Below are 141,508 nucleotides of genomic sequence, written 5' to 3'. Positions count from 1 at the left end.
GAGAAAGAGCAGAGTGTTTTCTAGGGCTTGCTCTAGCAGCAGTAGGTCAGCTGAAGTTCAGTTAGTTGGAGGAATCTTTAGTCAAGGATCGTTCTAGGAAGAGGGGGAATTGGTTTTTTTGTAAAGTAGCAGCCATTGTTTGGGCATTTGGGATTTTTTGGAGGGGTGAAGAGGAAGAGTTAGGGGCTAACATTTTGTACAGTTGGAAGAAGGTGGCAGGAAGAATTGCGGATGCTAGCACCCTCTCAGCCCATAGCGGGAAATTCTTAGTCTTTCAGCTTCTCTCCTGTTTGCCTTGGTTTCTACCTTTTGGGCATGACTGGACTTCAGGTACCATTCTTGGTCATTTTATTTACTGATGGAAGAATTCGCTTAATCATTCTGAGTGCAAGCTGAAGTTTGCCTTAGCCAGTGTTTGCTACGGGACGGGTGGAGCGAGGGGGTGCCTGAATATTCCCAGAAAGCTTGACAAAGGCCACTCCACCTTCCTTACTGCCCTCACTGTACAGTTGGACCCAGCACTCCAGATGAATCTGAATCCTCTACTCCCATGCCCACTGGTCTGATCCAGTTAGGTGTTTCCTAACTCTCTGGGTTGTTGACACAGTTGCGGACCAGCAGCTTGATGAATAGGGACAGTGAACCAGCCAGTTAATAGGGGACATAAAAATGGTATCATTCTGCCACTTCACCTCCAGATGATCTTCATCAGATTCTTAAACTTTGTGTGATAAAATTTTTGAGGGGTGCCTGGGTGGCTCAGTTAAGTGTCTGACTCTTGATTTCGGATCAGGTCATGATCTAATGGGCTGGGTTTGTGAATCGAGCCTTGTGTTGGGCTCTGTGCTGACAGAGTGGAGCCTGCTTGGGATTCTCTACCCTGCTTGCAGGCACATAGGCGCGCTCTCTCTCTTTTTCTCCCCACCCCTGTCAAAATAAATAAATAAACATTAAACATTTTTTTTTCATACAGCATATCAACATGTCTCTTGTAGTACCAAAACTAATACTGAAAATGAAAATACACTGACAATTATATTTAAATTGGTTTTTATTTGAGATATAGGCTGTCCATACCTGCACTGTACCTACTTTCGGAAATGCTCATAAACCGTAGCCTGAAATCCTCCTTGTCTCATCTTTTTAGAAACAACACAAACATAAAAATAAGCCACTGGTTTTATTTGGGAGGGATTGCAGAAAATTCAAGAGTCTCTCTCCCCCTCTCTCCCTCCATCCCTCTCTCTCCCCATCCCTGCTTGCACTCTCTCTAAAAACAAACAAAACAATTTTGATGTCATAACATGTACATATTTACATGTATTTTAATTTACATTTGGTCTTCCCAACCAAACATCATTTTTTTGGTTTGTTTTTTTTTTTAACTTCTGTGCCCAACGTGGGGCCCAAACTCACAACCCTGAAATCAAGAGCCACAGGCTCCACTTACTGAGCCAGCCAGGCACCCTCACCAATGTCATTTTTATAAATGGGGAAAAGTTGGGGCATCTGGCTGTCTCAGTTGGTAGAGCACGTGACTCTTGGTCTCAGGGTCGTGAGTTCGAGCCCCACATTGATGTAGAGATTACTAAAAAAAAATTTAAAAATGGGGAAAAGTTGAAATTTGTTACATGTTACAAATATTATAAAAGTGTATTAGGGGCGCCTGGGTGGCTCGGTCTGTTAAGTGCTGGACTTCAGCTCAGGACATGATCTCATGTTTCGTGGGTTCAAGCCCTGCGTCGGGCTCTGCTGGCAGCTCAGAGCCTGGAGCCTGCTTCAGAGTCTGTCTCCCTGTCTCTCTGCCCTTCCTCCAATCACACTCCATCTCTCTAAAAAATAAACATTGAAAAAATTTTTTAAAAACATTAAAATATGCTTTCTGTTTTAATATACGAAATTAAAAATATTCTTTACCTAAGATAATTTATCAGGGATTACACACAAATTGTAACCTTTTTTATTCCTAAAAACATTGCTATAATATATAAAAATATATGGCTGATCTCAAATTTTAGTGTGCCCCATAATCCCCTGGGCACTTGTAAAAAAAATTCAGTTTCCTGCTTCTTAGCCTAGACTTATACAATCAGTGTTTGGGACTGAGGCTTGGGTTTCTGACGACCATAATGATGATGGTGGTGGTGGTGGTGGTGATGATGCTGAGAAATTCTGAAATTACGAGGCTGCCTTTATTTTGCAGAGGAGGAATTTAAGGCCCAGAGGAGCTTAAGGCACTTTGAATAGCATTGTTCTAGGTGGTTCTGAGGACATTGATAATCATTGTCTTCCTCAGCTACCTGTTACCTGTAAATGAAACAGCCCTGAGCTCCTATCCCTGCTTGGGGAGAGAAGTTCCATCACCTGGTGATTTGCTAATTCAGAACCACAGTGTTACTACTTGGAGATTAGGTGAGGGATACTTACCTTTAATATGTTTAAGAATAAGTCAGTACAACTTGCATTTGGTGCCTGGATCAGGAGGGATGTTTACCTCTTTTGACTAACCACTAAAAAGGAGTTTTCAACCTCTTGGCCTAACTGTGAGTAACTTTACTCACAGTTAATAAAACCTGCTTAAAAGTGTAAGACAAAATAAAATATGGGGATGTGCAGTTTTTTTGAGGCACTAAAGATTGCGGTGCCTTTTTTAGAAGCCTTTTATAAGTAGTCTAGGAACAAATCTTCCTAGTTTGTGTTGCCGTAATGTCAAAATGAATGTTGATATGGAGCAGGGGGGGATAATCTCTGCAGGCTTTGCATCCGGGTTTAAATTGCCTAGTTGGATAAAATGTCAAATTTGATAGATTATTGGAGCTGTTATTTTGGTGGTTAAACAAAAATGAAACTGTTTGGATGTTCTCAAGGAACACTGCTCCCTGTGTCTGGACTTTGCACTGGAGAAAGTTTCAATTGTTCAGAAGCAATACTAGTTAGAAAATGCAGCTTCTGTGGCTCCTAGCACAGCTGTCTAAATTACCAGCTCTGTTGGGGCCTTTGGACAAGCATTGTTGAACACTTTTGGAAACAATTTACGTTTCTGATTCCAAAACGTCTTGGCTGTTCCCTGAATAGTTGGGAAACCTAGAAGTGGAGAAAGGTATGGCATTGTGTCTAGATTATTCAAGTCAAAACTGTTTTCTTTAAGTGTCTCTCGAACAAATGTCTCTCGCCATCTTTCTGACTGGGGTGGGGTGGGGTGGGGGTGGGGGGCTGTAAAGAGAGTGTTGACTCCCTGGGCCTTTCTTTCCTAGTTACTGACTATTCAGTAGGATGGCACGTTGTCCAGCAGTGTGCCACCTACAGAGGACTTTGGTTATTATAACCTTGATTAGGAAAGAAGGATGGAGAACATGAGTGTGAGGATACAGATGTTTTTGAAAGTCTGTGCCTGCTGTGTGAAGCCTTGAATTTGCACTTTGAACATTTGATTTGGTGAAGGACATTATAAAACTGTCTCGACAAAACAGCCCCCTTTCCTATTGAAATCTTATTTTGCCCACGAGAGTTTGGGAAGCATTAGGCCTGTTCAGCAGGATTTATTTTACTCATTCCGTTGTGTAAAATGATACTTTTTTTCTGAACGGAATTGTATGCGTTGTTTGGTGGGAGTCAGGGGAAGGCTTACTCTTGTCTAAAAGTATGAGAGAATTTGGTGGAAGACTGATGAAAAGACTGACATTTCTTTTGCTGTGTTATACTTGTCTTTGTGCCATATTTTACCTGTATAAAAATTACCAACACTCCCTGTGTACTTGCTGTGTGCAGGGACTTGACTACATGAACTTATTTCATCCTCCCAACAGTTTTACGAAGCATGGGTACTAGTTTCTCTGTTCCACAGATGTGAAAACACTGCACAGAGAAGTTAAGTGATGGGTGCAAGGCCACACAGTGTTTGAACCCTTCTGGCTGTGAAGTCCAAGCTTTCAACCACCAGGCTATAGTGGCCACATGGTCCGCTGACACATCCGTTACCATTACTTTTCAGAGTATGCCTTCAGAAGTAGGTTCTAGTTCATATAGTGGTGGGCTTTGAAATTTCTTATATGTGGGCCTCTTTTTGTGAAATGGTATTTAAAAAGAGTATTAGGTGCCTGGGTGGCTCAGTTTGTTGAGTGTACAACTTGGTTTTGGCTCAGGTCATGATCCCAGGGTCATGGGATCAAGCCCCACTTGGGGCTCTGTGCTGAGCATGGAGCCTGCTTAAGATTCTCTCTCCCTCTCTCCCACTCTCCCTCTCTCCTTCCCTCTGCCCCTCTCCCCTGCTGGCTCTCTAGCTCTCTCTCTTAAAAAAAAAAAAAAAAAAAAAAAAAAGATGTTAGCAACACTTGTTACTTACTAGTTTTAGTTCTGTTAGCACTGAAGTGTTGTTTCATGGTTTATTCCAAATTCTAACATTATAATTGTATTTTTAAAAATTTATTTTTTTTGAGAGAGAGAGAGAGAGAGAGAGAAAGAGAAAGAGAAAGAAAGTGGGGCAGGGGCAGAGAGAAAATCCCAAGCAGGCTCTGCATTGTCAGTACAGAGCCCAGTGTGGGGCTCAAACCCACGAACCATGAGATCATGACCTAAGTCAAAATCAAGACTCGGATGCTCAACCAACTGAGCCACCCAGGTGCCCCTGTAATTGTATTTGGTGTATAAACCAGTCACCCTTAAAAGCACATTTGGCTAAACAGCTAAAGCTTTGGCTTAGAGAAGGATTTATTGATGGCTTTTCATTTTTCAATTATTTTTTTTCTGGTGGGGGCAGTGTCTTCCTGTTTGTCACTAGGCCTCAATAAATTGCCTTCTACATAAGACATGTAGATGTTCTGACTTCCTGTTGTAAATGATAATGGAATAAATGGTGATAGACCATTTTCAGGAGGAAGTCCTGATCAGTATAGAAAGTAAAACTTTGCTCTCTGGGCTTGAGACACGTGTCCTGCTTCCCCTACGTATGAAACCCTTGAGGACTGGCTTGAAGAATCACAGAAGAAGCATCATTTAATTTTTTTCTGCTAACCTCTCCCTCACATTTTTGGAGAATGCTCCTGAGACTTTTGTAAGGAAAGCTATTTGTAGTAAGAAGCCTGTCACATGTGAGGTGCCCTACCTGGTAACCACGTCTTTCACAATTTCTTTGTCTTGTTGCTGCAGTGTTCAGATGCTTTTGATTTCCAGCAGGGTACTTTCGGCTGAATGCTGAGCTGAAACTACAGCAGAATTCATTCTGTATGGGTTACTTCTGCCTTTTGGCTCATTGCTTATGGCTCTGGGGGAGCTCAGACGGAAATACAGGGAGGGATGAGGCACAGGTAATGCCTGAAATGTATTTCAGGTGGTTGGACCAGCAACCGATCCATGCTTAGAGAATCTTTTTTCTTTTTTTTCTGGCATGGTAGGAACTGCAACATAAGAAGAAATGTGCTTTGCTTTACAAACTTTTCGCCTTTCTGGGTTCCCCGTGGTGATTGGACAGTTGAATGAGTAATTGCACTTTTATAGTCACATCATCCCTAATCCTTGGCAACCAGCGATCTGTTCTCTGTCTGTATAATTTTGTCATTTCTGAAATGTTATGGAAATGGATTCACAACAATATGTGACCTTCTGAGATTGGCATTTTTAACTTAGCACGATGCCTTCCATGCAAGTTGTGTGTTGTAGTAGCCCGTTCCTTTTTGTTGAGAAGTAGTGGATGTGCCACAGGTTTTTTTTAGCGATTCACCTATTGGTTGTTTCCAGTTTTCAGAATGTAAATAAAACTGTCACGGACATTTGTTTAGAGGTGTTTTGTGTATCCAAGTTTTAATTTCTCTAGATTAAGTGCCTAGGAGTACAATTGCTGAGTCGGATGGTTTATATATGTTTATTTTTTTATTTTATTTTAATTTATTTATAATAAAATTTTTATTTTATTTTATATTTATAATTCAAAAATGTTTAATTTATCCTTATGTATAATTTAAAAATTTTTATTTTATTAATTTTTACTTATTATTTTAATGTTTTACTTACTTTATTTTATTAATTTTTATTTTTTTAATGTTTTATTTATTTTTGCGAGGGTACGAGTTGGGGAAGGGCAGAGAGAGAGGGGGAGTGAGAATTGCAAGCCGGGGTGGGGGGGGGGGATGACTTCAAACTCATGAACCATGAGATCATGACCCGAGCTGAAATCGAGTTGGATACTTGGGGGCACCTGGGTGGCTCAGTCAGTTAAGTGTCTGACTTCAGCTCAGGTCATGATCTCACAGTCCGTGAGTTCGAACCCTGCGTCAGGCTCTGTGCTGACAGCTCAGAGCCTGGAGCCTGCTTTGGATCCTGTGTCTCCCTCTCTCTCTGCCCCTCCCCCATTCACTCTCTGCCTCTGTCTCTCAAAAAGTGAATAAACATTAAAAAAAAATTTTTTTTAAGAGTTGGATGCTTAACCAACTGAGCCACCCAGGTGCCCCAAATTTCTGGTTCGTTCTTTAGAAATTTGCCTCAGTGAAAATATCCTTAAATATGCTGAAAATTGATTTTACAATGGCTCTACCATCTTATTCACATAGCTGTTTTTTTGTCAAGTGACCTTAGGTACCCCACTTCTGGTAATATTACTTAGCTTATGTCACTCATTTAAAAATACTAAAATAGCACGAGAGTGTAATATAAAGCAGGAGGTAAACCCCATCCTTATCAGAAGTAACTACTATGAAATGGTTTTAAACTTTTGAACTATATGTGTTTTGTATCTTTTTTCACTCTATGTGTATGTATATTCTGTGTGTGTGTGTGTTCGTGTTCCCATAGTCCCCATCTGCTATTGTGTTAATGCTTTTTTTGTTTTCAGTGGAGAATGTATTATGGGCATTTTGGCTGTGATTTTTTTTTTAAGTGCTTCAGCTTGGGATAGTGTTGTTTTCCTTTTTCTAACCCCTTTTGTTCTCTTATAAAAGGCATGAGAGAAGGCATGAGAGGTACCTTTGAAAGACCTAAACAAAATGTATTTTATTCTTCGTTACATGAGTTTGGGTTGAAATAAGGTTGTAGCTTTATTTGCAAGGAAATCAGCAGAATTCTGGATGTTGGAATCTACCTATCCATTTTATTATAAGTAATGCAAGTTTGATTTTATGAACCTTGAGGGAAGCAAGAGCTGTGAGCACAATAATCTTTGGAGAACGTACAGTCCTTTGGGTATTAGCCTACTCATCAGGGGCTTAATCAGATGGAGTGTTTTCTTAAGTGCTACTGAAATGCACAGTTCAGTCTTTATTTTGAAATCTCTCCTGTCTACTGTCTCTCTTCCATTATTTTGATTACCTTGATGGGACATTCAAGCTGTGCAGCCTTACTCTTTTATTTCCACAGCCTACACAAGCCAGTTTGAAGATTAACTGTAGGTGAACAGGTAGTTTTATCTACTTGGCCAGAAATCACCCATCCAGATGAGACACATGTCAACAGAGGCCCCATAGACTTGGGCACCTGCGAGAAGGTAACTTAAATCTTGTGGCATTTTAGTGGAAACCAAAGTGAAAAGTCAGAAAGTTTGACTTATGGGAGGCAGGGCATGGGTATGGGAGGTGGCAGGGAGTAGAGAGAGAAAGAGGAGTGTGTGTGGATGTATTTAAAGAGGAGAGTCCAGAGGTACACAGTGAAGAAGAATTGTGAATTCAGGAAATCTTCAGAGTTGAATTACAGAATCTTTGTTCCAAGAGGGTGGTTACTGGGGAATAGGACGTGAGCCTACTAGTCACTTCATTATGAAGCTATGGGAGTTGTTTACGTGATGGAGTTGGAGACAAGGGCCTGTCCCTGCCCTTCTTCTGTATTAACAGCTCAGGAGAGAAAATGAAGAAATAGCTTTGTAAAGGAAATTACACTATCAGACGGTTCCCACATTTCCATCGCCAGGTTTCTAAATTGAGCTGCCCAGGATAGCAGATTGGTCACATTGCTGACTTCCTTTCCCCCCATCTTGTTATTAGGGCCTCCCACTGTGTCCTGTCAGCTTAGGATTCTTCCTTTTCCCGCAGGCTTGCTACTTTTTCAATTCCCTGACATTTAGGGATCTAGTATTTCACTGTGACTGAGGTAGGCAGTTGCTGTACCCTCGATATTGGATACCCTTCTGAACTATTACACCGCAGTGGATAATCAAATGCCCACAATTACATTATAGACCAGATTCTGGTCACTGTACCATCAGGGACAGACTCACGTCACGTGCCCTCACACAGCTGGTTGGGGGGGGGGTGTTGTTTTGCAGCAAAGTGCTGTGAAGCAGGTTCCCACACCTGAACATGAAAGTGGCTCGTTAAAGATTAAAAGGACTGCCTGGTCCTTCTGGCCCCAAGATGGAATGATCCCCGGCATGGTGACAGCCTCTGTCTCCCAGGAGAGGCCATTTTATACAGGAGGTTTGTGCTTCCAAATGTTACAGTAAGCCTGCATTGGCTGATGCTGTGGTGATAAGTTGGCATTTGGGTACTCTCAAGACATATGAGCTATATAGCATCCCATGGTTTGAATTTCTGGGCAAAACTGCCTCATCAGGAAGTCAAAAGCCTCTACTTTCAACCTGTGCCTTTTGGGAGGTTTTATCCTTTGTTTTATTTGACTATTCTGTTGAGTCAAGTGAACTTTAATCTTTACAGCCATAAAAATTCCATTAAGCCCCTTGTACTGCATCCCAGGTGTGAAAGTGTCTCAGTATAACGACTGTGGGTGACAGCTAAAATCCTTAAGAGTAGTTAGGGTAATAATTGTCTCTGGAGGCTTGAAGAAAATAATGGTCCAGTTGACAAAATAAATACAGTTCAGTTGTTGTATACTTGGTGATTCCTGTGGGTAAGAGGACTAATGTCTGTGGCATACTCAGGGAGACTGTGGCTCATTTTGGTGGTCTTTGAAACACAACTTTTCATTTTATTGTAAACAGTGCTCGGGGAACATAGCTATATGACTGGTATCTCAAAATATTTGAGTCCCACCTGCATCAGAATCATGTGGGAGCAGGAGATGATTATTGAAAATTCTGATTCTGGGGCCTCTCCACTTGGGCTAATCCAGAATGTCTGAGGGACTCGGATGAGAAAGAATTATTTTCAGTAGGCACCCCTGTGGATTCTTAAGTACCCCTAGAGTGGATTCTTGAGTATCCTAAAATTTACTCATTTTTCACATTTAATTTCTGTGATTTATTAGACGATAGATGTTTGGTTGATGCTCATCTGTCTTTTTTGAAGGGGAGGTACTCTAGTTTTTTAAAAAAGGTTAGAAGATCCTAGAACTCCAAAGATGAGAATTTGGCAATGTCCCTAATACTCAACAAGCTGAGGCAGCCACTGGTTTCTGGAGACTTGGATTTATCAATTCAACCTCTTCTCCATAAGAGAAAGGATATGGACATTAATAAGATTAATTTTGTTGAAAAGAATAAATGTGCAGTATCCTTTAGGATGTTGGGGAGGGGAAAGTAGGTAAAAGGGAGATGATTGGAGGAAAAAGTGAGAAAGGGAAAAGATTAGTTAATAAATGGTAAAACGTTTAACCCAGTTTTAAATTACCGATACTTGGGGTGCCTGGGTGGCTCAGTCGGTTAAGCATCCGACTTCAGCTCAGGTCATGATCTCACAGTCTGTGAGTTCGAGCCCCGCGTCGGACTCTGTACTGACAGCTCAGAGCCTAGAGCCTGCTTCTGATTCTGTGTCTCCTTCTCTCTCTACCCCTCCCCCGCTCATGCTCTGTCTCTCTCTCTGTCAAAAATCAACATTAAAAAATTAAAAAAAAAAATAAATTACCAATACTTGAATATGTGTTCCTTGTTAAAACAAAAAAATTCAAATTCTCGCGAAACTAAAAATACCTCCTGGATCTCCCATTGCAGTTCCCTCCCTGATGTGTGTATCCTCCCATATCTTTTTGTATGTATTTGGTAATTCTCTATGGATTTGGAAGATGACAGAATCCAGAGATGTGAATTTTTTTTTCTCTTTTGACACCTGGCTTACTTAACGTTTGTAACATTAAGATCTCTTGCAGAAAAAAAAGGGGGGCCTATAAATAGCATTACATATTCCTGTTCAAGAAAAACAGTGAGTGTGTGTGCAGATATCACACACACACACACACACACACACACACACACACACACACTTAATCTCTCCTGTGACCACCCATAAAATGTACCTTTAGGTGAGGAATAACTTGTCTGAGTTTTAACATAATGCATTAAGAGAACTTAATAAGCACAAAGCCACAATTATTTTTCTTATTTCTCGTTTTCATATAACCTCCTAGTTTTCATATAACCTCATAAAACTTCAAGTGCCTGAAGCCATTTGTTCAGATTTAGCATCTTTTGAAAGCCCTAAATCAGTGTAATCCTCAGCCTTTCCAGTCTAAAAGAAGGAACTGGGGTGGGTATGTATGGTTATATTTTGGGGAAACTGATTGGAACTGTACAGAATCCCAAACCGGGAAATGATAATCTGCCATATTTCTCTTCACCTGCTAATAGTGTTTATTTTAGCAGAATTAGGAGATTCTCATGCTTCTGGCCCCCGTGTTGCTGTTTATATAATTTATATTTACTTCCTGGGTATAGTACCATCTGAATTTTCTCTTCCTTTTTTACAGTTACTAATATAGAATGAGCCAGAAGCCTCTAACAATAATGTTTTTTCCAAAAGAGGTTTCATATTTGTCCATTACTGTACGAACCTTGAGAGTTGCTCCATACCAGAATGTTGTTTATCATCAACTACAGAAATATTTCTTAAAATGTGGTCCATGAGATAATGGTTGTCAGCTGCTGTAAAACGCTTTTATCATTTGAAAAGAACTAATTAACACATACTGTAGGAAAATTTCTTTTAAACAGCCATTTTCTGAAAAAGAAAATGCTGAAAGGGAGGAAATAAAAGAGAGAACATTTTATAAAACCTTATAAAGCCCAGTGTGGCTATCCTACTGGAATAATGTAATTAAGGGGAATTAAGCAAGTTGGATAAATAACTTTTTTTTTCTTTAACTAGACCCTTGAAAAGGAATAGAATTAAGTAGCATAGTTATTAAACCCAAAATCTGACGGTCTGCACATACATTTTAATTAACCTAATAACATTTACTGAATGACAGGCTGGGCTGGTAGTTATATCCAGAGTTCATAGCATGTGGGATCTGCCTTGAAGGATGGACAAGGCTTGGAATGGGAGCCTTGAATGCCCATGCTAAGGAAGAGCTGGTAGCCGTGGGAAATTTTGAGCAGACAACAGAAGGATCTGATACGAAATCTCGTTTCTTTCTTATCAAATGAGAAAACACAGAAAGCAAGGGCTTAATCTTTTGTTTTCTTGGTATAGCACCAAAGCCTGTTCTAGCTGGTCAGGGCAAATTCAATAATAATTAATAGCTGTTGATGAACCAGTCATTCTAGAATTGATTATTTAATAAGCTGGCCAATAAATGAGAATCGACCTAGATTTAGGGATTTTTAAATGTAAGTAGTAATACAGTTTTCACACACTGCTGTATTCCTTAAGCATCTGGTAGGTGTGATGGTGGATAATGTAGCTTAAGCTGTGTGTGGCAGCTGATTAAACAAAAAAGCCTTCAGTTATTTCTGTCTTAATTTGAGATTTTGAATTGCCTAAGGAAATAGAAAGGTCAGAGAAGGCCTAGTAGGGAAAAAGAAGAGTGAGCCTGGTCGTAGCTGACAAATTCACTCTGATGATTTGACCAGCTAAGGATGACTGGGCAAGTTCCGGAGTCCTCTGACCCAGATGTTCTAATTTGTAAATGCAAAGTGACTTCTTTATCAGCCACTCTGGAGAAATCTTCAGGGTTGTGAACCTGCTACCTTCTGTTATCTTGCTGCCCTGAGCCCCGGGCTGTTCTCAAATGAAACTTTGGAAAGTGACCACTGGAGCCTCCCAGGTAAGGGCTCCAGAGGCAGCCGAGCGACCAGCAGGAGGGCCATGAGGAAGCTGCCCCCGGTAATCAGCACTGGATTTAAAAAAAAAAATCAGTGGGGCGCCTCTTCTTTTTCGAGGTTGCACTTGATTGTGGTTGGCTCAGGCTGGGTTGTTTGGGAAAGAGGAGTTTTGCCTAGCATGAGTCAGCACTGCCCTGGGTAAACCGCCTGCTCTGTTGCAATCTCGCTTACCAAAGATACGTCCCCAGGCGGCACCATTCACTCTGCCTGAAAGCTGCTGCTGTTGGCTCCTGAGATGAGCTCATCTGAAATGGCTCCAAGGACCTCAGCGGCAGGAACTGGAGGCAGCCTGCTCTCTGCTGTGGTAATGTTTTGAAACAGGCAAAACCAGGTAACCCCAGACCGTTTTCTCTTAGTTTCATTTTCATCAACTAGACTGAGCTGCAGGACGAACTGGGCCAGTCCTTTGTCTCAGAAGTTCGTTAATGCCTTAACAATTTGGATGTCTTAAAGTCAGTCCTTCAGTCCTTTGGAGGGGGTCTGAAGGGGAGAAGTTTCACTTCATTTGGGATCTGGATGTGGTTTTAGACCTAATTAGACCATTTATTACAGAAACCTTAGAGAAGCCAAACACATCAGGCTTACAGCTTTATCCATCTTTTGCTCTTATAGTTTGTCCTATGTTTTTTGAGAAGCAGTTTGGTCAAACTGAACCGTTATTAAAGGAAGAGAGAGAAGCAAAGGTATTTTATTATCTACCTAATCATTGGGAATATCGAATTATAGGGAACACTGTCTTATCAGTGAGTTTCCATATTTCTGAGGTACTATGAAGCACCTCTCTTCATCCCTAATTCTGATCAGACTACTATTCTCTCTCCCTCCTGCTCTTCACTTCTAACCTTGTTTAAAAAAAAATTTTTTTTTTTAATGTTTATCTGTTTTTGAGACAGAGACAGAGTGCAAATGGGGGAGGGGCAGAGAGAGGAAGACAGAATCTGAAACAAGGCTCCAGGCTCTGAGCTGTCAGCACAGAGCCCGATGCAGGGCTGGAACCCATGAACCGTGAGATCATGACCTGAGCCGAAGTTGGACGCTTAACTGACTGAGCCACCCAGGCGCCCCCCTCTCTTCTAACCTTTTTAAGTCTTAAGTCTCAATGCTAGGCAGTTGCCCCTCTCAAAGTTTGCTTCTGCTCCTTCCAGTTCCCCCCAAGTGGCGCATGTTCTTTTACCTCAGGCCTTTAAGGCCTTTACATAAGCCAGCCGTCTCTAAAACACCCTGCCCCAACTTAACCTAGCTACTGGCTTTAGCCCGGAAGTCACTTCTTCCACAAAGTCAGAATTTACTCTGACCATAGGGTATATCAAGAATCACCGTCTGTTTTCTTAGACTTCTATCCATATTACTTGGCATATGGTTTTCAGGGTAGAATGAGGAAGAACGTATAGTGTACTTCCTCAGCTCTGATCCTCTTACCAAACCGTTTGTTATTTCAGCTTCTACCCACATTACCTTGCTCGTGTTTTCCTGAAGAACCCAAGTAAACTCCAGATTACCAAACCCAGTGTTGTGGTTTTAGCCTCCACCTTACTTAATCACTGCTTGGCATGTGGCAGTGTTGAACCATTCCTTCCCTGCCGCCCCCAACCCTCTTCATTTGGCTTTGAGGCTACCTTGTCTCTTCTGAGTTTCCACAGTGTTCTTCTATTATTTCTTTGTATTCTCTTTTGACTATCCCATAAATGTTGAGATACTCCAAGGCTTTGCCTTGGGTGTCTTTCCACTCTTCCCCGTAGCTTTACTCCAAGGATCTCAAATATACCCATAAATTCAGCTATCCTCAGTATGTCTTACCAACCAGCTGTCTGTCCCACGCTTCAGATCCTTATTGCCAACTTGATAGACTTTGTCCAACTTGACAAACCTACCAGAGTGTTCAACAGGCATCTTAAATTGTTACATACATTATCTCCACTACCCAGTATCAGTTATCTGCTTGTATTGCTGTAGGTTTGAACTCTGTTAATGATGTCTACCAAATCTTCCTATTCATACTTTTTAATGCCTCACATCATCTAAATATGCTAAATCCATGGTTGCTTAAACCCTTTTGATTGTATTATTGGAGTACTGTTTCATGTGTGGTTTTCCTTCATTTCCACTGTATTGCATTACTGTACCAGAGGTCAGAAAGTAGACATTTTGTTTAACCAGTCCAATGGCTTAAAATGTGTGTAAATAGTTTTAGGCAGGGCCTGCACTCTTCAATGATTACAGGTAACTGGGATGCCTGGGTGACTGAGTCATTTAAGCGTCCGACTTCAGCTCAGGTCATGATCTCACAGTTCATGAGTTTGAGCCCCACGTCAGGCTCTGTGCTGACAGCTCAGAACCTGGAGCCTGCTTCAGATTCTCTGTCTCTCCTCCCCCTTCCCTGCTCATGCTCAGTCTCTTTCAAGAATAAATAAACATTTAAAAAAAAAAAAAAAGATTACAGGTAACCCTTCTCCCAGATGTTAAATACTAAAGATGTCACATTTTACCTACTTTGCCTCCAGGAATTTGAGTTTATAACTTGTGGTTGAGACCCTTATCATATCTTTTTTTTTTTTTAAAGACTTTATTTATTTATTTATTTATTTATTTATTTATTTATTTATTTATTTATTTATTTATTGTTTTAAAAAGTAATCTCTACCCCCAATGTGGGGCTCAAACTCACGACCCCAAAATCAAGAGTCTCTACGACTGAGCCAGCCAGGTGCCACCACCACCCCTGCCCCCTTATCAAATCTTGACTGGGCTTTTGCCACTCTACCATGGGTCTTTCTCTGCTCCTGTCTCCTCCACATTGTTGCCAAAGTTATCATCCTAAAAGCCCAAATCAAATCTTTTCATTCTCAGGTTTTCAGAGTGCCATTGGTTCCCTGTTACCAACTTATTTTGATAGGTGAAATCCTTCACAATTTGACCCTATCCTACCTGTCTCATCTCCTTCCTGTCCCCAGTCATTTCTCTCCAGCCCAGCCCCTTCCCAACTTCTCTCATTTTCTGAATCCCTGGTTATTGCACTTTCTTCTAGGACTCTGTGTCTTTTTCTGGTGGCCTCCCCCTCAGACTAGCAAAGTACTCATCCCCCAGGAGACTTACTTCATATGTGAAACCTTCCCTGCCTTCTTCAAGTAGAGTTATTCCTCCTTATTTGGACTTCCACGGTTTATTATTGGTTTCTTCCAGTAGACAGTTGAATTCCTTGACTGAGCCTGTTCCCTGGCCTAGATCCTGACACCATCAGACAGTGTTTGAAGTGGGTTCCCAGGGTCCAACCACTAGTCCAAACATTTTTATTAGTCTTGGCAGTATTAGAAAATTCATAAGCTTTCTTATTAGGTGGCAGCTTTTTAGTTCCTATTGGATGAACTTGAGCCCATGGTGCCTATTCCATATATTTCACCTGAAACCATCAGGTAACCATTCAAAGTTGATTTGAATATTTCTTGGGCTTGCTGAAACTTAGTTCTACAATATCACCTACCATTTTTATATAGTACTTTACAAAATTATTTCCCTTGTATCATTTTATTTGATACCTACAATACTCTGTTTTGGGTAGGCTTTATTTATCCCTATTTTACTGGTGATTATAAAGCTACATTTGACATTGAAGCCTACATTCATGTGATACTTCAGAGAGAAAATGTGTTTTTACATTGCTTTAAGCAACTGGTTTGTCTCTTTGTAGTTAAATATACCCTGTTGGGTTCTACAAAAAAAAAAAAAGGTGCCTTTGCTCAATAGGCAAGTGCTAAAGATCTTGCCTTTTACAAGACCGCTTTGCCATTAAGGTGGAAGGAGGTACCCTGAGCCCGCCTGACCTACAGAAAGGCCTTGACTGTGGTTAGAGACCTTGACTGAAATTAATGGCGTGCCCACTCCAACCTCTAGCTTTTCTGTTGTATTTCCTATATCTAGAATTTGTTAAAATCTATTTCAATAATGGAGTGTGAAACCAGGTTGATGAGTGAAGGGAGTCGGCACAAGGTGGAGTAAGCTGAACGTTAAGAGCCCAAAAGTTTTCGTAATAATGTCAGCGTATGATTGCATTTATAGGGTAATAACTTCTGTGGTGCTAACATGCCATATTTGGGACTGTGTGGAATTTGAACCAATACGATGAACCACAGAGCAAGGAAATAATCTCTGTTAGATGCTGGCATGTGACTTCCAATTTTTGTCCCCCTGCCCGCACTGCCCCAATATTCGAGAGGATAAAAATGATTACAAAGTTTAAAAACAAGTCCTATCATTGTAAGTTTAAGAAAAAAAAGGAATGATTTTAGCCTACTGAAGGAAAAGCTAAGGGATGGCTTGATTACCATCTTAAAGTAGAAGAATAGTTTTTGCCAGGGGGGTTTTGATTAATTGTTCTTTGGTACTTCAAAGATCTAAGAGGAAATGGGCTTAAATTGAAGGAGGAGTCATTGTAATGAATATGAGGAAGATTTTCTTGATCATCCAAGTTGGGAAACATTTGAATGATTGCTAAAAGCGTTGAATTTCTGACGATTTCAGTTTTTTATTACCGTGTAGCAAATCATCTTAAAATTTGAGTGGCTTCAAATGGCAACCGTTTTATTGCTTATGAATCTGTGAGTTATATTCAGGGAAGAAGGGCATATTGCTTTGCTCCATGTGATTTGACTTGACCGGGGGATCCAGCATGGGTTCACTCACATACGTGGGCCTCTCTGCTAGCTGTTAGCTGAGACATCTTGGTTCTCCTCCATGAGTTCTGACACTCTCTTGGTCTCTCATCATTCATTAATCAAAATCAGGCTCCTTTTACATGGTGGTTGGTTTCCAAGGTGGCCATAATGGAAGCTGCAGGGCCTCTTAAGGCCTAAGCCTGGGCATGTTAATCAGTATCTCCTGGAGGGTGTTGGCACGTATGAGACAGTCTATGTCCTTTCTCTCAGATAACCTTAAAATGAGGGTGGGGGTTGAGAAAGGGAACAAGACTGATCCAGATAGGTACAACATAAGGCAGAATGGTGGGTGCCTTAAGATAGGCCTGCTGGTCTCCTCTTGCTTCCAGGACCTGATTGAACCCTCCGCCTGGTATGCTCTGCCCTCCAGTCTGCCTAGGCTAAATTATGTCTCATTCATTCAGCACATCATTTAAGGAATGTTTTTTGAAACCTCGCATATTTTTTCTCATAGTTTCTAGCACCTTTTTCCTTCATAACATTTTTTGTTTACAGTTTTTACAATTTGTAATATTTGTGTGATTATTTGACTGATATACAGTAGACAAAAATATGTCTGCTTTGCTCTCCAGTAGCTAACATAGTACCTGCCTCATAAAAGGCACTCAGCAAGTATTGTTGAATGAATAAGTGGTTGATTGAATGCATGCCTGAATGAAGTGATACTTGAATTCAGTTTTAAAGGGTGATTAGAATTGTGGACAGGTGGAGCAAATGACTGGGAAATTCATGGTTCTGAAGTGGAGGTGTAGGTTAAATTGCTCATGTAATTCTAGAAGACGAGAGGAACTGGTTTGGGTGGAGATGAAGGGTTTGGTTTTGAGTGTATTTGCTGTGCTAAATTTGAGGTATGGATATCTAGGAAGCATTTAGAAGTCAGGTGCTGACACTGAAGGGTGAGAACTGATTCCAGATATTTAGATTTGGGAGTTATCTGACTAAAGTCTGTGGAATCCATTCATTCAACACAGACTCCCCAAGCTCCGACTGTGTGTCAGAAAACTGTGTTACAGGGCAGGTGAGCTCGAGTCTCGCTGAAGAGGAGCCAGCTTGGTGAAGAGAGCTGTGTACAATGTTCCAGGTCGAAAAGGAACCACAAGTGGGCAGACCTGGGCGGGGGGGCAATAAATCGTCCTTTTCTTTTTGAGGACCTGAAAGGAGGATCACCAGGGGATTAGAGTGAGGTGAATGGGGGAGTGGGGCAGCAATGGGGGGCGAGGTAAAGCAGGAGAGAAAGGCAGGCCCCATATCACACAGGCCTTTGTGGGCTCTATGGGGAGTCTAAACTTTACCAAAATAAGCATGGTGGTGGGAGTCACTGAAGGTTTTAAAGCAGAAGAGTAACAAGGAGTATGTTTTTTTGTTTTTTTGTTTTTGTTTTTTTAATGAAAGGTGATCCTGAGTACTGTGTGGAGAAAAGAGAGTGGCAAAGAGGGGACCAGTCAGGAGGTGTTTGCCCTAGTTCTTGAGAAAGATAATGGTACGTAGGACAGGGTATGGCAATGTATAGAGTGAGAACGGGATATTTGCAGGATAGATTTGAAAAGACCCAGTAGAATTCACTAGAGAAGGAAAAGAAGAATGGTAAGTACAGAGTCCTAGGGGACACTTAGGGGGCAAAAAGGAGGAGCCAAGAAGGAGTGGGAGAAAGATTGGTCTTTGAAGTCAAAGGGGAGTCTAGCTACTGCACTTTCAGTGGAAACCAAAGGGGAAGAAGGAGCCAGAAGGAAGAACACGGGTAGGTCATTGGTATATGGCGCTGCAGGGAGGTCAGGAAGGTGGAGGATTTAGGGAAAAGTCATGCGTCCAGCCATCAGATCTTTGGTGACCTTGGAGAGAGGGCTTTGGGTAAGATAGTGGAGCTAACAAATGAGTGTGTGACCTGGAGGTGAAGCAGAGCACCACTCTTTTTTGGAGAAGTAGGGAGTTCGAGAGAAAGGGAGACTAAGCGGAGAGCCCACTTGTGCAAACTTGCACAGAGAAGCATGTGTGTGGAAACAGATTTATAAAAACTTTAATGGACCAGTGTTTACCGAGCATCTACTATATGCCAGTTGCTGTGCTAGGAACTATACTGAGTCTGTTCTATTTATCTTTGTTTTTAAACAGTTTGCCTAATAGTGTAGTGACCTCCAAAATGAATTTCTAGATTCTAAGGTATGTAAGAACTTCCTTTGGGGTATGGGAAGGAGACATGAGAACTAAGTTTTTTGTTGTGTGTTTTAATTTTTTTTTAATGTTTGTTTTTGAGAGCGACAGAGCGTGAGTGGGGAAGGAGCAAAGAGAGAGAGACACACACAGAATCCAAAGCAGGCTCCAGTCTCTAAGCTGTCAGCACACAGCCGGACGCCAGGCTCGAACTGAAGAACCGCGAGATCATGACCTGAGCCAAAGTCAGACACTTAACCGACTGAGCCACCCAGGCGCCCCAGAACTAAGTTTTTAAAAATATTTTTATTTTACTCTTTGAAATTTCTTCTTAGTATTAGGTTTTAGAAAGAACACAGTAGGGGCACCTATATTACATATAGATATATTGGAGATGTGCTAATTTTTTTTAACTGATGGTCAGAAATGGTGCTCTCCTGGTCTGCTGAATAAAGGGGAGTTGTTGAGATGGAAAGAAAAGAAGAGGCAGAAAGGGGGGTGGGGAATCAGCATACCAGGTAGTTTGTACGTTGTTTTAAACCTGTCCAAAACCCTGTGATGCTGTTTCCGCCATTTACAGACAAACTGAGGACCAGAGACTAACTTGCCCGACGTCACACAGCTAGTTAGGCGGTAGAACTGGAATTTGAAGCCAGGTCTGTTTTGCTTGAAAGCCTTCTTACCTGACATATTTTCCCCCTCCCCTCGTCTGCTTGATGGCTCTTTCATATTTTTCCATTTAATTCTCACATCTTAAAATACACATTTTGGGTGTCCGTGGGTGGCTCAGGCGGTTGACTATCTGACTTCGGCTCAGGTCATGATCTCATGTTTTGTGGGCTTGAGCTCCCATCGGGCTTTGCGCTGACAGCTCAGAGCCTGCCTTGGATTCTGTGTCTCCCTCTCTCTGCCCCAACCCCCTTGTGCTCTGTCTCAAAAATAAATAAACATTAAAAAAACTAAAAATGAAATCCACATTTTGCAGTTGAAGAGTCTGAGGCAAAGGTAAACGGTTAGCACGTGGTCCCATATCTAGGGTAGGGCACCAGCGGCACGGCGCGCCTGATCACTGTGTTCTTCCCAAGGTACCACCACTGCCTCAAAGTAAATAGAACCCTGTTGAATTGTTTCGGTAAAGTAGGTGAGGCAGTTGCTGGTTATTCGACCAAGGCGTGGAAGAGGGGAGAGGGATTGGTTGGGTTTACACAAAGTAGAAGACAGTAATAGTTCCCACTTTTTGAGCATTTTGTGTTGTTAAGGGCTTGCATTAATTACCTCATTTAGGGATTCCATTTTACAGAAGTGGACGCGAAGATTGGGAAAGTTTAGCACCTTGACTGAGGTCACATAGGAAGACTGTGAGTTCTGTCTAACTTCAGGCCCCATGTCCCAAAACCCTGCCGAACACTGCTCTTTGGAAAGTTCCTGTGGAGACATCAACTAACGGTGAATAAAAGATTTCTGAGGCCAGTGGTGGTTTGGTCCCAGTTGTATGAATTTGTGGGGTACCCAGTAAATAAAGTCTTCTGACGTTTCTGTAATACTTGGTAGCTCAGGTGTGGAGAGGTTGGGGAGTTAGAAGGGAAGAAAACCATAGAATAAGAGTTCAGTAAATCAAGAGAGTTCAATAAATCCTGCCTCAGGGTGTAGGACTGGTGGATTGCAATGGATTGTGGTGTCGAAGAAAGTTGTGTTTGAAATTCATTTTTATAATAAATGTGGTTCTGTTTGATGCAAGGTATGTTGGGATATGGAGGCAAGAATGCAAAGATGATAAGATGGGATCTTTGACCTCTAGAAGGTCAGAGAGAGAGAAAGTCTTTGACTGTGGTGCATGATTGAAGGGTATGGAGCGGTAGAAGGGGAAGAAGTATGGGGAAGTATTCTACAGACTGGCTTGTTGCAGATCGAGGGTGGCACTAGGTAGGGCCGGCCCGGCGGGTGCCATCTGTTTCCTCAGGAAGACCCCTCAGGGTTTCGGTCACTACGTCTTAGGTCTGGTTCAAGGCACAACATTTGTCTTGTTTCGTACCTGGAAATGATCAGTCTTTTGGGGACAGCACTGTATTCAGACTTCAGTGTCTGTGATCAGAAAGGAATGACAACTTATTATTTTAGAGTGACTGAGGCCTTTCCTATTGACAGGAATCTGGATTTTGCTAGGGTATTGCTTTTCTATATCAAGAGATCTGAGAAATGAAATTTAATAATACCACGCTTGCTTGATGAGCATGGAATAATAGAATAGTTTGTGAGGGAAGTTAGAAAAAAAACAAGCTAGGATTATTGATTGCCTGGGGCGCCTAGGTGGCTCAGTTGGTTAACCGTCTGTCTGACTCTTGATTTTAGCTCAGGTCTTAATCTCAAGGTTTGTGGGGCCTGTTTGGGATTCTCTCTCTCCCCTCTCTCCTGTCCACCACCCCCATCAAAGTAGGTAAATAAACTAAAAAAAAAAAGAAAAAGAAAAAAGATTGTTGATTGCCTACTATACCCTCAGTTTGGTACTGAGTGCTTTTGCATAGAGTAGGACATTTAATTCTCCCAGTGGGCCAATTATCCTCAGTTTATAAATAAAGAAACCAAAGCTCTGTCTCAGCCGGTAAGAGGATAAACTGAGATTGGAACCCAGTCCCTCCAGTTCTAAGAGCCCATACCCCTAACTGCTGCTGTACACAGTTCCCATTTAAGCTTCATGAACAGACCTTGTTCCACAGGAGAGAAGATGGTGTGCCACCTAGTTGAAGTATTTCTCTACCTTGGGTTATTCTGGACTCAAAATGGCCCCCTCTGTTTTTTTCTAGGTTTTTCTAAGTTTGTTGACCACATTTTGATGTGATTGTGTTCTTTTTATTTTTAAGTAATCTCTACCCCCAATGTCGGGCTTGAACTCATAACCCCAAGGTCTAGAGCCATGTGCTGTACCGACTGAGCCAGCCAGGCACCCCAAAGTGGTCACATTCTTTATTTAAATATGTGAATACCATCACCCAAGCCCTTTTGTCTTCCTGTCTTCTTGCTTTTAGTTTGGGAGACATTGTATCTCTTTGGAGGTACTAATCTGTACACATTGATTTTGCGTTAATTTTATTATCTTAATTTTATGGGTCATGAGATTCCTCCAAGCTCCTAACTTGTCACCCTCCCTCCTTCCCCTTCCTTCTCCACTGGATTTAAACTCAAATTCTGAGTCTGACTTTGGAATACTTGTCTGGCTCCAGTCCAGCTATCCAATTTAGCTGTGGCTCTGTGGATTGCTAACTGTTATTATTACCATCCCTCCCTTCATGCCCACTTATAGCTCAAATCAAATCCAGTTTCTCACTGTACCTCTATGTCCTTGATTTCATACTTGGGTGTCCTTGCTTTTCTGTTGTGCTTTTGACTTAGAATGTCATTCTTCCTGTGAAGCCTCTTTGTCTGATCCCTCCCTGGGAGTAATCACTCCTTCCTCTGGGTCTCATAGTAGAGAATTCTCTTTTATGGCACAGTACACTTTCTGCTATATATTTCAATAGTTTGTGTACATGCCTTTATCTCTCCTACTAGACCATAACCTCACTGAATAGATTTATCCGGATGACCTTTGTATCTCCTCTAGTGTCTAATTCAGTTCCCTGCACGTAGTAGGCATTCGATATCTGTTGGATGAATAGGTAACTGGAGAAGCAGAACTAAATTTTTTTTTAAATATTTGCTTAGAGAGAGAGAGAGAGACAGAGCCATGAATGGGGCAGGGGCAGAGAGGGAGGGAGACACAGAATCCAAAGCACAGAGCCTGACGCCGGTTTGAACCCACAAACCAGAGATCATGGCCTGAGCTGAAGTTGGACATTTAACCAACTGAGCCACTTAGGCGCCCCTCCTGAAGCAGAAATTAAGATTTAAGTTTCTGCTCGTTGATTTGGATTCTGCCCCCTGCCCCGCCTTTTTTTTTCCTTTCTCATTTCTTTTTCTTTTCTGTTAAACTTGCTGTGTTTTCCTTTGTACTGACTCACCGAACTTGTCTTTACCACTCCTTTTTCTTACTCAGATTTTGCCTCATTTTTTCCCCATTAACAATCACTGTGTGGGAGTGCCACAAACTGCTGGTCAGATTGTCTCCATCCTTTTGTGGCTTTATTCTGTACAGGAATCATATGACCAGCATGAGAACCGAGTGGTGACTACATTAAGATTTTAATAAAAAGACCATGTGTAAAGAGAACAGTCCTTAAGGTTTGTTATTTAGCTTGCAAATGGGAAACTTTCCGATCCACATTTCAAGGGAAGGGAAAAGAATCCTTGGGTACTTGAGAGGTAGATCAAGGCATGTATTCACACTGTGGATTTGTGGGGTGTTGGAGGTGTCTTTTTTGACCAAAGAAATAACGCCGAAAGCCACAGAAGCTTCCTCTCTTAGTGTTGAATCCTGGAATCTACAGCTGGAAGAAACATTAGGGATTTGTGTTGTTCAGCCTTCCTATTTTCCAGATGAGAAAACAGACCCTAGGAGGCTAACCGATGGGTCCATAAAAACTGGGATATTTGTTGGCCCAGCATTTATTCCCAACACTGAATGTGGCTTGTGGGGGACACCGCTAACTCTTTGAAAGCGGTGAAAATTTCACTTCACGTGGAGGCTTCAGGTCTGTAAAACCAGAAGGCTTTTGCTGCCAAGTAGACCCAGATTGGTAGCAGGTTGGGTTGGGGGCAGTGTTCACCAGAAGGGCCCTTTTAAGTGTTGTGATCACTCGGGTGGTTCCCTTCTGGGCATCTGCTCGGTGGGGATTCTGGGCCGACAGAAACCTGTTTCTTCTACATTTGAAAAGAGACCCACGTTTAATAATAAAAACATTTCCAATCTTCCTTGCTCTTTTCCCAGCCTTCATATTTCATGTTTTGTTTCAGGCGTGACTTAGCGCGTGTTTGTGTTCAGTTTTTATTATTTAGGTCAGGCGTCAGTAGGAAGCGTAGGAGAGACCGAAAGTGGCTCAGGAGCTCATGATTGTTTTTTTGGTGCTCTTCAGGTGAATCTTTTTTAACTCAACTCGTAGAACAAATGTCAGTGGACTGCTGTTCAGTGAACCATTTGTTGGCAGATATGAAAGGTTACCTGTTTTGTGGCTAGGCAGCAGCAGTGTAAATAGATCAGACTGCCTAGAACAGGAAGTCAAGTGCAAACAGGATGTGCTTGTCTTTACTGTAACTTTGTGTATCTATGTTTTGAAACTTGGTGTGGTTAAAAAGTCAAGACTTCTAGTATTTGAGCTTGACCAAAGATGTCTCTGTTTCTGGTTTGAAAAGGTGGTAAGGCAACTAACTAGTCCTTTACTGCCCTTGCCTGTATACAGGTACACATCTTTCTTCTAGGGATTAAGCCATTCTTCCTGGTGCATGATGGTTTTTCCTCCCTTACACCGTATTGCATCCATATGTTTCATAAAATGAAACCACTGAATTGCCTGCTGATGTGTTACTTTTGGTAGATGAGGGATCCAAGCTGTGCTTGGCTATTTATTTCTTAATAACAGTAGAAAATCTTAGCCTATATTTCCCCAGCCTTTTAAATTACAGGTTCCTTTTGTTGGATTCCAGGATTTCTAGCACACCTTTTGAGTGCTTCCTAAGTGTGGTAGTTTACAAATTACCCCCAGGCCTTTTTAGTCTTTGAATTGAAAATTTCCTTGTATGTTGGAGGCTGGATCTAAAGCTAACTGCTGAACTGTTTTACCCCTGTAGGCATGTTTCTGGAGAAGAGATTAAATAAGCAGTTTGCTTGTTGGGGAGGTCACTCAGCTGGTAAACAATCTTAGGAACCTCTATTTGATAAACCCCTTCTCATTCCTCATTGCTTCCCACTGCTGAAATCTGCTTTATTACGTTCGTTAGGGAACTGGATGGTCTATAGAATAACTCCCTGTGGGAAGTAATCTTGGGATCTTTGTGGATTATCATAACCACTTGAGCTATTTCAGAACAGGTCCATTCTGGTGGTCTCAAACCATAAACTAATGAATATGGAGCAGGTACAAGTCTGGGTAATGTTTTTTGTGCAATCCACATCCTTGCCACATTGCAGACTATCCTTCCACTTTTCTTGTTTTTAAGTTTATTTATTTATTTTGAGAGAGGGAGTGTGCACTTGTGCACGTGAATGTGGCCAGGGGGTTGGGGAGGGGGTAGTGGCAGAGAGGGAGAGAGAATCCCAAGCAGGCTGCATTTAGAGCCCTATGCGGGTCTCAAACTCATGAACCGTGAGATCACGGCCTGAGCTGAAAGCAAGAGTCGGGTGCTTAACTGACTGAGCCACCCAGGCACCCCTGTCCTTCCACTTTGTAATTCCAGGAGCAGATGGGTAAAGTGGCACATGTTGGCATCAATGAGAATAGCATTACAGTATCAGTATTATGATAGACCGATATCAGCACAGGTGTCTCTTTTCTTGACTCTCGCAAGGAGTGGTAAATATGAGCCAGTTTGCACTTCATTGTGGGATATACAGGCAAAGAATAAAACCCGAAGACCAGGTTAAGCACAGGTGTTCTTCCCAAGGAGGGAAGGTGATGAGAACATGAAGGATTTCTTTGTGGTATGAGGTGAACTAGAAATCTCCATTTCTGCCTCTTGGGAGAGATAGTGGACATATCACATCCTGGGAGGAGCAGAAAACATTTCAGAGAGTCAGCATAATTTCTAGATTGAGATCAAACATCAAACCAAGCCAAAGGTCTGTGGGAGGAAGGGGGTGGTTAGTCTGAATTTATCCTGGGTTTATCACAAACTCCCATCAGACTTTAGCGCAGCACAGGCAGTTATGGGGCGCCAGGTGGGGGCCAGAGGTGTGTGTGTGCTCAGTCCTCTGCATCAGGTGGACGGAAGGGTTGAGCTGAGGGAGAGTCTCCAGTAACTGAGCCGTGGGAAAATTGGCAAACTTGTTGGCAAAGCGGTGGACTTGGGAAGAAGTGTAGCAGGCTGGGCTGCATGAAGGGAAAACCACCTCCAGATCCCCTCTGCCCCTTCTCCAGGGATTATAAAGTTAAGAGCTGGTGGGAGGGGCCTGGGTGATTTAGTTCTTGGAGGATCATTAGAAAACTAGACTTTGCCTGATGAAAGAAAGGTATTAGCAGGTCTTGAAAAAAGCAGATAGGGGATAGAGCAGGTAAATTTTGTCCCTTTTAAAGAACCTTAAAACAGCTTTTCTTTAAGTTACTTGTAGCCAGCTTTTATTGAGTACTGTTCTGTGCTAGGCTCTGGAGTACATGCTTGACCTGCATTATTTTAATCCTTTCAATTATCCTTTCAACCTAGCAAGCTCTGTTGTTTTTGAGAAAAATAACGTTTAAAGGGATTAAATAACTCCAGGGGCTAGAGTCCTCAGTTGAGTTCACACCAGTGTACGTTTAGCCACAGTGACTTTTGTGCGGTCCACTTGGGAAAGGCAGACGGGGTCATTTTGACTCTAGACAGAATTCACGCCCTGAAGCGCTGCCTTTCCCCAGGGCTTTGCATGTGGCAGAAACCCTCTCAGTGAATCCCTGGCTTCCTTATCCTGGTGACCCAGTAGTCCCGTCACTGTGATAGTAGCTCAGGAGAACAACTTCTTGGGTCCAGAATAGCCTCTCTGGTAAATCCTGTTTTCTGCACGAGAGTTCAGAGGGATCAGAATCTCTTTATTCTTGATGAGCTCTGTCATCAGTTTTGATGGAAGAAGGATCCTGTGGTAATTAAACCACAGGTCCGTTTATTCTGTTTTCAGCTTGTTTGAAGATCCTCTGAACTGCTTTCTTTCCTGATTGACTCGCCCTTTGGGGCAAAATGCCTGGGCTGAAATTAAATGTGTAGGTTTCTCTGCTGCAGTGTTCAATCTGTCATCTCTCCTGAACGCCACACTAAGAAGCAGCCATTTAATTGGTCAGACCCCGAGGGTGAGATTTTGGCACAAGGCCATTGGTTAGAATTACTTTTCCCTGAACTTCGCAGCAGATGCTGAGGTCCCTCTGCAAGTATTTGTCATAGACTAGTTGAAACGAGGGAGTTTTCAAGAACATTTATAACTTGGATTATTGTGTATGTTTTTCACTTGTTTACAACAGTTATCACTTCAGGAAAAGAGCTCATGTATTACTAGCGAAAAGTGAAACCTCCCTCCTTTCCCCTTCTTCATGCTGTCATTTTAACGCTTTGTGTTCCAAGACCCGCTGCCGTGGTTCCTTGTGTCCTGCTTCTCCCTCCTCTTGCTTGAGCTGCGCACATCGGTAGCGACTGGCAAAGCTCTGCTTAGACCTGGGTGGATCTGGTAGAGTCTCTTTGATTGTCTAGCATTGCTTTTTCTCTGTTGCTTCTCTTCTCCATGTGTTGATTTCACTTTAATTTGTGTTCTCTGCAGTTCTTATCACTGTGCTATTTATTCCCAACCGAAGCCGCTGGGAGGTCACTGAAGGCTTCTGTGCCTTTTGATGCAGGGAGGGGATGGACGTGCCGATCCTGTTCATCCTCGAGGTTTTCTGGCTTTCTAATGCTGTCGTAACTGGCAGTTTTAACATGTGTCTGTTACTTCTAGAAACTCAGTCTGTTACCATTCTTAGCAGACACTTTAAAAACTTCATCCTCAGCAAGTGTGAGGTAGGCATGTACCTATTAAGCCTTTCCCTTAACATACTGCTATGGTCATTTGGGTTTAAAACCCTTAATTTGCTCATCACCCTGTAATCAGGATTGTAGAGTTTTCAAGCATGAATTTCTCTCTCTCTCTCTCTCTCTCTCTCTCTCTCTCTCTCTCTTTTTAAAGCTCTGTTGTTGTTATCATTAATAAGACTTCAACAAATACCTGGTGATCACGTTTACCTGGCACTAAGGCTGGGAATTAAGCTGTAGACTCTTTTCCTGTTTCACTCCCTAACCATGGGAGAAGAATACTTGAAAAAAAAAATTACACAAATCGTTAGCCAATTGATTAAATGCAGTGCTGCTAGAATGCTCATCCCCTCAGAATGTAATCACCATGTGGTGAAGGGACCTTGCCTGGTTTTGTTCCTCTTGGAGTCCCCAGCACCTGGAAGAGAGCTCTGCAGAAAGTAGCGCTAAGCAGACAGTCAGGTGAATGAATTAAAGTTCTTGGGAGGTGTACGAGATGCTGTGGGAGCACAGACAGGGTCAGAGGAGGTTTTCCTGAGGAAATAAATGCTGCATGAGGAGGTCAAGGTCGAGGGTATAGCGTGAGGGAGGTTCCTGAAAACCCACATAAGCTTGGTCTTTGAGGGGTCGACGGAATAGCAGGGTAGCTGGAGCTAAGAGCAAGGAGAGCGAGGCCCTGATTGCTAAGGATTTGCTTTCATTATTATTTAATGGGTACCAGTGAAAACACTTATTAAAAGGAGAGTAATAGAGCATTAGGTAGTTGAGACAACTGAAAAACCCCTCCTCAGCTGGAACCAAGGTGGGCAAGGATGGAAACCGAAACATCTTAAATATTGATTAAGGGCTCTATCTTTAGAAAGTTGGGGGTCTCTTCATAGCGTCAGTACCCCGAAGTTGTAGTGGGTCGGAAATGCAGATGGCCTACTGGATGTATAAATTAAAATTCTGTATTCCCGGGGCTGGTTTGTCTGCCATTCCTTTTACAAGGTCCTCAAGTGTTGAAAGGTTGGCTCGGCGGGTAGGTGGTTTCCACTGTCTCTCCTATGGTCAACTCATTTACCTTGCTCTCCAGCACACAGGCTCTGTTAGTAGTGCTATGCGGAGGGAGTTGTGGGTGGTGAAAGCATCGCCCTCTTTCTGTAGGGCCACAGATTAATCACCCCTAGCTGTATGACCCAACCCGAAGGGCCCAGCCTCTTGATTTACAAAAAGAACATTGTAATTTCGATGTTTGCAGGATTATTGTATTAAATGAGACAACAGATGCCGACAAAACAACTCACGTGTTTTGTAGTGTTTTTACTTTTCCTGAAAAAAATACTGTTTTCTAGGATCATCTGAGAAGGGATTTCTGAACCCCTGAGTCTAAATACCTCCTATTTTCCCCTTGTCTACCCCTGAAATAACAGCACAGGAAATTCTTTCTCTCACCTAGAGCTTTGATCCTTTATATTAAAGTAGAACTTGGGAACTGGAGGACATAGGAGTCCTAGTATCTTTGAAGTCTGACATCTCAGAATCAATAGGGGCTCTGGGAGCTGGTTTGGAGAGAGGCAAACATTGAATCCTCCTTAGCCCCATGCCTTATTATAAGGCCAGCCATTTACTGAATGTCTAGTACCATCTTCTGCTCTTTTTGTAAGACTAAAAATTAGCTTGTAAAGTACGCTCCCTCTTTATACTGAGCACCTACTCTGTGTCCAGCTTGCGAGGTACAGGCAAGTTTATTCCTGTTCCGCCGAAGCTCAGAGAGCCCACTTTCTCAAGTTCATTCTGTTATTCCTTGTTAGAGTTGGATTTAAGGTCACGTCTGACTGAAGCTAAAACCAGAGTAAGATGTAGTTGGGAATTTTTTTTTTCCTTTTTTTTTGTTTTTGAGAGAGAGTGCGAGCAAACAGGGGAGAGGGAGAGAGAATCTGAAGCAGGCTCTGCGCTTTCAGCTCAAAGCCTGACGTGGGGCTTGAGCCCACGAACCCTGAGATCATGACCTAAGCTGAGGTGGAATGAATGCTCAACCAACTTGAGCCACCCAGGTGCCCCGAGAATTTTTTTTTTTTAACTCTTGTATTTTCTAAAAATTTAGCCCCCAAATGAAATGCCTAGCTAGGAAATATGCATTATCCACTCCCCACATCCTAAGGACTGCTTGGGAGGATGGACAATGTCTATTAGGATTTAAAGCCTTTGGAAATGTTTTCATCTGCTGTGTTCCAGCCTTGTGACAGATCCCTTGTTCATGCCCAGCCCAGACACCACTTTACCAGGGCTGCTGATCTGATTCAGGCCTCGGGTGTTAGAGTTCCATAATATACTTGTCTTCTCTGTGACTTAGGTGTTCTGAATTCTTTATCCTAAAGTAAATATCTCAGAAATAATGTCCGTATCACAGAGAACATGCTTCACTCTCCCACGCCCAGCAAGTGAGACCAGTATGTAATATGGTGCATTTGTGGGTTGCTTACTCACAGATGCAACAGTGGCCCTGTTTCATGCTCATGGTGTTGTCGCCAGCCCTTTAAACCTTCCCCAGCCAGGGTGGTTACCTTAGGCAGGTTTGCTGGAAAATTCAAGTTGTGACTTTGAATTTGGGTTTTAAATAGTTTTGAGGGATTTCAAGTTTCTTTTCAAACTTTAGAAGTGAGCAGCCTTCCAAGTTGAGAGATGATTGTAAATTTCAGGTGAGTTCTCAAGATAAGGATTCTTTATCGTGTGGGTGGTGTGATCAGCTGTGCGGAGCCCCACCTAACCCAGTCCCTTAGGTGGTAGGAGACTCAAGCTTTGGGGCATCAGAGAGAAAAAGCGTGAGACGTATGGAGCTTTCTGGCCCATAGTCACTGTTAAACATCTAGGCTGTTGCCATTTTAGAATTGTAACTTAAAGTTAAATGATAATTTCTTCTAGCATGTTATTTATTGATCAGTGATCACTTACTGTGGGTTAGGCACTTTCTGAATATTATTTTTCATCCCTACAATTACCTCCCAACACAGGGATTATCCCTTTTATAGAGGTGAGGAAACAGACTCAAAAAGCTTAAGTCACCTGTCCAAGGTTAGCTACCCTTTGTTTTTGATAAAGGGCTTTTTTTTTCATAGTCCCTTTATGTCACTATAAATATTGACAAAATGCTTTGGGTCCTAAGGAGAGATAACTAGTACTTGCCTCATTGGCTGTATTGATAAAATACTTGAACGTTCTTCTGACCTCTGTTTGTTCATTTCACCAATTATTTGGGTGCCTGCTGCAAAGTGGTACGGTGCTAGATGTGGATAAAAAAGTGAGGACAGGTGGGGTTCCTGCCCTTGGAGTTTCCAGTCTGTGGGTAGATCAGCTGTAAACAAAGCTTTATAATTGCAGATATCGGCAGTGCTCAGGAAGGAAACTAAGGGCAGTGAGAGAGAGGCAGTGTGACTGAGGAGGACTCCTCTCAATCGGTGGTGTCCGGGTTGCATCCTGAAAGATGAGGAGGAACAACGCAGGCAGGGAGAACAAGCGGAGACCTGGAGGCAGGATGGAGCCGTGTGCTTGACCTCCTGAAGGCCACCATGGCTTGAAGCTTAGCGAGCAGGGAGAAAAGCAGCATGACACGAATCAGAGAAGTGGACTGGTGGCACATGCAGGGTCTTTTAACCATGCAAGGAGTTGAGTTTTCCTTTTAAAATGCAGCGGGACTCTGTTCAAGAGCGTGTGTGTGTGTGTGTGTGTGTGTGTGTGTGTGTGTGTGTGTGTGTGTGTGTTGGGGAGAAAGAATTGGAGAGAGGCAAGAACAGAAGCTGGGAAGCTAGTTAGGATCAGTTCTTCTACCCAAGAAGCCCTTCTAGACTCTGGAATTACAGTAGAGCGTAAAATCCCTGCCCTCATGTGTTTTTTAAATTCTAGTTAGAAAAGCAGTTAACAAGTAAGCCAGTAATACCAGTTCATGCTGTTAGGCATGAGACTAGAAAATGACATTGAAACTGAAGAGTGAATGGCAGGAGGGAGCCAGGTATGTGATATCCTGCGGAGAAGAGTCCAGGCAGGACTCTTCCAGAAGCAAACAGCAGATTCAACGTCTAAGGAGGGAAGTGTGCCGTGTGCATAATAGATCAGAGATGGCGGTTGAGATCTCTGCCGTATTGGGGGGGGGAGGGGGGAAGGGGGGTGGTGACAGGGGAGATAGAGATAGGAATTTATGAATCTTCAGCTTAAAAACAGTACCCAAAGTCACCCGACAGGGCTCCTCTCGGGAGACTATGGATGGAGAGGGTGCCAAAGACAGCCTAGGGGCTCCCAACATTGAAGAGCAGAGGGAGGGGAGAGAGCAGCAAATAGGCTTTGAGCTGGGAGGCAAACCAAGGACACGGAGTTGTGGAGAGTGTTTCAAGGAGGAGGCAAGGGTCACTTGTGTCTGGCTCTGCCAGGAGGTTAAGAGGAAGACAGAGAAGTGTCACTTGGATCTGGCCACTTGGGATTCCTTGGTGACCTTGAGAAGAAGAGATTAGGTGGAGTGGTTCAAGCGAGACTGGAGGGTTTAAAGAGTGAAGTTGATGAAGTGAGTTGAGTATTGGGAGAATTTTTTTTTTAAGGTTTATTTATTTATTTTTGAGAGCAATCGAGCAAGGGAGGGGCAGAGAGCGAGGGAGAGAGAATCCCAAGCAGGCTGCATCATCGGCACAGAGCCCTGTGTGGGCTCGAACTCATGAACTATGAGATCCTGCCCTGAGCCGAGGTCAAGAATCAGACGCTTAACTGTGCAACCCAGGCGCCCTAGGCTGATTTTATTATTATTTGACTGATTGATGGACTGTGGAATCAGGACTACTTCTTGCAGCCTGCAGAGCACGGGCTTCATGGTATAAGCGATTTAGTTTCACATCTTGGCTTTACTACCCTCTAGCTATGACCTTTAGCAAGTTAAGTTCTCTGAACCTTGGTTTTCTCACCTGTAAATGGGATGCACTAATCTAATTTGCCTTGCCAGAATTGTGAGGATCACATGATAAAGCACTAGGTAGTCCCTAGCTCAGTGCCTGACAGATCAGAAGTATTCTTCAAGTGGAGAATGACTACTTTCTTCTCTACTTCTGAAAACATGTAATTACTTATCAGTTATTTCAAAGAGGCATAGCTAAGCCATATTGATAGGCTTTCATAGCATTTCCTTTCAAAGTCATTGCAATTGTACTTTAATTGCTTTTTAAGGATAATAATACAAGATGAAGCAAAACCTATTCTGTATTAATGATCCATAACGTGGGATACTTTTCATAATGCACTTACAGCCTAGCTGCTTTTAACAATTCCAGGAATATGGTAGTGACAATAGGCAAACCTCCCTCACGGAACTGCAGACATTCTTGAAGGCTTGCTTCGTAGCCACTTTCTGATTTGCCCTGTCAGGTACTTCTTTGAGGATTGTGGGCATTGTAATTAGGTTTTCTAAAAAGGATTTTTGTGAAATCTTACACAGTGGTTCACCATAAGTATGTTAATTCCAGGATGTTGCATCTATGTAAAGCCCGTTGTTGCAGAAGTACCTTGGCACACAGAGCAGTTAATTAAAATCAGAACAGATTGGATGAGAACCTTGGGGACTTGACTTTACTGCCTTAGATTTTGGAGGTTAGCAAGGTGGTTTGGAGTCGCATTGCAAACTAGCACTTATTTTACTAGGGCACTGACATTCTGACCCTTCTACTCCATGGGTCCATTCTGACCCTTCCCTCCTCCTCGGTAAAGCCCATGACAACCACTGATCTGCTTAAAATTATTTGCCTTGGGCAGGTGAACGAGTGCAGAAGTGTCTGTTTTAAAATTACTTAGGATTCTAGGACTTAATGGGGAGAAATCACATTATCTCCCTTCTTGCCTCTAACTACGACTGTACTCAGCCTACCTGGGATAGATCATTTATCTTAACCCTGTTATTAAAACTGTAATTTTCCTGTTCAGCAGAGCTTAGTCTCTCAAGAAATGCCAGCATACTTGTCAAGCTGACACACTCCCACATGCTGACTAGCCTTCTCGGCCCCAGACCGCAGGGTTCCTCCACAGGGAGGAGCAAGTTTTCTTGCTCATCTTGGCCTTACACCTCCCGTCTTCCTCCTGGTCCTGCAGAGAGGGAGAGGAGAGCCTCGCAGGCTTCAAACAAGCTCCCTGGGACCGCGGTCAGAGACTGTATTTGGTGATTAAATCGCCAAGTCCGTCTGTTCCGAAGAGGGTGAGGGGAATCGGGGAAGGAATTTTCAAACCCTCAAAGAAGATTTGATCATTTTCTTTCAAGATCAGGAGATTTGCAGATCAGAAAGGGAACTTTCTCATGATGGCGCCATGGGCAAAATTCGTTATACACCCACAGTTGGTTCCACTTCCAGCCCTTTGGTAACACGATCAGATGCCAAGTGTGTGTGTCTGTTTAGGGCTGAGGGATAAAAAAATATTGCCAAGAGAAAAGCGTTTGGTTTGTATGGCAGTGTTAAAATTACAAACGCTTTCCTTTCACTCCCTGAGGTAATCCTGAATACAGTTGTAATTTAGGCTTCGTATTTTCCGGTTTGGCAAGAGAGTACTTTTAGCTGGCCACATTAGGAAATGGTATTTTAATTATATGTGAAAAAGAGTAAAAGCCTGGTCTCCTGACATTGGTGACAGGGTCACCAGTTACTGAAGTTAGCTACTTCAGCACTGGAGACCTCCCCCCGCCCCAGCCCTTTCTGTAATAGTCCCGTCCCCACGTACTCAATATGCCCGGGATAAGACTCCGTTCTCCACCTGCACATGGGGCCGGGGGAAGAACCCAGAGGCAATCTTCAAGTCTTCTCCCAGAGCCAAGACCTCCTGAGCCAGGCCACATACTTGGATAGGCTGATGGCTTTTCTTTCACAGCTCTTCAGAGGAGGCAGTTAAGATTAGAACCAAAGTTGAGAGAATGAAAATACCGCCGTGGAAGATAGATTGTCTTGGTTCTCGACTGAGGAAGGCCTTTCTTAGCTCTTCTGTCAGGATGGCCGAGTTGAGCTGTATAGTTGTGCCTCATTGGGCCCAGAGTCCCCTGGGGGCAAGGACCTAGTCGACCTCACTTTTGGTATTCCCAGTGCCCAGCACAGCGCTGGTGCTCCCTAAGTGCTTGGGAAAGCACAGGAATTTAAACACTGTACAGCTGGCTGGCCTTCTGGCTGTTTTCCTGTTGATCACGCCTTGCTCTGCGGGCCTACCCACCGTGTGGCAAAGTCCTTGGCTCTCAGAAAAAATTGCAACGTGCAGATTCCTTGTGCGAAGGAAAAGTTTGTTTTCTTCTTGTGGTTAACATCCCCCCACCCTTGTCTTTTTACTTCATCCGTTCACCTTTGTCTGCTGGCAGCTTATCTTTGGTGACATCTGTCTCCCCTTGCTTCCAGTCTCTGGTGAAAGAGGTGACCTTTCTCCTCCCCGCCCACCCCCAGTCTTTCTTTCTCCTCCTGGCCCTGACTCCCACCTTGTGTTGCCAGCTTCCCTTCCCCTGTAACCTCTTCCTCTTTGGGGGTCTCCTGCAGTTTCTGCATTTCTCTGTCTTGTGTTAGTAACCTGCATCCTCTTTAGCTCTGGCCTTCTCTCTTCCCTTCATGGCCAGAAGTTTCTTCAGAGAATAGTTAATCCTTAGGGCCTGGCTCATCCTCACATCTGACCTGTGGTTAGCCATCAGGTTCTCTCTTCCTTAACTGCTCGGATGAAGAACATATTCACGTTTTCTTGAAACTGGGGCCTGGGTCCATTGGACATTTTGTATTCCATGCGTTCTACTCTCCGGGTCATTTGACAGCATTGATCATTTCTTCCTGAAACACAACCCTCTTCCAGGTGCCCCTCCCCTTTGTTTTTATTTGTTTGTTTAGTTTAGTTTTGGGTTTTTGTTTGATTTTTTAAATTTATTTCTAAGAGAGAGAGAGACCGAGAGAGACAGAGCGTGAGCAGGGGATGGTCAGGGAGAGACAGAAACACAGAATCCGAAGCAGGCTCCAGGCTCTGAGCTGTCAGCACAGAGCCCAATGTGGGGCTCTAACTTGTGAACCGTGAGATCATGACCTGAGCTAAAGTCAGCCATTTAACCGACTGAGCCATCCAGGCGCCCCCAGATCGCCCACCTTTGAGCATTCTTCCTTCCACTGTTGTGATGGTTTTCCTCCACTAGCCCTTTAGGTCGGGTCTTCCCTGGGGCACTCCCTGGCCACCCTCTCTGACCCCCCACTGTCTAATTCAGTCTTCTGCCCCGTTCTGGCTTGTCATGCTTCTAGCAGGCTGAGGATTCCCAGACCTTTGTCCTCAACCAGGACTGTGCTCCTGTGTGCTGTGTCCATCAGCAAGTCCCCTGGGTACAAAACCCCACTTGTCGTCTTAACTGCCCCCTGCCTTCACACAGACACATGCCTCCTCCTGAGGGCCTTGTCCCTCGTTACAGTTAAGGATTCTACCGTGTCCTGTTGTTTTTTTCAGAGACCCCCAGGATTCGTCCAAGACTGCTTTCTCTCCCCATTCTCCCACTGCTTCAGTTCACTGACACATCCCACGAGTTCGTCAGAGATCTGTCTGTGCCTTTCTCTTACGCCCGTGTCCTCGTGTCTTGACTGTACTATAGCAGCTTCCTGCTCCTAGCCTTCCCCTTGCAGGCTTGTTCCCCAGGCTGCTTACTGGCAGAGTGCCCACTCTAAAATGTAAATAAGATCAGAAAACCTGCTTGCCTGAACCCCTCACCGTGTTCCATTACTTGCAGGATAAAGTCCAGATTCCTTATCGTGGTCTTTAGTGGCTGCTCGTTTGCCTGCTGCAGACCCCACCCTTACTCTTGACCCTACTGAACATTTTGTAGTTTCTTTTTGTATTTTTTTAACTTAAAACAAATGTTTAATGTTTGTTTATTTTTGAGAGACAGAGAGAGAGACAGCACGAGCGGGGAAGGGGCAAAGAGAGAGAGGGAGATACAGAATCTGAAGCAGGTTCCAGTCTCCGAGCCATCAGCACAGCTTGCCCATTTCAAGCGGGGCTTGAACTTACAAATTATGAGATCACGACCTGAGCTGAAGTCGGATGCTTAACAGACTGAGCCACCCAGGCACCCCCATTTTGTGGTTTCTTTAATGCCATGTTGCATGCAGTTTGCTCTTTCTTGCAAATTCCTTTTACTCTGGGCCAGTTACTCTAACAGCAGGATATGTGTGGCGTCTCACTGGAAAAGTCTTCTCTGGTCATCCCTCCACCCCTGGGGAGTTGATTGTATCTTTGTAGCCTCCCATATGCTGTAGGAACCTCTGTTAAAGCACTGAGCACCCTGAAATTTCTAGCTTTGGCTTTACATTTCTTTCTGTCTTTTTAAAAAGATTTTAAGTAATGTCTACACCCAACATGGAGCTCGGATTCACCACCCAGAGATCAAGAGACATGTGCTCTACTGACTGATCCAGCCAGGCGCCCCTACTTTTACATTTCTTGTTCCCCTGCCAGACTGTGAACCCCTCGAGGGTCAGATTTCTCCCTTTACCTGCCTAGCACTGGAAACAGCAAGGCACTGGCTTCCATAAAGGTTGCGTGTGTGGGGGAGTGGAGATTCTGACCAAAGTTGCAGACCACGCACAGCTGGGCTGCGCTGATCCTCGCCTTGCCCCCACCCCCTTCAGTTACTTGACCCCTTCTGTTAATTTTGTCACAGATGTCCATATCCCTTTTTAGGATAGCCCAGAAAGCCAATGGTAATTGTGGGGGAAATCTCTAGGTTTACTTTTTAATCTGAACCTTGCCAGAGAAATCGTGGCTGAGCTATTGTTATAATGCTCGTAGCAACGACTGATTTGTTTAGTGGCTCTCAGCCCAGAGAATGTCCAGGTGAGAAAAAGGAAGAACAGAAAGGTAGGACTTACTAGAGGCAGGTGTAGTAAAGCAAGGCTTGGGCCCAGGTCTTTTGGTTCCAGATCCTGCATTCCTTGCATTACAACACATGGTCCCAGATGCTCTTGTCCAGGTGATTGAGAGAATCGTACAACCCCTCTTTCAGAGGGGCCACTCTGCTGTTAGCGCCATTATCTTGCCAACACAGAACTCAGTTATTTAACTGTTTCTCACTTTGTTTTTCCATGTGAACTATTCATTGCAGTTAAGACTGTCTTCTAGGAACTGAGAGGCCTTGGACAAGTACTAGGCTGAGACCAAGGTGTTTGATGTGTAGGAAATGGAGTGAATGCGATTAAAGTTTAAATACCATGTGTGATTCATCCTGTAGTCTTTGTTGAGCTATCTATCTGCTGGGCACTGGCTGACTGTCATGGTCCCTGTTCTCAGGGGAGGGAGGGGGGTGGGGGGTGGGAGGAGGCGGATGTGAATCAGACATGCCTGCAAAAGGGAATGAATTCTCCATCAGGAGTATTGGGAAATGCTAGAAGCTAAGAAGGCCCTAGAGTAGTCAGGAGACCTAAGGTTATAGCTGTGTGAACCAGGAAGTGAATCTTCCTGCTGGGCCTCTGTCTTTTCCTCTGTGAGATGACCAAGCTTGAACCAGTCGGCTTCTTACTGTTGGTACTTCCCAGCTTAGCACATGTTTGAACTATGATTTACAAAGGCACTTTGCATGAGTCAGGAGGCAGAGCAGAAGGTACCATTCTTCTGTGTGACCTGATTATTGAGTAGTAACACTAAATGTTTCATTTATTATTTCTGTAGGCAGAGAGTTCAGGCTCAAAATGTCCATATTGACTGCCATGGTGTACTAAGAAAAGCACGCTCTTACTTCATCACGGCAATGCTTGGCATTACAGGGGACCCTTTTGCAACTTTAGGTTATTCTGACATTTGAGGGATTGGATCTTCTTTGTTCTGTGATCTTAAGCATCTGGGTGGCTCAGTCGCTTAAGCAACTTGATCTCAGCTCAGGTCTTGATCTCAGTTGTGAGTTCAAGCCCCGCACTGGGCTCCGTGCTGGGTGTGGAGCCTACTTAAAGCATTTGGGGTGCCTGGGTGCCTCAGTCGGCTGAGCGTCCGACTCTTGATTTCAGTTCAGGTCATGATCCCACGGTTGTAGGATTGAGCCCTGCATCGTGCTGAGCATGGAGCCTACTTAGGATTCTCTCTCTTTCCCTCTCACTCTTCCTCTCTAAAATTAAAAAAGAAAATCAGGGGCGCCTGGGTGGTTCAATCAGTTAAGTATCCATCTGACTTTGGCTCAGGTCATGATCCAGCCATTCGTGAGTTCGAGCCCCTTATTGGGCTCTGCACTGGTGGTGTGGAGACTGCTTCGGATTCTCACTCTTTCTCTCTCTGTCTCCCTCTGTCTCTCTCTCTCTGCCCCTTCCCCACTTACACTCTTTCTTTCTCTCAAAAATAAATAAACTTAAAAAAAAATCTACTCCTTTGGACAAAGGAGCACCCCTATTTGATATGTTAAATGGGAATAATATTCCAGAATTTCTTAATAAACCCATAGAGGCACCTCTTCAGCAAGGTTACAAACATTGGTTGAGTGTCTTCTGTGTGCAGGACACTGCTAGGATGCAGCACACACGTGGCTAAGAAGTCATCCCTGCCCTCAAGGAATTTATGCTTTAGTGGCAGAAAATAGAGGGTAAGAATGTCTGTGCAACAAACTGTTTAAGCTGCTGGGAGAGAGGTTTAGGAAGGACTGGAAGAACAAACGTCAGAGCAGTTTGCTCTGCTGGCCGGCAGAGGGGAAATCAAGGTGGGTGGCATGGTACAGGAAAAGAACGTTAGGTTTAGAGTCAGAAGACCTGGGTTTTCAGAATCTCAGTTCTCTGTATATTAGCTGGGTGACCTTGACTTCTTTGAGCCTGGGTTGCCTCATCTCTAAAGGAAATAATAATAGTTCCTCTCCATGGTCATTGTGAATATGGGATTATACTTGTGTGTGTGCATGTGCATGTGTGATAAAGTCCTTTCTTTTTTTAAGTTAAAAAAAAAAAACTTTTGTTTATTTTGAGAGAGAGAGAGAGAGAACGCAAGTGGGGGAGGAGCAGAGGGAGAGAGGGAATCCTAAGCAGGCTCCGAGCTGTCCACGCAGAGCCTGATGTGGGGCTTGAACTCACAAACTATGGGATCATGACCCGAGCTGAATCCGAGTCAGACGCTTAACTCGCTGAGCCACACTGGCGCCCCTGATAAAGTTCTATCTATCTGAGCTCTAGGAGCAAATTCATCTTCCTGAATAAAGTGGGTATTAGGTCACTTACGATTGCTAAGGCAGTTCTTTACTTGAAGTCAGGTCTCAGATTAAACCAAAACATAGCTCAGCAACCTTTCAAAGGTACGGTGCCATCTCGGCCGTCCGTGTCGTCCTGGTAGATCAGGCGTCTGTCTTGTGTGCAATGGCCACTGGTGAAGCAGGAGGTGGTGAGAAACCTACGGCCCCTGAAAACATGTCTTCACCTCGACGCTCGACTCTGGCAACAGGTGTGGATTGAGTATCCTGGCTCACTTGTGCCCTCGGGAATGGGGGAATGCAGTAGAGGTGTGTCTTAACTCTGACCCTTTTCCCCTTCCTCCCTCGCACCAGATTTTATCATGTGGGCAACCTGCTGCAACTGGTTCTGCCTGGATGGACAGCCTGAGGAGGTCCCCCCGCCCCAGGGAGCCAGGACGCAGGCCTATTCCAACCCTGGGTACAGCTCCTTCCCCTCCCCCACGGGCTCGGAACCAAGCTGCAAGGCTTGCGGGGCCCACTTCGCGAACATGGCCAGGAAGGTGAGTGTTGACTTCACGGCCCGCTGGGCCGCTACAGCCTCAGGTCCTCGGGCAAGCCTGCCGACCCCTCCGTAATGCCTGTCGCCTTGCCGTTGCCTGATCCCATAACCCACACCTGATCCCTTCACAAGATTGTTAAAGAAAAACTAGCCCAAAGCAGAGCATCTCAGCGTAGATTTGGAGCCAGACAGGCCTGAATTCAGATGTCAGCTTTGCTGCTTACAAGCCATATGACCTAACTTTTCTGGAGATTCTTTCCCTCCCCCGTCTCTAAAATGGGGGTGTAATAGTCATACGCATCGGACAGTGTTGTGAGAATAAAACGGTTAGGCCACCAGGGGTATCCAGCATGATGCTTGGAACGGAGCAGGCACTCAGTGTTACTCCCTTCATTCGCTGTCGTCATAAAAAGCCCGGGTGCAGATTAACTTGTTCTTTTTATCACTTGCAGTGCCGAGGACATCTCAGGTACATCAAGACCCTGACAGGACAAAGACCGGGGCTCCTTTACTGTAGCGACTTCACTGGCCATGCGCGGTAGTCATCATGTTTTCCAGATTAGCAAGCAGCAGGGAAGACCAGTGGCTGGGGAGTTGTGCCTGGGTGCGGGCATCCCTGGTGAGGGCTCAGAGGCGGCATATTCTCCTCGGTCAGGCACGGCCCGGGCTGAAGGTGAACCCTGACCTGGGAATTCCTGCATTCTTCTGCAGAGCGGGCGGTTTGCAGGCCTGGATGTGATGTTAGAATGGCGCTGATGGGGACTTTGAGAGGAAGAGCTACTTTTTAAGCCACGTGCTGTATGCCAGGGTCTGCTGTGAGCTGTGTGGATGTTTTGGTTTCATTTCTTCCTCACAGTGTCTCTGTGATAGAGGTTTCCGGGTCCCGAAACTCCCATTTTACAAATGAGAAACTGAGGCTTTAGAGTTTAACCGTTAAGAAGGAGACTGTCAAGTTCCTGGCAGATGGCGTAAGAGGGATTGAACGACTCCCGTCTTTTCCCTCCACTTAGGTAGTGCCCCAAGATCATGTGGTTAGTAGAGGGCAGAGCCAGGATTCACACCCAGCTCTTTGAATTCCCAAGCTGCCTCCCAGAAGACATTCAGCATGTCAGAGAATTCCTGTAGCGCTGACCACCCTTTTGTCCCCATAAGGTGGAGGAGGACTGGCATTTTGCCTCGTAGGTTGTGTTTTGCCTACGCTCCACTGCAGCGAAGGTGGGCCCTCAGCAGAGCTTGGCCGCGATTTGCTTGGCCGCCCTGGTCACTGCTAGAATGCCACCAGAGAGGCCACTGCAGGTGGCCAGGGAGCTGTGGTTCAGTGGCTGCGACGTTGTTCCCCTTACACTTAGACTGGAAGGTTGAGTCCTTGGACGGAAGCCGATGCAGAGACTAGAAGGAGCTGGGAGTCCTCTTAGTGATGGAGACGGTGGGGTGGGTTCGGGAGCCGAAGCGAGATGGGCAGGAGGCCCATGGGCTGCTTGTCACCTGCCGGGCACTGAGCTTGGTGTTTCAAATGCGTTCCCTCTTTGACCCCTTAACACAGCCTATGAAACGTGTGCTATTGTTTGTTCCCATTTTAGAGATGAAGAAATTGCTCTCTCTGTTTAAGGTAGTCAGTAGTTTCCAGGACTCCTCAGGTGCAACTAGAGTCTGTTGGATAGTCCAAGACCTTGCTGTTTTCAACGAAAAATGCTGGGAACAACCGTGGGAAGAAGTGGCAAAGTAACTTCCTGTTCCTTTGGAACAGGAAAGACATTTGTTTCAGTGAGGCTGCGTGAATTTGCTCTAGGTTTGTGTGACCTTTTCTTGAAAACATCAGTTATACCCTGTGGAAGGCGAGTGGAGGGGAGCAGAGAGTGAGCACAGTGATGGTGATCAGCTCGGGCACCAGCACACTAAGCGTGTCGAAAAGCATGTTGAGAGAACCAAGGGATCTGGAGAGTTCCTGACATTTCTGAGCCAGAAAAGAGAATGAGTGAGCAAGGAAACTGCCCCCAGAGAAGAGAGAATGGCGGGTAGGTGAACGTGGGAGGAGGCTTCATTTTTGTGTATGGTGCCTGTTTCCACCTGATGTAAATGTTTGCGCATGGCCCATCTTCAGAGGTGGAGCACAGGACGGGGATTCTGTTGATTTTGTTTGCAACTCTGTCCCCAGTGCTAGTAGAACAGTGACTGACATGCAGTCGTAGGCAATATGATTTTATAAATGAATGAATGACTAGGCAGTTGAGTTGCCAACAGTTTGTAAAGGAGGAAGCAGGCTGGAGGGTTTCTGTTTTCATTACTTCGTGGTTGATAATTCCATGCCGAAGATTTTCATTGAGGGCCCAACTCTGCTGCTGCAGCAGTGTGCTCGCAGCTAGAGGTTACAGGTTTGTGGAGACGGAGCTGAGTCGGCCTTTCCCTCGGGGAGCTCCCTGGCTGGCTAAGGAGGCCCTCATAGCAACTGTGCAAGTTGTGTACTAGGGAATCAGGCATTGCTGGTAAATTGAGACACCAGATAATTCTAGCTGGATGAAAGAAAGTTTATTGATCTGCAAAGCAGCGGCTGAAGTAAAGACACCAGAGGTGGGGCAAGTGCCAGGTGTGTTTGGGAACTGTGAGTGGCCTGTTTGGCCAGAGTGCAGGATGCTCGAGGAGTTAGGGTGGACCACGCTGGGATCAGATGGTGAAAGGCCATGACTTCCGCTGGAAGGAGCTTGTCACCAGATAGCAAGGAAGCACAAGAAAGATTTTGAACAGAGGAACGAAAGAGATCAAAGAGATAAGGAGAAAGCTTCTGTAGCAAAAAGCTTTTGGGGGGTATGAGAGGAAGAAAAGTTCCAGTTTGAACGGAAAAAGATGGCTATTGGTACGATGTTGTCTTGCCACAAAAATAAGAATTAATTTTGTGTAATTCACAATGGATTTTGTGACTATTAAGGATGTTTTCTCCTAAGAGAATTTTTCATTTGTAACTTCCTTCTTAAGTGGATCAGCATTCATATCTTTAGGGCTTGGCAAATAACAACCACAGGCTTTTAAAACGTGTTTTCTAGAAGTTGGTTGAAAGGAAATGATTACGAGGATCCTGCTGTTTTTCTTTTCTTCATTGTGGTCAGTATCTTCTGAATACTCATCCAGTACAATGCACAGATAACATTCAGGACTATCTGGAGAGAACATAGCTTGTACCCCCTGCCTTAGAGTTTTTAGTCCTAGAGAGGGATGACGAGCCAAAGGTTTTGCCCCAAGGCAAAAACCTCCTCTGTATTTGCAATACCCATGCGTAGTTTGGCAGGGGCCCCGACCGTTTTGGAAAGTGGGGTGGGGGGGCTGGTGCTCAGCCTCTTTAGTTGGACCAGTTGGGGGAGGCTGCGCAGGAGGAGGAGGAGGTCGTACTTAGAAACTGGAAGAGATCTTGGGATCTCAGAGTACTGGCAGAAGCTCAGAGATAAGGCAAAGGGGGAAGGGAATAAAAGGTGACTGTGTTACCTTTTTTTGTGAGTGCCCACCTTATGCTAAGGTTTCCTATGCATGACCTCATGTAATGCTTTCAGTAACCCTTAGAGGTGGGTTGACCTTCTGATGTTACAGGTGAGGAATCTGATGCCCTGGGAACTTACTTGTTTTGTACAAGTTCCCTTAGCGAGGAAGGGACCTGCCAGGAATGAATCCTAACTGTGTCACTCCTCAGGCTGTCCTCTTCCCCCCCCAGTGGGCTGCAGGGAGAAATGCCCATAGGAAGGCTGGTGCAGAGGAGGGGCTGTCCCACCTGTGCCAGGGAGTGTGCAAGGGGAGTGGGGAGGAATAACAGAAGGGCAGATTAGCCAAGGAGAGCGACCTGCCCTCCCCCGCCCCCCACGCCGGGCATCCCTTGAAGGGCGGTGCCTGTCTGGAGGTGCTGTACTCTCGGCAATTTTGCAGGGACGTTGGCTCCGCTAACTCATCTTTCATGCTTCCTTGTTACTCAGTTGGTTTGCAGGGGTTGCTAGAATTTATACACACGTGTTGCCTTTGCTCATTCTGCCCACGTTTGTTGACAGCCGTTTTCTCCTTTCCCTTTGTTCTGTCCTGGCTCTGCAGGCTGGTATGCTAGCCTGGAGGCTGTCTCACTCCTTGAGGGGGTGTTTCAGATGCCGGCTGACTTGAGAGTCCCCTGCGAGCAAGGGGATATGGAGAAGCTGGGTGGCTGCCTTTGCATTCTGATCTTGCATCCAATAATCCAATAAGCTGGGCACATTTGAAGAAAGAATAGAGAGTTGTTTAGATCTGGCTGATTGAGCAACTCAGGGCTTTTTAATTGCGTCAGGCTAGGTCTTGTCAAACTGCATTGACTTAAGTAACGTTCCACGTCAGGACCTGCAGCTTTATTATACCAAAGCCTCGTCATTTCGTGATCAGTCATCCTAAACGTATTTCATTTCCCAATAGAAAAGCTTTAGATCTAAATGAACCCCCCAGGACCCCAAAACATCTATTTTCCACCTGAGTGGCTACAGGTTTCAGGACTGTTATGATGCTCATGCAGCCGTGTGTCCTTTTAACTTGGGCTCTGACCATTTTATTGTCTGGTTATGACTGTAGAGAGTGAGGGAGCTGGATATGTGTCCTTTCAAAACGCCTTCTAAGTATGAGTGGTCAAAAGTGGGTGGTAGACATGCCCGTTTCCCTTTATGACACAAATGCCACTTGGAGCCTTCTTCAGCCTGCACAGGGGTATCTGATCTCGCCTAGGAGAACCTAAGTCTCTCGGGCATTCTTGCGAGTTTGAATTCAGCTTTCTATATTTAGAAGAGAGGGAACAGAAATATTTAGTTAATGCTCAAGTCACCAGAGGATGAAAAGTTTTTAATTTCTTTAGAGGACTAGTGTGTGCTTCCAGGGCCATGCCAGCGTGCCCACGGATTACCTCTGCCGTGGGAGTGTGGCCTGCTCTTGGCTGGGACAGAGCTCAGTCAGATGTCGCTGTGCTGGCTCAGCCTGTAGGGCGAGAGGCTGAGGATTTGCTTCCTGTGAGTTGAGCAAGCCCTTGTGTGCTGTGTGGTCTGCCGTTATGGGAGAGGCTGCTGTCATGCAGTACCTCCTACTTGCTAGGTGCTCTCGTCGTGCGGCTGGGACACTCTGCACTTGCGCAGATGAGAGCTCCTTAATCGCGTCTCGGGGGCCCCTGTAGCTGTCTGAGTATTTGCCTTGGGTATGCTGCCGTGTGTCTCTGGATTGCCAGCACTCTGGGCCTTCCTGGGGTGGGGGGGTTTGGAGATGGAGAGCCAGGCCCTGGACTAGGTCCTGCTGTAGGTTTGACCGGGACTGAGTTAGGCAGCATGGCCTGGTGCAACGGGCGTGGCTGCGGACATTCCACATGGACAGGCCTGCAGTGTGAGTCCCAGCTCTGCTGTTCCCTGCCTGCCCTCGAGTACGGTGCTTAATTTCTCTGGGCCTCGCCTGCTTGGTGAAACAGGGAGGCCTGTTAATAATGATTGATTAATGATTATGTACATTAATACATAATACAGTGATACAGTAGTGCTTTGCGGGGTTGCTTTGAGAATTAAATGACAGGCCCTAGCACATCATGGCCTCTCAGTAAATTTAATTAATAATTGTAGTAACCACCATCATACATATGCATTTGCTTTCTTTTCTCAGCAGTAAAGTAGAAAGAATCGTAGTTCAGAGTTTGAATCCTGGCTCTCAAAATTATCTCCCATTTCCTAGAAATAATTAAAAGAGTTAACACTTATTGAAGAATCATGTGTCAGATATGCTAAATGCATTCTCTCTTAACTATACAACGGTCATATGAAGTAGATACTATTATTGCCCCCATTTTACAGATGAGGAAACTGAGGGCTAGAGAGGCTAAGTTACACACCCAAGGTGACACCATAAAAAATGGGGGAGAGGGGCACCTGGGTGGTTCAGTCAGTTAAGCGTCCAACTCTTGATTTCCACTCAAGTCATGATCTCACAGCTTTGTGAGATCGAGTCCCGAGTTGGGCTCTGTGCTGATGGTGCAGAGCATGCTTATGATCCTCTGTCTCTCTGTGCCCCTCCCCTGCTTGTGCTGTCTCTCAAAAAATAAATAAATAAACTTTTGAAAACAATGGAGGGGGGAGACTAAATTAAAATGTTGGTTTTTTTTCCGACCCTAAAGTTGGTATTCTTCGTAACCTCTGTTTCTCTATCTGTACAATGAAAAAGTAAGCCTCAACTGGAATAATAAACGTAGCGTCCCGTACATGGATACACAGATGCATACGGGGGGGGGGGGGGAGGTCTGCCATCTGGGGGTGGTGTTTAACCTGAAAAAGGGAGCTGGCACCCGCATCCTGGGGCGCCTGGCTGGCTCAGTCGGTAGAGCGTCTGACTCTTGATCTCGGGGACGTGCGTTCAAGCCCCATGTCGGGCCGTGGGGCCTACTTTAAAATAGCCTAAAAAATAGGTAGCTTTGGGGCGCCTGGGTGGCGCAGTCGGTTAAGCATCCGACTTCAGCCAGGTCACGATCTCACGGTCCGTGAGTTCGAGCCCCGCGTCAGGCTCTGGGCTGATGGCTCAGAGCCTGGAGCCTGTTTCCGATTCTGTGTCTCCCTCTCTCTCTGCCCCTCCCCCGTTCATGCTCTGTCTCTCTCTGTCCCAAAAATAAATAAACGTTGAAAAAAAAAATTAAAAAAAAAAATAGGTAGCTTAGTACAAGTAGGAGTGATTGGGGGAGGCCTTGCTAGGCATGCAGCCGTAGGCCCCCATCCCACCCCCTCTTGTCCTCCGTCTGACATGGTTTCCGCTGCCTCTTGCTCTAAGCAGCAGACCTGCCTGGACTGCAAGAAGAATTTCTGCCTGAGCTGTTCGAGCCAGGTGGGAAACGGGCCCCGCCTCTGCCTTCTGTGCCAGCGGTTCCGAGCCACAGCCTTTCGGCGGGAGGAGCTCATGAAGATGAAGGTGAAGGACCTCAGGGACTATCTCAGCCTCCATGACACCTCCACCGAAATGTGCCGGGAGAAAGAGGAGCTGGTGTTCTTGGTGCTTGGCCAGCAGCCCGTAATCTCCCAGGAGGGCAGGACTCACGCGCCCACCTCGTCCGCGGATGTCCCCGAGCAGCAGGCCTTCCTGACCCAGCCTCGCGCCAGCACGGTACCTCCTACCTCGCCTCACCTCGCCTCTTCGTCCGCACAGGCCACCTCTGTTCCCCCAGCCCAGGCTCAGGAAACCCAGCAGGTATGCACCGGGTCACGGCCGCCCCCGGCCGGTCAGGGGGCTCAACGCGTCTCCTGCTCGCTGTGTGCGAGTGGGCATGAGGCTAAGTGTCCCTTCTGCCTACTGATGCAGGCATGTTTTCTGGACATCAAACCCCGGTTTTGTTTTTTTCAGAGACGATAATGCACAGCATCAGGTATTTTTGTGGTTTTTGTATCTTCTCAATACAGACATATATCCCTGTTAGTCAGTTTTAAAAAACTCATTGTTCCAGAAATATTATGAGAAAGCTGTTAATTCCAAATTTAGTTCTGTGCAAACTGCCCTCCTGCTTATCTTTGTTATCAGTCTTCCTTAGCCAGGTGGGGAGCTCGGTGCCTTAGTAACCGTCACAAGGCACGTAGGAAAAGGCACATGGAGAGGGAAGGGAGAACGGAGGAACACTGCGACCAAAACACGGTCGCTGCTTCTCTCGCCAGTCACCGTTTGGGTCAGGTTGTGGTTGGTATACTATGGAATGGGAAGTGGCCTTGGCATCCTCCCAGGGGGCTTAGAAACAGCAGGCAAAGAGCAGCACATTGGCGGAGCTGTGAACCAGGCCTGGGGAGTACAGAGCTGCCTGTGCCTTCAGGAAGCCCCTGTGAGAGGGAAGGTAGATGTGCAAACCAGCTACTGGGTTAGAGCAAGGGCAGTACACTTACCCAGCGTGTCAGGAGTGGTGGCGCCCCAGAGATACACTGAAGTGCCTAGGTGACCCTTTTATTTTTCTGGCATGAGGACCTAGAAGATCTAGTTTCCATATCCAATCTGTCACTGACTCTTTGGTCACCTTGGGCAAGCTTTGAGCCTTCATCGATGAAATGGGGTTAGCGATCCCAGACCACTTTTGCTCTCACCAGGATGTTGGGAGGACTGGCTGGCGTGACAGCGGGTCTGAAGAGCTGGGAGCCTCTTACAGCTGGCTTAGCACTGGTGTCAGGTCCTGTGCAGGCCGTGGCTGGCCGCTGCCTCTTGCTTGTGACCCCCTCCTTCGCCGGGACTGGGCCCCTGATTCAGCTCTGGCAGGCACTGAGGCATAAAGGCCAGGGTGCTGGCTTACTTCACCTGCAGTAAACTCACATAGCTCTCTTGGGGGCTGTGGTGTGCCCTCTCCCCAGCTGGACTTTAACTCTTCCCTACACTGGGGCTCTGTCTCCTGGCAGGTTTTACCCCCTAGTATGACTTCCTCCCTTGGCTGGGTTGAGCACTCCTGTTTATGGGGAGCCCGGAAAGTAACTTGAGGAAATTGCTGTTCCCTAAAGAACTTTCAGGTGGGTTTTTCCATGAAAGGAGTAGGTTCTTAACTTCCTGCCCTTAAGCAGAAGTTCCAGGCTGCACCCGCAGGTCACAGCTCACATCCCCTGTTCTGGTGACATCTGCAGTTTTCAAGCCAGGAGAAGAGACCTGGGAAGTCAAGTAACTCGTGCAGACTACCTGCACCTAGGACGCAAATCTGCCATGGCGTCCGCTCCAGGCTTCTTTCCCTTCCCCTTAGCACCCTGGCCATCACTACTAGGGATAGAAGTGGGTGGAATAAGCAAAATAGTGGGTAGACACTAGTTACAGATTTTGATTTAGCCAGTGGGCAAACTGAAAAGACAAGAGCATGCTTTGCAGTGTGGATTCCAGTTTCTCTTTCTAGGAAAAAAAGGACATACAGAAGCTGTCTACTTAGGAGGTTAGGCTCGGAAAGGCTTTGTAACTCCAGGAGACTGGTGGGTACCACATCCACGTAAAGCTAAGGGAGAACCAGATACTGTTTTGGGTGCATCCCCATACATGTATGCTACATGTGTGGTCTCACCACCACCTGGCATTTTTGGTGGTGGTGGTGATTTTTACTTTTCATTTCCATTGTAGTTATTGGCCTCTTCTTAATTAGCTCTATGTCATGCATCGTAATCTGGGATGAGTGGTTGGGGCCATGGGGGACTGGTTTCCTGGGCTGTCCCTTTATTCTGAGAGTCTGGAGGAAAGGCCCGTGAGCTCAGACACCTGTTCGCTCCTGGCTCACACCAGGGCCTTTGCTTGGAGGGAGCAGTGGGTGAAGAGGCTCTAGTTAAGGGGGTTGTGGCTTAAATGGTGATGCGGGGGTGGGGTGGGGTGCCTGCGTGGTTTAGTTGGTTAAGCATCTGACTCTTGATTTTGGCTCAGGTCCTGATCTCCCACTTTGTGAGATTGAGCCCCGTGTCAGGCTCTGCTTACTGACAGTGCAGGCCTGCTTGGGATTCTCTCTTCCTCTCTCTCTGCCCCTTCCCCACTTATTCTCTCTCTTTGTCTCTCAAAATATACATTAAAAAAAATGGTGATGGAACTAGGAGGCTCACAGTTTTAACTACTCTTTGACAAAGCCTTTTGAGAAGTTAGAATTCTAAACTCCTTAAGCATAGACATCTGTCTTTATAGTTTTAGGCTAATAGATTCTCTGGTGCGTTAAGGTAATTTTTGACCAGGTATCAAGATAGCTCTTAGTAATAGTGTGCACTGCTGGTCGGAGCACATTTCTAGAATGTAAGAGCGGTGACTGGATGGAAGAGAGGGAACAGAGTGATAAGGGTCTAAAAAGTCTCATCTGGGTCAAATGAGGAAGCCAGGGAGATGTGGTGTGGAGGCGAGAAGACATGACGTGAACAATTTGTGAGAAGATCGTGGACATTGGTTCCAGGGGTAGAACCAAGGATGGTGGGTAGAAGTTACAGGAAGGGCAGTTTGGGATCAGCGTCAAGGAGAACCTGGATGGCAGTTAGAGAGCAGCCCGCAGTGCAGTGGACCTGTGGTCCTCCCCTCACTTGGACTGTTCAAGCTGAGATCACATTGATGGTGAGTGGCCACTAATGCCACCCTGGTGGTGAGCAGAAGTAATGTATTGCTTGTTTTTTAGAGTTGAAATCTGTTTGTATTGTTTCTCCCCCCGACAGAGTCAGTATTAAAGAGCAGTCTTTTGTAATGCTGTGGTTCGAGACACCAGATTTCCGGGGGAGATGGGAATACGTTTGGATATGGTATGAGCTGGGAAGAGGCCCATGCTGTGCAAATCCCTGGGTCGTCTCTGTGGATGTGATGGCACCTTTCTCTTCCCACAGGCCAATGGCCATGTGTCTCAGGACCAAGAGGAACCCGTCTACCCGGAGAGCACAGCCAGAGCACCTGCTGAGGATGAGACCCAGGTGGGGCCTCTGCTCGGGTCTGTGCCTTTGCCTTTGTTCTTTCACTGGTGTTGCCAGGCTGTGATTGGGACCCTCTCAGCGGACTCAGAAGTGAAGAATCAGCCTGTGATGATAGTCTTACAATTCTGTTTTCAGGGGTGGAGCTTAGTGTTAGCGTTCCAGATAAACCTTGGAAGCCGTCAGTTGTTAAGTGAGGAGTTGTGAGGTCACAGTGGAGACCAGGGAGCCTCGCGGCCCCCTTTGTTTCTAGTCTCTTGCCTTTCTGTAAGTCGCCAGAGGGCAGGCTCCTGGTGCTGCCGCGCAAATCTTGTCGTTCTTTTCTTCTGCTTCTAGCACACAGTAGCTATTGTCAGGAGAAGGAGGTCAGAAAATCAGGAGGAAAGATGAGACGGAGTTCAGGCTTCAGCCACGGCGGGGCCAGTCCAGAGGGCACAGCCAGCAGGGCCACGAAGCTGTGGTCGAGGTCGCGTACAGAGGAGTGCTGGCCAGGGAAGTCTGCCTCTTCCAGAGGGAAGCAGAACTCACTCCAGGGGAGAGGGGAAAGGCCAGCACCATGCTTGGTGGTTTCTTGTGTTGCTACCTTTAATCTTCACAGGAACCCTGTGCGGCAGGACGGCAATTTCTCCTTTACGGAGGGGAAGACCGGCTTAGAGAGGCGAGCAACTTGCTCGATGGTGTTTAGCATCAGTCGGTGGAGGAGTCAAAATTCGGGCCGCATGACTCAAACCGGTGCGCCTTCTCCTGTATGACACCGGTTGGTGGGTTTGGGGCTGGCTGTGCCTGAGCCCAGGACCGTGGGTCAGGAAGAGACTGGGGGCTCTTTTGCAAAGCAAAGCACCAGGCCAGGTCCTCTTCCTGCCTCTGTTCCTACTTACTTCTTGAGGTCGGGCCCAGAAGTACGGTCTCTTGGCGAGAGCTTGGGAGGTAAGAGCTGAGCCCACCGATCTCACCGTTGCCATTGCAGTCTGTCGACTCAGAGGACGGCTTCGTCCCAGGCCGGAGGGCCTCTCTGTCTGACCTGACCGACCTGGAGGACATTGAAGGTCTGACCGTGCGGCAGCTGAAGGAGATCCTGGCGCGCAACTTCGTCAACTACAAGGGCTGCTGTGAGAAGTGGGAGCTGATGGAGAGGGTGACGCGGCTGTACAAGGACCAGAAGGGCCTCCAGCACCTGGGTGAGGGGCCGGCTGCGCGGCAGCTGCACACAGACCCGGACCGCTTGCTTGCTCTCACTCTAAAGCCTGACGGCACCGACCTGACTAGATTTCCGTGTTTTTAGCCAAGGAAGGAGTCACCTTACGCATCTGCACTGGCCAGTAATAGCTGCCATTTGAAGTTGAGTGCCAGGACCGGCTCAGGCACCGTGTACATTCATTTAATCCTCAGAGCTGCCTGCGAAATAGGCATGATTGGCATTACCCTTTTATTGTAGAGCCTGTATTTGAACTGAAGGCATCCTGGACGGAGTCCATAGCCTTTCCCACCACATGTCCCCCTCCCCCCCCTCCCACCCCACCATACCCCGCCATACCCCGCCATACCCCGCCCAGCAATACCCTCCTGAGCAGTTGGGAGATGAGGAGGTGCGTCTGCACACGTGGTACAGGGGAATAGATCTATTCTGCCTGATCGTGGGCTTTCCCTGCAGTCATTTCCCAAAGCATTCTACACGGCATCAGTTTAGGCAGTGCCCAGTAAAATATCTAGGCCTGTGGTTGAATGAATTTGGGGAAAGAACTTCGTCTCCCTATTACCGATTCATGAGGGACGCCATAGGAAAGGCAGAGAAGTCCTGTGGAAGAGGAGTGTGTATTCAGCTGTTTTTAAACTCCTCTTTTCCTAAAATTTCACCTAGAGCCCTCTCCTCCCCACCTGATTTAGCTTCTGCAATCAGCATTTTGATTCCGTGCATGCTGTTGGTGGTCGAGATCCGATTTCAGGCTCTCCTGTCCCACTAGTTTATCAGAGTTGAGGATGTCTGACTAGTCGCCTGCTCACAGACTCACTTTCCTCTCTGGGATTGTCCCCAAAATCCCTGTAGAGTTGTGATGTCCTGGGGAATAGGACATAGCCCCATGGGAGTACCTCATCCAGACTCCTTTGCTGACTGTTCCTTCCTTCTTGATGTTAATGCTGCTTCAAAAGTGATAGAAAAGGATACTGTGCCTCTGCAGGGTCCTGCCTACTTGGCAGTGTTGTTCATCCAAACCAGTGGAATCCCTTTTACCAAGACTGGACCGGACACGCCAGCGGGAGCTGTGTGTGAGCTCTGAGCGTGTGAGCGAGGAGGGCGGGCGTCTGGCTGGGCTCTTGGCCAGCCTGGCTCCCAAGCAGGGAAGCGGTCCGAGCACAAAGTGAGGACAGGCTGGTTGGAGACGTTCCTCACGCCATCACACATTCAGACATCTTCTTTTTCTTTCCTTGCAGTGTGTGGTGCTGAAGACCAGAACGGTACGTAGTTGCTTCTATTTGGGACCGTGCTTGGACTCTGAGCTCTTCTGTTTTTCCCCTCTGCTAACCCTGCTTCCTCTTAGCAGGCTAAGAATTGTGAACGTATTGGCATCTAGACAGCGTAGGGAAAATTTCACGGAGAACCAGGGCTTCTCAGCATCTTTAAAAACTGTCCTTCTCGCCTCCCTGGGAAAGCTGGGGAAGGTGAAGAGTGGCAGCCTACCCAGGGGCAGACTGGATGTGCATGTCTCGGGGTTGCCAGAGCTTGGGAGCCAGCATCTGTAAAATATTTACCAAAGCGAGCGGCGGCGCGTGTCGCATTCGCTTCATTTTTCATACTCCTGCTGCTAAGGTGCTCCTTCCCCTGCAGTTTTCACTCTGTTCTGATCTGAGTGGGGAGGGTCTCTGCGTGTACCTGCAGAGAAATCGCCTGACATGTTTCACAGCTCCTGGTACCAACCAAAAAGAGAGGGAGGTGACCTGAGCCTTGTTCATACAGGGCTGGGCGGTGGCTGGAGCTGCTCTCGGGATGGAGCAGGAAAGGTGTCACATGTGGTGCTCTCTGACCACAAGACTCCTATACCACCCTGCTGCCACACCCCCACCTGGGTGTTAAAGACAGCCACTGGGCCTGCAGGTACCCCAGAAAGCACTACAGAAATCTGGCGGGGCCTGGGCTTCATTCTAAAATTACCTTTGTTCTGCCTTTTGAAAGCCTCAAGGCTGTGCGATGGAGCTCTGCCCCCAAGAGAGAATGTTCTCAGAGTAGTGTTGGGGCCTGCAAACCATTTTAAAACTTTCGGAAGACTCTCCCGAACTTGTTCTTTAGTAAAATGGCCTTTTGCTCAGATAAATCCTCAAACGTTGAGTTCTCGGCCCCCACAAACCCTTGGGGGTTCTAGACTCACTCCCTCTCCTGGTGCCAAGATCAGGCTAATCCACATGCTGTCTTGTTTGTTTGTTTCTCTGGGAGAATACTGGCAACTGAGTAGATGGGTTTATCGTTGTTCCTAAGAACAGCAATCAGTATGATATTCTGTAGTTCGCTCTAGATCATTTTATGTATATAGTTCAGTCCTTTCCAAACCCCTGTTGGGGCCAACAACTGCTCGAAGGGGCCAGTAGGTTTCACTGCCTTTCACAGCTAGCCCACCTCAAATGTTGCCTGACTTTTTGAATAGTCCAGGAAACAGAAGAAAGTGCAGAGCAGCAGTGGCTTGGGACAGGTGACTGGCACGCGACCAGCTCCCTGCTTATGGCTACCTGGTTTGGGCTACCATTTAAAACATGCTGGGGGTGGCTGGGATTTTGGACGTGGATTTTCTGTTTGCACTAAACTAGGATCCTGGCCATGCCCACTGCACCTCATCACTGGCCCAAGCCAGCCAGCTGCTACTAGCCCTGTGCACGGAGCAGCTGATACTAATTCCATAGTCCCTGTCCTTGGGCCACTTGCCCGGAAGGCCTGCCTGCTGGGATTCGAATCCTGGCTCCTCTACTTAGCAGTTGTGTGTCCTTGGGCAAGCCACTTAACTCCTTGGCCCCAGGTGCCAAGAGTACCTACTTCCTAGTTTCTAATGAGGAATCAGAGAGTGCAAATAAGCAAAGCTCTTACGACCCTGCCTGGCACAGCATTCTGCAAACGTGAGCTGCTAGCACTCCTTTGGGAGATGTTCATTTATGAGACATTGAGAGAACACCTACCACATGACTGGCATGTTAGTGATTCAAAGAGAGATACCCGACCTCAGAGCAGACAACAAATGCTAAGTGTAGAACTGCAGAAATTGATGGAATTTGTTGAATTAAGGAGCTCCTGGTGTGGTGGGGGAGATAAACACTGTGATCCAATGCGAGGAGCAGGCGTCGGGGGGTGGGCACAGAAGAGGGAGCTATGATCTCTGCTGGGCTCTTCTGCCTGGAAGTCCCCTCTGAGGAGGCGGCCCTGGGGAGGTCTGTGGGATAGCACAGGGGGGCCCCCCTGATCCTTGGCTATATGAAATTGGGGATATGTTTACCGATAAGCCCTGCCATCGTTAACAAGCCGTTCACTACAGTACCATTTAGATCTAAACTTTTTGGAACCAGTTCTTTATCTTTTCAGCATGTTCTGCCTCAAGGGATAATGAGTCCCCAAGTGCCACTTTCTCACCATATTACATCCTCAACTGTCTGAAAATTCTTTTAAGCTTTGAGGACTTGGCCTTATTTAGTTCTCCTGTGCTGGCTTGTGTTTGATCTCCAAGTACTTTATTCTTCAGATCCGTAGCCTGCCCCACAGAGGCGCAGATTAAGCACGCAGCTGGGATTGAGGACTGGGGGCGGGGGGGGAGATGTCTGCCTGGAGCTCCAGTTGAGGGAAGTGTGTGGACTGGGGCGTTTGTTCTCTTCCACACTCACAGCCTCCCCTCCCCTCCGCCCGCTTCCTGCCCGGTGTTTGTACAGGGGGAGCGGCACCGTCCAGCGTGGAGGAGAACCTGTGTAGGATCTGCATGGACTCGCCCATCGACTGTGTCCTGCTGGAGTGCGGCCACATGGTGACCTGCACCAAGTGTGGCAAGCGCATGAACGAGTGTCCCATCTGCCGGCAGTACGTGATCCGAGCCGTGCACGTCTTCCGATCGTGAGGGCTTGCACCGGCTTCTTCAGTGCCTTATGGGGACGTAGCTTGAGGTGTCTGGGCTCCAGACTGGGCAGCTCACAGAGGGGCAGGCTACCAAGAAAATCTGCAGTGCTCATGAGACCGGGGCAAGCAAGGATGCTGTCACCTCTGGGCATGCCTGTCCTGCCGCGGAGGCCCACCTCTTGGCTGGCAGCGCCGGAGGCCGGTGGAAACCGGAACAGACTGCACAGGCAAGTCCCTGTCTCAGTGATCTTGGGGTAATGATGGCACCTGATGAAGAGAGGACTTGCCAGAACTTGGACCGCATCTTCCTCCTTTCATCCGAAAGCCTAACAGTTTCACCCTTGTGTACCCCACCCGTCCTTCTGAGCTCCTTGCCTCTGGCCTTCACTGGTCAGAAGTCCTGGTAGAAATGGTTCTCTTCCTCCCCAGCACATTTGGATTTATTTCTGCTCTGGCTTTCTGTGCTTTAACCTACCTTTGCTAACGTCTCTGGCTACATTGCCTAAAATCCATTTGTTTCTTCAGACCAAAAAGATGTTAGCTTATCAGACCGAGAGTGATCCTCCTTGGGACTGAATTTGGACCGGTAAACTTAGCTCTGGTGAGGAACAAAACTCAACTGCTACTGAAAAATTTCAAAGTCATGAAGAGTTGCTTCCTTAAGTGCTGGGACTGGAAGCGATGAGTCTCCTGACCCCAACCCCGGCTCCCAAACTGCTGGGAAGTTCGAGTCCGTTTGCGTGAGATGGCTCACACAGCCTCTCTGCTTCTCTAGGGCCCGCACGCCATCCCTGTTAGTTTGAGAGAAGAGAAAGTGTTGGGTGGAGGCAGGGGCTTTCTGCTTAACTTTGACTTCTCCAGCAGACAGGAATAGCAAACCACTTTCCTCTGAGAATGAAGTCCCACTCTTTTCCATGGTCTCACTGAAGGCAGAGAGCCTTGCTCTCCTCTAGCCACACTTCTCCTGAAGTTCCTGGAGACCAAACCTCAACACCCGAGGGGTATCTGAAGTTACCGAATGAGACTGGAGTCAGCTGTTGAGCAGACAGCTGCAAGTCTTACTTCCCCAGGTTGGTGGGGACTCTCTACTCCCATTTCCTTTCTCAGAACACTGACTTGAGGGCAGGTCAGGAAGAAGCATTCTCAAGGTCCTTTAGAAAGACCATACATTGAGCTAGAGGATTCTTGAGCCCTTTTAGGGTTGTTCTACCACTGGAAGAGCCAAAGGGCTTAGGTTTGCTGGAGAAGCTTAGTCAAGAACCCACACACATGCTATCGAAGAGCCTTGTGTGCGGCCATCACCAATGGATGAACTACACAAACCCTAGACACCCGAGGGCCTTGGCAGACCACCGCCCCCACCCTACTCCCCTGCCGAACAGTCAAGTTCTCTCAGACTGGAACCTAGCATGACTTTGGAAGACAGTGGGAAACTCCAAGGGGACCTGTTTATCGGTACAGATGTGCTTAGGCTTTCCCCCATCATCAACCACTATTCCCCTTCAGAGGAGTGAAATGATTGCATAAGGTGGTTGCCAGTTGAACCACTGGGCCACTTACCTGGACATTACACCAAGCCCTGGATGACTGGATTCTGGGACTCAGCCTTTGTCGGAATTGGGGGAATCAAGAGGTCAGTGAGAGAACCTTTGACCTTTCTGCTGGACAGTAAATATTATGGTTTACAATGCGTACCAGTTTGGCAGAGAATTCCACCACTTCTCGATTCCACTGTGAAACAGGTCTATATTTATGCAACTCAGTTAAGATCTAGCAATAACTTCAGGGCAGATGCTGGCTCTCTCCCTAAAACTTGCTTTCACTGCTGAGGCCTTCCCTCTCCCCACCTCCCACAGTCCCTCTCCTAGACAGAAGTTACGAATAATATCCTGAAGGTTAGTAACCTCAGTAAGAATTATAACTGGTATCGTTTCATTCTGGAGAAAGAACTTGCCTTGGAGTCTTTTGATCTATTTTTGACGAAGGTTTTCATTCAGGAAAAATGGTGTCAAGCCACCCCGATTTGTCGTCATCCATCATTATCATACCAAATAAAGGCTGGGAATTCAAGATCCCATTTCAGTTACTATCTAATCTAGGTAGAAAACCTGATTTTTCTGAGTAACCACCGCCCCCTGCCCCCGCCCCCACCCCTCATGGATCCTTGGGTCTTAATTATCATGAAAACCTCTAATTCTTCCAGTTATTCCATGGCTTTTGCTGTGATTGTTCTGAGATTTCATTTGAGACTTGTTTCAAGACTTAGGAGAGCTGACTGGTTCATAATATATTGGAATAGTTGGATCCAAGCTAGTAAGAATAAGCTGTACAGGAATTCATGCACAATATATATTGTATAAATTGGTTGAAATCTTGGGGACGTGAATGTGTTACTTCAAGTGGCTTATATTAAGAGTCTTCAGAATTACTTGGGTGTTAAAGCAAACCCAAATGTGTATTTTTTGTTACAGAGCTCTGCTTTATAATTTTGTAATAAAATTTCACTATAGAAGCCTGTCTCATCTGGTGGGAGAACACCAGAGGTCTGAGAGTTAAGACTGACAGAGTTGATACACCACAGGCTAATCCCAGGCTGTGTGCACACAGGCATGCTCTTGAGAGACTGCATTATTTGTGGAGATGCTTAGGCCACTGTGGCCTTATTGATATTCCTGTTCAACAGATGAGGAAACTGAAGTTTGGTGCTGTTTTGACTTGCTCGAGGTCTCACAGCTAGAGTATGGGAGAAGCCACGGAACAGCCTACGAGAGGACGGGAGCTGTGTAGCAAAAGAACCAGCCTTAAGACTAAATAGCAAGAAACACCAACTGAGTTCAGACACTTGACACTGATCTTATAGAGATGGGCCTCGAAGATGTGGGCAGAAAGGAATCTGAGGACAGCCAGTGTGCCCAGTCAAGACTTCAGGTGACCCTGGGAGCCAGAAGGTAGTTTTTGGATATAGCTGTAGTAGTTATGGCTCAGAGGTCACTGAGCCTCGTGGGCAGATGGCTGTGTGCACACAGGCCTGTGTGGGGAGAGCTAGATTCCGTGCACATCTACCCTGGGACTCAAGGAAGCAATCTTGCCTGGTGGATGTAAAGGCTGGAGGCTGAGCTGCAGCTGTCCTCCTTATTCTGGGGGACCGGCTTGCTGAGTACCCAGGACAACCTCCTGTACGCTGCCAACCAGCAGCATGTAAACAGTCTCCAAGGAGGGCAGGCCTCCAGCACTGTGCTGGGGAGGTGTAAGATGTTGTTGCCCAGGGTCTGAGAAATACGAAGCTGTGTAGACAGTATAATCTCAGCGGCAGAAAAAAAACACGCAGGAGAGAGACTAGAAGGAAACAGACATAGTACCTTGAAGAGCGAACTGAAAGAACACCGAGCAAGACCCGGAAGGGCCAAAAAGGGCCAGGCTCATTACTAAGATAATCCCCTGTGGCTGGCAGGGCCCCTCTGCCATGAGGGCACACCTGGAGTCTAAGTGACTGGTAAGGGCAGGTAGGTTGGGTCTAAGTCAGCTGGGCCAAAGGGCAGTGACAGTGTCCTTTGGCAGAATCCCAAGGGGCACACTTTGTTCTTCTGCCCTGTCTGGCTGGCCCGAGGAGGCTGGAGAAGGGGGTGGAAATTTATGTAGGTCAGCGCTCAAAGGAGCAGCAGCTTTTGTCTCCACAAAGGACAGAATAAAGAGAGTCTTATTCTCAATACTGATGTGAGACTGAATGGTGCCTATTCAGAAACACCAGTGTGCTGGACTAGAGTCAGGGTGGTACCAACCCCTCCTGTCCCTTCCTCCCAACACACTTGAACCAGCAGGTAGACACCCAGACGAGGTTAGAGCTGGCCTCCAGGCCGACTGGCAAGCAGCCTCCCAGCAGAATATCACCTTAGTTGAACACACTGGAGGGGGTCTGGGGGAGGCAGTGGTCCTCAATCTTAGAGACTCAGACACTCCAGCATGTTCCAGAGGTTGAGGCTCATGAAGAGGCTCAGGAGATGGACAAACAAGCCTGACGACCTGTTGATGGTAAGACAAAAAAACTCACTCTCTGGAGTCTGCAGAATGGAAAACGTGGAAGCTGGTCTGTAAGGCGAGGGCAGCCTGATGAACCTGTGCCAGCCCAGAGCGTGAGCTGCACACACAGACCCTTGAGGCTGTGGGAGTGGTGTGACCAGAGCTGGGAAGTCAGGGGCTGGGGCGCCCTCTCCCAGGTCCCAGGCAGGGAGTGGGCACACGTGCAGTCCCTGCTCCAGAAAACTGTGGACTGGGCGCTGTGCTGAGTGCTTCACACAGGTTATCCTGGATCTGTTTACTCTTTGCAGCAGCCTAAGGACACAGGCACAAGTCCTCTCCTCACTCCTCTGGGAGGAAGCGAGGTTCAGACGTCACAGCCTCGGAGTCTCGGCTTGGATCTGAACCAGGCCCATCCCGGCACTGTCCAATGTGGTAGTTATTAGCCACTTGGGACCATTTAAAGTTGAATTAAAATGAAAACTTCAGTTCCTCAGTTGTGTTAGCCACATTCCAAGAGCTCCATAGCTAAGTGTGCCTAATTTATTTTGGCTAGTAAAGATTTACAGGGTATTTCCATTGCCAGAGAAAGTTCTACTGAACAGCACTCCTCTACACTAAATTGCTTTCCTTTTATTCAAAGAAACCAGCCTCAGTGGCGCAGGAGCCTTTCTTGGTAAGGATGCCGTGTAGGTTTTGTCCTCGGGTGGGTTTCTGACTTTCAAAACCAGTCTTGCTTCCAGATTTGGAGGAGGCAGATCCTCCTGGAGCCCTATGTCCCCTAGAGGAGTAGCTCACACAACCTCGCTTCTGTAGAAAGGCCCCATTTTCCTACCTGATCCTGGTGCCCTCCCTTCAAACCAGGACCCATACCCTGGAAGAGGAGAACACAGAGAATTAAGTCATAAAATTCATTTTGTTTTCTTTCAAATAAGGATTCATTCCTGGCAAAAAGGGCCAAGTTGAATACAAGTTCCGCCAAGTATAAGAAGCGTTTCCGAAGGCAATCTTTTAAATACAACTTTTAAAATGAGCCTGCAAGTAAAAGGGGCAAGTGGCTTTGTGGACGGCCTTCAATAGCCTTAATCGCTAGGGAAGTTACAGGGGACGGGGGGCAAGGCCAGGGATAACTGCAAGAGATTTTATTTATGGGGGGGGGGGCGTGGGGAAGCTGCTTTTGAAAGAAAACAAAGACAACCAAACCAGCACCCAGATCTGAAAGATCTATGTAAACCAGCAGGAGAAAGTGATTTCCCTGGAGGGGTGCCCACAGCACGTCCATCCTGGTCGGGAAGAGACCAAGCATGGCTGGCGTGTTCTGAAAATGCACCGCTTGGAGAAGAAATGCCACCCGCCTCCCCTGGTTCCTGGGGCCGCCTGCCTGCCCAGCAGGAGCACAGGCCTGTGGGGAGGCAGAAGAGTGCGGCCAAGGGAGACGGAGGGCCGCGGTCCTAGCAGGGAGCTACCAGCCTCCGTTTCCGGATACACGCCCAGATCCACTCCGGGGAGACCCGCTGGGCCTCAGGGTTCTCGTCCCTGCTCCCCAGCACGTGCGTGGCCGAAGCCATGTCAAATTCCTGCACCAGGTCCCCATCGAATGCCACAAAGTAGCGTCTGAGACGGCTGAAGTCCGGCGTGGAGGGTGGCAGGTAGAGCCGCACCCCAGTGAAGATGTCCAGCAGCACCTGCAAACGCACAGGGGTCAGTGCGGTCAGCAGTGGGACCGATGGGCCTCCACAGAGACGAGCACAGGCCAGATACTAAGGGGACTTGAGACACAACAAGAGCCAGAGATGAAGCCTAGTGGTCAGGACACCAGCACGGAGAGTTTAGTGGAGAAAAGGAACAGGCACTGAAACCCATGTCCTCCAGCCACTCTAGAGGAAGCACCCCCCTCCCTCCCTGCCTAGAGGGAAAGGAGGAAGACAGGGTGGGTCCCCATGCGGGGACCTGGAGAAGGGGGAAGTACATGTGTCTGAGAACCATCCGGCAGGCGGGACCAGTGGCTCTCGGACTCCGGGATGCCGGCTGATCGAGCAGTCCACGGTGCCCAACTAGCTAGGCTGCGGGGTCAGGAGCCTTCCTCGGCCGTGGACGGATTCAAGGGCTTCGCGCAGGGAAAAGACGGGAACGGTTCTACACGTCTGCCAGGGATGGGGCTCAGGGCCTGACTTGCCAAACTTCGGTGCTTGCTTTGGCTAGCGGGGAGGACTGTGTGGCTCCGTCACACGGTACAGAGATCGGGTGTTTACTTCCCACGTCCCCCCTGGGCCAGCCTAATCACTGGCCTCAGTAGGTGCTCAATAGCTGTTGTCAAACCAACGACCGAGAAGGGGCTACAAAAGGCGAAGGGCTCTCTGGGAGACAATCACCAAGCCAGCGCCCTCTCCCCACTCCGCTCCTCGTGGGCTCGGTCTGCTCTGGCCCCGAGCACAGACAGCACAGACTCACACGGCCAGCCGCACTCCACCCAGACTGGGCTTCCTCCCCTTTCTTTAATGTAAATTGTGACTTGGGAGCGGCAGCCCGATGGGTCCCTGCAGCCTCTCAGCGAGGCCCGGCTGTTCTATCTCCTGCCTGCGGGCACAGCTCTCCTTCCTCTCTGCTGGCTGGCCGGCCGCCTCTGCAAGGCAACGAGAGGGCACAGGGTGGAGCAGCGGCGCTGGCAGCCGCGGCGGGGTGGGGTGCGTGTCTGGCCATCAGTCCCCAGACATCGCTCGTCTCTCCGTGTTCCAGTGCAGGCTCGGGAACGCACAGCCCCGGGCCAAGCCGGCCGCGGGTACCCCGCCATTTTTCCCCTCACCTTTGCTTGGCCCGGGGGCTCGTCGGGAGCCTTCCGCTTCTCTCCCACTCTCACGGGGGGAGGCTTCGCTGTGGGCTTGCTACCTGCGGGAGAGCTCAGGGTTAGAACTAGGCGGTGGGGAGGGGAGCGGACACGGACCCCAGAGGTCAGGGCAGCACGCGGAAGGGCCAGGCCCTGGCTCTCCTAGGAGCACGGCTGAGACGGGAGGGGAGCTCAGAGGGGGCTTATCCAAAGGTCAGGTGGGCTCTCCCGGGGTCCCATCACTCAGGTTTACTGAGCAGATGGAGGGGGCCCAGGAGAATGGCTTCTGGCCCGCGGCTGGACACACAACAGGAACACGGTCAACGTCTGCCACGGCGGATGCAGAGAATCACATGATCTCAGAGCTGGAATGTCAGACCAGGTCCCTGTCCTGCGATGTCTGCCTTCACACCACACTCATCGCCCCAGCCCCTCCCTTCTCCTCACCACCTCGGCTGTTGGGGCTGCTCCGCCTCCCTCCTGCCTTCTTGGCACTGGTGGAGGGCTGCTTCGGGGAGGCCCTGGAGGCAGGCCGCGAGGTAACCTCGTTCTCTCCGCTGCTACCCCCAGTAGTGGAGCTCCCCTCGTCTCCGGCTGCCACAGTGAAGTCTGCCCTCTCCTTGGACAGCTGGTACAGTTCCTGAGGAGAGGCACGGAGAATATCAGGTGTGATCCTTCCCTTACCTTCCCAGCCACTGGCCTCTGAGGTGTGTCTTAGGTCCATGTGGCTAAGGAACAAAGAGGGGAGACAGACAAATAAATGGCAGGGAAAAAAGCAGCTGGCTTTCCTGGTGTGTGTGTGTGTGTATGTGTGTGTGTGTGTGTGTGTGTATGTTTTTAAGTTTATTTATTTAGAGAGGGAGGGAGGGACAAAGAGAATCCCAAGCAGGCTCCCCGCTGTTAGCACAGAGCCCAGTGCAGGATCCGATCCCACGAACTGAGAGATCACGACCTGAGCCAAAATCAAGAGTCGATCGCTCAACCGACTGAGCCACCTAGGTGCCCCTCAGTGCTTTTCTAAACTCCCTGTTTCTTAGGGAGTCGGTACAAATCACTGTTCTCTGTCCCCCGGTTCTTCTCAGCAGCACAGACCACAGCCTGGGGCCAGCCCCCGAGCAGGAAGCAGGAGAGCAGCACGGCATTCTCCCTCGGGGTGCTGCAGCTCCTGGCCCTGTGACAGGTGGTCTCCCTCCACTGCCCTCCTGGTCTCAGGGGAGAGAGAACATGTGAGCGGGCCAGACAGCTGGGGTGCCAGGCCAGGACAAGCAGGGCAGAGGACACACATGCAGCGTAAGCAGGCACCTTGAGTTTGGGGAGGTCAGTGGCAGATTTCCAGTCCTTATCATCACGGATCCGGGTGCAACGAGGGAATCGGATGGAGATTCCGTCAGCCGTGTGAGCCTCAGATTTGGAGAACTCAGCCCCTGTGATCTCCCACACGGCAGCTTTCTGTCAGGGGTTAAGTCAGGTCACTCGCTGGTGAAGCAGGGAAGCCTCTCCCAACCAGCTAGAAGCAACACAGACCCGTTAAAACCAAAAAGCACTGGCTAACAGGTGCTGCTGACGCTATGTGACCTTAGGGAAGTTCTGGCTCTCCTCCGGGGTCTCAATTTCTCGGTCAGTGCACAGAAGGAACCGGGCCCGGTCACTTCGAGCAAACCCTCTGTGTCTAGGGGATGGTCAGTGTCATCCTCCCTCTATTGAGGATTCCTCAGAGCCGACTGGCCCATCACTTGGCTGCCCGGTCTAGACCCCCATCCTCAGGTGGGCTGTCCGCGAGGTTGAAACGGCATCTCTGTGGCCCTACGGAATCTGCAAGCTTGTTCTGTGGGCTGGAGGGCCTCGGGCCACTGGGCTGATACCTTTGGGTCTGGAACTATGAAGTCCGGGTAGTAGATCTTGTTGATTTTCAGCCAGCTGGGTATCTTGCTGGGATCCTGGAAGACAAAAGACGCTGTGCTGGGCTGTTCCCACGCCAAAACAAGCAGATGCTACTCCCCTCCCCAGTCACAGGTTTGTGCAAAGAGGTGACTGTTTACAAAAGGCTGACCCTCACCCCAGGGGATCCTCCCTGCCCAGAGAGAGTTTGGCCCAGGGAGCAGGCGGGCCGGTCTGCACAAGGTTGGCACTCAAAGACTCTGAAGGCCTAATACTGCTCCCATGGCCAATCAGCAACTCTCTGTGGAGACAGATCAACGATCCCCGCAGTCCCCCAAGCACAGCCAGTCTCAGTGACGATGGCCAGTCCAGAGGCTCGGGCCAAACAGGTCCCTTCCTCACCTTACTGATCTTCACCATGTCCAGTTCCTTCTGCAGGCGGGCAAGCGTCGCATCATCATGGCCTCCCGAACACTTGGTGACCGTGCACCACTTCTGGCTGCCTGGGTCATAGCAGCCCATGAGGAAGATGGACATCATGCCACCTGAGGGGGGCGGCGAGTTAAGTTGCGGATGGAGGGAGCCGTTGCTGTCAGCCCCACGTGCCCAGTGAGGGGCAGCCTGCTGGAGGGGAAAGCCCTGGGCCCAGGCATCAGAGCGCTGAGTGCCCCTCCTGGATCTACCTCCTCTACCTCTTACTAGCCACATAAGTTAAACCTTTATGAGCCCCAACTTCCTCTTTAGTCAATTAGGGACAATCATAGAGAATTTGTCAGATTCCGGTGAGTAAAACAACTTGAACAGTGTCTGGCACATAGTAGATTCATTCCTCAGACCCCAACTTCCCCTCCAGTCAGGAGATTTTGAGATTTTTCTCTGAGTAGAAAGTGGCCAGGCCCCAAGGAAGTAGTTGATGGTGAGCTTCTTAATGCCAGGTAGCATAGGGTACTCTTGCCTGACCTCTCCCTGCCCAAGTCTATAGCTCTCACATAGATGTCCCCACCTGAGGTGACACGGGCCAGTCTGGGGCCCTTGATCCTAGAACCATGGAAGTCATGATGGGCCGTGCTGGTAGATTAAGCCAGCAAAAAGGTCAGCCTACACCCTGAGTGGTGCCTGTCAAAGAAGTCCCATCCAGAGGCCGCCCTGACCTTTGCTCCCTTGCCCATAGAAGGCCCCAAGGACCACCAGGTCAGCTGTGTCAGCCATGGCCCCCTCATTCAAATAGTCTTTCTTGACTTTCAGCCAGTGCCGCTTTCCAGGCTCATATGTACCCTGAGAGGAAAAAGCAAGAAAGATTCAAACTAGAATGGAACCCGCAGAAGGGTGGGATTTACCTCTTCCTTTGACATTTCGGCTCTACCACAGTGCCCGGCCCACTCTGGCCAAGACCCCCCAGCTCGCAGCCCAGGAAACATACACAAACCCATCCTCTAGACACAGAACGGAGCTGTGCGGACCCTGGAAAGGGCCCTGCTGCAGCCAGCCCCGGCCACCTCAGGCTGACGCCGCCCTCTGCTGGCCGGGGCTGGAGAGACCGGGTGGGTGGGGGGACCCGCAGGAGAGAGAAAGAAGGCCGAGGGTGTGAGTGGCTGAGTGGCTCACCTTCACGTCCTTCAGCACCAGCCCTTCCAACCCCTCTCGGATGACCCGGTTTATCATGTCGGCCAAGTCCGAAGCTTTCTGAAGAATAACAGAGAGATGCTGAGGTTAGTGTGAGAACAGACACTGATGTGGCAGGGAGGTGGCCGTGGTTCCCTTTCGCACACTAGTGAGGGGCCCACTGGAAACACCCCGACTTGAGTACGACAAACCAAGGTCTTGCAAAGCAGGGATTCTCCCAACCAGAAAGCTACTGCGGCTGTGAGACATGGGGAGCCCGTCGCAGAAGAGTGTTTCATGCCCTGTCCTCCTGGGGGTGACTAGTGGACGACATACACACGTCGGCAGCCCCCATAAGACAACTAAGACTCGTTCTCCCAGTCACATCTGACCAAGGGGCTGTGTGCCCTTTCAAACCACTAGGCGGCTGTCTGGGGTGTGGTCTTTGCTCACAGTGACTTGCTTCATTTCTGAGAACATGATCCGGTTGGGAATTTCAACCATGTTATCATGAAGAAACTTCCGCCGCTCACACAGAGGCCTAAGGGGGATGAGAGAGCTGAGGTCAGGGTCCTCTGACCCCCATCAGGAGTTCTGAGGAGGGAGGGACTCAGCGACGAACTGCTGCTTCGCGAGAGGGACTGCCATGGCTCAAAGCCTCTCTCGTGACCGAGCTGCAGCACAAAAGCCACTTCGCCCTCGCAGGTCCCGTTTCTGCTTCGTGGAGCACTGTGCGTGTAGCAAGTGTGCTACTTCTTAGCTCCCTCCTCCCCAGCTCTGGGTACAAAGAGGCACAGGCTCCAGCCCCTTCCCCTCCCTCCTTCCCAAGGTGAGCGAGCCCTTGCCTCCCTACTCAGGAGCCAAAAAGAGCTCCCTCACCTGTCCATCAAGCTGATGTCATTGAAGTAGATACAATCAAAAACAAACAGGCAGACGTTAGCATCCTGGAAGGCAGCTTTCTGTAAAGAAAAATGAGATAGGAGATACATGAGGGACAAAAACAAGAGGGCAGAAAAAATGGGGAGTCCCAATCCACTTCTGGAGACCCTCTAAAGCACTGGACAGAAAAGTCTTGACATGCTCTGAAGCCCTGGGCCACAAGGGCACTTAGCACATGGTCCTAAATGGAAATCAACCCAATTCTAAGTTCCCCGTACTAGCTCCTTTTATGTAAAAAACGAAAAAAACACAACTAAACTCAGGGCTACATTCAGAAATAGTTCAGAAACAAAGAATAAGCCTAACCTTGAGTGAGTGACAGATTCCCCTCCATTCAGACCAACAGCACGCATACGTCCACGTCCACATGCGCACACATGCTCCTTCCCACACGTGTGGCCCTGAGCCAGTACCTTGTGCACCCCAAGAGTCCCAAAGGGCAACGGTTTGCCTGTCTTAGTGTCGATCAGGAGCACCTCAGAGTCCAAGATCATGCTGTGGCCCCCAGGGAAAGCCTGGGGGATATAGTCCTTAAAGTGGGCCACCTGGAGGCAAAAGGGTGACTTAGGTAAGGGACAGAGGAACGGGCAGCAGTGACCTACAGCCGAGCCAGAGAGCAAAACCCAGGCCCCACAAGGAACGCAGAACATCAACACGGGGAGCCAAACTCATGTGCAAAACAGACCTAAGCCTTACCAGCCATTGAGACCAGAGGAATGTGTATTTCGGACCCAGGAAGAGGTGGGCCTGGGTTGAGTCCCCTGAGCCATGGAGGAGAGTTTGGAGGAAAAAGGAAGAAAAGGGGCGTGGAGTATGCGCAGGAGCAGGTGGGGGTGGACAAACATGAGAGGAGGGAGTGCGGCCAGGCAGACACTTGTGGGAGAACAGGTCAGCTACAAAGAGGTGGATGGAAAGGAAGAAATGAACCCTCTTAGGAGCAGCGAGGAAACAGGAGGTCTTCTCTGAGAGCTTGAAATCCACAACCATCTTCAAAATGAGTAAGAAAGGATGTTTGGAATTAGAGTTTTTCCTGATAGAGGTAGAAACCTAGTCTCTGATAGTTCCAGAGAGGGAGGAGTCCCACCCTTGCTAGCCCCTGCCAAGTGATGCCAGCAGTGAGGTCCAGAGAACGTGACTGCGGCCCGATTCCTCCCCTGGGCCGGGCACGCAGGCCCTTGCTACCTATGGGGCTGGAAGCTGGGACAGGAGAGGCCTGTATACCTGTCCTGCTCTACTTCAATCCCCAACCCACTCTCCACAAACCCGAAGTACAGGAGAGACAAGGAACGAATGAAGCTTTGGAAAGGGCTCTACACTCTGAAAAGCCAGGCTCGAACTTCTTCCTGGGTAACAGAGGTGCCCACTGAGCAGCTGCTCCCTGGGAACAGTTCCTTGGCGGCTTTACCGGGTCCAACCATGCCAGTGAGCCTGCGCTCATCTCCCCAGGGAGGGCAGTGCTGAGCTCTCCTCTGGACATCTGAAATGAACAGCCCGAGGCTCAGGGCTCTAGCAGGAAGGCAAGGGGAGGGGGGCACGGGAGCCACCCAACAGGTCCCCTTCACCCCCGGAGCTCTGAAAAATGGAGTTTGAGCAAGGAGAGAACGAGTAGCAAGGACAGGAAGTCCATCTACTCACAAGCTCCTGGGGCCAGATGTTCCAGGTGCTTTCCCCTGAAGAGAGCCCCAAGGCTCACAGAGGCCCTGGTGCTGAGAAGGACTGAGGGGTGAGGTTCTTAACGCCCCTGAATGAAGGACAGGAGTCTGGGCTCCCAGATGTCCCCACTGGACTGTTTCCGTCAGCATGTAAGCCTCCAGGGGGCAAGAACCTTTGCCCATTTTTTTACTGCTGTACACCCACTACCTAGAACAGTGCTCAGCACAGACAAAACACTCGATAAATATTTACCAAACTCATGAACGACAGTTCCACAGCCTTTTGTACCCGACCTGTAATTTAGCTCTGAGAAGCACACGGGCATGGAAATGTAAGAGACAAGCACTGCAAGTCACTTGCAAGGTGAGCTCACTGTCTCAGTGTCACAGTGGGCAAGGGGAGCATCGCTGTCCCCTGGGGCTCTGCTGACTTACCCAAGTCTGGGCTCTTTGGCTGTCCCTACTGGGCAGCCCCTCGTTAATGAGACTCCAAAAACAAACACACGTTCATTCAACAGATACAAGAAAACCCCTGTTGGGTACCAGAGCTGAAATGACTATGGAACCCCGCCCCTGAGAGTCTTAGAGGCGAGAAGGTTAAGAAAGTCCCGGCAGAAAAGAAGGAACCTATACCTTGTGAGGCAGGACGGGCTTGAGGCTGCGGCTGAAGTAGCTGAAGTGGTCTCCGTTCTTATGCACCTGGACTCGCTCCCCGTCATACTTGATCTCAGAGAACATGCCATTAGGACACTTCTTCATCGCATGTTCGATGGACTTGCAGGCCTCGGCCTTGGGGTGAGGAAAGACAAGCCTGGAGACTTACAGGTGCTCTCCCACTGGGGGCTGCTCAGCAGGGACAGCCCCAGAGTCCAGGTCCTGGGGAGTGAGGACCGGAGGATGCCCTCAGGGCTGGCACGGAGCTTGCCTTTTGAAGACTACGAATGTGATTCATTTTAAAAGAGTAATAAACTTCCACTGAAACAGCATTTCATTTTCTTCTCAATAATTTAAGATCTTGCAGGGTCTTGGCTTATTGTTAAACACACTGGTCAGCAAAGGAGGTACGCAGAGGTAAGATAAGGGATGCAGAACGTTGACAGGGGCTGGCAGGGCGGCAGCAGTCAGGGACAGCGGTCAGGACAGGTCACAGGAGTGCTTCCTCACATACCAGGGCCACCCTGCCTCACACAACACTGACTGACTGACTACCATTCTGGGGCTATTCAGGGGTATAGATCAGACATAGCCCCGCCACACCCTCCATGTGCTATCTTACGTGAGGGACGCTGTCTTAGCTTCATGGTTGAGAAAACAAGACGTTCAAAGAGGTTGAGTCCTTACTTAAAGCTATATAGCTGGTCAATGGCAGGGCTGGTGTTTGCAGCTAGCCCCAACTCCAAAGCCTGTGGGGTTAAGCACTAAGCTATAGAACCCATGCCACTCTTCAAATAAGTGACAAGTTGTACAACAGACTCTGGACAGAACTCTTATAAAAGTCAGAAAGGCCACTACTGCCGGTGACAAGAGTCCTGTCCCTGGGATGGTGAGCTCACAAATTTGGAGCTGGCCATCCCACATTCCCGGGAGGGAGAGAACACTTCTGCGAAGGCGTTAGCAGCACACACAAGGCAGGTTCACAAAAGGCACTGCACCGGCTGGAGCAACCCAGGGACCGCATAGTAGGCCCGGCAGCATATGTGGAGGGGCCCGATGCACAGAAAAACCAATCCCAGAAAGGAAATCCCACATCTCGTGAAATGAACAGAGGCTCAAGATGATCTCGGTCACACCTGGTCTTCATTCCTTGAGCTGTGCTTTCCAGAAGAATATGAGGCCAAGCCACCCTGTCATAAGCAGCTCGGCTCTGCCACTAAGTCTCAGAGCTACTTTGGGGTAGGTCACAGAATCTCAGGAGTTACTTAATACATCCACCTGTTTTCAGGAAAGATGACCGACAAACCATTCTAAGTAGATGCTTCAGAAGATTTCATACATCATTTGTGTGAGGGAAGGAAAAAACTAAGAAGGGCCCCAAGTAACTCATTCAAGATTCTACAGCTTGTTGGCAGAGTCGGGCCTAGAATTCAGGTATTTCTGCTAGATCACGTCGCCTTCTCCGTTACCTCTAATTCCCCGCGGAAACATACCCCTCCGCAATTCCACTGTTCCCTCCCCAAACCCCTCCAGCATCATACCCTAGCAGATCTCACAAGCACGGGGAGTATCTGGAGCATGTGGGGCCGGAGCAGCATCCTTACCAGCATGGGCTGCACTGGCGTCATCAGTGAAGCCTGGACACTCAGAGCTCGTCTCCGGCCTGGCTCCTTCTCCACCTCCTGCTCATTGCGGAGGACTCGCTCCACCACGTCCTGCAGGTTGCGTGAGGCTTTGAAGGCTTCATAGGCATTGGGGTCAAGGGCATCTAACCTGCCAAGGCAGATGGGAGCAAGGAAACAAAACCCACTGTCTCTGACCTTACTGCTTTAGATAGCAGTCAGTTCTCAGAGAGAGAGCATCTCAATACAGAGGGGAAGCTGACGCTCTATTGTCTAAAGGCTTTCACAGGAAAATGAGCTCTTGGAAAACTCAGCATTTTGAGATACTGGGCCTCCATGGGTGCTGCCATGGCAAAGAGGGGGCCGGGGCGGACAAGGAACTCATATTCTATTTTTTGAACATGCTCCATACTTTCCATTTTAACAACTGCGTGAGAAGGGGATCTTTACATTTTACATGAGAAGACGGAGGCTGAGCTAGGTCTAGTGATGGGTCCCACACGAAGGAATAAGGCAGAATGAGGATTTAAATCTAGATCAGGACTCCAAGGCCCTGACCCCAGCTGGCAACAAAGGAAGCTGGCAGTTCAGGCCATCAGAGGGGCTGGGACTTACACGTGTTTTGCACCTGAGTTCATCTTCAGGTCATGTTTGATCAATCTGATGATGCACTTAAGGTCGTTGGCTGTACACCTAGGGGTGAGGCACATTCAGCTTGGTCTCTGCAGAGCTGTGGACCCCCAAAGCCTCCTCTCCTGGCGATCGCATCTCCCCACGCCCAGCCCCACGAGGCAGCTCCCCCGACCTGGACGCGATGTCCTGCAGGGCCTGCTGTTGCTCATCCTCCTTGGTGAGCTTGGAGAGGCAAAGGAGGAACGCATCTACCTCTTGGATGGTGAGGAGGCTCTTGGCAGCTGGAGGGAAAGACTTGCTCTGCTCAAAGAAGACTCTGATCGTCTCTGACACGTCACCCTGTCTCCAAAAACCAAAATGGCTCTGCTGCAACCCCAGAGTGGCCGAGCGTATCTCCCAACCCCCCCAGCACTAAAGGTGAGTCAGGGATTTCAATCATCACTCCTATTCCCAGCTCGCACATCTTGGGCTCACTTCTTGGAGACTCTATCCCACCGACAGTTCCTGGAAAGGGCACCTCTACCCGCCTTAGGATCTGGCCATCTGCCTTGGCTGAGAAGTGACGCAAGGAAGGACTAATCCAGGACGCAGCCAATTGGGTTCCTGGTAGAATTTGGACCAAGAAACAAATATGGTCATCAGGTAAGGGCAGCGCTCAGTTAGAAACTTTCTATGCTGCCAAAGCTGGAGTTGTGAACAAACAAAAGCTGAATGTTATACCAAGTTATGGTGAAAAAAAAACAAGAAAAAGGAGGGCCCAGAATGAGAACCCAAGGAGAGCCAGTGGGAAGTCTCAAACGCCGTCGCTGAGATCTAGGCCTCTCATGGGGTCGCAGTCCAATTTCCGTCCTCAACCTTGTGACACTAACGGCTGTGGCCTCTAGTAAAGGAAGCTCTCTCGAAAAGGAAGCTTGCTCAAATGGGTTTCAGTTTCCTAAAACAGTATATGCTCCAACCAGAAAAAAGAGGTTGCAGGTGCCTAGCTCGGCAGAGCCCCACCTGGAACGCCGCCCACCCTCCCCTTCCTCTGACCTGCTCTAGGTCTCGTGCCATATCATCTGGGTTGCAGTTAAAAATGCGGCTGAAAAGCTTCACAATCTGCTTATCGTTCAAGTTGTAAACACTCTTAATAACACCTGGCAGCAGCAGCTTCACTGTTAGGTACACGTCACCGTGGAAACCATCTGAGGCAGAAGAATAGAACCCTTCTTGAGAAATGGGAGCTTAAACAAACACATACATAAACTCAAGGAACTGAAAGAGATGTCTACATCGCTGTCTGTGCTGCCACAATACCCCATGTACTTCATCACAGAGGTAGAGGCTACCGCATCTGGTGGCTCATGGCTTACGCATCTACCTCCCCGGATGAACTCCCACAGGGCGGAGCCACTGTTTTGCTTTAGTGTCCCCAGTGATGAGCACATTCAGATGCTCAATGATCATTTGTTAGATGAATCGTTCACAAAAACCTTATCCAACATGCAGGATAGTGAACTTTCCTCTTGGTCAAATGCAATAGGTCCTTTCGGCCTTCTGGGGATAAAATAAGGGCAGCAGAAGAGTGACGCCACTGTGCCCCAAGAACAATTGGCTGTGCTCCCTGTGGAGCCTGTAAGAAGTAAAAATGGGGGCGCCTGGGGGGGGCTCAGCTGGTTGAGCATCCGACTTCAGCTCAGGTCATGATCTCATAGCTTGTGAGTTCGAGCCCTGCATTGGGCTCTGTGCTGACAGGTTGGAGCCTGGAGCCTGCTTCACATTCTGTGTCTCCCTCTCTCTCTGCCCCTCCCTGCTCACGATCTCTCTCTCTCTCTCTCTCTCTCTCTGTCAAAAATAAACATTAAAAAAAAGAAGTAAAAATGCAGGGCTCATTCTTCAAAATTATTAAGAATTTCAAGTGGCATCTGGCTGGCTCAGTGGGTAGAGCATGCAACTCTTGATCTCAGGGTTGTGAGTTTGAGCCCATGTTGGGTGTAGAGGTTACTTAAAAATGAAAAATCTAAAGAAAAAAAGAGAATTTCAAGATGGTATTAACAGAAGATTACATCAAAGCAAGCTCCCCCACTCCCCCCGTGAAACCGTATAGTTCACATGCCCATGAAACCAGTCACGGCTCTGAGCTCTTCAAAGGAAATGCCCATCCAGGATGTTCTAGGCCCCACCTCCTGCTGAACCTTTCCGAAGGAAGTCCTGTATGATCTGGGTCTTCGTGTTGTAGCTAGGATTTTCAGCCACCATGGCACACAACTTCCGAAACTCACGTAGCAGACAATCCTTGTGCTTGGGGTCACATCTGCTTGAGGACAGGCTTGCCTTAGGGGTAGGGCTTGAGCGGGCTTCCCCAGAGTTGTTGGGCTTGGCTGTTAGAGAGAGAAACATGAGGGAGGATTCACTGGCCTTGCTGAGAAAGAAGAAAGGGAAAGTGACAAGCCATCTGCTGGAGCTTCACTTAATCCCCCAAAATAGCCCTGTGGGGGGGATACCATTATTCCCACCTTACAGGTACAGAACAGGCATCACAGCTATTAATGGGAAAGAAACACTGGCCTCACACCCATGCAGGTGCCCAGCTGACGCGCATGTGTTTATATGAGTGCCGCACAGAACAGGTCACCTTTGTGCCGAGCGCAGACCTCAGCAATGGTAAAGCTGACCCCAGAGAAGCAGGGAGGAGAGCAGGAGAAGAAACCAAGTGACATATTAGTCAGTGGGAAATCATCACTACCACAGACTGTTGGGGCTGGAAGACGCCTTAAAGATTACCTAGTTCAATCTCCTCATACTGATGAGGAACCCAAGACCAGGGAGAAGGCGTTTCCAGCCTTTCGCCACTCCCACCCGCCCATCACCACTTCTTTATTCTTGCCAAAATAACAGGTATTTGGCTAAATGAGCAAGACTTTACTCCAGACATCCCCAAATGGTCCTCTCTTACTTCCTTGTGGCTATTTACAAAGCAAATTCTGTTCTGCAAGCTTGCAGCAGATCCATTAGCAAGCAGACTGCTGATGTAAGCTTCCTCTTGTCTGGGGTTTGTAAATTATGAACCCATCCCCATCTCTGACCCGGAGTCTAAAGAGGATTTTAGGGGACAAAATCTCCAAAGTGTCGATGTTCAGCAGGATGCGAGAATTTAGAACACCCCATTTCTCTCAGTTCCTCCCAAATTTCCCTCCCTAGGACCAGGGCCCTTCCAGAAACATGCTGTCCTTATTGCTACCTGAACTCTTGTGTACTTCCATCTCTGGCCTACCACCACACAAAAACCAAACCTCAGAGTTTTAAAACAATAAAACCCCCACAGAATCAGGCACTGTTTTTGCAATCTTTTCTCCATTAGTGCTCATGAGAATACCGGGTGGTAAATGAGGCAGGTGTTACAGTTCCCACTTCACAGATGAGGCCACAGAAGCTCAATGGTAGAGCGACGTGCTCCCCCGAGCGAGCTGTCACATGCTGGGACTTCTGACCTCAAGCCTACGTTTCTTTCACTCACAAAAAGCCACCTCTACGCACAACTTCTAAGGCCATATGTTTGGCTTTACTTTCTTTACCTGAGTCACAGAAATGTCTCCAAATGATAGAGGCAGCAGGGTGCAGGGAAAAGAGCACAGGCGTTGGAGTTAAACAGACTTTAGCGTAAATACTAATTCCATAATGAACGCTGGACGTCAGCTTTCTCTTTCATAAGACAGGCCTCGTAAAAGTACTTCGTAAGGTTAACTGAAGAACAAACCAAATTACATGGGCAAGAGTCCCTACCTAGCCCAGTGCTACCTGTTACACAGGACACACATGCCACCTCCCTTCTTCCATACTTTCAGCTCTAGTTGGGGCAAGGTTAGGGATGCAAGTTCTCAAACTTCATTCAGTACCAAAAAACAAGGAAGCTTTAGGGCAGGGTATAATCATCTCCATCCAACCCAGGTGACTACTTCAAGGGCAAAAAGTCCTGCCAACACAAAACCTCTTTAGGCTGTCACAGAGATTCACATATACAAAGAAATGCTTGCTATACAACTGGAATGCTGAAAATTAGCCATTACCTGCCTCTGCTCAGAGGAAAGCGAATTATGAAGGAGGCCAGATAGATAGCACAGAACTTCCACTCTTAGCCAGAATCCCAAATAGGATTCCAAACTAAAAGAATCATAATGGCTAAAGCAGCCCTAATCTCTCACCTGCAAAACCAGAAAATTTCCGAGGATTGGTATTGGTGACAAATGAGGCACCTTTCACTGGAGACGTCACCTGGCCAGTGGCTGTCAGCTTAGCCTGGACAACAGCTTTCTTCTTTGGTGTGCTTGTTGCCTTGGAAGACAAATCTGTAGGACCCCAAAAGAAGGGAAAATATGTTTTAGTGAAAACTCCCTGAGAAAAGCTTCCAAAGAACCTCAAAACTGCTCTTACAGCCTTACTTGGTAAGTTACTACCATGGCATTACAAAGGTTGGCTGTGGACTGATCTGGTTTTGTTTCAAGTTTATTTATTTATTTTGAGAGAAACAGAGGGAGGGAGGAGCAGAGAGAGAGGGAGAGGGAGAGAATCCCAAGCAGGGTCCGTGCCAACGTGGAACTCGAACTCACAAACCATGAGATCATGACCTCAGCTGAACTCAAGAGTCAGACACTGAACGGACTGAGCCACCCAGATGTCCCTGGACTGATCTTTTTGAGTGAAGCTAGTGGGTAACAGAGTACTGGGGGCAGGGGATGAAGGAGCAGGTTCTGGCGACAAAAGACCCCATTACTCTGCCTCTGTTAGTAACTTATGTTTTCATCAACACTCTCTACTTCTTATCCCATATATGATAATCTCCAGATTTGGGGAAAATCAGAAATCACATCTTCACAGATAAAACTTGGGGACTCAGCTCCATGGAATTAGCCCCCTGATTTATAGATGAACAGGAAAGTAAAATGAAGATGGAAAACAGAGCAGGTCAGGTTGGCACAGGCAGGAAAAGCCCCAGCTGCTGAGTTTTTTGAGCTGTGTGACAGTCTGACTCTACCTTGTATTTCTCTTCCTCTGAAGGAGATTAGTTAAGAAGTGACAACGGCTAAGGCCAATGGCCAAGTCAGGACAGGATGGGGAACTTCAGAAAGGAGTATATGTGAAGTAGCTTTCTCTCTTGGAAGTCTTCTCTCCTCTCCAAGAACAATGATAGATAGATGCCCACTTTTTTTTTTTTTTTTTTTTTTTTTTTAATCTTTTTGCCCATTTTTAGAGCCACTGCTATAGTTCTCCTTCGGTGACCAGAACTATACTTAATTGAAGATAGGATTACTTTAAAAATGAACACATGAAGAGTGCCTGGGTGGCTCGGTCAGTTAAGTGTCTGACTCTTGATTTTGTCATGATCTCATGATTTGTGGGTTTGAGCTCCACATGGGGCTCTGCACGGACAGCGCCGAACCTGCTTGGGATTCTCTCTCTCCCTCTCTCTCTGCCCCTCCCCTTCTTGTATGCTATGTCTCTCTCTCTCAAAATAAATAAAGTTAAAAAAAAAAAGGTCAAAATGAGCACAGGAAGGTCATAAAGGACTAAATGGATTTGGAAATACCAGTGTAAGATTTCTAAAATATGCACACATGTGAATATGTACGTGTGCATATAGATGTATCTGTGTATGTATATGCAGGCGTTTTTGCATATGAACATACATTTTCTAGTTCTGTCTGCTAAAAGAGCTTAAAAGCAAAGATACCTCATGGTAACAAGGATACAGAGCATCTAGATTTTGTTCTTTAAAGCCATTCCCCACTAACAGAACCAGGACTCTTCAGAGAAATGGCAGATTCCAGGGTTATGGGAGGATACACATGAGGTAAGCCTAAGAAGGGCACCTGGGTGGGTTAGTCTGGTGGAGCACGTGATTTCTTGGTTTTTTTTTGTTTTTTTTTTTTTTTGTTTTTTTTTTTTGAGAGAGAGGCAGAGAGCAGAGACAGAATCCCCAGCAAGCTCCACACTGTCAGCACAGAGCCAGATGTCAGGCTCGATCTCATGAACTGCGCAATCATGACCTGAGTCAAAATCAAGAGTCAGACACTCAACAGACTGAACCACCCAGGCACCCCAGAGCATGTGACTCTTGATCTTGGGGTCGTAAGTTCAAGCCCCACACTGCGTGTAGAGATTACTTTAAAATCTCAAAAGTAAGAGCCGCCTGGTGGCTCAGTCAGTTGAGAGTCCGACTTCAGCTCAGGTCATGATCTCACAGCTCCTTAGTTCGAGCCCCGCGTCAGGCTCTGTGCTGATAGCTCGGAATCTGCAGCCTGCTTCAGATTCTGTTCCTCCCTCTCTCTCTGCCCCAACCCACTTGCATTCTGTCTCTGTCTCTCTCAAAAATAAATAAACATCCAAAAAAAAATTAAATAAAACCTTAAAAATAGTAAGGAAATAAAATAAAAAAAATAAAGTAAGCCTAAGAGCATTATGCCAGAAAATTAAGGAAGTACTTTAAAATATTTTATTTTGTTAATATAATTTATTGTCAAATTGGCTAACATACAGTATGTAAAGTGTGCTCTTGTAAAATATTTTTAAAAACAGGCACCTGGGTGGCTCAGTCGGTTGAGCATCCAATTCTTTTTTTTAACTTTTTTTTACATTTATTTATTTTTTGAGAGACCGAGAGAGACAAAGCACAAGTTGGGGAGGGGCAGAGAGAGAAGGAGACACAGATTCCGAAGCAGGCTCCAGGTTCCGAGCTGTCACCACAGAGCCCGACACAGGGCTCGGACTCACAAACCGTGAGATCATGACCTGAGCCAAAGTCGTACGCTCAACCGACTGAGCCACCCAGGCGTCCTGCATCCAGCTCTTGATTTGGGCTCAGGTCATGATCCCAGCATCATGGCATCGAGCCCTACATTGGGCTCTGTGCTGAGCGTGGAACCTGCCTGAGATTCTCTCTCTCCTTCTGCCCCTCCCCCCCCCACACGTGTGCATTCTCTCTCTCAAAATAAAAATAAGTTTTTTAAAAAACATTTTAAAAAATGATGAGGCAAAACTGAGAACAAACTGAGGGTTGATGGGGGGTGGGAGGGAGGGGAGGGTGGGTGATGGGTATTGAGGAGGGCACCTTTTGGGATGAGCACTGGGTGTTGTATGAAAACCAATTTGACAATAAATTTCATATATTAAAAAATAAATAAATAAATAAATAAATAAATAAATAAAAAATGATGAGGCATCTAGGACACAGAAACCAGCTCAAAGGGGTTTCCCAAGTGGCCAACTATGGGATAAATACCAAATTAATAAAATACAATAAAATTACAAGCCACCAGGAAAAAGTAACCTGTGAGTCCATAGGATAAGAAGTTGAAAGATAAGAGGGTGTGATGGTAGGTACTCTAGTCTTTAAGAATATCAACGGCATTTAAAAAAAAAAAAAAAAAAAAACTACTGAAATGTTCCACATTAAGGACAAAGAGACAACAAAATGCAATACTGGATCCTAGAGTGGGATTCTGTACCAGAGACAAAAGCTATAAAAGATACTGTTTGAGGGGCGCCTGGGTGGCTCAGTTGGTTAAGCGTCCGACTTCAGCTCAGGTCACAATCTCGCGGTCCGTGAGTTCGAGCCCCGCGTCGGGCTCTGGGCTGATGGCTCAGAGCCTGGAGCCTGTTTCCGATTCTGTGTCTCCCTCTCTCTCTGCCCCTCCCCTGTTCATGCTCTGTCTCTCTGTCTCAAAAATAAATAAACATTAAAAAAAAAAAAAAAAGATACTGTTTGACCAACTGACACAACTGAACATAGATGGTGGATGAAAGTATTATATAAGGCATTGATTTACTGGAGCTGATAACTGTTACGGTCACATAAGAGAATATTCCTTTTCTTAAGATATACACACTGAAGTACTTCAAGGCCAAGGCCATAACGTATGCAACCTACTCTAAAATGGGTCAGGAAGAAAACTGCGCGCGTGGACAGAGAGAGTAACAGCACAGGAACACAAATGATAACGCAAAGACAACAAAATGGTAACAACAGGTATGTCTGGGGAAAGGGAAAAAGAGCTTTCTTTTTTTCTTTTTTTATCCTCATAATTCTTCTGTGAGTTTGGAAATGTTTTCAAAAAGTGAAAAAAAAAAAAAAACAAACACAACAAAAAAGAAGACAGGCAGGGAGGAAAAAAAAATGGGGTCCTACTCTCCCCCTCCTTTCTCTCAGCACCAGTTCCCCACCCACCTGCAATGTGCTGGCTTATCTGTTCCTTCTCATTATCTTCCAGCTCTTCCCAGCCTTCCAGCTCGGTGAGGTCCTCAATTTTTTTTGTGGTGGCCCGGGCCCGCTCCAGTTTCTCGAACATGCATTTAATGTGATACCACTCTTTCATATCGCCCCCGGACTCTGAGAAGGGGTTGGGCACCACTTTGCCGATCCGGCATACGCCCTTCACGATCTTTTCCTTGCACTTTTTGCAGCCGGCGGTGCCACGCTTGGCGTAGTCCACACAGAACCGTTGCTCGGCCATCTCACAGGGGCCACTGCAGAGTCCCACATGCGACCCTGGCAAGAAAACAAGGCGGGTGGCACGTGGTCTTAGACCGCCTTTCTGGGATGACAGAACAGCCTTTCTTCTCTGGAGGAGGCCGTGCCCATGAAACAGCTCTGTTTCTGACCAATGGCTGAACTGTCTTCTGTCAGGCCAGCGATGTTGTTCCCCGAAGAGGCAGAGTTCTTTTCGCCCGAGTGCGCGGAGGGTTGGGAGGAAGAGGATCTTGAAAGTCAAAGTCATACAGCTGCATGAAAAAGAGGCAGGAAAAGTGACATATAAACCAGAAGCTAGGCTTCCACTGTCCCCAGAGGCCAGAGTCCTAACACAGTCCATGCTGACTAACTAAACATTTCCCAAAGTATTAAAGATTTATTGCCTACAGGATGAAGACAAGTTCAAAACAGGAAAATTCAGTTTGCAAAAGGGTGTTCAAGTATCTAATGCACACATGTACATCTAGTAAATCATAATCAAGGGGATCAAATCCAAATAACATAAAAGCTTTTCTCAGGCCATCAGCAACATCCGATACTCGTAATGGATGATGACTGGTAAGTATTACAAGCTATCCTGAAGTTTCTTTTTAATCACCAAGAAGAACTGCATTAAGTTTGTGAAGTTTTTAATGTGAAGCATAACATATATGCCATCCTCTGAAAATAATTCACTATATAGATTTCTGATGTAATCAGATGACCTACTTTGAGAGGCCATTAAGTGGAGAGCCTAGAACCAGACTGCTTGGGTTCATATCCCAGCTCATTAGCTGCGTGACCTTGGTAGGTCACTTAACGTCTCCCTTCCTCAATGTCCTCAACTGTAAATATGGAAAACGATAGCACCTAACTTGTCATTCTAAGAGGAAGGCCCAAAGAACAGAGCTGGGCACACAGCACAGGTTCAATACCCATTGGAAGCACTTATTCTTTAAGGAGAGGCTCCCTCTGTGCAATCAGCCTGTTCATAATTTATAGCACCTCGAATCAGGAAATGTTGAAGCAACTGGACGGCAAGAATCAAAGGAACTGATAGATCAACCCGCATGGAAACAAGGGATTATGTCTACCTGTTATCCCCCCACCTTTTTATATTCATATTTTCTAAAGTATCTTCATTGTTCTCATTTTAAATATCCTGGAAATTCTTTCCAGCCCGCACATGCTTTGCAAAAGGGAAATAACATTAGCTGTTTACAATGACAGGCAGGCTTTACTTCCTGTAGTGCAACATGAAGCAGAGGAAGGCAGGTGGATCGGGATCAGGGATGGGAGTGCGACTGGGACTGTTCAGTTGAGTGACTATATTATTTTTGAGAAAACTCTTAACTCCTTGGTGTCCCAGTTTCTGTTCTTTCCAAAGTAGGGAAAACAATACCTACTCCACAGGATGAGTGGGAAAATTTAAAGGAGTCCATGGATGGGCTGGGGGAAGGGGCTCTGAACTCCCTGAAAACGTACACAAAGTGCGCAGATTCATCAAGGGGCATTCTCTTGGAGAGGAGGTCTGCAGAGGTGAGTTATGTGGGCAGGGCAGGCCCATCCGGGGAGCCCAGGCCGAATTAGGTTTCCACGCGGTCCTCAGCAGGATGTTTGGGAGGCGCGCCCCCTCGCTCCGCACGGAGCCGACCGGAGAGCGCGGCGCAGCACCCCACCCTCCGCGGGGCCCGAGGCCCAGGGCGAGCTGGGCCACGAGGAGGCACCACGCTGCTCGGAGCAAGCCCGTGTGCTCGCAGCCCCCAACGGCCGCCGCGCAGCGTTTCCTCCAACGTGGTGGAGAATGAAACGGCTGGGGCCCGAACGCAGCCCGGGCCGGGAAGCGAGCGCGCTGAAGCCGCTCTTCCCGGGGGGCCTTCCCCGACGCCTTCGCGGGGGTGGGCTGAGCGACTGGCCGGTGCGAACGCCCGGGGACGGCCACGGAGGAAGCGGGGAAGCGAATTCCTCGGTTCGGACCGGCCAGGGGCGCGAGGACACGGCCCGGGGCTGGGGAAGGGGACGCAGCCGGCAGAGAAAGCCTCCCGACACGCACGGACGGGCACGGACGCACACCGGCCTTGGCTCGGCCAGGGTGGTTCCGCGGGGGCCCCGGGGGACCCTCCCGCGCGCGGAACCGTGGGGGTCCCCGGGAACGACGGGCCAACCCCCGTGGGCTCCCCGGGGGCCGCCACGTCACGGAGGGTGTGCCCCGGGGCTCGGCGGGCGGGCGGGGGAGGAGCCGAGGGGGCTGGCTCCCGGGCCGCGCCGAGCCCCGGGCCCCCCGGGCCCCCCGGGCCGCCTCCCTCCCCGCTTCCCGGCCCCGCCGCGCCCGCCGCTCACCTACCTTCCCCGCTCCAGCGCACACCGCAGGCCTCGCACCGGGCGCCCACAGGCCGCGCGCCGCCACGACGGTTGTAGCGCCTGTCTCTTTAAATCCGGGTCCTTGAGCCCGCGCAGTGCGCAAGCGCAGAGGTCCGGGCCCAAGGTGCTTTACGCGTCCCCGCCCCCCCTGCCACGTGGGCGGTGGTCAGGTTCCGCCGGGTGCGGCTTTGGGAACGGTGTTGGGGTTTGGGGGTGGTTCCCCGCCTGCGGTGGAGGTCAGGAAAAGTGGAGGTGCCGGGGGCGGCGTGGGGGGCATGGTGGTAGCTGGGGTCGCACCCTGGCCTGACCTTCAGAGGTCCCCCCTCCCCGCCCCGATGCGTTCATAATGTTAGAGATGCTCCAGTCCTGAAATCGAATGGTTGAGAAACTGTTTTGTAATGAGCTTGGGGAAGGCAAAGGAATGCGTCATTCAACCTCTTTTTTTTGAATTTATTTTTCTATATTCCCTGTGTCTTGTGTCCTGCACAATGCCTAGCACGTTGTATTCAATAAATAGTATTGAGTTGAAAAGCACTAGATACGTGGACACACATTAAAAGTGTAAAGGAGTGTTGGGGAGAGTAATCCCTTGTGTTGCTTAAACCTCAGGTCAACTTTTTGAGGGATTAGGATGGCTAGTTTTACAAAAGAGCAGCAGGCTCAGAGAACCTAAGCGAACTTGTTCAGGGTCTAGGAACAGCAAACAATCGGGCATTATTAGGCAAACTAAAATCAGATTCTGGAGGGAATTCTGTGCTCTGTGCAAAAGAGCTTGACTTTTACTGTGTAGGGGCTGGGCAACCATAAAGGGCCTTAGGGAATAGTAACTACTTTTGAGGCTGGGTCAGGGAGAGACTGAGGCAAGGGAAGAAATGAAAGGTTCTTGGTGCTTGCTGAGGCAGCACGTAGACTAAAATGGGAACATACAGAGAAGATTAGCATGGCCCCTGCACAAGGATGACACACAAATTCATAAAGAGTTCCATATTATTAAAGAAAGAATTTTTTCTTTTTTTTCCCCTTTTTTCTTTTTCTTTTATGTATGATGGTGGATGCTACCCAAACTTACTGGGTAAGTTTTGTAAGTTTTGCATTCATTTCATAATATATAGGTCAAACCATTATGCTGTGTACACCTTAAACTTCTGTAGTAATGTATGTGAATTACATCTCAATAAAGCTGGGAAAAAAAACAAAACATTTCTGGTAGTGACCCATGTGAGAAAGTGGCCTGAACACGCTCAGTTAGTTGGGATGGAGAGGAACAGGCATTTTTTGAAAAATAAATATTCGGATTTTACTTTTTATTAAAAAAAATTTTTTTTGAAGATTTTACTTTTACATAATCTCTACACCTGACGTGGGGCTGGAGTTCACAACCCTGAGATCCAGAGTTGCTGCTCTACTGGGTGAGCCAGCCAGACGCCCCTAAAATAAATACTTGGATTGGATAAATAAATACTTGGATACAATGCTCATTTACCTAAAGGTGAAATGAGAATGACTTGAGTGAGCAGGAGATAATGGTGCCATCAACTGAGATACAAAATGAACAGGGAGAAGTAGGTATTTGGGGTAAAAGGATGAGTTTTGTTTGAACATATATGATTGGTTGAGGACAACCACAATCCCACTGTTTGGAGTGGGGCAGTCTTTAGTGTGCTACAGAATGAGCCTGGTTTTGGGGTTTGGAAGGTCACTGGAGGCTCAAATTTTAACGGGCAGTTGAGGAATCCTGATTTCTATCACTGCATTTACTACATTGTTTTGAGAATCCCCTTGACTATACCTTTTTCCCAGGCCCTGTGCTGTTGGCTGCTGTCATTGCTAGCTATCAGGCTCTTGAAGCATGGCCAGTCCAAATCGAGACGTGCTGTAAGCGTAAAATACACACAGATTTCAAAGATGTGTTGCCAAACAAGAAAGGACTGCAAGATATCTCATCAATTATCTATTTGATTCCATGTTAAAGTAATCTTTTGGATAAGTTGGGTTAGTTAAATAAAAATATATTAAAATTAATCTCAACTGTTTCACTCTTTTGAAAATGTGACTAGAAAATGTAAAACGGCATACTCCACTCACTTGATACTTCTGTTGGACAGCACTGCCCTGGACTTCAGTGTTTGTGGAGGGTGACATCTGTGCCTTATGTGTCTTTTTATCGTCACTGTGGAGAATAGTACTGGGCACATAGTAGGCACTCAGCAAATATTTATAAATGCATTAATGAAACCCATGAGTGAATGCAAGGACTTGAAACTCTGACATTGATCAGCTCCCTCAGAAGAATGTTTTATTACATTGTATCTTTGGCAATGTTTGATGTAAATGTGCAAAAAGACTCAGGCTCTTAATGTTTGTTTTGCTTGAATACAGCTCCAAGGAGGGGCGCCTGGGTGGCTCAGTCAGTTGGGCGACCGACTTTGGCTCAGGTCATGATCTCGCAGTCTATGAGTTCGAGCCCCGCATCGGGCTCTGTGCTGACAGCTCAGAGCCTGGAGCCTGTTTCAGATTCTGTGTCTCCGTCTCTCTCTGACCCTCCCCTGTTCATGTTCTCTCTCTGTCTCAAAAATAAATAAACATTAAAAAAAAAAATTAAAAAAAATACAGCTCCAAGGAACCCCTAATCTCTTTGATTCACCCTCCATTCCCCTGTCCCCCAGTATAAAACAGAACTAGGTGTGAAAGCTGGCAGTTGCATTTCTTTAGAGAAGTGGGAACTGTTACCAAGGAGGGTGAAGTAACGTGTAGTGGAAATAGCAGGGCTTTGGAATAACAAATTTAGGTTTGAACTATGCTGTGTAACTATTTTCTTAACTTCTCTGGGCTTCAGTTTTCATGGTGAAATGGGGCTAAAAATACCTTCTAGGATTGTGTGTGACAGTTAAGTGATAGGATTTATATTAACTTGCAAACTGCACTTAGAGGTATTTCACTAAATGTACATTCCCCTCCACTCCCCAGCCTGGATGCATCCATCCCACTGCGAAGCGGAATCAATCAGGCAGGTATCGAATGCCTATTCTCTGTTTGGGACTATTCCAGGAAGCGGAATACAGCAGTGAAACAATAAGGGGGAGGTAGAAAATAAATAATAAATAAAATGCATAATATGTAAGGTGACGTTGAGTGCTCTGGAGGAAAAGAAAGCAGAGGAGGAGGATAGGAGGTGCCAGGCAAGGCGGGGATGGGGGTGCAGTTTTAAACACAGTGGTCAAGCAGCACCTGAGTGGCTCAGTCAGTTAAGCTTCTGACTCTTGATGACTCAGGTCATGATCTCACAATCTGTGAGTTTGAGCCCTGCATCGGGCTCTGCACTGACAGTGCAGAGACTGCTTGGGGATTCTCTCCCTCTCTCTGCCCCTCCCCAGCTTGTCCTTTCTCTCAAAATAAATAAATAAACTAAAGAAAAAAAACCCCACAGTGGTCAGGAAGGCCTCACCCCCAAAGCGACAACCGAGTAAAGGCAGGAAGGGATGAATGAGAGCCACGTGGTAGTCTAGGGTACAGGGAATAGCAATTAAGGCCCAGAGGCCAGGATGTGTCAGTCAGGTTATGAGATCAGCAAGGAGATGGGCGTGCAAACAGCAGCAGGAGTTAAGGTTGAGGAGCTGGAGCCAAGGTCAGCAGGGTATCCGGAGACAGATCCTATAGATCTGGTGCCTTTTATTGCAGGTAAAATGGGAAGCCAGTGGATTGTATTAAGCAGAGAAGTAACATGATCTGACTTAGGTTTACCAGGATTGCTATCATTCTGGCTGCTGTGTGGAGAAACTGAGAGATGAGTTAGTTGGCTACCGTAAAAATACAGGGGAAGATGAAGGCAGCTGGGGTGGTAACAGTGAAAGAATAACCAAGTATTCACGTAAATTTTTGTAAGTGCACTTTTCTTTTTATTTATTATTGAGAGAAAGATAGCAAGCTGGAGAGGGGCAGAGAGAAAGGGAGACAGAATCCCAAGCACTCTCTGTGCTGTGAACACGTAGCCTAATGAGGGGCTCGAGCTCACAAACCATGAGATCGTGACCTAGAGCAGAAACCAAGAGTCAGAGTCTGAGCCACCCAGGCGCCCCTGTAAGTGCATTTTTCAAGGGAGCGCTTTTATTGAAGTCCTAAAGCAATTCCATGATCCAAACCAAAAATGAGCTTGGTGACAAATAACCAGGGTACCTCCTACCTGTTCCTAGTTATTCAAAGTCCACATGATTAAATCCTCCCCTCGGATGTTGCTGCCAAACCCTCCAGGGCACCGATTCTGCTGCTGAGTCTCCCAGAGCTTCTGCCGCCCCCTTTTAAGACTGTAACATGGGGCGCCTTGGTGGATCAGTTGGTTAAACATCCGACTTCGGCTCAGGTCATGATCTCACAGTTTGTGGGTTCAAGCCCTGCGTCGGCTCTACTGACAGCTCGGAACCAGGAGCCTACCTCAGGTTCTTTGTCTCCCTTTCTCTCTGCACCTCCCCTGCTTGTGCTCTGTCTCTCAAAAAAAAAAAAAAAAAAAAAAAAAATTAAAACAACTGTAACATCCCTGACTTCCGGTTTAAGCTCATTAGGATTGTTAAGGAGAAAAAAAAATCATTGATTCTGTTCATTTTTTATGCTACTCACTATGGAAGCTTGGCAGTCACAGGCAGGAGTAGGGAAAAGGCTTCACACCTTCCGAGAGACAGTGTGGGGCACTCGTGAAGCTAGTTTACACTCAGTAGATTCCCTTTTTTAATAAGCTCTGGTCTATGAATCACATAAATCTCAGCACTGAGAGCCAATTTTACGGTTTGGTTTGCTTAATAGTCACACAATTAAAATAAGTTGTAAAAAACGGTGATGGTGTTTGCCAGGATAAATATTTAAAAGGGAACAGCTGTGGGAAGATGTAATAATTCACATCAGCCCATGGCTTTTTATTTTCAATAAAGGCTGTGGCGGTTGGTTCTTAACCAGCGGGGTTTCTTGGCCTCTCCTTGGGATAGCTTTGTGCTGTAGCTGCCAGGTTGAGGTAGGACAGAGACGAGTGGAGTCAAGTGTCTCGTGTGCCTCCGGGAATAGCTGATCATGACACAGAGACAGGGGCAGGGTTTAGGACGTTCGATCCCGACAGTTGAGGTCACAGATACGGAGTGAGGGGCCTCAAAGTTGCTACGTCTTCCCTAAACTTCAGGGGTGGGTTTTCTAGTCACGATTTTTAGGAGGCAAGTTAATAATTTTCAAAAGGGAAATTTATAAAGAGATGAGCCTATCTGGGAAACAAACCTAAGTTCTGTCTCCTCCAGCGGACTCTAGGCTGGCTGAGAGGTGGCCTTGGTGCCCGTTGATTTTCCAGTTTGGGTATGATGGTACAGCTTGAAGATCAGGTCGAACGCTTCCTTCCTCTCTCGTGTCTCATGCCATTCCCTTTACATCAGGAGAGGGCCTACCCCTCTTCTCTCTTCTGGGAGCTTCCACCCATGCCCTCTTACTGAACCTTCTGACCGTGCAGCCCGCTGTGCTCTCCCTCTCCCGCCTTCGGCTTCGGTCTTGGTGTTGGTGATAGTAAAGAAAAAAACCCCAATTGCTTCCACTTGCATTACAGACGATACTCTGAAGACTACTTCACTTGTGACACCAGACATGGGTTTTCTACATCCAGCAATGAAAGGGTTTCGGGTAAGGGCTCAGTCCCACGAGATTGCTCCCTGCCCCCACTTCAGATGCCAGTCCCAAGGCCAAGTTGTCACCCGGGCTTCCGACTGACCACCTGCAAGTCAGAGCTTCCCAGACCCCCCTCTGTGGATTTGATAAATGTGGTAGAGCAACTCAGGAAAAGTTTACTTCCTGGATTATCCGTTTATTATAAAAGGATGTAATCCGGGGCGCCTGGGTGACTCAGTCGCTTAAGCGTCTGACCTCAGCTCAGGTCGTGATCTCATGGTTTGTGGGTTCGAGCCCCATATCGGGTTTCTTGCTGGCAGTGTGCAGTCCGCTTGTGATTCTCTCTCTCCCTCTCCCTCTCTCTCTGCCCCTTCCCCACTTTCACTTTCTCTCTCGCTCCTAAAAATAAATAAATAAATGTTAAAATTAAGAGAGAAATAAAAGGATGTAACTCAGGACCAGCCAGGTGAAAGAGATGTGTAGGGCAAGGTGTGCGAGAAGGAGTACAGAGCCCTCTCTGGCCACGCCACCCTCCCGGTATGTCCACATATTCACCGACCTGAAAACTCTCAAACTCCATCCTTTCGGGGTTCGACAGAGGTTTCCTCACAGAGACACAATTGATTAAATCATTGGCAGTCGGTGGTCCAACTGAATCTCTAGCCCCCTCTCCCTTCCCAGAGATGGGGGAGGGGTGCTGAAAGTTTAACTTTCTAATCGCAAGCTTGCTTCCCCCGGCAAGCAGCACATAACCTTAGGGGCTGCCCAGAAGTCACCTGATTATCATGAACTCTGAGGTGGTTGAAAGGGGCTTGTTTTGAGTAACAAATGACCCCTTTGTCACTCTTACCACCCTAATCACTTAGGAAATTCCAAGGGTTTTAGGAGATCTATGCCAGAAATGGGGACAAAGGCCAAAATATATGTCTCTTTTTTTAATTTTTTTAAGCATTTATTCAATTTTGAAAGACGAAGAGAGACAGAGCACGAGCAGAGGTGGGGCAGACAGAGAGGGAGACATAGGATCCGAAGCAGGCTCCAGACTCTGAGCTGTCAGCACAGAGCCTGACGTGGGGCTCAAACTCACAGACCGAGAGATCATGACCTGAGCTGAAGTCGGATGCTTAACCAACTGAGCCACCCAGGTGCCCCAAAATATGTATCTCTTATTTTGAATCACAATATCACAGTGATAGACAGATGTGGGAGGGGTCTTAGGGAGTACCCAGATAGCATAATACCCAGAGATGGTAAAACTGAGGCTTGGAGAGCAAACTGACTAGATAAATAACACATAACTAGTCAGTGGGAAGAGTCAGACTGAACACTTTTGATTAGCTCTCTTTCTACTGCCTATACCAGTAGTTTAATAAATAATTGGATCCTGCTCAATTTCTTTTTTCTTAAAAAAATTTTTTTTTTGTTTATTTTGAGAGAGAGAGAGCACGGAGGAGAGGCAGAGAGAGAGGGAGAGAGAGAATCCCAGGCAGGCTCTGCGCTGTCAGCGCAGAATCTGCTGCGGGGCTTGAACTCACGAAATGTGAGATCATGACCTGAGCCGAAACCAAGAGTTGGGCGTTTGACCAGCTGAGCCACCTAGATGCCTTGGTCCTGCTCAATTTCTTATACTATTTACAGTACAACCAGCTTGTAGTTTTCTTGAATCTAAGGGTATTGTCTTCACTCATTTATTCAAAAGCATTATGTAAAATGCTTTTACATTTTAAAATTAAAAAAAATAATAAAAAAATAAAAAAAGCTATATGTAAAAGCATGTACATGCCTTGAAATTCACTTAATCCTCTCAGTAATTCTAGGAGGTAGGAACTGTTACTTTCCCTGTAGCTGTGGAAACGAAGGGTGAGATCACTTACCCAAGGTCGCATAGTTAAAGTGGTGGACCACAGGGCATGCTCTGTTATTTCCTAGTTGAAATGTCTGGGAACTGAAGTCATTATTCTTGCTCCCATCAGAGACCACTAAAGAGTAAAATTTACTGGGGCGCCTGGGTGGTTCAGTTGGTTGAGCATTCAACTTCCGGCTGAGGTCATGATCTCAAGGTTCGTGAGTTCGAGCCCTGCATTGGGCTCACAGCTGTCAGCGGGGAGCCTGCTTTTAAATTCTCTGTTCCCCTTTTTCTGCCTCTTTCCTGCTTGTGCTCTCTTTCTGTCAAAAGTAAATAAAAGATTTTAAAAAAAGGGTAAAATTTATTGCTGGTGAAATGGAGGAGGGTGGGGCAGTGTGGACAGTCTGTTAACAACTTCAAAAAATATAGCTTCCAACCCAGCCAAGGTCTCTTAATGTTGATAGCAAACTTCCCTAGTCTTAATTCTTGCTATTTTGGGGGATCTTCTCCCCTTTTCCGCATTTCTCTATTAAATAGTAGAGGGAATCAAGTTACATCTAGTCTTACTTTAGCAATTGCTGAGTGACCTTGGACAAGTCATTAGATGTCTAAAATGGAGGCGATAGCAGTTGTTTTACCTCCGGGGGGCATTGAGACTTGAAGAAAACTGATGTGAAGGCAGTGAATAAAAGATACGCTCACCATGTAAATGTAAGGTGATGTTAAATAATAATGATGCAGGGTAATAGTGAGGACTTTGGGATTGCTGCCCTGAGCAAGTTCCTTCACTTCTGAGCATCAATCTCATTTGTAAAATGAAGATATTACATACTTACAGGGATGTTGGGAGGATTAGAGATAGTGTATGTCAAACCCCAGCACAGAGCCAGACACATGGTAGGAATCCAGTAAACGGTAGCTATTATTAATAATAACCTGACAACCTGGCTTGGTCGACACTCTCTTATAACCACATTCGGCACACACGCACGCAACGAAAACAGCAATAACCCCCACCATCAACCACCCCACCAGTGTGGTCCTCTGTGCTCCCCTAAAGGTGACGGCTGGCTCCCAAGTGCATGTGAAGCTGCCCAAATGCCCTTAGCAAAAGGGAGGTCTAGCCAGATGGAACTCCTTTTCTCCTCTGAGAGACTGGGGGTGATTTTAATGAAGGATGGCTGAGTGCAGACTCACCCTGAAATAGCTTTGACTGCCAAGTGACAGGAGGAGGGAGCCAAATGAAATGACGGTGGCAGACAAGAGCACCGAGGGCTGAGAGCAGCTGGGAAGCAATGTGTCCTTGCTGACTTTTTGATCGCACTCTGCTACAGAATCACTTTACTCCTCCTTTCCTCCACTTAAGAGGCCTCTAGGCAAAGAGGGCTGCCCACTAGCTCCCGCTGACATATGGACATCTCTGGACATCCCTCTTTGCTTGTTTGGTGCCATGAGGAATTCTCATTAGCTGCTAAATGCGGGGGTGGCCCATTGCACTCCAGAGGCTCTTGTGGATACTTCTTGTACGGCTGCTCAGAGTAGGTAATGACTTCTTGTGCCAGACAAGGGATACACAAGGTAGGAAAAGATTTCTCAGCCCTTTAGGCCTCTGAATTGACTTTTGTTCTGGTTCTGGCTTCCATGAGTTAGCTTGGTCTTCTCACCACGTTTCCAAGCAACTTCCTGCTATGTGGGTGTTATTCATTCAGTGGATATTTATTGAACTCTATGATTGCTTGGCATTAATTAAGTTGTGGGCAACACAGACGAGTCCCCTGCCCTTGTGGAGTTTACATTCTGGTTGGGGAGAGACCTAATTCATGTGCAAATAAACAAGCTAATTCAAGATAATGGTAAATTTAATGAACCCATAGAATGATGTAACAAGAGGTGGAGAGATGGCTGTTTATATCATCTGAGAAAGAAACATCAGGGCTGAGAACAGAATAAGATTGCCATGCTATTTGAAGTCAGGTTCCAAGCAGAGGGTCCTGTGAGGAGGAGGTCCTAAAATGGCATGTCTGAGGAACAGAAAGTTAGCCAGCAAGAATGGGGACATGGAGAATAAAGGGGGGAGAGTGTAGCAAATGAAGTTAAAAGACAGGTCACAGAGTGAGATCCTATGGATTACCTTTAGCCTACAAGATGTTTTTGAGATTTCACTAAAAACAAAAACAACCTTGACTTGTAATTTCTCCAGATAATTAAAAAGACATGGCCATGCCAGCCCGCTATTGGAGGACAGTTGATTTTGACATAGAGCAGTTATGCTCTCCTGCCCTTTCCACCGCCCTTTAGTGGGGCTTGTGGCCCGTCATTAGTTCATAGGCAGTAGACATTCGAATCAGCAAAGCTGAGCACCACTTGAGCTTAATAAGGGCCCGGACTGTTTTCCCCCAAGTGTAACGGAAGCATGCAATGAAGGGTTTTAAGTGACAGTGACTCGACCTAAATTCAATTTTTTTTTAATGTTTATTTATTTTTGAGAGACAGAGAAAGACAGAGTGGGAGTGGGGGAGGGGCAGAAAGAGGAGACACAGAATCCAAAGCAGGCTCCAGGCTCTGAGCTGTCAGCACAGAGCTCCATGCCAGGCTCGAACCCACGGACCGTGAGATCATGACCTGAGCCGAAGTTGGACGTTTAACTGCTGAGCCACCCAGGCGCCCGATGCCAATTTCCTGTTAATGAAACATGCTATCTCCATTGAGATCATCTATTCCATGTTCATTAGAAAGTGGTTTTTCTTCTTATAAAAATTTTAGGTGAGTATATATACCTCCAGAAAAGGACAGCATTGAGGGTGAAGGGTAGGTGGGGGGCACTATTCATATTATGCCAAGACAAACAGGACTATGCTGGGCAAATCTTGTAAGTAAAAGCAACAGCACTTTAGCAATCTGTCTCCAGATGATCAATTGAATGACTTTAAAAATGTTTAAAAGGTGAGATGCCACTTGTCTCATGGCAAAATTAAACATCTGGAGTTAAAAGAAATCTCAAGTAAATCATTACTCTAATTACCTCAGTTTCAGAGAGGAAATTAAGGGGCACTAAATTATTAGCCTAAAATGAAGTTAGCATGGGACAGGGTAAGACCAGTCCATCTTCCTTAACTTAGGATGGGTTTATTAGGACGTAACTCCATGGTAAATCCCAATAAATACATCATAAGTTGAAAATAACTCTAAGTGGAGGGGTGCCTGGGTGGCTTAGTCGGTTAAGTGTCCGACTTTGGCTCAGGTCATGATCTCATGGTTTGTGAGTTTGAGCCCCACTTTGGGCTCTGTGCTGACAGCTTGGAGCCTGGAGCCTGCTTCTGATTCTCCCTCCCTCCCTCTTTGCCTGTCCCCCTCTCACGCTTGGCCTCTCTCTCTCTCAAAAATAAACATTAAAAAAAAAAGAAAACACTGTAAGTTGATAATGGATTTAACACAGCCAACCTACTGAACATCATAGTTTAGCCTAGCCTACCTTAAATGTGATCTGAACACTAACATGGGCTTACAGTTGAGCAAAATCTAACACAAAGCCTATTTTATACTAAAGTGTTGAACATCCCATATAATTTATTGAATACTTCAAAGTGAAGGACAGAATAGTTGTAGGAGTACAGAATGGTTGTCAGAGTATTGGTTGTTTACACCCGTGATCATGTGGCTCACTGGTAGCTGTGGCTCACTGCTCATGCCCAGCATCACGACAGTATCATACTCCCTATCACTGGCCCAGGAGAAGATTCAAATCACAATTCAAAACAAATTTTTTTTCTTTTCTTTTCTTTACAGAGAGAGAGAGTGTGTGAGCAGGGCACAGGAAGAGAGAGGGAGAACTTTAAACAGGCTCCACATTCAGCACAGAGCCTGATGCAGGGCTCAATCCCATGACCCTGGGATTGTGATCTGAGCTGAAATCAAGAGTCGGATGCTCAGCTGAGCCACCCAGGTGGCCCACAGTTCACAATTTGAGGCAGTTTCTACAGAATGTGTATTGCTTTCCCACTCTTATGAAGTCAAAACTTCATGAAATACAACTTCATGTAGGTGGGGGACCAGACACTTATTGCACTTCAATTTATAAATCCCTGTCATATGCGTGCGTCATTTGACCTGTAAATGATATATCATCATTTGATGTAGGGTGTACTAAGGTTTAGAGATGTGACTTGCCCAAGATTACTAACCATTAAAATGTAGAGTGGGAACTTGAACCTCGGTCTTCTGTTCTCTTGCCAATTCCTCTGTTCTTCCTATTGTTCCATAGGAATCTAGTGAATTACTACTAAAGGTTTTAGGCCTAAATTATTTTTTTTCTGGAATTCTCATTCCACAGCCTCTTGTTTCCTTGTGTGTAGTCATTACTTTCATCATTATGTGAAATACAAATGTGAAAGCATTTGGAAAGTTGTAAGGCACTGGGCAAATTTACACTTGAAAGCTAATTAAATCAGCTTTTTTCCCCCTCAACCCAGGGGAACTACAGTAAATTGGCAAGTGAATTGGTGAAGAGGATTACCTCTGTAGCATTTACAGTAACTCTGATATACTGTTGGCTAAATTAGGAGGTTCTCTAAAAAAGAGAACAGTGACTGGAAGAAATCTGTGGGGTTAAGTCTTAAGATTTGGGAACTTCAGTGGATTTACAGTCTAATGCCAGAACCTCTTTGACCCAGTTCAGAGAGGCATAAAGGAGCTCTCCAACGTGTGGAGGATCTGAAAGGATCCACTAACCCCTATAGCTATTTACATTCATCTTGGACCCAACAAGGATTCCCTTGATTTTGTTCAGGGCCCCACCACTCATTCTCTGGGATGCAGAGCATTGGGAGATTTTGAGAGCTTCTGTCCCTCTTGAACACCCAATGCTATTTACATGTGTAGTAACATATACCTAGCACTTTTTTTTTTTAATTAAAAAAATATTTTATTAGGTTTGAGAGAGAGAGAGAGAGAGAGGGAGAGAGAGCACGCGAGTGAGCACAAGCAGGGGAGGGGCAGAGAGAGAGGAAGACAGAATCTGAAGCAGGCTCCAGGTTCTGAGCTGTCAGCGCAGAGCCTGACTCGGGGCTGGAACCCACAAGCTGTGAGATCATGACCTGAGCCAATGTCAGACGCTTAACTGACTGAGCTACCCAGGCGCCCCTATACCTAGCACTCTTTAACTGTGTTACAGTTAAGGCCTCAACAACCTCAAAGATACTCAATTTTTTTTTTTTAATTTTTTTTCAACGTTTTTATTTCATTTTTGGGACAGAGAGACAGAGCATGAACGGGGTAGGGGCAGAGAGAGAGTCAATTGTTAACTTAGAGAAAGTTCCAACTCCTTAAAGCATGGCATTAAAGACCTTTCACAACAGTTCATAATCTAGCTTTCCAATCATAGCTTCCACTGTTGTCTGAAATGAACGTTCTGCTCTATACTGGTCTGCTTGCTACCTCCTGTGCATGTTTTATTTTTCTACCTGCACACCTTTAAGTATGTACTGTCCTTTATTGTAGCCATCCATCACATATGGCTCACACTTGAAATGGAGCCAGTCCAAACTGAGATGTGCCAGGTTTCAGAAATGTAGAACCCCAATTGTAAACTATTTCATTCATGGTATTTAAATATTGACTATATATTGAAAAGTGAATGTTTTGGGTATAGTGTATAAAACAAAACACATTGATACTAATTTCACATTTTTTACTTTCATGTGGCTCCTAAGTAATATAAAATATATATGTGGCTTACATCTTTTTATTTTTTAAAAGTTCTATTTATTTATTTAATTTCGAGAGAGACAGAGACAATGCGAGTGGGAAGGGGGGGAGGGAGAGGGAGAGGGAGAGGGAGAGGGAGAGGGAGAGGGAGAGGGAGAGGGAGAGGGAGAGGGAGAGGGAGAGGGAGAGGGAGAGGGAGAGGGAGAGGGAGAGGGAGAGGGAGAGGGAGAGGGAGAGGGAGAGGGAGAGGGAGAGGGAGAGGGAGAGGGAGAGGGAGAGGGAGAGGGAGAGGGAGAGGGAGAGGGAGAGGGAGAGGGAGAGGGAGAGGGAGAGGGAGAGGGAGAGGGAGAGGGAGAAAGAGAATATCCCGATGTGGGGCGTGAACTCACAAAACCGTGAGATCGTGACCTGAGCCGAAACCGAGTTGGATGCTTAACCAACTGAGCCACCCAACCACCCCTATATCGTATTAAAACAAATTTTTTTTTATACATTTATTCATTTTTGAGAGCAGATAGAGACAGGCTGCGAGCAGGGGAGGGGCAGAGAGAGAGGGAGACACAGAATCTGAAACAGGCTCCAGGCTCTGAGCTGTCAGCACAGAGCCCAAGGTGGGGCTGGAACCCACAAACCGTGAGATCATGACCTGAGCTGAAGTCAGGCACTCAACCGACTGAGCCACCCAGGCGCCCCACTACACCGTATTTTTAAATGGACAGTGCTCTACTAAATCATCAGCCTAGCCTCTTAAGCCAACATAGAACAGGACCTTCTACTCAAGCCCACCTTAGTATTTCCTCATTCTAAAATAATAAAGTGATGGATGATAGAAAACTGTGAGTACCTGTGGTTTTATTCGTTTAAGGCAGGCATGCCCTGTTATCAAAGCGAAGTTGCTATTACCAGCTGACAGCTCAAGAAAACACTTTCTGGCAAAGACAGGAAAATAGTTAACATGTTCAGTAAGTGTTAGATTGCCTTTAGTCACCCACGCTAAAAAAAACCCAAATCCTTGAATTCCATCTTTATCCCTGTTTTTCTTCTATATCCAGTTACTAAAATGTTAGCCCTTCCTGTGAAGTTTTTCAATTTTATTCCTTTTCTCTCGTAACTAATCCAAGTCTTGCTCACCTTGCTTTTAAAATTCAGTTTCCAAGTAGTCTCCCAGCTTTTCTCCCCTATCCACATTTGTTCCATTTTAAAGTCTATTTTTTTCTTTTTCTTAGAGAGCACAGAGTGAGCGTGTGAGCGAGGGGTGGGAGGGGGCGGGAGGGAGACAGAGAGGGAGGGGGAGAGGGAGGGAAGGAAATCCTAAGCAGGCTCCACACCATTAGCACCGAGCCCCACGTGGGGCTCAAACTCATACGAGCTGTGAGATTGTGACGAAATCAAGAGCAGCTTAACCGACTGAGCCACCCAGGTGCCCCTCGTTCCATTTTATATATTGCAACAAAATCATCTTCCATAGTATTTTTTTGCAAATATAATTCTCTGCTCAAAAACTTCCACTTTTCCTACGTTGCCCAAAGGAAGATTCCTTCATCTAGCATTCAAGCCAGGCTTTTTCATTCCTTATCTTTTGGTACTATCCTCCATAAAACCTGGGCTTTAGAGCAACTAGACTGACTTTATGTAAAGCACTTAGAACCATGCCTGGTTTATACTGTAATAACTATATATCTTAGCTATTATTATTATTGCTGACTTTCATTTGAGTAAGCTGTATGCATTTCTACCTCTAGAACACTGCTAAATCCTTTTTCCTATTTGAACACGTCTGTCTGCAATGGGAAAAGTAGTGATTTAAACAATCTGACTGGCACAAGCCAATTGTTAACTCCTTGAGAAAACAACTTCTCTTCCTGCAATAGATAGAAACTGTGAACAATAATTTTCTTTTCTTTTTTTTTTTTAGAGAGAGAGAGAGAGAGAGAGAGAGAGAGAACGAGAACCAGTGGGGGGTGGGGTGCAGAGAGAGGACAGAGCATTTGGAGTGGGCTCTGTGCTGACAGCAGAGAGCTTGATGCTGGGCTTGAACTCACAAAATGCGAAATCATGATCGGAGCCAAAGTCAGATGCTTAACTGACTAAGCCACCCAGGTGCCCCTAAACCCTAATTTTCTACAAGATGTAATAACATTTAAGACTAGATGAGATATAAATAAAAGGTAGTATTTCTTGGGGTGCCTGGGTGGCTCAGTTGGTGGAGCATGCAATGCTTGATCTCAGGGTTGTGGGTTCAAGCCCCATGGTGGGTGTAGAGATTACTTAAGAAAAAGAACATTTTTAGAAAAAATAAAAAGCGGTACTTAAAAAACAGGCTGAAAAAATATGTGTTCTGGATCTAGGGCCAGATGGCTCTCCAACTTCGGTGTATATTAGAATAACCTGGGAAACTTTCAAAACTAATTTAAATGCCTGGGCCCCACTCCAGGTTTATTGAGTCTCTAGCAGTAGGCCTCAGGCACATGAATTTTTTAAAAGCTCCAAGGCGACTCATATGCACCTTTTCAAAAGCTTGGCGGGTCATCTTCCTGTACACCTACACCCAAGAATCACTGGTTTAAACGAGAAACTTTTGGGTTAAGGAGGCTGGTCATGTTTGGCATGTTTTCACCATGTTCCCCTGGCACATTTTTGAAACAGAAAATTCAGAGAACTGATTTGCCCTGATTTGTGTGTTTGAGTAGTGTTCTTAAAATAAAAAACATCCTCCACCCTTGAGTTGATTTAGGGGATCAGAAAAGAAAAAAACCAAATACATCCCAAATACTACACTTGATTTTCACCTAAAGCCTTCTCTGCTAGCCCGACTTCTATTAATTTATAAATTTCAAAACAGAATTACTTAAGTAAATATATATTTAACTATGTACAACATTTACAGCTTACAGACTTAACTCAAAGTTATACACTTGAGTAAATGTGTAAAAAGTTGGCAATACACTATGTAATACTTGAAAAATTTCAAAAACAACTTTACCTCAAAAATATTTTACACCAACTTTCCAAAGTGCTATCTTCACAGGTTCATTGTATCTTAACAACCCAGTTAGGCATGAAGTAACCAAGATCATATCCAGAGACAGCACTTTTGGTACCACTGTAGAGGGTGTAGAAATCTTGGGTCTTTGAAACCCTATAATAAAGCCCCTTTTACCCTCCAATCCTGAGACAACAAATCTTGTAGTTCTCCCTCATCATCGCTGTCAACATTCTCCTCTTCCTTTTTCTGCAGTTCTTTTATAGTTAGAACTTCTTTAAGCTTATTTTTAATTTCATCCTGGCGATTCCGAAGCTTTTCCACCCGACGGTAACATTCTATCTGCTCATCGATCTCCCCAATTTGCCGGTCCAACCGTCCCTCCTCATCCTCTTCAGCAACTATGGCTTCGGAAATGGTATTGACCTGTCTCATGGCCTTTTGAAATTCGTCCCACTCTTTGTCCATCTGATCCTTTGGGGCATCAACCTTTCGAACCCTAGCGTCTATTTCAGGGTCATCAAAAAAGCCTTCCGGTAATGCTTCCGCTGTGTTTTCTCTCCTTTCCACTACTTTTTCATGTATTTCTGCTTTCTCAATGGACCCTGAATGAGGAATTAAAGGGGCCTTGGGAGGATTTGTATCCGAGAAGCCGCTTGGCAGCATACTACTTGTTGCCTCCCTCGAGGAGGAAAGCGAGTGTTCCTTGCCCTGTGCATCGGGCGGCTGCTTGCCGGCGTCTCCCCTTTTCCCTTCTCCCTCCTCCTCCTCCTCCTCCTCTTCTTCCTCATCTTCATAATCAGGGAGTAAACCGAGTCCTGAAACCTTAATGAGGGTCGCTCTAGTGGACTCCTTCCCTGCTTTGTCAAAGTTGGTGGACAAAGCGGATGTGGAGGGCTGTACCTGGGGCAGTGGGGAGGCCTTGGGTCTTTTGGCATCTTGACCGTCCGCCTCCGACACCTTCCTCTTGGCTGACTGAGGCACTGAGCTGGCGGACGGACCCTGGGTGGCTTCCTTCGCGCCTTTCAGCTCGGCCACTTTCTCCCGGTGCTGCTTTCCCAGGACGTGAGTCTGCCACAGGAGCTCGCTCTTCACCGGGGTGTTGCACAGGGCACAGCTCAGCTGCCCCAAACGGTTGTACTTCGCAAATGGAGATTCTATCCGTTTCCGGTTGGTGCTCAGACGCTGCTTCTCCTTCATCAAGCGCCGCAGTTCGTCCTGATTCACCACTCGCTTCCCCGCCGGAGTGCGAGCGGAGGCGGAGGACGCCATCTTGGCGCCCTGACCCAAGGTGATTCTGGCTTCCGTGCGGGCGAGGCCTGGTAACGTCACTTCCTGTGCTGGCGAGGATTGGCTGAGGGTTCGCGAGCGCGGGCGGTGGCGCCGGGATTTCCCTCAGGATCCGCGCTAAGGCCCTCTTTGCCGGCCGGGTCGCACGCTCAACGGTGCTATGGCTGCGATCACGGCGGTGAATTCCAAGGCAGAGGTGGCGCGGGCCCGGTCGGCCTTGGCCGTCAACATGTGCGCCGCCCGAGGGCTGCAAGATGTGCTACGTACCAACTTGGGGCCCAAGGGCACCATGAAAATGTGAGGCGGCGGTTAGGGAGCCGGCGGCTTCTTGGGTGTTGCTACGCGCTCTAAGGCCGACGTTCCATGAAGGGCCTGGAGCGACGGGACGCACCTGTGGGCCTGGTTGTCCTCGTTCTCATTCTTGCCCTGAGGTCATCCCTGGCCTGGGGCGGGAGGAGCCCGTGGAAAGGGCCCCCAATGAAGCTGTGACACCCACTCCCCACCCCCTACCCCCTGCCCCCCGCCCACGTTAACGCTCTTGTGCAGTTGGAAAGTCATTTCATCTGGTGTCTCTTTAGAAACATAAGCGGTTTAACTCCCCTGCTCTTTGAGACTATATGCCCTTAGGTTGGTTTGTGTTTGGCAGTGTGTTGTAGCGTTAAGGGCACACAGGCCTTGCGGTTGCAAATCCAAGTTCCCCTTCCAGCGTGCGTCCTTAGACAACTTAACTTGAACGCTTCGCGCCATCAACATGCATTTACTTAGTATCACAAGTTTCTTTGGAAGAGTGAGGAAAAAAGAGCAAAAAATGTGTATGGGGGAAAGATGCATTCTAAGAGGAATGAGCAAAATTAATATTAATGGTAAGAGAGAATGCTTGTGTGCTAATTGGATGCTGGGAACACAGATGGTGAAGGTATCATATATGTTATTGATCATATATATCGCAAATATAATACTGAGGAAAGGGACTAATTACTGATGGTGGTAGGGAGAAGGAAAAACCTCCCGAAAACAGATTTTTGATCAGAATCTTGATAAGTTAGAGTTCACCAGTTGGAGAAGGGAGTAAAGGCCTCCTGGTAAGTTAAGGAATGAGAAGGTCCAGTGGTGTAAATCCAACAGAAGTGAAAACAAGCATGACGTATTCAAGGAACCATCGTATTTTCCCACCAGATCTCATTTGGTAGATGCCAGGAAAAATGGACATAAACCAGTTTGGGAAGGGTGAACTAGGTCATTGCCAAATAGTCTGGATTTTACCTTGAAGGTGATGGAGAACATGAAATTCATTGAAAGATTTTTTCCCCCATGTTTGTAAGAATCATTGAAAGATTTTTGATCAGAGAACTGACTGAGCCACATTGCCTTTTAGAAAGATAAATGTAGTGTGGAGGGTAGATTCAAATTCAGAGATATTAAGATGCTGCTTAAGTAGTCCAGGCTAGAGATGTTGACAGTTGAACATGGAGAGGAGGGAGTAGATTCAAGAAATACTTAGGTTGTACAATTGACAGAACTTGATGATCTAATCAATGTGAGGGATGAGGGAAGAAAGTAAGTTGAGTGAATGAATGGTAACATTTCACACACACACACACAACCTACAGCAAATTTACAAATTTGTGGTTTGTAGACTTACAAATACTCTTCTTGGACCAAACTGCCATTCATAACTCATCAATTTCTGTTACCCTTAAACTTGTAAATGCTGCATTTGGAATGAAATTGCTATAGCAGTCCACATGGGGAGAAGTGATTCTGTGGGCTGTACATGGTGGTGGTTACCATGGAATCTCCCTATGGCACATAGATGTTTTGAAGCCCAGTTCCTGATATCAAGGATTGTACACTGGGAAGAACTGAGAATATCTTGCTTGACCCTTGCCATCTGAGGTTTAATAACATCACTGTTTTCTGAACAGGCTTATTTCTGGTGCAGGTGACATCAAACTCACCAAAGATGGCAACGTACTGCTCCATGAGATGGTGAGCTGATGCTACTGACTCTAAGAACCCTTAATAAGCCTAGAACATAGTACAAATTGTATATCCTTAAAAAAATTTTTTTTAATGTTTATTTTTGGGAGAGAGAGAGACAGAGCACGAGTTGGGGAGGGGCAGAGAGAGAGGGAGACATAGAATCTGAAGCAGGCTCCAGGCTCCCAGCTGTCAGCCCAGAGCCCGACGCAGGGCTCGAACCCATGAGATGTGAGATCATGACCTTAGCCGAAGTCAGATGCCCAACCGATCAAGCCACCCAGGTGCCCCACAAATTGTATATCCTTAAACCAAGGCTGTCAGCTTGCTCATACTGCAGTCATGAGTTATACTTGCTGGGTTAAACCTTAATAAAAGATATTTTTGGTTGTTTTCAAATCTTCATACAGTCCAAGTAATAGCTTAGAGATACTTCCAAATTAGTTCCATCTTTCAAAGGCACTGTGTTATGTTCTTTGTAATCATGAAAATATAAAAAATCCTTTGCAATTTTAGTAAATATATTCATCTTAGAGATTGAAGGATTTAATGTTATTTTGGAAATGTCATTGCATTCTAAAGCAAAGACTCTTCTAAAATGTTCAAACCTCATTAGTTCTCAATTTAAAAATTTTGGGTATTGACATTTATTAAGTATTGATACTACAGAATTTGTGAACGTGTAGAGTGAGGCTTATTTCATTTCTTAATTTTACTGGTGGCCCTTAGGTTATCTTGTTTGCGTTGGACTGTTTTTTTTTTTTTTTTCAATCTCGTTCTTTTAATCTGTTGCTTGCTTTTTCCAGCAAATTCAACACCCAACAGCTTCCTTGATAGCAAAAGTAGCAACAGCCCAGGATGACATTACAGGAGATGGTACTACTTCCAACGTTCTAATTATTGGAGAGTTACTAAAACAAGCTGATCTTTACATATCTGAGGTATTAGCATATTACAGAATTCACATTCATGTAGTACTTCACTGTTTTAAATGTTTGTTTATTTTTGAATCGGGGGGAGGGGCAGAAAAGGGGGGATAGACAGAGGCTTTGTCGCCAGACTCGAACCCACGAACTGTGAGATCACGACCTGAGCTGAAGTTGGATGCTTAGCCGACTGAGCCACCCAGGTGGAAATTGTTGTTTTCACTCGTACAATGGTTTAATTTTAGAGGGCAAAAGTTAATTTTTATCAAGATACTTTAAAAAAATTTTTTTAATGTTTATTTTTTAAATTAAATTTTATTTTTTTAATTTACACCCAAATTAGTTAGCATATAGTGCAACAGTGATTTCAGGAGTAGATTCCTTAATACCTCTTACCCATTTAGCCCATCCCCCCCTCCCACACCCCCTCTAGCAACCCTCTGTTTGTTCTCCGTATTGAAGTTTCTTATGTTTTGTCCCCCTCCCTGTTTTTATATTATTTTTGCTTCCCTTCTCTTGTGTTCATCTGTTCTGTGTCTTAAAGTCCTCATATAAGTGAAGTCATATGATATTTGTCTTTCTCTGACTAATTTCGCTTAGCATAATACCCTCTAGTTCCATCCACGTAGTTGCAAATGGCAAGATTTCATTCTTTTTGATTGCCGAGTAATACTCCATTGTATATATATACCACATCTTCTTTATCCATTCATCCAATGATGGACAGTTGGACTCTTTCCATACTTTGGCTATTGTTGATAGTGCCGCTATACACATTGGGATGCATGTGCCCCTTCAAAACAGCATGCCTGTATCCCTTGGATAAATACCTAGTAGTGCAGTTGCTGGGTTGTAGGGTAGTTCTATTTTTAATTTTTTGAGGAACCTCCATACTGTTTTCCAGAGTGGCTGCCCAAGTTTGCATTTCTACCAGCAGTGCCCAAGAGATCGTCTCTCTCTCTGCATCCTCGCCAACATCTGTTGTTGCCTGAGATGTTAATGTTAGCCATTCTGACTGGTGTGAGGTGATGTCTCATTGTGGTTTCGATTCGTATTTCCCTGATGATGAGTGATGTTGAGCATTTTTTCATGTGTCAGTTGGCCATCTGGATGTCTTCTTTGGAGAAATGTCTATTCATGTCTTTTGCCCATTTCATCACTGGATTATTTGTTTTCTGAGTGTTGAGTTTGATAAGTTCTTTATAGATTTTCGATACTAACCCTTTATCTGATTTGTCGTTTGCAGATATCTTCTCCCATTCTGCCTGTTGCCTTTTAGTTTTGCTGATTGTTCCCTACCCTGTGCAGAAGGTTTTTTTTTTTTATCTTGATGAGGTCCCAATAGTTCATTTTTGCTTTTGTTTCCCTTGCCTCTGGAGACATGTTGAGTAAGTTGCTGCGGCCAAGATCAAAGAGGTTTTTGCCTGCTTTCTCTTCCAGGATTTTGATGGCTTTCTGTCTTATATTTAGGTCTTTCATCCATTTTGAGTTTATTTTTGTGTATGGTGTAAGAAAGTGGTCCAGGTTCATTCTTCTGCATGTCACTGTCCAGTTTTCCCAGCATCACTTGCTGAAGAGACTGTCTTTATTCCATTGGATATTCTTTTCTGCTTTGTCAAAGATTAGTTGGTCATACGTTTGTGGGTCCATTTCTGGGTTCTCCATTCTGTTCCATTGATCTGAGTGTCTGTTTTTGTGCCAATTTTTATCAAGATACTTTAGTACAATTGTAAATTTTCTTTTTTTAATGTTTATTTATTTTTGAGAGAGACAGAGACAGAATGAGAGTGGGTTGGGGCAGAGAGAGAGAGGGAGACACAGAATCCGAAGCAGTCTGCAGGCTCTGAGCTGTCAGCACGGAGCCTGACGTGGGGCTTGAACTCATGAGCCGTGAGATCATAACTTGACCTGAAGCCGGACGCTCAACCGACTAAGCCACCCAGGCACTCCGGTTTTAGTACAATTGTAAATGGAAGTAATAATGAACTCTTTTTTTTTTGCCAAAATAATTCCTTTCATTGGAATGATATCCCTTTTTAAAAAATGAAATATTTAAGGTATATAAGAAGGTAAAAAGTTAGCCATATACCCACGAATAATGACCTAAAAAAGAAAACATCACTGATGAAGTCTAAACCAAATTATGCACCTTTTAAAAAATAACTGGGGAAAAATAATTGAAGGTTTTCACACTGTGAATTTACCTACCTTTCTATTTTATTTTCCTTATAAACCATCTACTCTAGCCAGACTCCTCCAGTCTACTCCCTAGCCTCTGAAATCACTACACACATTTCTATGTCACTGCCTTTGTTCAATCTGTATCCTTTTCTTGGCATTATTTATCTGTCTAATCTAATTAAGTATTTGGGTTTTTTCCTTTCTTTCAAGAACCATTTCAGCAAAGCATTACCTGGTCCAAGTGCTAAGATTAGTACTTCTTTGCATTTCATTTAGTATTGGGAATTGTCTAACAATTCAGTACCTGCAGCATACCTCATTTAGGATGCCTTTGGCTGTAAGCAGTAGAAACTTGACTGAAAGTCACTTAAACAGTAAGATATCTCCCATTACAGAACACCCAAGTTTGGTTGATTGAAAATGTCTATTAGTCATCAAGTACCTTGGTCCTTTCTGTGTCTTAGCTCTTCCATTTATAGTGCTGTTTCATGATAAAGCTTATTTCTGTCCTGATTATAAGACTGTCAGAGAAAAGTAGGACTACTTGCTTCCTTTAATAACACTCAGCAGGAGAGGGAGGATAAAACTATTTGCCCAATTATGGAGTTTAACTCCTTCCTTTATAATATAATTGGGCCAACCTTGATCTGTGTCCATCCCAAATCAATAACAGGTTTTAGGGGAATTGACTTAATCCAATCAGGATCCACCCCTTGAGTTAGCTAGAGAGGGTAGCTTCCTCTGAAGACCTGAGGAAGAGATACCTAAACAAGATTAGGGTTTGGTTAGGGAAAAAAAAGTTTGGGAAGGGGGAGATGCTGACGGGCGTTGACACAATTGTGAAACTGTGGCAGTATAGTGATAGACCTAAGTACCAGATGTGATAGAAACACTGAGGAAGGAGTGATAGCCTAAACTTGCCCGAATTAGGAAGCACTCTTTGGAGGCAGTAAGACCTGGGTTAAATCTTTAGAATGAGAGGCAGTGAACCAGTGGAAAGAGTGAGGAGCAAGGAGAAAGACATTCCAGGCAGAAGGAACAAAATTAACAGAGGCAAAATTAACAGAGAAGAGAAGCAGCATGGTATGTGTGTAAAGCTGCAAGCATTTTGGTGTTGGCCAGACTTTAAAGTGCTGTGGGAGGGCAATGAAAGGCAGGAGAAGTAGGTGGAAGCTGGATTACAGAGGGCATGTGGTATACTAACCACGAAGAATGTTCGTGTTAACATATTAATGACTGATCTGGTCAGATTGGCATTTTAAATATTCGAGGGACAGCTTTAAGGGAGTCAAGACTAGAGGATCATAGTCCGGGTGAGAAATTGTGAGATCCGAGACTGAGGAAGTGTTTTGAAAATGTTTAATAACATCCAGGGTCTGGAGTCAGGCTTTGTAGGTTTAAATCCTGGCTCTACCACTTAATATCCTGGTGATCTAAAGCAAGTTACATTATTCTTATAAACCTCAATTTCCTCATCTGTGAAACAGAAATAATACCCACTTCGTAGTGTTGAGAGGATTGAATGAAATAAGCCTTTTAGATTAGAACCTGGCACAAATCCTTAAGAAATGTTAACTTTAAAAAATTATTGTAGGACTGATGTAGAGGAATGGAGGAAGGGAATAAATTAGACCCAGTTCCAGCTTTCAATAAGTTTATATATTTTTCCAGAAAAGACAATTAAAAAAATTATTTTGTTGGGGCGCCTGGGTGGCTTGGTCAGTTGAGTGTCCGACTTCGGCTCAGGTCATGATCTCACGGTCCGTGGGTTTGAGCCCCGCGTTGGGCTCTGTGCTGACCGCTCAGAGCCTGGAGCCTGTTTCAGATTCTGTGTCTCCCTCTCTCTGTGACCCTCCCCCGTTCATGCTCTGTCTCTCTCTGTCTCAAAAATAAATAAAAAAAAGTTAAAAAAAATTTTTTAAATAAAAAAAATTATTTTGTTATAATATCAAGCCTATAGAAATGTTTCAGGAATATTCCAAAGAATAACATTTCTCTCTTTCTCAGATATAAACGTATATATGGTGCATGCATATATGTATGTATGTACATATTTTTTTGAATGGTGTAAGTTGCAGACATGATCATCTAAATATTTCAGTGTATGTTTCTTAAAAAAATTTTTTTTAAATTTTATTTATTTTGAGAGACAGAGAGGGAGAGAGAATCCAAGCAGGCTCCAGTGCTGTCTGTGCAGAGCCTGATGTGGGTCTGGATCTCACAAACTGTGAGATCGTGACCTAAGCCAAAATCAGGAGTTGGACACTTAACTGACTGAGCCACCCAGGCGCCCCTTGGTGTATATTTCTTAAAACCACGATATTCTCTTATGTAATCACAGAATAGTGATCAAAACCAGGAAATTAATATTAACATTGATACATCGATACAGTAGTATAATCTATAGATTTTATTCCTATTTTATCATTTGTCCCAACAGTGTCCTTTATAGCAGAAGAAAATCTACGTTCATGCATTACATTCAGTTGTCCTATCCTTATAGTCTTCTTTATTTTTTAATTTTTAACATTTTCTCAAAAAAATTTTTTTTTTAATTTTTTTTTTCAACGTTTATTTATTTTTGGGACAGAGAGAGACAGAGCATGAACGGGCGAGGGGCAGAGAGAGAGGGAGACACAGAATAGGAAACAGGCTCCAGGCTCTGAGCCATCAGCCCAGAGCCCGACGCGGGGCTCGAACTCACAGACGGCGAGATCGTGACCTGGCTGAAGTCGGATGCTTAACCGACTGCGCCACCCAGGCGCCCCTCAAAAAATTTTTTTAATGTTTATCTGTTTTTGAGAGAGAGAGAGAGAGAGAGAGAGAGCGAGCGCGCATGCCGGGGAGGGGCCAAGAGAGAGGGAGACACAGAATCTGAAGCAGGCTCCAGGCTTCATTTATTTAGGGGCTCCTGGTGGCTTAGCTGGTTGAGCGTCTGACTTCAGTTCAGGTCATGATCTTGTGGTTTGTGAGTTCAAGCCTCACACCAGGCATGTTGCTGTCAGCCTATCAGCGCAGAGTCCACTTTGGATCCTCTGTCCCCCCTCTCTGTCCCTCCCCTCTTGCACTCTCCCAAAATAAATATATCTAAAAAAAAGTCAGATGCTTAACTGACTGAGCCACCCAGGTGCCCTCCTTTAGTCTCTTTTAAACTGGAATTATCCTGAGCTGTCTTTTGTGTTTTATGACATTGCTACTTTTAGAGTACAGCCAATTATTTTGTACAAATTCCTCAATTTGGATTTGACTATCACAATTAGACTCAGGTAATAAACTTCTGGCATGAAATACCATAGATGTGTGGTAGTGTTCTTAATGCATTGTATCAGGAGGCACATGATGTCTATTTGTCCCATTGCTGTGATGTTAACATTTGGTGAAGGTGGTGTTTGTCTGTACTTTCCTCCAAATCAGCGTTGGTTCTTTTCTTCTGCATTAAAGGAGTCTTTTCTTTTGTGCCCATTCGGAAGGGTACCACATGACAGTGTGTCATAATTTTTGGAAATAAAGAGGAGTTTTGTAGTGTTTTGTCCTGGACATAAATTTTTTTCTGTAAGTTTGAGGTTGTTTTAAATATGAAGCACTGAAAAATTACTTTCATAAGTTATGTACATGCATTTGTCTTGAGTGCCATTGATGTGGGTAATATTACTTTCTTTGGACATACCTATTAACAGTAGAAGATGGTTACTTTTACTTTGGATGACTTACTTTATGATTTTTAGTTTTATGTTGATGTGACAGGGCCTGCATCCTAGAATAATAGCTGAAGGATTTGAAGCTGCGAAGATAAAAGCACTTGACGTTCTGGAAAAGGTTAAAATTAACAAAGAGATGAAAAGAGAAGTCCTCTTAGATGTGGCTAGAACATCTCTACAAACTAAAGTTCCTGCTGAATTGGCTGATGTGTTAACAGAGGTTTGTGATTAAACTTTTGCATTCAGAACAAATATAGACTAATGCATGATGATATTTTTATTTTTCCTATAAGAATCAGCTATCGTATGTGGTTCTTTTGAACATGAAATAAAATACAGAAGGCAAACATTTATTCACTTAGTTATAGTCTATACTTGATTGGTCAGAACAGTATGTGTAATTTTTCAAAAGTGTCATATTAAACCTTCTTTTAAGTTAACATGAAAGTTAATGAAAGGGGTCTGGCTGCCTTCTTAAACCTTCTTTTATTTTTATATTAAATATAATTTATTGTCAAATTGGTTTCCATACAACACCCAGTGCTCATCCCAACAGGTGCCCTCCTCAATGCCCATCACCCACTTTCCCCTCTCCCCCACCCCCCATCAACCCTCAGTTTGTTCTCAGTATTTAAGAGCCTCTTATATTAAACTTTCTTTTAAGTTAACATGAAGGGAGCTTGGCTGCCTGTGGATCAACCTTTGTGGATGTCATTGGGGTGAGGTGCTGGTCTCTTAAAACCTAGAGGTCAATATTTATTATGTGAGGTGACACATAGGTTGTTAAGGTTACCACTTTAATGAAGCGTGATTGATTTGACAGATAATCTTCACATCTGGGAAATGCATATTTGTTTTGTTTACTTCTAAAGGTAAAATGTATGTAATTTAAGGAGTAGATTGGGTATTTTGGGAAGGCTTTTATCAGGTGGCTATAGTTTGATATCATCATTGTTCCTCAGCTTTGTATTTTCTGCAACTTGAATATATTGGTTTATCAGGAATGATGAATTCATAACCAAAATCACAAGGCATTGATATATAAATCAGAATGCTGTCTTGCTAATTTACTCTGAGAAATATAAATGACAAATGGACTAGAACACCTGATTTGTTTCTGGTCAATTCCCCTTACCAATAGGAAAACCTACTTTGCAAATCAGATTAAGATCAGACAATTTCTTGCTCAGCAGAGTTCAAATAAAGACTACAGTATTTTCTCCTGTTGGAGTACATATATCAAGTGATCCAGAATCTTCGTGTTATCTGGCTAGTGCGCCCATTCTCTTTTGGAGTTGTAGAAACACTGATACTCTCATTATCCTGTGGTCTTTGTCATTATTCCCTGTTAGGTTCCAAAACCAAGTATCATGTTATCTCAGGTAAACTAAGGTATAGTTTTTTGCTTTATTTATATTTTAGGGTGGTTATATTGTAATACTTAATTTATGTAATTTCATATTACTTTCTTTAAAAAAATTTTTTTTAACATTTATTTAGTTTTGAGAGACAGAGCATGAATGGGGGAGGGGCAGAGAGAGAGAGGGACATACAGAATCCAAAGCAGGCTTCAGGCTCTGAGCTGTCAGCACAGAGCCCGATGTGGGGCTGGAACCCACGAACCGTGTGATCATGACCTGAGCTGAAGTCGGACATTTAACCGACTGAACCACCCAAGCTTTCTGAGCTAAGCAATAGGATATATTATTGTACCATGCTATATATCCCTGGGGCTATGTGGCAGAATAAATAGCACATGTCTTTCTGGAGTATCAATTTCACGCTGCAATTTTGGGGAAAAGCATTACTTTCACATTAAAACAAATGTATATCATGGCATGACGTAGAAGCTTTTCATGATAAAACACAAAATTTAAGACACTTCGTGTTAGTGTAACCAGAAAATTTTAGCTTTTACCTCAAATTGCATTTCCTTCTTTTCCATTAAATATGTCTTTTGGTGGAAAAGTTTGAGTAGTGTTGGTAGTAGAGCAGTGGCTTGGCAGTTAAAGAAAACGGAATTCTAGGTCTGGCTCTGCTTTTAGACCTTGTGTTAAGTCTGTAAATTCTTAAAAGTTTCAGAGTTTACTTTACTTAACTGTAAAATGAAGGCTTTGGGCCTGATGATCTCTGAAGTTCCTTCAGGGTCTAAAGTACCCACTGGCATTGATTATTACTAATGTCCATGACAGAGTGGCCTTTGTGGCCTTGCCCTATATTTTGGGGCCTGAAGCCCTTTATCTGTTTAGTCTGATGATTACTTGGGCCAGTGATTTCTTTTAATAGACCAGTAATTTACTGTTCTCATTCACTTCTCTTTCAGGCTGTGGTGGATTCTGTTTTGGCTATTAGAAGACCGGGTTATCCTATTGATCTCTTCATGATAGAAATCATGGAGATGAAGCATAAATCAGAAACAGATACAAAGTAAATTACATACACTTTTTTTTTAAGGTTTTATTTATTTATTTTTTAAAATTTATTATTATTATTTTTTTACGTTTATTTTTGAGACAGAGAGAGACAGAGCATGAACGGGGGAGGGGCAGAGAGAGAGGGAGACACAGAATCGGAAGCAGGCTCCAGGCTCTGAGCCATCAGCCCAGAGCCTGACGCGGGGCTCGAACTCACGGACCGCGAGATCGTGACCTGGCTGAAGTCGGACGCTTAACCGACTGCGCCACCCAGGCGCCCCTTTAAGGTTTTATTTTTAAGTAATCTCTACACCAACATGGGGCTTGAACTTACAACCCCAAGATCAAAGTTGTATGCTCCTGCGACTGAGCCAGCCAGGTGCCCCTAAATTACATAAACTTTGACAATACATGGATTCTAGAATATTTGGTGTCGTTCAGATCTTTTTTTTCATTAATTTCATTAGTTACTTTAATTCAATATCAGTCTATTTTTTAAAAAATGTTTATTTTTGAGAGAGAGCACAGGCGGGGGAGGAGCGGAGAGGGAGGGGAACAGAGGATCCGAAGCGGGCTCTGCACTGACAACAGTGAGCCCAATGTGGGGCTTGAACTCATGAACCATGAGATCATGACTTGAGCTGATGTTGGACACTCGACTGACTGAGCCACTCAGGTGCCCCTCAACATCAGTCTGTTAATTCAACATATATTAAGTGAATACTTACCCTGAGGCAGTCATTGTTTTGGGTGCTAGGAATGAAGAGTAATACAAAACAGAATTTCTTTCTCTAAGAAGATTATGTTTTTAGTTGTGGGAGATAATAAATACATAAGTGATAATAAATGCTGGGAAGAAACTAGAGTGACTGAGAGCATGTTTGTGATTTTGGAGTGCTCAGGGAAGATCCTTGTGATTGGAAACTAAACTCAAGAGCTAAGGAGGTGTCTGAAGAAATAAGGGAGTTAGCCATGTGTATATTTGGATGAAGAGTTCTAAGTCAAGGGAATGACGGTTGAAAAGACCCCAAGGCACCAGTGTGCTGGGGTGTCCCAGTGTGCCTGGAGCACAGTAAGTAAGAGGAAAAAAGAGTAGGATTTGAAGTTGGAGAGGAAAGAGAGGTCAGACAATTGACATGGTCTGGGTAAGTATGTACTCAGAATATGTAGCATGTTGTTGATTTTGGACTTAATGAATTTTAAACTTTCTTTTATGGAAAATTCTAAACATATATAAAAGCAGAAAGAATAGAATAGTGAACTCTCACATACCTGTCACTCATGTTTATCAATTTTCAATCTGTGGCCCATTTTATTTTTCCTTTTATTTTCCCTTATAAACTCCTCTTTCTCTTCCTCATCCCAAACCTGGATTATTTTGAAGCCAATCCAAATATCATATTTCACTTGAAAATACTTTATTTTAATATATGTGTGTGTTTGTGGATCTCTTTATTTACTTATTTCTTGAAGTTTTATTTGGTTTTTCTTAGATTGGCCATTGCACTTTTTATGGTGTCTTATTCCCTGCAGATCTTTCCATGCCTGCCTTTTATTATTAAAAAAATTGTTTTAAATGTTTATTTATTTTTGAGAGAGAGAAAGTGTACAAGCAGGGGAGGGGCAGAGAGAGAGGGAGACACAGAATCTGAAGCAGGCTCCAGGCTCTGAGCGGTCAGCACAGAGCCCAGCGTTGGGCTCGAATGCACAAACTGAGATCATGACCTGAGCCAAAGTTGGACACTTAACTGACTGAGCCACCCAGGCGCCCCTGTGTTTTGTTTCTGTATGTGCCATTTATCATGTTTGAAAAAGGTATTTGTAGAAATTATTTGACACCTAGGATGAAGGTGCATTTCTGCACAGAGGATTTGAATTTGCTGTTGCAAGGAGCCTGGGGAATACTTTAAATTAAATCCACAGCTTGAGGGTTCTGTTTTTGTTTGTTTTTAATATCTAGTTGTGTTTAAAAATTTTTTTTTAATATTTATTTTTGAGAGAGAGAGAGAGAGAGAGGCAGACTGCAAGCAGGGGGAGGGGCAGAGAGAGAAGAAGACACAGAATCAGAAGCAGTCTCCAGGCTCTGAGAGTCTCCAGGCTCTGTCAGCACAGAGCCCGATGCGGGTCTTGAACCCATGAACTGTGAGATCATGACCTGAGCCGAAGTCAGTCACTTAACCGACTGAGCCACCCAGGCGCCCCTAGTTTTGTTTTTTTAAATGTTTGTTTATTTCGAGAGAGAGAGAGAGAGAGAGAGAGAGAGAGAGAGAGAGAGAGAGGAAGCGTATGATCAGGCAAGGGGCAGAGAGGGGGAGAGAGAGAATCTGAAGCAGGCTCCTCGCTGTCAGCACAGAGCCCCACACAGGGCTTGATCTCATGAACCATGAGATCATGACCTGAGCCAAAACCAAGAGTCAGACGCTTAACCAAGTGAGCCACCCAGGCATCCCAAATATCCAGTTGGTAGTTCTAACTACAGATTCATATGAGGACTGCTTGCTTCTAGTTCATCCTTCTGGTTTATGCCCTGAGTATGTAGCCCTTTGTTGTTCCTACTTAAAGTGAAGAGTGTCTCCTATTAGACCCTCTACCTTCGATGAGCCCTGAGCTTTTCATTCTGTCCCCCTCTCATAGTGAGGTTGTTGAAACCCAAGTTCAGATTGATCTGAATTGTCAAGTGACTTTAGGATAAGAGTACTTGCAGTTCTTTTCTTATCCTTTGGAGTTCATGTTTTCTTTACTATTTTAAAGCTCTCCAGTGTTTTTAAGCGTTTAATTTTTTTAATGTTTATTTATTTTTGAGAGACAGAGACAGAATGTGAGTGGGGGAGAGGCAGAGAGAGCGGGAAGCACAGAATCTGAAGCAGGCTCCAGGCTCTGAGCTGTCAGCACAGAGCCCGATGCAGAGCTCAAACCCACGAACCTGAGCCAAAGTTGGACGCCTAACCAACTGAGCCACCCAGGTGCTCCAAAGGTTTTTGTTTTTAACCCAGCATTTTGCTTTTGGTAGTAGGGTTGGTCCAAATTAGTCTACTATTGCTGAGGGCAATAGCAGTTCTGATTTATATTTCAGAAGTATCTCTGTGGTTATTGTGGGGAGAATGCACTGTGAAGCAGGGCATTTCCCAGGGCAAGGGCAGAAGTGGAGCCCAGTCAGGAATCTGTTGTAATATGGGTGAGGGGTGAAAACACTTTAGATCAGGGTATACTTAGAAGGAGCAGTAGGATCTGTTGATGGTTTGACATAGAATGTGACAGAAATAGTGTCAAGGATGTCTCTTGGGGCTTTGCATGGAGCATCTGAAGAAGGGGAAATGCCATTTCTTGGGATGGAAAAGACTCGGGGGAACAGATTTGGGGAAATAAATCAAGAGCGCAGTTTGGGAAATGTTATGTTTTAAGATGCCTGTTAGGCATCCATGTGTGAGTAGGGAGTTGGAGAGGTGTGTCTGCAGTTCAGAATAGAGGTCTGATCTAGAAAAATATTTGGGAGTCATCTGTGTATAGATGACTTAAAGCTTATGAGAGGTAGTGAGATCAGTTGAGAAGTGAATATAGATAGAAGTTTAAAGTTGGTCCCTGGAAACTCAAATGTTTAGAAATTGAGAAGACAAGGAGTGCCTGGGTGGCTCAGTCGCTTAAGGGTCCAACTCTTGATTAAGGCTCAGGTCATGATCTCGTGGTCTGTGAGTTTGAGCCCCATGTCAGGCTCTGTGCTGACAGCATGGAGCCTGCTTCGGATTCTTTCTCTCTCCCCCCCTCTCTCTGCCCCTTCCCTGCTCACACACACTCTCTCTGTCAAAATAAATAAGCTTAAAAAAAAAAAAAAGAAATTGAGAAGATGAGAAGGATTCAGCACCAGAAGGGATGGTCACTGAGATAGGAGGAAAGCCAAGAGAAAGTATTGTCCCAGAAGCTAAGAGAGGAAAATGTTTCAAGGGGAGAATAATCAAGTATGTCATATGCTGCTGAAACTTAGAGCAAGTTGTTGTGGATTGAAAATTGACCATTAGATATGGAAGGCATTTGATGTTTTTGGTGACTTGGATGGGAACTGATTCAATAAAGGAGTAGGTGTGAAAGTTGGATTGAAGTGGGCTTGAGAGAGAGAAGTGGTTAAGGAAGAAGTGAGGGTGCAAGCATACACAGCTCCAAGGAGGTTAGCAGAGAAACGGGCAGTAGCTAGAAGGGAGGATGGGAAGGGACTTGAAGGAGAAGCATTCTTTGTTTTAAAGATGAGAATTTTCATGGCAAGTCTGTGTCCTGACGAGAATGCTCCTGGAGGCAGGAGGAACTGACATGGGGGAAGAGGGGATGATGCCGGAGCAGAGACCAGAAAGGGAATAGAGTACACACATGCAGGGGTTAACCTGAGAGAAGAGCATGGACAGTTCGCTCATAGGAACAGGAGGTTCAGGGTCAAGTGCAGGTGGACTGGTAGAGGTAGTGATGGGACAGTGTATTTTCTCAAAGCACAAGGTCACTTGCTGAGAATGAGAGAGGGGGGAAGAGTAAAGAGACCTGGAGAGTGACAAGTGTTGAACATATAGTTTGCTTGTTTTCTTCCTAAAGAAAAGCTCTGCACTTTCAGCTGGTAGTCGGATAATTAGATTAAAATGTTGTAGTCAGATTAAAATTAGTAGTTAAATTAAAAGTTTGAAAAGTTCCTTATAATTGTGTTTAACTATTTTAACAATTATTTCTTTTATGTTTATGTATAACAAATATTGGTTATAAAAGATTTGTAAATAGAAATACCACTCCCTAATTGGGTATAAATGAAGTTTTAAAAGTTATAAAAATATTTACTCTTGAAAGAAAATTTCAACGAGAGGAAAAAAGCGTCTCCCACTCCTGAATTATCTGTATTCCTACCACCCAAGCATAACTCTACTCTTAATTTCTTTTCATTTTTTCTTGTCAGTACTGAGGTGCTTATTTTCTGAAAGAGTAGTTATAATCATGCTTTATAGGTAGTTTGCTATTCTGTGTTTGTTTATCAGCTACCACTGTAAATATTTTTCCATGTCATTACATAGTTTTCACGACCACGAAATAGTTGGGTCATTTATTTGCTGAACAATGCCTTATTATTGGACATTTAGGTTAACAATGTTTGGTGGTTCCATATAATTATTTTGAACAAACGTTCCTAAGAAACTCACTGTGTGCCTACCTTTCAATACTTGACCAGCTGTGTCATATGTGTGAGCCACATAATTTAGAGAATAATTCTGGGTTGACTTTTCATTGTGACTTCCCAGTCACACTGTGTTAAAATAAATTTTCTTTTCTAATTTTGCTAATTATGTGTTAGGCTTAAAGTTGGTGCAAGGAAACAATGTGTGCCCCAGTAGTTCTGTTACAATTTTAAGAATACAATCCTTATTTTATAAAAAATTTTAGAGTGTATATTCAGAGGAAGAAACATTACATATTTTTAATAGGTTGATCAGAGGATTAGTTCTGGATCATGGTGCCCGTCATCCAGATATGAAGAAACGAGTAGAAGATGCGTTTATCCTTTCTTGCAATGTATCACTAGAATATGAAAAAACGTACGTGTCAGTTACTCTTTGTGAATTTTGAAATTGTATTTTCTTTTTAAATTTTCTTTTAACATTTATTTATTTGAGAGAGAGACACACAACAGAGCATGAGCGCAGGGGAGGGGCAGAGAGAGAGGGAGACACAGAATCCAAAGCAGGCTCTGTGCTGTCAGCACAGAGACCAACACAGGGCTCGAGCTCCCAAGCTGTGAGATCATGACCTGAGCTGAAGTCAGACACTCAACCAACTGAGCCACCTAGGCACTCCTGAAAGTGTATTTTCTAAAAGTGTTTTTTTAATCTCTTGCTTCCCTGCCAGATGTTTAGTGTAAATGCCTTCTGCCTTTTCCTCCTCTCTCTTCTGCCTTTACTAGCTTGTTTTTATTAATCTTTTAGAGAGGTGAGCTCTGGTTTCTTTTATAAGTCTGCTGAAGAGAAAGAGAAACTGGTAAAAGCTGAAAGAAAATTTATTGAAGATCGAGTACAAAAAATAATAGACCTGAAAGACAAAGTCTGTGCTCAGTCCAGTAAAGGATTTGTTGTCATTAATCAAAAGGTGAGAAAGAAAATTTTGATTTTAACTATGTGTAAATGTTTTTCACCATTTCTCAGAGTGTGGTCTGTGGATTCCCGGGAGTCCATAAGACCATTTCAGGGAGTCTATGAGGTCAAAATTATTTTCATGATAATAATAGTAATAATAATGCCTTTTACGTTGTGCTGACATTTGCAATGATCACGCAAAGTCAACGTTAGGTAAAACTACTGGTGCATTAGTACAAATCAAAGCAGTAGCACCAAACTGTACTAATAGTCATTATATTCTTTTTCCCATTTTACCGTACACTTGCAGTTAAAAAAAGAAGTTTCATTTGAGAATATCTTGATGAAGTGGTAAAACTTATTAATTTTATTGAATTTTGATCCTTACATAGGCATCCTTTTATAATTCTGTGTGACGGAGTGTGAAATCTGCACATCAGAATATGGTTATCTTGAAGGAAAACTCTTGTATAATTGAGTTGCAAGCTGACCTAGCCACTTTTTTCGTGGAATGCCATTTTTACTTTAAAGAATAACTGACAGGGGCAGCTGGTTGGCTCAGAGGGTAGAACAAGTGACTATTGACCTCAGGATTGTGAGTTCAAGGCATACGTTGGGCAGACAGATTACTTAAAAAAAAAAAGTAACTGACAAACTGTGGTTATTTAGATGTGGGTATTTGGCAGGTTTTTCTCAAAAAAGAAGAAGTGGTTCTGTCACTTCAAGGAAAACAGTTGACAGTATTTGTTGCCAATAAATTTGAGCTTTCAAGCAAAAATTAAAATTTTGGAAAACTTGTATCTGCCATTGTGAATGTCACAGCTCTCCAATACTTAAAGGACTTTTCTGATAATGTTAATGGTGATATTAGCAAATGTGATATTTCTGATATTGTATAACTATGAAATGTATCAGCATTTGGAAGCTCTGCTTAACATAGTGAACCAATGTTTTCTTCTTTTTTTCTTTTCAGATTTTTATTTAAATTCTAGTTAGGTAACATACAGTGCAGTATTAGTTTCAGGAATAGAATTCAGTGATTCATCACTTACATACAACACCCAGTACTCATCACAAGTCCCCTCTTTAATACCCATCACCCATCTAGCCCATCCCCCACCCTCAATGTTTTCTAAATGACAAAAAAACCATATGATTTAACAAAATCATGCATGGGTAAATAATACACTCGAAGTGTAAGACAGGCAAGTGGATTTGATTTTATTATTATTATTATTTTAAAGTTTATTTATTTTTGAGAGAGAGGGAGAGAGTGAGTGAGCATGAGTGGGCAGGGGAGGGGCAGAGAGAGAGGAAGAGAGAGGATCTCAACAGGCCCCGCACTGTCAGTGCAGAGACCTACACGGGGCTTGAAATCATGAACTGTGAGATCATGACCTGAGCCCAAATCAGGAGTTGGACGCTTAACTGAGCCACCCAGGTGCCCCAGACAGGTGGATTTTCATATGAGAGAGTATGTAAATTTTGTTGAGGGGCCCATGGGTGGCTTAGTTGGTTAAGTGTTGGACTTTGGCTCAGGTCATGAGCTCAGGGTTCGTTAGTTTGAGCCCCGTGCTGGGCTCTGTTCTGACAGCTCAGACCCTGCAGCCTGCTTTGGATTCTGTGTCTCCCCCTCTCTCTATCCCTCCCCCGCTCACACTCTGTCCCTCTCTCTCTCTTAAAAATAAACATTTTAAAAAAATTTAAAGAAGAAAAGTTTATTGATAAGTTCCATATTTCACCTCGAAACTAACCTTTAAGAAACATTTATTGAGTTTTGGTGTAGTATCAAAGAAGAACACCCACATTTATCTGAAAAGTTATTAAAATATTCCTCTTTTTCCCAGTATGTATTTGTGTGAGGTCAAGCTTTCTTCATATACTTTAACCAAAACAAGATATCACACCATATTGAAGGCAGAAGCAGATGAGACTCCATATGTCTTCTGTTAAGACCGACATTAAAACAATATAAAAAATGTGAAACCGTGCCATTACTTTAACCTACGTATTTTTTTGTTTATGAAAGTATAGTAAGTTTTCACTTAAAAATGTTATTTATGTTAACATAAAATGAGTTTACTATTATTTTGAATTTTAATTTATGATAACTTAGAGTCCACATAAACAAAAGTTTTTTGGGTTCTTAATTTTTAAGAATGTGAAGCAGTGCTGAGATAAAAAAAGTTTGAGAACTAGTGGCTTAAGATGTGCTTATAACTTTTTTGCTAATTTGATTTTAGGGAATTGATCCATTTTCCTTAGATGCTCTTGCAAAACATGGCATAGTAGCTCTTCGCAGGGCAAAAAGAAGAAATATGGAAAGGTAAGCTTGCAGATAATTATGTATCCTAAGTTTTTAGCAGATTAAATTGAAATGATTCCATGATTTTCCTTTTAACTTGCATGTAAACATTGTTGAGCAAAGTAGTAGCATACATGTTCCAAATTTTGTTTTTGTTTTTAATTTCAATAAATAATGGAAATGTCAAAAATCAAGATTGTTAACCTACGTCAGAACTTTGTTGCAGGACAAAGGTTTTCATCTTCTTAAAACAGATTTTAGGGGTGCCTGGGTGGCTCAGTCAGTTAAGCATATGACTCTTGGTTTCAGCTCAGGTCATGATCTCATGGTTTCGTGATTTTGAGCTTCACATTGGGCTCTGCACTGAGAGTGCAGAGCCTGTTTGAGATTTTCTCTCTCTCCCTCTCTCTCTGCCCCTCCCCTGTGTGCTCTCTCTCTCTCTCTCAAAAATAAATAAATGAACTTAAAAAAATTTTTAAAAACCCAGATTTTAAAAACAGTACAATACAGTGACAATGAAGTCTTCTGTGTTAGGTATTTTCTCACCTTTGAGAAATTAAGCCTTTCATGCTTACCATAATCAAAGCTACGACGACCTCTGTAATTTCAGACTCTCTCTTGCTTGTGGTGGAATGGCTGTGAATTCTCTTGAAGACCTCAGTATACATTGTTTGGGGCATGCTGGTCTTGTACATGAGTGTACATTAGTGAGTATATCTGTGGGCAGTGGTTATAAAGTGAAGAGTAAACTTTTTTTTTTTTTTTTACGTACTAAATCTTTTCATTCAGGCTTTACCTTTTGATATCTGAATAATCCCCAGGATGTATTTTACAATTTATCTTTCTAAATGTTTGTTAAGAGTTCAAATATAACTTAACTGCTTTTAGTGTCTATTTAGTTATGTTTGATGAGAAAAATTTGCAAGATTGGATTCTAATATTATAAACTAGGACTTCACTTCATAATGACATTAAATATTAGAGTTATATCTTCTTGGATTACCCTCTAGGGTGAAGAAAAGTTCACTTTTATCGAGGCCTGTGTTAACCCTCGTTCTGTCACCTTGTTGGTTAAAGGACCAAATAAGCATACTCTCACACAAATCAAGGATGCTCTAAGGGATGGACTTCGTGCCATCAAAAATGCCATTGAAGATGGTAGGCTCTTTTTTATGATGGATATGAACCTTATGTATTTTAAAAGCGGTACTAAATCTGTCATGGTACACACAGTATTTTAGAAGATATGACTGATTACTCTTCTTTATTTCACTTTGGACAATTTATAATTTGGATTGTGAAGATTTTTCCTTTGCATTATTTTTTTTTTTTAATTTTTTTTTTCAACGTTTTTATTTATTTTTGGGACAGAGAGAGACAGAGCATGAACGGGGGAGGGGCAGAGAGAGAGGGAGACACAGAATCGGAAACAGGCTCCAGGCTCCGAGCTATAAGCCCAGAGCCTGATGCGGGGCTCGAACTCACGGACCGCAAGATCGTGACCTGGTTGAAGTCGGACGCCTAACCGACTGCGCCACCCAGGCGCCCCTCCTTTGCATTATTTGTAGTGAGTTTGCTGCCCTTTTAATCAGCTTCTGTTTATGAAATGAAAAAGCACTTAATTTAATGCTATAGTATCTTTTTTCTGATACGTTATCTTAGTTTATTCAAATACCAGTGTGATTACACATGGTCCAAGAGGGCTCAAATAACAAACCAAATGTAAATAGATGTTAAAGATTGGTCTTCAAACATTATAGCCAATGATGCCGTGCTTGCCTATGATCTTACCGACATAAAACCACATCCACACCTCAGTGGCCTCCAAACCAGTCAGCGAGATTCCTTAACTGTGAACCTTTTGAAGCTACCAGTTTGAGTGCTTTTGGCTATTTTTTTCAAGCTCTGAATAGCTGTAGGGATCTCAGCAGGAATTGGAGGAGCCAGCTTAATTTGGCATAGCGCCAAAATGTGGTCAGTCGGGGCTTCAGGTAAGTTGTGACCTTACCAGCACCAAATGCTGGTGTTCATTCACCAGCCCTGGGGCCTTCTCTGCAAGGTTATGGACAAACTAGGCCATAGTTCCAGGATGGAAAGACTGTTACCCCACACTATAATAAAGTTTTTTTATTTTTAGAAATTTATTTTTAAAACCATGAAAAGGATTTAATAGCTTAGAACTCATTCTGTTACCTTAGATGTAGTGTAATCTTACGAATGATTAGGACAGAATATTAGCATTTATTATTTACTGATAATTTATAAACTACCTTCTAAAAGGAGTTGAGGTAGATAATTCAATAAAAAACAGACGTTTAAAATAGAACGATAAGCACATGGAAAATGCTCAACATAGTCATTGGGAAAATGAAAATGAAAACCATAAAGAGATACCATTTCACAACTGTTAGGATGGCTATAAATCAAAAAACCTGGATGATAATAAATGTTGGCAAAGATGTGGAGAGATTGGAGCCTTCAACATTGCTGGTGGGAACTGTTGGAAAATAGCTGGGAGTGCCTTAACAAGTTAAACACAGAGACAGGGTGCCTGGGTGGCTCAGTTCGTTGGGTGACTGACCAGCTCAGGTCATGATCTCATGGTCCGTGGGTTCAAGCCCTGCGTCGGGCTCTGTGCTGACAGCTCAGAGCCTGGAGCCTGTTTTGTAGTCTGTGTCTCCCTCTCTCTCTGCCTCTCCCCTGCTTGCACTCTGTCTCTGTCTCTCAAAAATGAATAAACATTTAAAAATTTAAAAATTAGGGTCACCTGGGTGGCTTGGTCAGTTGGGTGTCCGACTTTGGCTCGGGTCATGATCTCACGGTTTGTGAGTTTGAGCCCGCGTTGGGCTCTGTGCTGACAGCTCAGAGCCTGGAGCCTGCTTCAGATTCTGTGTCTCCTTCTCTCTCTTCTCCTCCCCACCTTGTGTTCTATCAAAAATAAATAAACATTAAAAAATTTTTCTTTTTTCAAAGTTAAACACAGAGATACTATATGACCCAGCAAATCAACTCTTAGGTATACCATAATATACCTTTGATCAAAGTGTTCCAGCTACATTTGTTGAAAAGACTCTTCTTTCACCAATGCATTGCTTTTGCATCTTTGATGAAGACCATTTGTCCATATTTGTGTGGTTTTATTTCTGGGTTTTTATTCTGTTCCACTGATCTGTTTGTCTGGCTCAATATTAATATACTATCCTGATCACTGTAACTTTATAATAAGTCTTGAAATCAGCAATGTTAATCCTCTCATGTTCTTTTCTAAGTTATTTTGGTTATTTAAAATCTTTTGCATTTCCATATGAATTTTAGAATCAGCTTGTCACTACTAAAAAGACTGCTGAGATTTTGATTAGAATTTCACTGAATCTGTGGGACATTTTGGGAATAATTGATATCTTGATATCTTAACAATATTGAGTCATGGTATATCTATTTATTTCAGCCTTCTTTTTTAAAAATAAGTTTATTTTTTTTAAGTTTATTTATTTTGAGAGAGAGAGAGAGAGAGAGAGAGAGAGAGAGAGAGAGAGAGAGACACGTAGGGAGAGAGAGAGAGGTGGAGAGAATCCCAAGCAGGCTCCACATTGTTAGTACAGAGGTTGATGCAGGGCTGGATCCCACGAACCAGGAGATCATGACCTGAGCCAAAATCAAGAGTCAGACTCAACTGACTGAGCTCTCCAGGCGCCTCTATTTGGGCCTTCTTGATTCTGTCTCAGCAATATATATATATATATATATATATATATATATATATATGTATATATATATACACACACACATATATATATATACACACACACATATACATATGTATATGTGTGTGTGTGTATATATATATATATGTATATATATATGTATATATTTTTTTTACCCCAGCAATATTTTGTGATTCTTAGTGGCATATATTTTTTTCAGATGTATCTATGTATTTCATGAATTTTGATCCTATTATACATGATGTTTTTAAAATTTCAATTTCTGATTAACATATAGATACTGATTTTTGTTTACTGATCTTGAATTCTGCAACCTTGTTAAACTCACTTATTCTAGTAGCTTTCTTACAGATTTAATTGAGTTGTCTGTATAAATAATCATGTTGTCTGCTAATAAAGACCGTTTTACTTGTTTCTTTCCAATCTGGATATCTTTTATTTCCTTTTTCTCTTTATTTCATGGGCTAGAAGCTGCAATACATTGTTGAATGGAAATAGTGAGAGTGGGCATTCTTTCCTTGCTCCTGATAATGGGGGGGAAATATTCAGCCTTTCTCTATTATGTATGATATTTAGCTGTAGGGTTTTCATAGAAGCCCTCTGTCATATTGAGGAAGTTTCCCTCTCTTGCTGAGACTTTTTATCATGAATAGATGTTGGATTTTGTCAGTTGCTTTTCTGTTGATCTATTGAGATGATTACATGTTTTTTCTCTTTAAGTTTATTAATGTGGTAAATTACATTGATTTTCAAATGTTCAACCAAACTTACATTCTTGGGGTAAACCCTACTTACTTATGATGTATTATTTTCTTTAAAAATGGATTACAATTTTTAAAATTATTTTTTTAAATTGTGGATATAAGTATATAGTTTGTCATTTTAATCATTTGTAAGTATTACAGTTCAGTGGCAATAAATCCTTTCTTTCACACTGTTGTGTAGCCATCATGATCATGTATCCACAGAACATTTTCCATCTTAAGTACTGAAACTTTATACCCATTAAATAATAACTCTCCATTCCCCTCTCCTTCCAGCTCATGGAAGCCACTATTCTGCTTTCTGTCTCTATGAATTTGACTATTCTATGTACCTCATTTGAGTGGAATCATCCAGTATCTGTCTTTTTGGGCCGGCTTATTTCACTTAGCACGATGTCTTCAAGGTTCATCCTTGAATGATGTGTCAGAATTTCCTTGCTTCTTCGGGCTGAATAATACTGTATTGTATGTATAAACCACATTTTATTTATCTGTTTATCCAGTGATGGAAACTTAGATCACTTCATCTTTTGGGTATTGTAAGTAATGCTGCTATGTATTTCTATATATTATTGGACTTGATTTGCTAATATGCTGTTAAGAATTTTTTTAAGTTTTATTTATTTATTTTGAGAGAGAGAGAGAGAGAGAGTGCAAATGAGGGAAGGGCAGAGAGAGAGGTAGAGAGAGAATCCTAAGCAGGCTCCATGCCCAGCGTGGAGCCCAACGTAGGGCTAGATCTCATGAACTCTGAGATCATGACCTGGGTGGAAGTAGGACTCTTAACCAACTGAGCCACCCAGGCGCCTCTATGCTGTTAAGAATTTTTATATCTATGTTCATAAGGGGTACTTGTGTATTTTCTTTCTTGTAATGCCTTTATCTTTTTTGCTGTTAGAATAATGGTGACCTCATAGAATGAGTTGGAAAGTATTCTCTCCTCTTTAATTTTCTGAAAGTGTTGAAATCTTGTGTAGAATTGGTATTTATTTCTTAAATGTTTGGTAGAATTCACCAGTAAAGCTATCTGGGTCTGGAGTTTTCTTAATGGGAAAATTTTACTATGAATTCAATCTTTTTAATAGAGACAGGGGTATTCAGGTTATCTGTCTTTTTTGAGTTTGTGTCTTTCAAGAAATTTGTCCATTTCATCTGTTAAGATGATCAAACTACTGCCCATGAGCTAAATCCTGTTTGCTGCCTGGTTTTGGTAAATAAAGTTTTATTGGGGTACAGCTATACCCATTCATATATGTATTGTCTGTGGCTCTTTTTGTGCTATAGTGGCAGAGTTGATTAGTTAAAAAGAGATGGTGTGGTTCATAGAACCTGAAGTATTTATATCTGATCTTTTATAGAAAGTTTGCTAATCCCTTAACTTTTCAAATTTATTAGCATAAAATTGTTCATAATATTCCCTTACTATTATGCTTCTCATGTCTGTGGAATCTATAGTGATATTACCTTTTTCATTTCTGGCATTGTTTATTTTTTGGACACTGTTCATTTTTATTTCATTGATTTCCACTCTCATTATTTCTTTTTTCTGTTTATATTAGGTTTTATTTGCTCTTTTCTAGTTCTTAAGGTGAAAGCTGAGGTCATTGGTTTGAGACCCTTCTTTCTAGCATAGGTGTTTAGTGATATAAGTTTCTCTTCAGGTATTGCTTGAGTAGCATCCCACAAATTGTGATATGTTGTGTTTTCACAGAATGGGATCAGGGAGGTTTTCAAAGTTACTGGCAATGTTCTGTTTCTTAAGCCAGGTGGGAAGTACATGAGTACATTTATTTGTGCATTTATTCTTTGTACTTTACACATATAAATATTCTTTTGCGTATATTCAGTATTTCACAGGAACTTAAAAAAGTTTTTTAAAATTATGTTTTAATTCCAGTATAATTAACATACAGTGTTACACCACAGGGAACTTTTAACTTAAAAAAAAATTTTTTTTTAATGTTTATTTATTTTTGAGACAGAGGGAGACAGAGTGCGAGTGGGGGAGGGGCAGAGAGAGAGGAAGACACAGAATCTGAAACAGGCTCCAGGCTCTGAGCTGTCAGCACAGAGCCCAGTGTGGGGCTCGAACCCACAAACTGTGAGATCATGACCTGAGCCGAAGTCAGGCACTCAATAGAGTGAGCCACCCAGGCGCCTCAGGAACTTTTAACTTTTTAAAAGTGTGAATGGGAAGCAAGGATGCAATCATTTTGTGGGTAGACAACTCTTTTGAACAGTTTTGTTGTACAGAGAAGCAGACGAAGGGGCTAGTAATTAAAAAATGATGTGGGATAGAGACACCTGGGTGGCTCAGTCATTTTAAGCATCCTACTCTTGATTCCAGCTCAGGTTATGATCTCACGGTTCATGGGTTCAAGCCCTGCATCGGGTTCTGTGCTGACAGCGCGGTGCCTGCTTGGGATTCTTTCTCTCCTTCTCTCTCTGCCCCTCTCCTGCTCACTCTCTCTCTCTCAAAATAGATAAACAAATATTTAAAAAAATGATGTGGGACAAAGGAGAGATTCTTCTTGTTTTGTTTTAAAGATGGGTGATTCCAAAACAAATTTGCTGATTCAAAGGAGAGTCATAAACTTTATAAAACCATACCAGCAGGTATAAAAGTCATATCCTGTTGTGAAAATTGATGTTTTTAAACAGAGCTTTTGCCTTAGAATAATGAAAACACCTATATTTTTTCCTTAGGTAGCAGTTTGGGTTTTGCTTCAGTATAGAAAACAAATACTTCATTAAGTCCCAAGAATTCCATACCAAAATGGTGGCCAAATCATCTTGGCCTAAATTTTTTTCAAATCGGATGTTACAATTTATTACCTGTCCCTATAAATGATAAATAATTACCTTTTGCATGTAGTCATAAAGGAATAAGATGAAGGTGGGAAGAATGTCTACTTTTACAAACAATTAAATAAGCTGGTTGCAGCCAGTTGTCTGTACCATGCCTAATTTTTTAATGGTATGTAACTTCAGGATGCTTCATAAGACATCTAAGTAATCACTGAACTATGCAACTTACTTTATTTCTGTGTCTACTTAGGTATATTTTAGATCTAGGCCATATAATAGGTAATAGAACACACCTGAATAGCTAATTGCTTTTTTTCTCTATTTTTTGTTTGTTTGTTTATTTTGTTTAATTATTTTTCCCTGTATGGAATGTCTTGCCAATCTTTTTTCCTCCAATAGGTTGTGTGGTTCCAGGAGCAGGTGCAGTTGAAGTGGCAATAGCTGAAGCTCTTGTTAATTACAAGCATAGTGTAAAAGGAAGAGCTCGTCTTGGAGTACAAGCTTTTGCTAATGCCTTACTCATTATTCCTAAGGTACAACTATCCTAATGGCTAAAGAACAACTGGTTAGATCTAAGGGTGTTGGATTACAAATTGCCCACATTATCTAACACCAGAGTAGAGAGAGTTTGAATTTGCATTTCCCCACACAGTTTTATCTAAGATATTTTACAGCAAGAGCAGGGAAACTTTTGGGATAATAGCTCAGAATCCTTGTCAGAGTTTCCTGAAATCACTAAGTTACCCCCTTGCTAATCTCTGAGCTCCAAAAGTGGAAGTAAGTCCAGAAATTTCCTTCAAAAATGGTTTATGATTAATCATAATGAAAAAGTTTAGAACTTAAAATTTAACTAGACTTTTGCGTAGATTTTTGTTTTGTTGGTGGTATCCAAAGTATTAATTATTATTTTAAACTGTGGGAATGAGAACTCCAAATACTAGCATGCTTTTGTCATTTTCATTATAATTCCTGCAAAAGGAGAGAAACCAGGTATTTTTTCCATGTGTCAACAAAGGAAACAGACTACCATTCCTTTTCCTTTGCCTTAATCTGGTTGTGAACCACTTAGAAACACAGAAGACCATGTCAAAGATGTTATTACCATGAATTAAAAACATTAAGAACAATGCTAGCGGCGCACCTGGGTGGCTCGGTCGGTTAAGTGTCTGACTTCGGCTCAGGTAATGATCTCATGGTCTGTGAGTTCGAGCCCCGCATCGGGCTCTGTGCTGACAGCTCAGAGCCTGGAGCCTGTTTCAGATTCTGTGTCTCCCTCTCTCTCTCTGCCCCTCCCTTGTTCACGCTCTGTCTCTCTCTGTCTCAAAAATAAATAAACATTAAAAAATTTTTTTAAATAAAAAAATAAAAAAAAAAAGAACAATGCTAGCAAAGTCTCTTTGGTAATTGCTTTAAATTATTCACAATTTGTGGAATCTTTGAGAATCAGATATCTATTTTTCTCTTTCCCCAAAACAGCAAAGTCAGTTAAGTAATGATCCTGTAGTTGACACAAACTGGTAAGCCTGGTATACAGTGGTGGTTCCTTACTTATCAGCTGTTGGTTTTGTACTACTTGGAAATAAACCTGGTCTGGAGTGCTATTAGCTCCATTCCTGTTGTCACAGGTCATGACTCTCTTCATGTTGGTGAGGGACACAAGCATCCTGCAAATATGAAGGGTTCTTTTAGCAGGTATCTAGGAAAAGCTGGAAAATGTGTGGCTAGAGGGATGAGAAGAAACCATACCATTCTACTTCTTTATCTATCTATCTATCTATCTATCTATCTATCTATCTATCTATTCTCTACACCCAATGTGAAGCTCAAACTCACAACCCTGAGATGGAGTTACACACTCTTCCAACTGAGCCAGCCAGGTGTCCCTCTTTCCATTTTTTAAGAGATCTTTTGCAAGGAGGGAAATTACTGTAGTGGGGTGGGGATGGAGGTACTATAATGTCCTCAGAATTTAGTGTGATGTATATACGGAAAATGTTTAAGTAAATATAAAAACTGCTAGAGACATAAAATACTAATTTGTTTTAGATTAAGGACAGAATTCTTCAAGGGTACCTGGGTGGCTCAGTTGGTTAAGCATTAGACTCTTGATTTTGTCTCAGGCCATGATCTCACAGTTGTGAGATTGAGCCCTGAGTTGGGCTCTGTGCTGGCCATGGAACCTGCTTAAGATTCTTTATTTCCCTCCCCCTCTGCCCTTTGCCCTCTTGCTTGTGTGCATGCACTCTCTCTCAAAGAATGGAATTCTTTAAAAGGAGGGGGTTACTGTATTATAAGTGTGTTTTCACAAGACTAGAGAGCAGTGCCTTATTTATTATCTTTGATATTCAAATATATGTGTGAAGGTATTTCATACATATATTTATTATTATTTTTATTCCTAAAGGTTCTTGCTCAGAATTCTGGTTATGACCTGCAGGAAACTCTAGTAAAAGTTCAGGCTGAACATTCAGAATCAAAACAACCTGTTGGCATAGACTTGAATACAGGTAAGAAAGTGAAGAAAAATTAGCTGCTCAGTAAAGAAAGAGGTTATACTCCAGTGACCCAGAAGTTTGCAATTTAAAAAGAGAGGGTGGTCAGGGTAGAGCTAATTGAGAATATGTCTGTAGAAAGAAATCAAAGGAAGTGACGAAGTAGCCATGTTGGGGAACTGGGGAAAGAATATCCTAGGCAGAGGGAACAGCCAGTGGAAAAGCCAGGGTTTGAAGTTTTTGAGGAGGAGGAAGGAGATGAGAGAAGTAATAGAAAGATCATGCAGGGACATGTGGGCCAGCCCAAGGACTTTGACTTTGACTGTAGTGAGATAGGGAGCAATTTTTAGTAGAGGTGGGACATGGCCTAATTATGTTTAAAAGGATCACTGTGGTTGTTCTGTGGAGAAAAGTCCACTGAACAGCTGGAAGGTTGAAATTGCCATTAACCTCATTGAAGAACTGTGGGTGCAGCAGGTTGTGTGGGGGGAGGTCAGCACTGAGTTTTGGCAAAGCTAAGTTTGAAGTGTCTTTGACTTTCAAGTGAAATAGACAATTGGAAGTATGAGTATGGAGCTCAAGAAATAATTCTGGGTTGGGGGCACTTGGGTGGCTCAGTTGGTTAAGCGCCGATTTCTGCTCAGGTCAAGATCTTCTGGTTTGTGAGTTCGAAGCCACCCTGGGCTCTGTGCTGACAGCCTGGAGCCCGGAGCCTGCTTCAGATTCTGGGTCTCCCTCTATCTCTGCTCCTCCCCGCCTCGCACTGTGTGTGTGTGTGTGTGTGTGTGTGTGTGTGTGTGTCTCAAAAATCAATAATTAAAAGAAAAACTTAAAAAAAAAAAAGAGGTCTGGATTGGAGATAAAAACTTGAGAGTTGCCAAAGTGCACATGGTTTAAATCAAGAAGACTGGATGAAATCACCTAAGGAGTGAGTGTAGAGAGAGAAGGAAAGAATCCAGGACTGAGCTTTTGGGTATTCCAAAATTAAGGGAAGAAGAGGAAAATCCAGGAAAGTCAACAGAAAAGGAGCCACTAACAAAAAAGAAAAAAGTCAGGCTGAACATGGTGGCCTGGGAGGCAAGTGAGAAAGAGTAGTGAGGAGGCCGTGTTAAATGTTGCTGATAGATGAGGCCTGAGAACTGGCCACTGGATTTGATTTGATACCATGGAGTTCATTGTGACCTGGACACTATAGTTTTGTTGGTACATTAAGTACTGTTAGAATATATAACCAGTATTAACAGAATATATCAATATTGTATTGTTAACATTGTTTTTATTTGCAGGTGAGCCAATGTTAGCAGCTGATGCAGGAGTTTGGGATAACTATTGTGTGAAAAAACAACTTCTTCACTCTTGGTAAATTCATGTTAATAAAAATAAAGACTTTTAGGGACATAATAACATTAAAACTTGTCTATTATTTTTACCACTCTATAGTAGAAAAATGGTTAAGTGTATGAAAAGGTGTGGTATCCAGTTACTAACACTAGCTTCCGTCATTTTTCAGTCCCTTTTCCATTTTAATTCTAGTAGTGTGATATATAAGAAATGTTTATCTTACTGTTTATTTAAGGGGGAAGGGAAAGAGGGAAATTAACTAAAATAGTACCACATGCATAGGGGGGAAAGGCAAATGATGTGCCAAAAATGAGCTCAGTTTTGCTACAATTTAAAATCAAACTTTTACTTTATCAGCAAAGGAGTTGAAATTACAATACAAGAGTTGATGTTTGTATTTATAATAGCTTTGTCTCATAAGATCTCATACCAACATCATTGATGAACAAAGTACTTTTAGTAGCTAAAGATTGCTGGGGGAAAAGTTGGGAGTGGGTTGGTAGACTCTACTCACCCTATTATCTTTTTCCTCAGCACAGTGATTGCCACCAACATTCTCCTGGTTGATGAAATTATGCGAGCTGGTATGTCTTCTCTTAAAGGGTGATTGAGTTCAAAACCAACTCTTCTGGAAGCTGAGATTTAGTATACCTTATATCCAGCTACCGTTATATACTGAGCCATTCTCAAGTTCTGTACAATAAATCCAGTTTATATTTGTTGGTCTTAGCAGTCTCAATAATACTTCATCAAAGTATAAAGAATACAAGAAATATTTTCACAGTAAAGGAATAATAGTGAAAATATTTGTTCTTAAGAGTTCTAACATTTGGGGCACTTGGCTGGCTCAGAAGAGCATGTGACTCTTGATCTTGGGGTTGTGAGCTCGAGCTCCACATTGAGGGTAGAAATAACTTAAATAAGTATATATAAAAAAAAGATTTCTAACTTCTTACCCTTTATTGTATGTATAATATTATGAAATAGTAGAAATATATATTTGGTCTTCATCCTCAGTTCCTGGCACAAGAGCTTTTAAAACTGTAATTTCCTGAGGAATAGGGGTGATAGGAGCTTTTTTTGTTTTTTTTTTTTGGTTATAGTATTTGGTCTTAGTTTCCACTTCCCAGCCCGGAGAGCTTCTTTTTTTTTATTAACAAAAAAATTTTTTTAAATGTTTACTTATTTTTGAGTGACACAGAGAGAGAGAACTAGCAAAGGAAGGGCAGAGAGACAGAGACACAGAATCCAAAGCAGGCTCCGGGCTCTGAGCTATCAGCACAGAGCCTGATGTGGGACTTGAACACAGAAACCACAAGATCATGACCTGAGCAGAAGTTGGGTGCTCAACCGATGGAGCCATCCAGGCACTCCCAGTCCCGGAGAGCTTCTAACACCACTGGAATCTCTGAAATTAATGAGTGGTTTTTTTTGTATGCTAATGAGTGACTGATGGGCCCTTAGGAGGGCAGTTGGATGCCAGAGGGACCAACCTTGTGATGGGAGGGTTAGAACTTTCAGCCTCTACCCCACACCTCCCACTCTACCCCTCTACCTCTGGGGTAGGTAGAAGGGCTGGAGATTGAGTTGCTAGGTCATAGGTCATGCCTATGTGATGAAGCCTGTGTAAAGAGAGTCAGTGTGCTCCAACCCTCCTGGGAACAGAAGCTCCTGGGTCTGGGAACCTTCTGACCTCACACCATGGACCTCTTCATTAGGTTGTTCATTTATATCTTTTATAATATCCTTTATAATAAGCTACTAAATGTAAGTACGTGAGTTCTGTGAGCTGCTGTAGCAAATTATCAAACATGAGGAGGGGGTCATGGGACCCCTGATTTCTAGCCCTGTTGGACAGAAGTGTGAGTTACATGGGTACCCATTACTTGCAATTGGTGTCTGAAGTGGGAGGTCAGTCTTAATTGCTTCTCGGCCTTTTGGCTAAGATCAGGTGAAGTGGGGGGCAGTCTTGTGGGAGTGAGCCCTTGGTCTGTGGGGTCTGCACTAACTCCAGGTAGTTGGTGTCAGAATTGTTTGTAGAACACCCACTTGGTATCTGGAGAGTTGTAGAATTGATTGCTGTGTGAAAACCCCATACACATTTGGAGTCAGAAGTGTTGTGAGAAGAGGAAACAGTTTTCCTTTCATAGGCTACTGTACTTTTCATAAAATAGAATCCATTATGATTCTTAGACCTTTCGACAACTTTTAGTGAACAAAATAGGGAGCACAGGTTTTCTAGTACCCAAGTCAATTTCCAGTTTATCAGAAGATGTAAATATAACAGGCAAACATTTTATTCTCTCTCGAAAGTCCTTCAGTAACTTCTTGCTGCCACTCGTTCCTCTTACAAATATGACATCACTTTGTGACTATAGCTTTGGATTTCACTGATACATGACAGTTTATTTTGATTGTAGTATGTTATATTTTACCTGGATTTTTGGTATATATGATCAGCAACTTATGCTTCTGTGCTAGTTCTCCGACTGGATGGTTAAATAGAGCAGGTTTCATCTGCAAAGGTGGGGATTGTTGGCACCAACATTGGGAAATAATTGTTTTTGGCTTTGAATGCAGCTCTTCTGCTTCAGTATTATAGCAAAAGCTTTCTTGTTTGAAACACTGGAATGAATCTATTGTACTTCTTATTATCATTGGGCTGCTTGTAGTTCATTTCTTTCCATGGACACAAGTTGATAAGGAGATTAAAATATGGCAGGTGCGTTAGTGGGACTTGGGCCTCTGTTAGTGCATATGGGAGGTTTGTTTAACCATTTCCTGACTTTGTTGAAAACCTATACTTTTGGGGCACCTGGGTGACTCAATTGGTTAAGTGTCCAACTTTGGCTCAGGTCATGATCTCATGGTTCATGGGCTCCAGCCCTGCATTGGGCTCTCTGCTGTCAGCGTGGAACCCGCTTTGTATCCTCTGTCTCCCTTCTCTCTCTGCCCCTTTCCCACTTTCTCTCTCTCCAAAATAAAACATTAAAAAAATTTTTAAAAAGAACAAAAACCTATATTTTTATACCTCTTTTCCCCCTGACTTGGTATGTTGTCAACATCTTTCTGGGTTAATAACCGTGCTTCTGAGCTATATAATTTTTTTGTGGTTACATGACATTTCATTGTACGGCTATTCTGTGATTATTTAATTGAGTTTTCAGTTTTTTTTTCCCAGTAAAAACAAACATCTCCTCCTTTAGCTTCTATCCTTGTTTTATAGGATAGACCTTTTAAGATGTGTATATCATGCATACTGCCAGACTTTCTCTTTTGTATGTAAAATGTTTGAATTATGGAATATTTCAAATATATTGAAAAGATTGAAAAAGTATGATTAACACCTTTGTACCCTCCACCTAGCTTTAACAAATAGTAACATTTTGTCATGTTTGCTTCAGATTTTCTTTAAAGAAATAAAGTGCAGATGCTGTTAAATTGCCACTCTTTCCCACCCACACCCCATCATTTGCTTTTCCCACTCTTTCTCCCTAGGAAAAGACTGCCTAGAGGTAGTCTTTGATCTTTGATATGTATCATCCTCATGCACTTAAAAAAAGCCTTTTTATATGTATGCATATGCCTGTAGCAATGCAAAATTTTTCTTTTTGGGTTTTAAAAGTGTATAAAATGTATATACTTTTACTGCTTAAATTTCCTACTTGACATATGGTTTTGCGATTTATCCATTCATTCATTTATCCTTTCATTTTAGCTGTTTTCAAGTGTGTTTCTATACTATAATGTACTTATCCATCAATGGACCTTTTGGTTATTTCTAATTTTACATCATTTTAAACATTGCAGCATTGAATTTCTGTGTACATGTCTTCTTGGGCACATATTTGAGAGTGTTCTTGGAGATTATACCTAGAAATGGAATGGCTTGGGTTTAGTGTTCCTCATCTTTATATTTACTAAGTGATGATTTCACTTTACATTCTCCCCAGCAATATATAATAGTTACATGCCCTTATAACCTTACCAAGTCTTGGTATTTTTAAAGTTGTAATTCTTGCCCACCTGAAGGGTATAAAATTATATCTTGTCTTGGGATGTCTGGGTGGCTCAGTCGGTTAAGCGTCCGGCTTCAGCTCAGGTCACCATCTCGCAGTTCGTGAGTTTGAGGCTGGCATCGGGATCTATGCTGACAGCTCAGAGCCTGGAGCCTGCTTCAGATTCTGTGTCTCCTCCTTTCTCTCTGCTCCTCCCCTACTCATGCTCTATTTCTCTCTATCTCTCAAGAATAAATAAACTTAAAAAAATTTTTTTAAATAAAAAAAATTTTATATCTTGTCTTAATAGGGATTGCTGTGATTACTAGTATAATTGAACATATTTTCATAAATCTGTTGGCCATTTTCAGTTCTATAAAATTGCCTATTCACATTGTTGTGTATTTTTTCATTGGATTTGTCTTTCAGATTGGTATATCTATCTGTCTGTCTATCCATATTTTGCAATATTTTCTCCCAGACTGAGGTCTTCTTAGCTTTGCAAAGTACACAGAATAATTTGACACACATATTTTTATTCTTATATACTGAATTTTTTGCACCTCTACTTCAGCAATAAAGATATTTTCTTATATTTTATGAGTTTTCAAATATTATCACTTTTAGGCCTTTAATTCATTGGAATTTATTTTAATTTTTGTATGTGTTGTGGATCTGTTCCCGCCCCCCCCCCCCCCCCATAGCCAACCAAGTATTCTCAGACTGGCTGATTTATGATACCACCTCTATCATACATTGCATTGCCTTGAATTGATCAAATTTTTAAATTTGTGTTTATTTCTGGTTTAAATATTTTGTTCCCTTGGTCTGGTAGATTTTTAATTCTTAAAACTTTATAAAAATTCTTGATATGTGGTAGGATGGTCCCCCAACCCCTTCTTTATTTTCTTCAAAATTGTTTTGGCTATTCCTGGATCTCATTTTTTCTTTCTTTCATATGAATTTTAGGATCAGTTTGTTGAGTTATGTGTTTTGATTAGAACTTTAATTATTTTATAGATTTTTTCAGGTAGAAATGAATGTAGAATATATATACATACCTCATAAATATTTAATATCACTTCATTTATATCTTACTAAGTGTTTCAGTTGTTTTACATTAGTAAATGTTTTGTTTACAATAAAGCTTTAGGTTTTCCATATAAAAATGTATCTTTGGTTAGATTTATTCCTATGTGTCTTATTTTGGAAGCTGTTATGAATAGGATGTTTAAAAAAATGTACTTTTTAATTGTTTGTCACTGTACTATTGGCCCTTTATGGAGGTTTATATATTGGCTTTTGTATTCCACAACCTTGCCAAACTCTTATTATTGCAGTAGTTTTTCTGTAGATTATTTTGGATTATTTGGGTTGATAATAATAGTTCTTTTGTGTTACCAATCCTTGTACTGCCTCTGCTTTTTTTCTGTTGCACTGAAGTTTCTGAGACCTTACATGTTATAATATTAAATGGAAGCAGTCATGGCAGTCACTTATATTTTGTTCTTGCCTTTAGAGGGGTATGTTTCTTCTATTTTACTAGTTTTGTTTGTTTTTGCTGTGAAATGTTGGCAGGTAGCTAGCTATAAAGGCTTAAGTCTGTTCCTTTCTTTTTCTGTTTTGCTAAGAGGTTTTTTTTTTTAAAAAGTTATGCTTATTGAGTTTTATCAAATGCTTTCTGCATACATTGAGATTTTTTTCTTTAATCTGTTAATGTGGTGACTTACTTTAATAGTTTCTAATGTTAAACTATTCTTGTATTCCTGAGATAAATCCTGTTTGATTTGATATACCACATTTGTTGATTCTGAGATGCAGATTTTTCACATTTCCCATTTCTGTCACATTCTGTTAGAATATATTTCACAGTCAATGGCATCTTCTAATTGCTTTTGTTTGAACTTGGTCACCTGTAATTCTTTAGTGTTTTAATCAGCAACCATGTAAGGATCACTTGAGGAAGAAATATGAGTCCTGATTGTTGATTGAAAACTTTTGTTGTTGTCTTCTGGTACGGTAAAGAAACTTTCAGCATCAAAACTTTCAGAATGTGTGCCAGTGGCTTAGAAGAAAATGCCAGAAATAGCAGTAGAGTATCTTCAATGAAATGTACCACCACCTCTTGATGGCAAGAATGAATATCAAAGACTGAGTTTAAAAGTGATTTAGAGGAGCTAGACTGTAAATATGGGGATCTTACCTTGTTTTTCTTTTTGCTTATGTTTTCCTTGTTATGGATGCATGAGAATGATAGATGACAAAACCTATGTGAGTCTAAAAAAGCTTCTTCAGTTAAGTATGGAATAAAGTGTATGAGTGATAAGAAAGCATTACGTTATGGTTGAATGGCAGCAGATTTTCTTTCTTAGTATTTAAAGTAATGGTGTATCTTACAGTCAGTGACATTTTGGATTCAATGAAATTTTGTATTAACTTTTTGTATGTTGCTGCACTTGATGCTAATATTTATTTCAATTTATGCATGTGTTTATAAGCAGTATTGGTTCTACTTGTTCACTACAGCCTTTCCTTGACTTATGATGGAATTAAATCCTGATAAACCCATCATAAGTTGAAAATATTGTAAGTTGAGGCGTGTCTGGGTGGCTCAGTCAGTTAAGCGGCCGACTCTTGGTTTCGGCCTGGGTCATGATCTCATGGTTCGTGAGTTCGAGCCCCGATTTGGGCTCTGGTCTGATAGGGCAGAGCCTGCTTGGGATTCTCTCACTCCCTCTGTCTCTGCCCCTCCCCTGCTTGTGCTCTCTCTGTCTCTCAAAATAAACTTAAAAAAAAAAAAGAAAAGAAAAGATCCTAAGTTAAAAATGCATTTGATGTACCTAACCTACCTAACACCATGTAACTTAGCCTAGCATACCTTAAACATGCTTTTGCAGCATTGTGAAGTCAAAAAATTGTAAATTGGACCATTGTAAACTGGGGACCATCTGTATCCTTGTTTGGTATAAATGACATATTAACCTCATAAAATGAGTTGGGAGTTATTTCTCTTACTCTTTTCTTTGGAATAGTTGAGTCATTAAAATGGAGAGTTCTCTCTGGACAGTTTCTGGACAGTTTTTAAATGGGAGGAATAGATTTTTGACTACTGATTTTTTTCATTGTTATAGGTCTTAAGTGTTTTCTTTTGAGTCTGTTCTGATAATTTATATTTTTATAGAAACCCTCTATAAATTGATGCTTTTTCCTTTGAAGTCTTGTTTTGTGTTACTCTAGAGATTCTGGCTCTTTTAGCTATGATGGGGTGGATGGGGTGGGTGGAGAGAAGATAATATTTTTCTTTTTCCATTCTTTTACTTTCTTTGTTATTAAGTTTTAAGTATGACTCTAAAAACAGCCTATAACTAGATTTTTATTTTTAAAATTCTGACATTAAAAAAATTTTTTTTAATGTTTATTTTTGTGAGACAGAGAGAGAGAGACACAGACTGCAGGCGGGGGAGGGGTAGAGAGAGAGGGAGACACAGAATCTGAAGCAGGCTCCAGGCTCTGAGCTGTCAGCATAGAGCCCTGTGTGGCACTTCATCTCATGAACTATGAGATCACGACCAGAGCTGAAGTCGGACGCTTAACCAACTGAACCACCCAGATGCCCCTGACACTGTCTTTGTAAAGTTTATCTATTTACTTTTGAAAGAGAGAGAAAGTGCAAGTGAGGGAAGGGCAGAGAGAGAGAGAGAGAGAGAGAGAGAGAGAGAGAGAGAATCCCAAGCAGGCTTCACATTGTCAGTGTGGAGACTGACACGGGGCTCAAACCCACAAACTATGAGATCATGACCTGAGCTGAAATCAAGAGTCAGATGTTTGACTGAGCCACCCATGTGCTCCTCTGACACTTTTAACTGGCAAGTTAATTTTTTATGATTATTGATATATTGGATTTATTTCTTCCATATAATTTTGGTACTTTCTGCTTACCGCTCTTTTTTATGCTTTTCTTCTTTTACTTCTCTTGGAATGGCACAGTTTTATAGTTTATTCCCCCTCTTTTACCTCTGCTAGTTTGGAAATCATCTATCTTATTATTACTTTAAAAATTTTAACTTGCATACTTAATGTAGTTACTAACTTTCTGCTCCTCCCTAGCATTATAAACTCGTTAAAACATTTTAAATATAGTCATCCCCTCTTGTTTTACATGTGTTCTTATTCAGTATTTTGTTCCATCTTATTTTTTAAATCTCCTTAGTTAGTCATAATAATAATTATTGTTTTATGTAGCCAGTTATTGTTTATAATTTCCACATGCTTACTCATTTCTTTGTTCACCATTCTTTCTTGTAACTATCTTTTTCCATCTGGGCTCACTTTCTTTCTTACTGATGCATATATCCTTAGTCCTTGTCGTGTGAGTCTGGCAGCAGTATTCTCTGTTTTGCTTCCCTCAAGAGGTTTTTTACATTGCCCCCCTACCACTGAGTGGTAATTTAGCTGAGTGGAGAATTCTAAGTTAACCATTATTTTCCCTCAGCACTTTGAAAATATTATTTCCTTATTTTCTGCTATAGTATATGCTTTGCAATTTCAACAATGTTTCCAAATTCCCCTCACTAGGGGTTGTACCAGTTTGGGTTCCCATCACCAATTTATAGAGCATGGGAACTCACTTTTACTTTTTTTAAAAACTCCGGTAGCATAAAGTTCTTTTTTTTTTTTTTTTTAACAGTAAGCTCTATGGCCAATGTGGGGCTTGAACTCATAGCCCTGAGATCAAGAGTCACAGGCTCTACCAGCTCAGCCAGCCAGGTGCCCCATCAGGTAGCATAAAATCTTCATCCGAGCCTGAGCACGGTGCAGACTTCGGGCTTCAGTTTCTTGTAGGAGCCCTGAGCGGAGCAAGTTCCCTTACTGCTTTGCGTGGCAGTAAGGTGGGGAGAGTTTGTGTAGCATCACAGAGAGGTGGCCTTTCCAAGGCCCTTCTCTCACTTAGGGCCTGGTATCAACTCTGTCCTTCGAGGATGGCCATGTTTCTGTGTGGGCATCAGAACTTGACACCTGGACTGGATCTTATGTCTAGTTTCTTATTTTCCTGGGCTTCTATCTACTATTCATCTTTAGAGTTTATCACTCTCTGTGGGTTTTCTCATGAGGCAAATATGCCTCTCTTTTAAAGTTCAGTATAGTTTTTATTTTTTGTTTGTTTGCTTGTTTTCTGCTATTATTCAAATTGTGTAAAATATGCATAACATAAAATTTACTATTTTAATCATTTAAAGTGTACAGTTCGGTGGCATTAAGTCATTCATATTGATGTGCAGCCATTACCACCATCCATCTCCAGAACTTTTTTCTTTCAAAACTGAAATGCTTTACCCATTAAACAACAACTCCCTGTTATCTTCTCTCCACAGTCTCTGGCAACCACCATTCTACTTCTGTTTCTATGAGTCTGACTACTCTAAGTACCTCATATGAGTAGAATCATATCGTATTTGTCCTTCTGTGACTGGCTTATTTCACTTAGCATAATGGCTTTAAGATTTATCTCTATTATGGCAAGTGTTGGAATTCCCTTCCTTTTTAAGACTGAATAATGTTCCATTGCATAGGTACACCACATTTCATTTATCTACTCATCTGTTGATGGGCACTTGGGTTGCTTCTACCTTTTGGCTATTGTGAATAATGGCTATGAACATGTGTATGTAAATATCTCTTTGTGTCCTTGCTTTCAGTTTTTGAGATATATACCCAGAAGCGGAATTGTTGGATCATGTGATAACCTGTGTTTAAATTTTTGAGCTATCACCATACATTTTACATAACTACCAGCAGTACACAAGGGTTCCAATTTCTCTGCGTCCTTGCCAACACCTGTTCTTTTCTGTTATTTTTATTTTGTTTTATTTTATTTTATTTTGTTTTGTTTTGTTTTGTTTTATTTTGTTTTATTTTATTTTATTTTATTTTATTTTATTTTATTTTATTTTATTTTATTTTATATTTTATTTTATATTTTAGAGAGAGAGCGAGCAAGCAGGGGAGGGGCAGAGAGACAGAGACAGAATCTGAAGCAGGCTCCAGGATCCGAGCTGTCAGCACAGAGCCCAACATGGGCCTCGAACCCACAAACTGGGAGATTGTGACCTGAGCCAAAACCAAGAGTTGGATGCTTAACCGACTGAGCCACCCAGGTGCCCCTGTTATTTTTTTTCCATAATGGCCATCCTAATGAATATAAAATAGTATATCATAATGTGCCGTATAGTTTCAAGTATGCTGCATTTTATCTGGCATTTTTTTGTGTTTTTGAATTGATGGGAGGTCATCCACATCAGCTAAATCTTATATGTGCTACAACTGCCAGACCTATCCTGTTTTAATGCAAATTGCTTAACTAATTTTCTGTCTTCTATAGAGTAGCCAACTTTTAAATATGTGAAAATTTGTAACAATTCCCTTAAAAATAATTAAAAAAAAAGACTTTATCCCAAGTTTGTTTCATAAACCTCTCAGTTTCAGTTCAAGTATCATGAGCCAAGAATGTTATCCCCCTGTCTGCCATTCTCCTAACAGTTTGTTTCTTACCTATCTTTTTTTTTTTTATAGTCCATTCCATAACAATAACTCTTTCTTTGAGATCACTTTATTGGTGCCATCACTATTGCTTTATGTTTTGATCCTGTCTGATAGTCATACATTACTACCCTCCCAACCTCCCACAATACACTGCCATCCCAGGGTTTTGGCTCTTGAACATAATTCAGTTTAATATCTCTAAGTATTAAGGCCTTGTAACAATCCATTCACTCTTCCTTTACAGCTGCCTATATAATTGTCAAAGAGATCTAGGGGAACAGGGATACAATCATTAAGGACATCCCTAGTGACTCTGTAAATAGACTTGCTTTCCTTATCCTATTCTAGATTAAGGTCTTTAAGCTTATCAACCAGGAAATCAGGTGCCTCATGAATTAGAGTTAATCTTCAATCATACTTTTCCTGGCCAGATGTTTAGGCTATATGGGAAAGGGACAGGAATGGGAAACTGGAAGATCAGTGTTTTAGAATTTAGAAGATCAGTGATTTAATGCCTTAGTGAAACACAAACAGC

The 141,508-nt window shown here is 44.4% G+C and overlaps 5 protein-coding genes and 1 non-coding gene across 20 annotated transcripts in view; 4 read left to right on the top strand and 2 right to left on the bottom strand.

The window, feature by feature from the left end:
• Positions 1–58,107, top strand: part of RFFL (ring finger and FYVE like domain containing E3 ubiquitin protein ligase) — a 66,495-nt gene extending 8,388 nt beyond the window's left edge. The window contains exons 2-9 of one of the 8 annotated variants that reach the window (XM_045044931.1): positions 7,345–7,471; positions 39,742–39,849; positions 39,953–40,140; positions 46,920–47,333; positions 50,435–50,518; positions 51,483–51,693; positions 52,946–52,969; positions 55,415–58,107. In XM_045044931.1, the coding sequence (XP_044900866.1) occupies positions 39,765–39,849; positions 39,953–40,140; positions 46,920–47,333; positions 50,435–50,518; positions 51,483–51,693; positions 52,946–52,969; positions 55,415–55,596 (1,188 nt within the window). In that variant the 5' untranslated portion in view covers positions 7,345–7,471; positions 39,742–39,764 and the 3' untranslated portion in view covers positions 55,597–58,107. Of the gene's footprint in view, positions 1–7,344; positions 7,472–9,729; positions 11,917–12,162; positions 12,306–39,741; positions 39,850–39,952; positions 40,141–46,919; positions 47,334–50,434; positions 50,519–51,482; positions 51,694–52,945; positions 52,970–55,414 lie in introns of those variants that run through there. The other 7 variants (XM_023243793.2, XM_045044936.1, XM_006940088.5 and 4 more) reach the window with 7 other exon arrangements.
• Positions 58,108–60,506: 2,399 nt separating this feature from the next.
• LIG3 (DNA ligase 3) lies at positions 60,507–81,563 on the bottom strand. 3 transcript variants are annotated; one of them, XM_003996561.6, is made up of 20 exons: positions 81,381–81,563; positions 79,614–80,167; positions 75,595–75,738; positions 73,576–73,773; positions 72,446–72,597; positions 71,586–71,752; positions 71,396–71,473; positions 70,763–70,931; positions 69,138–69,293; positions 67,266–67,397; positions 66,793–66,872; positions 66,367–66,454; positions 65,917–65,994; positions 65,463–65,586; positions 64,714–64,856; positions 64,296–64,370; positions 63,736–63,882; positions 62,881–63,073; positions 62,413–62,495; positions 60,507–61,294 (listed from the first exon to the last, which is right to left on the bottom strand). In XM_003996561.6, the coding sequence occupies exons 1-20, from the start codon at positions 81,407–81,409 to the stop codon at positions 61,061–61,063; spliced, it is 3,024 nt and encodes a 1,007-aa protein (XP_003996610.2). In that variant the 5' UTR covers positions 81,410–81,563; the 3' UTR covers positions 60,507–61,060. The 3 variants fall into 3 exon arrangements, with proteins under 3 accessions (XP_003996610.2, XP_023099554.1, XP_006940145.1); XM_006940083.5 differs by lacking the exon at positions 60,507–61,294 and adding an exon at positions 62,075–62,232; XM_023243786.2 differs by lacking the exon at positions 67,266–67,397.
• On the top strand, positions 81,442–84,278 carry LOC109494283 (collagen alpha-1(I) chain-like). 3 transcript variants are annotated; one of them, XM_045044938.1, is made up of 2 exons: positions 81,442–82,380; positions 84,088–84,278. In XM_045044938.1, exons 1-2 carry the CDS (start codon positions 81,442–81,444, stop codon positions 84,100–84,102), a joined length of 954 nt encoding a protein of 317 aa, XP_044900873.1. In that variant the 3' UTR covers positions 84,103–84,278. The 3 variants fall into 3 exon arrangements, 2 of the variants coding, with proteins under 2 accessions (XP_044900873.1, XP_044900872.1); XM_045044937.1 differs by having other exon boundaries at positions 84,057–84,278; XR_002149008.3 differs by having other exon boundaries at positions 81,442–83,328; positions 84,057–84,278.
• LOC111557963 lies at positions 83,143–83,248 on the top strand. Its single transcript, XR_002738361.1, has one exon. It is a non-coding gene; the product is annotated as a U6 spliceosomal RNA (small nuclear RNA).
• Positions 84,279–85,837: 1,559 nt separating the features above from the next.
• Positions 85,838–131,154, top strand: CCT6B (chaperonin containing TCP1 subunit 6B). 4 transcript variants are annotated; one of them, XM_019817516.3, is made up of 14 exons: positions 85,838–85,934; positions 101,635–101,698; positions 102,496–102,630; positions 108,541–108,714; positions 110,818–110,921; positions 116,356–116,466; positions 116,854–117,013; positions 119,244–119,326; positions 119,892–120,012; positions 120,316–120,463; positions 127,002–127,135; positions 129,007–129,109; positions 130,381–130,453; positions 130,970–131,154. In XM_019817516.3, exons 2-14 carry the CDS (start codon positions 101,696–101,698, stop codon positions 131,040–131,042), a joined length of 1,422 nt encoding a protein of 473 aa, XP_019673075.1. In that variant the 5' UTR covers positions 85,838–85,934; positions 101,635–101,695; the 3' UTR covers positions 131,043–131,154. The 4 variants fall into 4 exon arrangements, with proteins under 4 accessions (XP_019673075.1, XP_019673072.1, XP_019673074.1 ...); XM_019817513.3 differs by lacking the exon at positions 85,838–85,934 and adding an exon at positions 99,759–100,006; XM_006940082.5 differs by lacking the exon at positions 85,838–85,934 and adding an exon at positions 99,760–100,006 and having other exon boundaries at positions 119,916–120,012.
• ZNF830 (zinc finger protein 830) lies at positions 98,281–99,732 on the bottom strand. Its single transcript, XM_003996560.6, has one exon. The coding sequence runs from the start codon at positions 99,689–99,691 to the stop codon at positions 98,576–98,578; it is 1,116 nt and encodes a 371-aa protein (XP_003996609.4). The 5' UTR covers positions 99,692–99,732; the 3' UTR covers positions 98,281–98,575.
• Positions 131,155–141,508: the final 10,354 nt, after the last annotated feature.

This window comes from Felis catus, chromosome E1 (assembly GCF_018350175.1).
Source record: "Felis catus isolate Fca126 chromosome E1, F.catus_Fca126_mat1.0, whole genome shotgun sequence".
In the NCBI taxonomy this organism is placed as follows: Eukaryota; Metazoa; Chordata; class Mammalia; order Carnivora; family Felidae; genus Felis; species Felis catus.
The sequence above is the reverse complement of the archived record's forward strand: the minus strand, read 5'-3'. Positions and strand labels throughout refer to the sequence as shown.

Bases quoted from the DNA above. Each gene is read 5' to 3' on its own strand.
- LIG3 (XM_003996561.6), bottom strand. From the start codon at position 81,409: ATGCCCCTTGATGAATCTGCGCACTTTGT. The intron at 66,455-66,792 runs GTGAGGGAGCTC...CATCCCCCTTAG, and splicing joins GACATCAGCTTGATGGACAG to GCCTCTGTGTGAGCGGCGGA. The intron at 64,857-65,462 runs GTCAGGGCGGCC...CGCCCCCCTCAG, and splicing joins CTATGGGCAAGGGAGCAAAG to GTGGCATGATGTCCATCTTC.
- ZNF830 (XM_003996560.6), bottom strand. From the start codon at position 99,691: ATGGCGTCCTCCGCCTCCGCTCGCACTCCGGCGGGGAAGCGAGTGGTG.
- CCT6B (XM_019817513.3), top strand. From the start codon at position 99,870: ATGGCTGCGATCACGGCGGTGAATTCCAAGGCAGAGGTGGCGCGGGCC. The intron at 101,699-102,495 runs GTGAGCTGATGC...TGCTTTTTCCAG, and splicing joins ACGTACTGCTCCATGAGATG to CAAATTCAACACCCAACAGC. The intron at 116,467-116,853 runs GTACGTGTCAGT...TTAATCTTTTAG, and splicing joins TCACTAGAATATGAAAAAAC to AGAGGTGAGCTCTGGTTTCT.
- LOC109494283 (XM_045044937.1), top strand. From the start codon at position 81,442: ATGTGGGCAGGGCAGGCCCATCCGGGGAGCCCAGGCCGAATTAGGTTT. The intron at 82,381-84,056 runs GTGCTTTACGCG...CCTTTTTCCCAG, and splicing joins CGCAGAGGTCCGGGCCCAAG to GCCCTGTGCTGTTGGCTGCT.